The 121,896-nt window shown below is 55.5% G+C and overlaps 12 protein-coding genes across 17 annotated transcripts; 7 read left to right on the forward strand and 5 right to left on the reverse strand.

The window, feature by feature from the left end:
- Nucleotides 1-36,247: 36,247 nt before the first annotated feature.
- Nucleotides 36,248-42,781, forward strand: TGFA (transforming growth factor alpha; the record flags this gene model as incomplete). Its single annotated transcript, XM_080360105.1, has 5 exons — nt 36,248-36,281; nt 38,845-38,898; nt 40,474-40,591; nt 41,560-41,709; nt 41,798-42,781. The coding sequence occupies 5 exons, from the start codon at nt 36,248-36,250 to the stop codon at nt 41,970-41,972; spliced, it is 531 nt and encodes a 176-aa protein (XP_080216231.1). The 3' UTR covers nt 41,973-42,781.
- Nucleotides 42,782-43,680: 899 nt separating this feature from the next.
- FAM136A (family with sequence similarity 136 member A) lies at nt 43,681-45,613 on the forward strand (the record flags this gene model as incomplete). Its single annotated transcript, XM_080360139.1, is given in 4 exon segments — nt 43,681-43,746; nt 43,748-43,768; nt 45,203-45,343; nt 45,425-45,613. Coding segments are annotated over 4 exon segments (417 nt in total).
- Nucleotides 45,614-46,795: 1,182 nt separating this feature from the next.
- SNRPG (small nuclear ribonucleoprotein polypeptide G) lies at nt 46,796-48,394 on the forward strand. Its single transcript, XM_080360171.1, has 4 exons — nt 46,796-46,875; nt 47,083-47,105; nt 47,800-47,924; nt 48,190-48,394. Exons 1-4 carry the CDS (start codon nt 46,844-46,846, stop codon nt 48,238-48,240), a joined length of 231 nt encoding a protein of 76 aa, XP_080216297.1. The 5' UTR covers nt 46,796-46,843; the 3' UTR covers nt 48,241-48,394.
- Nucleotides 48,395-49,324: 930 nt separating this feature from the next.
- On the reverse strand, nt 49,325-53,605 carry LOC308050197 (prenylcysteine oxidase 1-like). Its single transcript, XM_080360205.1, has 6 exons — nt 53,490-53,605; nt 53,209-53,415; nt 51,687-51,861; nt 50,993-51,204; nt 50,631-50,783; nt 49,325-50,325 (listed from the first exon to the last, which is right to left on the reverse strand). Exons 1-6 carry the CDS (start codon nt 53,581-53,583, stop codon nt 49,667-49,669), a joined length of 1,500 nt encoding a protein of 499 aa, XP_080216331.1. The 5' UTR covers nt 53,584-53,605; the 3' UTR covers nt 49,325-49,666.
- An 838-nt stretch (nt 53,606-54,443) lies between these two features.
- PCYOX1 (prenylcysteine oxidase 1) lies at nt 54,444-58,914 on the reverse strand. Its single transcript, XM_080360224.1, has 6 exons — nt 58,799-58,914; nt 58,518-58,724; nt 56,806-56,980; nt 56,112-56,323; nt 55,750-55,902; nt 54,444-55,444 (listed from the first exon to the last, which is right to left on the reverse strand). The coding sequence occupies exons 1-6, from the start codon at nt 58,890-58,892 to the stop codon at nt 54,786-54,788; spliced, it is 1,500 nt and encodes a 499-aa protein (XP_080216350.1). The 5' UTR covers nt 58,893-58,914; the 3' UTR covers nt 54,444-54,785.
- A 443-nt stretch (nt 58,915-59,357) lies between these two features.
- On the forward strand, nt 59,358-69,934 carry TIA1 (TIA1 cytotoxic granule associated RNA binding protein). Of its 2 annotated transcripts, XM_080360226.1 has the most exons (12): nt 59,358-59,492; nt 62,982-63,078; nt 63,552-63,650; nt 64,198-64,252; nt 65,176-65,263; nt 65,776-65,851; nt 66,114-66,222; nt 66,608-66,703; nt 66,796-66,880; nt 67,215-67,338; nt 68,067-68,206; nt 68,432-69,934. In XM_080360226.1, exons 1-12 carry the CDS (start codon nt 59,467-59,469, stop codon nt 68,553-68,555), a joined length of 1,119 nt encoding a protein of 372 aa, XP_080216352.1. In that variant the 5' UTR covers nt 59,358-59,466; the 3' UTR covers nt 68,556-69,934. The 2 variants fall into 2 exon arrangements, with proteins under 2 accessions (XP_080216352.1, XP_080216353.1); XM_080360227.1 differs by lacking the exons at nt 68,067-68,206; nt 68,432-69,934 and having other exon boundaries at nt 66,801-66,880; nt 67,215-67,333.
- Nucleotides 69,935-70,142: 208 nt separating this feature from the next.
- On the forward strand, nt 70,143-80,191 carry LOC308050271 (uncharacterized protein C2orf42). Of its 3 annotated transcripts, XM_080360291.1 has the most exons (9): nt 70,143-70,197; nt 71,786-72,626; nt 73,372-73,482; nt 73,801-73,905; nt 75,601-75,705; nt 76,920-77,027; nt 77,519-77,619; nt 77,691-77,847; nt 79,612-80,191. In XM_080360291.1, exons 2-9 carry the CDS (start codon nt 71,798-71,800, stop codon nt 79,821-79,823), a joined length of 1,728 nt encoding a protein of 575 aa, XP_080216417.1. In that variant the 5' UTR covers nt 70,143-70,197; nt 71,786-71,797; the 3' UTR covers nt 79,824-80,191. The 3 variants fall into 3 exon arrangements, with proteins under 3 accessions (XP_080216417.1, XP_080216418.1, XP_080216419.1); XM_080360292.1 differs by lacking the exon at nt 75,601-75,705 and having other exon boundaries at nt 71,786-72,630; XM_080360293.1 differs by lacking the exon at nt 75,601-75,705.
- Nucleotides 80,192-82,191: 2,000 nt separating this feature from the next.
- Nucleotides 82,192-97,038, reverse strand: NPC1L1 (NPC1 like intracellular cholesterol transporter 1; the record flags this gene model as incomplete). The annotated part of the gene is given in 19 exon segments (XM_080360266.1): nt 82,192-82,422; nt 82,425-82,595; nt 82,696-82,809; nt 83,602-83,833; nt 84,924-85,074; nt 85,164-85,219; nt 85,959-86,079; nt 86,899-87,026; nt 87,105-87,295; nt 87,823-87,912; nt 88,275-88,412; nt 89,035-89,162; nt 89,964-90,078; nt 90,917-91,099; nt 91,180-91,308; nt 91,383-91,555; nt 91,637-91,737; nt 92,867-94,389; nt 96,985-97,038. Coding segments are annotated over 19 exon segments (4,029 nt in total).
- Nucleotides 97,039-97,819: 781 nt separating this feature from the next.
- DDX56 (DEAD-box helicase 56) lies at nt 97,820-104,962 on the reverse strand. Of its 2 annotated transcripts, none has more exons than XM_080360323.1 (14): nt 104,886-104,962; nt 104,214-104,375; nt 103,141-103,280; nt 102,891-103,061; nt 102,140-102,230; nt 101,109-101,353; nt 100,425-100,550; nt 99,719-99,877; nt 99,535-99,629; nt 99,374-99,447; nt 99,194-99,283; nt 99,000-99,105; nt 98,792-98,883; nt 97,820-98,688 (listed from the first exon to the last, which is right to left on the reverse strand). In XM_080360323.1, the coding sequence occupies exons 1-14, from the start codon at nt 104,943-104,945 to the stop codon at nt 98,608-98,610; spliced, it is 1,692 nt and encodes a 563-aa protein (XP_080216449.1). In that variant the 5' UTR covers nt 104,946-104,962; the 3' UTR covers nt 97,820-98,607. The 2 variants fall into 2 exon arrangements, with proteins under 2 accessions (XP_080216449.1, XP_080216448.1); XM_080360322.1 differs by having other exon boundaries at nt 103,141-103,301.
- A 235-nt stretch (nt 104,963-105,197) lies between these two features.
- TMED4 (transmembrane p24 trafficking protein 4) lies at nt 105,198-107,420 on the reverse strand. Its single transcript, XM_080360332.1, has 5 exons — nt 107,270-107,420; nt 106,571-106,671; nt 105,853-105,978; nt 105,616-105,762; nt 105,198-105,472 (listed from the first exon to the last, which is right to left on the reverse strand). Exons 1-5 carry the CDS (start codon nt 107,409-107,411, stop codon nt 105,323-105,325), a joined length of 666 nt encoding a protein of 221 aa, XP_080216458.1. The 5' UTR covers nt 107,412-107,420; the 3' UTR covers nt 105,198-105,322.
- Nucleotides 107,421-107,877: 457 nt separating this feature from the next.
- LOC308050303 (interleukin-1 receptor antagonist protein-like) lies at nt 107,878-109,810 on the forward strand. 2 transcript variants are annotated; one of them, XM_080360348.1, is made up of 5 exons: nt 107,878-107,906; nt 108,115-108,157; nt 108,232-108,320; nt 108,417-108,541; nt 109,267-109,810. In XM_080360348.1, exons 1-5 carry the CDS (start codon nt 107,903-107,905, stop codon nt 109,474-109,476), a joined length of 471 nt encoding a protein of 156 aa, XP_080216474.1. In that variant the 5' UTR covers nt 107,878-107,902; the 3' UTR covers nt 109,477-109,810. The 2 variants fall into 2 exon arrangements, with proteins under 2 accessions (XP_080216474.1, XP_080216473.1); XM_080360347.1 differs by lacking the exon at nt 107,878-107,906 and having other exon boundaries at nt 108,023-108,157.
- A 1,269-nt stretch (nt 109,811-111,079) lies between these two features.
- On the forward strand, nt 111,080-113,285 carry LOC308050249 (interleukin-36 receptor antagonist protein-like; the record flags this gene model as incomplete). Its single annotated transcript, XM_080360267.1, has 5 exons — nt 111,080-111,108; nt 111,194-111,345; nt 111,890-112,045; nt 112,127-112,251; nt 113,091-113,285. 5 exons carry the CDS (start codon nt 111,080-111,082, stop codon nt 113,283-113,285), a joined length of 657 nt encoding a protein of 218 aa, XP_080216393.1.
- Between the last annotated feature and the right edge of the window lie 8,611 nt (nt 113,286-121,896).

Consider the following 121,896-nt stretch of genomic DNA (forward strand, 5'->3'; position numbering starts at 1 on the left):
AGTGCTTAAAGCATCTCACTGATTCATCTCTCCAAATCTGGACCTCAGCATTCTCTTTGAGTCATCCTGCTTATATTTAGCGACAAGCAAATGCCTTGTGATTCTCTTAAAAAATAAATATGAAGAGGCTTTAATCAAAGCTGAGCAGAAGGAACTCGAACTGTCCCACAGTTGTTCTCTTTGAAAACACTCTTAACGTTAATTTTCAAGCAAAAGGGATCCCAAAATCAACTCTATTGGAGATTTCTAGCATCAAAATGCTGAAAAAAAGCTGCACTGCCATTATGGGTGGTTCACTGGGGCCTGAGCAAACAGCATTAGGCTCTACTGACAGACTAACAAGTCCAGCTCTGTTAAGCCCAAGCATCCAAGCCTCCAGGCACCAAGAGCAGTAGACGTGATAACTGAGACATCACCTGCATGAATTTCAGCCTCACGGGCCGTCCCTGTTCCTCTCCCATCTTGTTTTCCCCATTAACATCACTAGAATCTCATCAAAACACACAGAAGTTTTCCAGGAAACTCCCTATCAAAAAATTAAGCCAGAAACTGAACTACAGGCTTCGATCTTGCGACATCTCCATCAGTGCCACAGAAGAACACTTGTGAGCAGTCCTAGTCAAAGCCTGCGGATTATTCCTTTTAAAGCAGTCATTGCAAATTTCACTAAGGTTCAAAATGCCAACAGGGCCATTATATTCATTGAAATACATTAGAGGAGCTGAATTTTTACTCAAGGCGATTCAAACTCTGCTTCCATCAGCAGCCTGGGCTCTTTGTATGTAAAGGACAAACAGAGCCGTGTGTCCCATTGGAGCAGACACAGCAATGCCCACCTTCCCTTCTCATTGATCTCTGCTGGAGAGCTGCTTGGGCAGTTTTAACTCTCAAAGAATCAGCTCCCTTGGCTGCTATCAGCAAATATTGGGATGCCTATAGCAGAGAAGCATTTGCGCTGCCCGCTTGACTCATTAGTGTCTATTCTCATCGCCCCAGCACGCAGCCGCTCTGACACCAGGTACCAAGAACACAGGAATCCATTCAAAGAAATAATCTGCGGGCAGCTCGTGCCAGCATAAGGAACCAAACATATATTTTCTCAGCCCTGGACAGGTCTTCAGTCTCAGAAATACCTTTGTAATGTGTGCCCTTCCCATATATATACCAGCTTCTCTTGGAACCGTGCTGCAAATTGACTTCTCTGTCCGTCCTACCGCTGCGTCTTGGCTCCACCACCCAAATCCTGGCACCGGCGACATTGCGCTACACATGAGCCCTTTGGCAATACGTTGTGTTGACTTCCAGTGTGTTACAAAATAAGGATCCTCCATAAAATGATGGAGAGTGAAGGATTTATTATCTTATTTTTAAAAACAGTGTAAATCTGGTGCTAACTACATAACAATTGATCACATCCATTTATCCGCAGATAAAAGTAAGGCTGACAGGACATTGTGTTTCCCCCCTCATCAGCCTGTCGTTACCACTCATTATCCAAAGTGTGCAGCTACTCTTCAGCACTCCTGCATATTCCATTTTTTCCAGGGGAGCCTGATCTGGTGAAAACACACAGCAGTACAATGGCACTGTCAATATTTGCATTGACAGCTTGCCATTCTGGAGCAAACCTGCCAGATGTGTTCACAGCTGCAGCCACCGCTGGAACAGCCACTGAAGTGGCTTTTTGGCAAACTGGAAGCAACATTGGCTGTTTCTCCTGTTTCTATTCACCCCCTCATCTAATAACTCATGGAGACAGATGCCCTCTCCTAACAAACAAGCTAAGCTGTTCATACCATCCAAGTAGTGAGGAATTCACTTTCAGTCACCACATTCTCTCCTTGAACTTCATGCACTGCCTATAGATTGGACAGAACTGCTCAAAAGTTACGTTACAAAGCAGTGAAGTTTTTGCTAGCTAATTATTTCTTATATTGAAACCAAAACAGAAACACCCTCTTGCAAATCTCATGTATTCAAATCAGTAAGATTTACAGTCCTGAATGGATGTCCACCCAGCAGTAAGAAAAGATTCCTATACAAATAATTAACTCAGTCATCCAATAAACTAAAGCAGAAAACAGTCTCTTAAGGGGAAAGGAGGAGTGTTTGTGTCTGCCCATTATTGTTAACACTGAAGGAAGTTTGTGAAATACTCCAAAATCTGGTCCAAACCTTCCTACCACAAGAGTTCCAACACACCCAGCGTCACCGCAATGAGATCCAATGCAGAACACTGACTCCACGTGTATGGTTCTTCTAGAAAGATCGATCCTGTGTGCTGACATTTTCACAATTACCATCATATAAACTGGCTAAGGAACCATTTTATTATTTTTTAATTCATCCTGTACTGTATGTATTCAAGAGGGCCCCAGGCTATACAGCTTGGTTCCCTGCATTCCCAGGATGCAAATAAAGTGTCACCGTGATTTCTAATGCAAGCACTTGGCATCAATACTGCCGCTGAATTTGGTCCTGTGTGTTCATTAAAAAGAAAAACGGCAACTGGCTATTTTCCAGTTATTCACCTACCCAGCTCTTAACCTTCATCACTTCGCAGGTCCCTTTTCCCTTTGGCAAACGCGGCCACTTGGCACGGATGGAGCAGCTATTGATCTGGAACTGGTGCGAATGTCTCTTTCCATCACCGGGGAAGGCCACGGGAAGGCTCCGCTCACAATCCCCGTGCATCTCAAGACTAAATATCACCAGCCACAAAAGCTACTTTTACACAGGAAAAGAAAAAAGAGAACACTACATATCATTGTGGGCAATAAAACCAGCAATGTTTGGTCAATCATGGGATGTAAACGCATCTCGGGGCTACATATCAGCGTTGCATTACATAAATGATTCCTTATAGTATCATTTAAAGATGTGCTTTAATCCCAAAGCACTACTCAGGCTATTACTTTCTTATGAGTGACTTCGTAAATGGTGATTACCACTAACCCACTACAGTAAATAGGGAGAAACAGACAGTTTTTATTTTCCCATAGCAGAACTGTGGGGAAATCCATGGCTGCTTTATGCTTATTTAAGCAGCGATGATCCATACTGAGATCTCACTGCCCCTCCGGCACATTTCGGTCATTGCTGGTGCAAGATCCCTCCAAAGGCAGATCTGGAGTTGAAGGGCAGGTATTTTACAGCAGTAAGTGACTTTAATTGGATGCAAACTATGTCTTCCACACCACACACCCCATTTACCTTTCTGGACCTGACTTCAAGTATCTATTTTTCATTGTGACACATCCATTCTCATTTTGTTCATCACAGAAGCTAAGGTGCAAGAAAGGCGAAAAAACCCTCAATAAAGGCAGCCTGGCGATACAGATACATGGAGGGATATAGGGTTTTAGCAAATAATGGAAGTTTTTCTTTAACAGAGGCACTGCTGTCATGAAAGGATATTTTTAATATTGATAACTTCATGCTCAAACTCCTCCATCAGCTGTGCTGTTACAAAGGATTCAACCTGGAACAAGCGCTGTGATAAAGGGCAAGTCATCATAAATCATAATAAGAGAAAACCTCCTCCTTAGTAAAGCCTTATTTGAAAAGGAAAAAACCCAAAGCATCAGCAGGGCCAAAATCTTCCTGTTCCAGAAATATATTTAACTGGTGCAGATGCAGCCAAGAGACATAGTCATAAAACTACCAGCTGGGCGCAAGCAACCCTTAATACCTTAATTTTCTGTAAAGCTGCTGGGCTCACTTTACACTGAGGTTCAAGGAAGATTGTGTTTTGTTTTAAAAGCGCTCGTGCAGAATTATCTTCTGTTGATATGGAGGTCACAGTTCTTTGTGTCCACTGTCAAAGGAGCCCGATGTGGGGGGTGGTCAGAGAGGTTCTCCTGCCCCTCTGCTCTGCCCTGGGGAGACCACACCTGGAATCTTGTGTCCAGCTGTGGCCCCTCAGTTCCAGCAGGACAGGGAACTGCTGCAGAGAGTCCAGCGCAGGGCAACAAAGATGCTGAAGGGAGTGGAGCATCTCCCGGGTGAGGAAAGGCTGAGGGAGCTGGGGCTCTGGAGCTGGACAAGAGGACACTGAGGGGGGACTCATTCATGTTTCCAGATATCTAAAGTGGGAGTGTCAGGAGGATGGAGTCAGGCTCTGCTGGTGACAACCAGTGACAGGACAAGGGGCAATGGATTCAAACTGGAACACAAGAGGTTCCACTTAAATTGGAGAAGAAACTTGTTCCTGGTGAGGGTGGCAGAGCCTGGCCCAGGCTGCCCGGGGAGGTTGTGGAGTCTCCTTCTGTGCAGACATTCCAACCCGCCTGGACACCTTCCTGTGTAACCTCATCTGGGTGTTCCTGCTCCATGGGGGGATTGCACTGGATGAGCTTTCCAGGTCCCTTCCAACCCCTGACACTCTGGGATTCTGTGATGTTTAATGCACGTTCTCCACAGGGCCTGGCACATTGTGGTCAGGTGTTTGGATATTTAACTTGGCCTCAAGTCACTCTGTGCATACGCTTCCTAAATAAGCCTGGCTGTGTTCAACCTGTTCCTAAAGGAAAAAATCCTGCAAAACTCTGAGTAACAGTTGTTGGAGTGCGAGAGCTGCAGACTGTATCAGAAAACATCACCTTTCATGGGAAAATGAAATGATCATCAATATTATGATCTCGGCATACCGGCAAATGCAAGCAAATACTGAGCTACAGCTATTGTAAGACAGGTTTTTTTTCATACCCAAAATAAATCACTTGGACTCAGTTCTCTCAGAAACCGCTGTGAATGCATAACACAACCAGAGGAAGCCGAGCAGGGTCATTTTCCTCCGTAATCTGCACCACAAGAGAAATTAATGTCACATTTGTGGTTTAGAAAGTCTGTGTTTTAGCAGCTTAAGATAATTTGGAACTTCTTTGCCAGACTGTGGAGCCACAGACACATTCCAGCACCTTCAAAATGCCAGCTTTCCCTAATCACTTTGACATTTCCAATCACTGAAATGCATTGTAATAAGTACTATGCAATCCATTTATATAGGAACCAGAAGGAAGAGGCACTTCTGCATCCTACTGATGGGTAAAAATACTAGCGCAGTCTTTCTGATATAAAGGCAATGATAAAAAAGCATCTCTCATGATTTGGCTTCCCCAGCTAAACAGAAGCACTTACCCACGGTGCTAAATGGATGGCAAAGGGTTCTGAAGCAAATCCCCTACAGACCTGTTAGCAGGGACTGGCTCAAGCTTTATTTCTTATCAGCACCTTGTGCCCAGGAATGCATTAAACCTGGTACCGATACAATAGAAGCTGAAGAATAACAATGCTGATCACGTAAAAGTGTCCCAGACACAATGGACCCCAACCCATTGTCTCCTGTATCACGCAGACTTAGTCTGAAAGGAGCTTAGATACCTTATTCCTTTTTGAAAGCAATCTGACCCTTACCCATAAACGTGATCTCAAAGCGCTTTAAATACATCAGCAGGACGCTGCAGAACCCGGGTGCTAAACGTGCCAGACAATAAGACACAAAGATCAAAAACACAGTGGAAAAGTACATATTAACACTATTTTAGATCTGCAGCATTGACTTTCTGAAGAATATTAACAGCAGAAACAGCAGACGCGCCTCTAAACCCTTTGGAGTTGCAGGTAAACAACTCGGCAGAAAATTTTGGAGGGTTTTGAGATCTTCAAATGAAAAATGAATCAAAGGAGAAAAACCCAAACCAATCAGCGTGTGCACACATGAAAGACTCCGTGGGTGCAATCCTCCTAGGTCAGGCCCTCTCAGACTCTCTAAGGGCACACAAAATAGATTCAGTTTTTATGGTATTGTAACTGCAGTGAAGGGAAAGTGTAGAGTCTTGTATCTGGGCAGGAACAACCCCAGGGTCCAGTATAAGCTGGGGAATGACCTGTTAGAGAGCAGCGTAGGGGAAAGGGACCTGGGGGTCCTGGGGACAGCAGGGTGACCATGAGCCAGCACTGGGCCCTTGTGGCCAGGAAGCCAATGGGACCTGGGGTGTATTAGAAGGGGGTGGTCAGTAGGTCAGAGAGGTTCTCCTGCCCCTCTGCTCTGCCCTGGGGAGACCACACCTGGAATCTTGTGTCCAGTTGTGGCCCCTCAGTTCCAGCAGGACAGGGAACTGCTGCAGAGAGTCCAGCGCAGGGCAACAAAGATGCTGAAGGGAGTGGAGCATCTCCCGGGTGAGGAAAGGCTGAGGGAGCTGGGGCTCTGGAGCTGGACAAGAGGACACTGAGGGGGGACTCATTCATGGTTACAGATATCTAAAGGGGGAGTGTCAGGAGGATGGAGCCAGGCTCTTCTCGGTGACAACCAGTGACAGGACAAGGGGTAATGGGTTCAAACTGGAACACAAGAGGTTCCACTTAAATTGGAGAAGAAACTTGTTCCCGGTGAGGGTGGCAGAGCCTGGCCCAGGCTGCCCAGGGGGTTGTGGAGTCTCCTTCTGTGCAGACATTCCAACCCGCCTGGACACCTTCCTGTGTAACCTCATCTGGGTGTTCCTGCTCCGTGGGGGGATTGCACTGGATGAGCTTTCCAGGTCCTTTCCACCCCTGACATTCTGGGATTCTGTGGCACATAATTGGTATTTTTTAAATATTTTTGAAGAGGTTGCTGATCTAAAAGAGCAGCTTTTCCCCAGCCGTACAGCTATTGTGCCACAGCGATGGGACCCATCCAGTGCTTTCCTTCCCAGCCATTACACACAGCAAAACACGCAACGAGGCAGTGCAATGTAAATGACTTTTCAGCTAATTACGAGGCTACGAGCAACTAATCACCCAACACGTCAGTCACTTGGAAAAAAAGTCACCCTGAACGCCAAGGGTATAAATTAGCAATCGAAATATTTACATTTTTTGCAGATGCACTTTGCCCCAAAGGGTAAACAGAGAGAACTGCTGGTGGTTTCTCCCGATACCTCATCCCTGGAAGGGAACAAACCAGCAGAAGCTGAGGAGCTCGGGACCCCAGCAAGAGCTGTTTATTCAGTGCATCGCAGCCATGGGCACACGGCAAATCCTGTTCCAAGTGCGAGTGTAGAGACCTCATGCCAGCAAAAGAGCCCCAATTAACATTATCAGCATCCCGATGGGCAGCCTGCAAAAGCGCTCAGCAACTCAGCATTTAAGGCATGTCCTTTTAATACCGAGACACGATCCTCTGCTGTCTAACCCTGGAAAGCTCCTTTGTCCCGCATGAAACCACATCACCTCCCAGCAGCTGCAAACTGATGCTTAAACATTAGTTTTCCTTTGAAAACCTTCCATTTTTCTAATAAAAAAAAAGATTTTTCCACTAATTCTCTTATCTCTCTGTATATTTAAAAGGAACATTAATTATACTTTAAATAGTTCCCAACAAATCCTCCACATCCTCCCAGATTCCAGCATTATCTAGTAAATTAATCCTCAGCTACTTATCTGGCTTAAGGTTAATTGATATATGACTCAATCTCATTTCTTCTCAAGAAAGCAAGCAAGACACAGACTGTATTATAGGTAGCAAGCCCCTATTCATGGATTTCTATAGACAATTACCTGTCCTCATTCACAACTCCTCCTCCCTCAAATCTTCCATTATCAGTCTTTGTGTATTCACAAATCACTTTATTTCACCTACGCCTTCACGCTTCATCTTGCAAATAATTGTTGGAGAATATTTGGGGAGAGGGGAAAGACTGGGCAGAAACGCGCACGCATAAGGAAATGGCCATACATATGTATTTAATGCAAAGTTCAGCATCGCACGCACGCGTCAAGACCTTCCTATCACATTGGATGCCCAAGAGAGTGTTGACAGGTCTGTAAACACAAATGTAGAGTATGGGAGGTTCTTAACATGATAAACCATCGGGAAGGAAGGAACTGTGGGCTAAGGAGCGCAAGGTGATGATGAACGGCTGCAAGACCAGAGATAGTGGCCGAGCCCGATGTGCCAGAAGCTCTTTAGCCTGGTGTCACGGTCCGTTCGGCGATGGACTCATGATGGCTCTTTTCCCTTGATCTCAGAGCGCAAAATTAAGGCGACCAAAATGCCAAGGGGTTATGATTCAATCAAGCAGTGTTACTTTATTAATTCGCCTATAAAGCGGCACGCAATAGAGAGAGAGAGTAAGAAAAACGGGAAAGAAATGGGGAAAAGTAAGAGTAAAGATGAGAAATGAAGTTGCGTTTATCACCAGTTGAGTTCCAAAGGTGTCCCTCTCCTCTCCGGTCCTCTGTCCTGGTTCGGGATCCTCTGGCAGGAAGATCTTCAATGGTGTCCATTCTGGAGTCACCTTTTATGCTTCTTCACCCCCCCTTGCTCCCATTGTTTTAGGCCAGTCTTCCGCAACCCAGGCTCGTACTGTGCAGTCTCGAAAGATTCACACTTTCTTTTGCCAACGCTTACATGTCCAGCGTTCGGGGTCTTTCTCTGGTCCATTGGGTGACCTCAAGACCCTTGGGGAGCTTCTGGACGTGCTCCTTTTCATTGGCCATTGTTTGGGGGAGCAGGTGAGGAACATGTGTAATTGAGGCCACAGGTGAGAACACATCTTCTGGACAGCAGTGATTGTCCCTAGGTCGAAGAGACCCTCATAACAACAGCTTTCAGGAGGCTGGGGCTGGTTTGGCTGAAGCAGCAGGCAAAGTCCACACAGCAGCCGTTCTTAGTAGCAGAGAAACAGTGCAACACAATGCTTCTCCTCGGGCCCCTCTCCAATTCATTGTCCATGCATCCTTTTGGTCTCAGCTTCAGTTCTCAAAGTTCTTGATGGCCATGTTCAGGCAAATACTGCTCCATCCTCGGACCAACTCTCACACCTGGTGAGGTGAGAAATCTTCTGTCTATAAGGAAAGTCAAGCTCTTTGTAGGATAAACTACCTATAGAAAGCCTGGCACCTGGCTGCCTTTACAGAAGAGAAGAGACTCTTCCCTGCTACCTTTTGCCCATCACCTTGATATGCGAGTTCTCCATCAGCACGTGAGGCCACATCTCCTATTGGCCATAAATACACGGAGAATTTAATACCTACAAGAGACTCAAGCAATTTTCTGGCCCTGCATATGCATCTCACTTGTGTGTGCATGTGTATAAACACAACCTATAGCTTTTCTGAGTTATTTATAGACAAACAAGTAATTAAAATTTTTATTCTGCCCATTTCAAAGGGCGGAGGGAAAAAAAAAAAGTCTACTTTATTCTTTCATCAACAAAGCTGCTGCTCAGCCTCATAACTCTGTCTACATGTTGTAAAGAACTGTAAGTGGCTCCTCATCAAATTCACTTTGCATTTTATGCGATGTACTGAAAAGCGGCTTAGTGTCGTCTTCAATGTCAGAAGAGGAGAGAGCTCGGAACACCGAGCCTTCCACGTGGAAGGATCTCACACAGGGATCGGGGATGCCTGCCCAGTACTGGGGAAAAGCGACCAGCTCGACACCAAGAAACCTGTGTTTTGTTCTTGGCTTTCCAAAGCTGCGAGTCCCGCTTAACCTTCCCCCGCAGCCGCGCTCTGTTGGACCGAACCCATCTGCAGGGAAGGTGATGGGGAAGGTGGGGCTTTATGAGCACGAGATGGGGAACCGGGCCTCTCGGCTCCATTTCCAGCTCATTCATTTTCTCACTTTATGACCCTAAAAAGAACAACTCAGCCTTTCAATACCAAACTGGGCATGACCGATCCTATCTCTTACAAGCATTGGAGAGGTGGATGGATACCGACTGCTTCAGACAGAAGAGCTCTGGGTTTCTTCAAGGAGAAGCTGCCAAATTAACGTATACCGTGATTAAATTACAGAAGACATACCCATCAACCGATTGACAAGAGATAAATGTTTTCTGACCACCTGCAAGACAAGAGGATATTTTTCAAGTCTTAGATCCCTCTGCATGACAAGAGGGAGACAGCAGAGTGCTTAGTTTATATTTAACTAATAATTAATAAGTGTATTGTAAGAAGCTAAATAATTCTAACCAGCAATTATTCCTTAGTATAGATGTATGTCAGTTTTCAAACTTGTAATGCATATGTATTAATTATGTGTATATAAGCAATGCAAGAGCATCCAGTCATTGGGGCACTTATAGAGGATGATCCCACTGTTCCCCAGCACTAATAAAGAATGCCACTCAACAGTATAATTAACTCTGCCATTGAGTTTATTTCTTCGTTTCAGAAGAAACCAAAACCTGCCATAGTAGAATAGCTGCCTTGCTTTATGGAAGAAGAGGCTGTGATTACATACGCAATCAATAACCTGGGTATTTTTAATGTATATAGAAAAGCCAATGAATGCTTAGAAGATAAAATCTTGCAGCTAGGGTGAGGAAAATAACAGCAGGGCCAGAGCATCAGGCACTCAAAGACAAATTGGCAAGGCTGGGTGGAAGGTGGTTTTCTTCTCGAAATTGGGTCAAGTACAATATCAGTGTGAGCTGGTTATTCTCCCTTCAGATCAAAAATTCTCTCTGGTGATTCTCAGTGTCAGAAAAATGTATAAGGATTGAAAAAATAGAGCCAGAGGCTCAGATAGTGCTTTGGCCATAAGGCTGCTGGTCTTCGAGCCAGCAGGACTGGTCTTTCCACTGCAAAAGCATTGGGAAGAATGTATTGCAGTGCCTAGTCAAATGCCAGAAGCAACACTTCCTCAGGGAACTGAGACATGCAAAGAAATCTAGAGCCACAACACTTTATCTTTAAAACCAGAAAAATCACTATGAATATCACATCAGCCTCCTGAAATCTGACTTCGTCAGTAACCCAGAAATGAACGGCTAGAGAAATGAAATTATTCAATATAAGCAGGAGTTTCTCTGATTACACATCTGCATCGGACTCCCTGAATGTCTTGCCGAGTGTTACGCTGTTAATATTTTTGCCCGTTTACAGAAAGAAGATAGTCGGTGTTTAACAGAACTGCTCCAGGCGGAGAAAAAGGGATTCACAGGTTAGAGCGTGACTCTGCTTTTACTAATTACGCTAAAGAGCAAGCCGCTGTGTGTTTGGCTTTGGATGGACACCGCACTGTTGCTCGGGCTGCGAGGTTCGCTTGGCAATATTTCTTTGCAGCACCACGGATTTAATCACATCAAAACGTCAGCAAAGAAAAATGAAACACACACAGGCCTTTTTCCCCTGGATTGATATTTAAGAAAACATCTATTTCTTTTGCTAAAGAAGCAGTGGGCTACATAAGGTTTTACACCTCTGTTTCCACCTTTGGCACCAATTTGATTCCACTCCCCATGAATATAAATCAGAAGCAGTTTTATCACGTTCAGTACGTCTCTGCTGTAGTTGATTTTCTCCCCGGTGTTTGCTGTAGTGCAGCACAGGTATGAAATGAGAGCGTTTCTACTCCAGTGGATATCCCAGGTGGGGAAGAAGCTCCCTCCGTGCACTTCTATACATCAAGGTATGGATTCTGTAACACCAAACCCTGCTGACTCAGCCCGACACCTGCAAACCTCATGAATCTTGGTTCTTTCCCCCCCAACTCCTGACCTCCAAATGAGAACAACTTATTTAAAATAGAATGCATTGGTTGTTGCATCACTGCCTATGGACACCCTGAGAGAAGCGGTGCCTATGGTCGTGATTATCATTAATGCATATCATGCAGTTAGTTCAAAGATATATAAGAATTGCATACAAAGCCAACGCACACAGATACAGAAAATATCAAACAAAACACACAGCATAATTGTGCTTAACTAAAGAATTAATGCTTCTCAAGGCAAGCTGCAATCTCTCCAGCATCACCTTCCCCAGCATCCCATTCTGCGCCTACTCATGACATTAACCTATATCACCGCTATTTAATGAGCTGCACCAAACCAAATACCTGCCTCGAAAACCAGGTAGGATTAAATGCAGTTGCTCCAACTAGAATTGTAATTAAAGTGAATTTAAATTAATCCAGGAGAGCTAAAGGAAAGGACAATGATTTATGAGCAATATTGCTGGCATTTTCAAGAGGCATAAAAATCATTAAACATGAATATCTAAAAACTATTAGTTAGGAAAGCAGCTATAATTGGATATGCAATGCAGTGTGTCTTTAGGGCATTTGGTTCCTATAGGGGAGAAAACCCAGATAACCTTTGAGGGAAATAAAACACACATTGGCAACCTTCAACTTTTAAAATGAAAACTCTTAATGACTTCTGCTAAAACATACGTACTTATTGCCCTCCTCAAAGTGATTATAACAAACATCAAAAGCTCTAATAATTAGTCTCATTGGGGAAATTTGTGGGGTTTTTTATAAATTTGCTCTTTATAACAAAGATAGGTTGAGAATTCATTGCAAGTTTGGCAGAAATTCTGAAAGTTCCTTAGTGACTAAAGACAGTTTTGTTCAGAAATTTACTTACTATTTTTAATCAATGTGTCATTGCACTCGATATTAATTTATAGTATCCTCAAAGGCAGAACTTCTTGGGAATACGGGTTAACAGTAGTTTAACAGACATATTTGAAGGTAATTTCTGATTTCTATCTTTCTATCACAATTGGACTAGATGATCTTTCGAGGTCCCTTCCAATCCCCAATTCTGTGATTGTTTTTAGCCAAAGCATTTTTTTAAGCCTGAATGCAACATAAAATATTCCAAAGCCCAACTTTCCGTGTATTAGACACTGAAACAAGTGCAAAGGAACACCACAAAGATGATGATGATGGGATATGGGACTGGAGCATCTGTCAGATAAGGAGAGCGTGAGAGTGCCAGGACTGTCTGGCCTGAACAGGGGGCTTGGGGGATCTCAATTTGTCTACATATCTGGTGGGGAATAAAGAAGACAGAGCAAGATTCTTATCTGCTGCCCAGAGATGCAACAAGGAACATTGGGCACAAGCTGAAATACAGGACATACATGCATTTAAAGCTTCCTTACAGCGAGGGTATTCAAACACGGGAACATGCTGCCCTCAGAGGCTGCAGAGTCTCAATCATTGGAGATATTCAAAACCCAAAGGACGTGGTCTTGAGCAACCTGTCCTACTTGACCTTGCTTTGAGCAGCAGGTTGGACTAGACTATCTCCACAGTTACTGACCTTCTAAAGCACTGTAGAGCAGCACACAACACAAAGATAACCCTCCACTTCGCCAAATACGCACCTTTCAGCTTTATGCTTGTCTTGGTAGGTCATATCCAGCTGAAACATCTTTGACTTTGCCTTTAAATGGATGTGTACATTCACAGAGCAATCAATATGTCCTGCCGACATATTTATCGGTCCCTATTCTCCATAATTAAACTCAGCAAGAGCAATAACAATACCGTTAGTATTCATCCTTTAAAAGTTGTCCTCTGGTTCCTTTAATCTGTCTGAACAGATGGAGTCTTGCACTATCACCTTGCAAACTTTTTCCTTAACTATTAAGCCACAAAAGAATTTGAGGAATAAATTAAACACGGCAAATATTTCGTAATTGCTGACACTTATTTCTTCACAAGAGCTTTAGGCTGATGAATAAAACATGTTCATAGGAGGCTGAGCTCTAAGAAGTTCACATAAAATGCTCCACTGTGTTCAACACCCTGTGCTAGAGGTGTACGAGCAATATTTTGTTCCTACCTGTATCTCAATAATCCTACTTTAAAGATGCAAATAAAAACTTTACCACAGCCCCTTTGTTGTGAGGTGGACTTAAGTTTACTGAAGTTAATGGAAATACAATGGAAAATAACTTGCTTAACCTTATGGTGCTGAATGATAGAAGATTTCTCCCCTATGAATGAGGTTAACACTGTGCTGTCTGTACTCAGTATTTCAGCTTTACTTTTGACAAATGGCTGTAGTGCGAAGTCTAAGGCAGCTCATATAACAAATAGAAAGAAATGCATTGATTTTCAGCAGTTAAGCCTTTCATACACATTAAATTCCAAAAAATCAGTAAATAGGAGCAGGAATGAACCCTACCCCAAGTAGTCAACATAAACCACTACTACCAGGTTACTAAACTAGGCTGAGATTGTTTTAATGGCAAAAAGGTTCAGGCTCACTTCTTGTGGATAGTTTTTCTTGACTATCAACACCTTTTGTTGTCCTTCCAGATTATGCATCACATATAACACCATAATTTAAAAGAATAAAGGTAAGAATACATGGTGCTGTCCCAGAGAAGTTTAATGACAGCTTATCAGAAGGTACCGACCGATCAAAAAATACAAACGTGCTAAGGTACAAAAAGAAATCCGTAAAGTAGATCTACGCTAAACCCAATTAAGTTTATGGGGTCTTAGCACTGGCTTTAACAGGATTTAGATAAGGCTTTAACCTCAGCGTGACTTAGATCACATACTTGAGCAGACGGCTAAATTGCCTCGCTGTGTATTGGCAGCCGGAATCCAGTCCTGATGGATAACGGGAAAAGCTCTTTCTGCCACGGTCATCTCGGTGCATTTTGGTTTAGAGCAATAGAAGAGGGAAAGGCTGGAGCGCAGCCTGGGGGAGCTTTCAGCAATTCCCTGGCTCTACCTGCGCTTTTTCAGACAAATAAATGGTTACTTGTAAAACACGCATTAGCACAACCTGCTGGTTTTAAATTGAAACAGAACTCTTGCTTTTGCATTTAACAAATCCATTACTATTCCATTTAATATACAGAGTATTGCTAATAATTAATGCTTTTGAATGAGGAAGGGAACAAACCTATCAACTACCTTACTATGATTTATTTCATGCAGAGATGCACCACAATGTTAACTCTCCACATACACAGGGCAAATGCATTCCCTCCCATCATAATATGAATCTCACTGCCCTGCCTACATTTACTCACAGCCAAACAGAAAGATGCCTTCTGCTTCAAGCCTCCAACTGTAAAAAGCAATTGCAGTACAGAATAACTTAATGAGCACACATGACCCGAGACTTACAGAATCCCAGAATGTCAGGGGTTGAAGGGACCTGGAAAGCTCATCCAGTGCAATCCCCCCATGGAGCAGGAACACCCAGATGAGGTTACACAGGAAGGTGTCCAGGTGGGTTGGAATGTCTGCACAGAAGGAGACTCCATAACCCCCCTGGGCAGCCTGGGCCAGGCTCTGACACCCTCACCACGAACAAGTTTCTTCTCCAATTTAAGTGGAACCTCTTGAGTTCCAGTTTGAACCCATTACCCCTTGTCCTATCACTGGTTGTCACCAGAAGAGCCTGGCTCCATCCTCCTGACACTGCCCCTTTAGATATCTGTAACCATGAATGAGTCCCCCCTCAGTGTCCTCTTGTCCAGCTCCAGAGCCCCAGCTCCCTCAGCCTTTCCTCACCCGGGAGATGCTCCACTCCCTTCAGCATCTTTGTTGCCCTGCGCTGGACTCTCTGCAGCAGTTCCCTGTCCTGCTGGAACTGAGGGGCCACAGCTGGACACAAGATTCCAGGTGTGGTCTCCCCAGGGCAGAGCAGAGGGGCAGGAGAACCTCTCTGACCTACTGACCACCCCCTTCTAACCCACCCCAGGTCCCATTGGCTTCCTGGCCACAAGGGCCCAGTGCTGGCTCATGGTCACCCTGCTGTCCCCAGGACCCCCAGGTCCCTTTCCCCTGCGCTGCTCTCTAACAGGTCATTCCCCAGCTTATACTGGAACCTGGAAATTCATGGTACATAGAGTTGATTACTAGCTGTTAGCTTCCCCCCTGTTCATTAATGACATATTTGTAGACACCTTGTTCCTACAGAACAATTTTGAGATGGTTCACCCAATTTAAGATGCAGACCCATTATCATCATCCATACATTCAATGCAGCTAATGTTAGTGAAACCTGAAGGAAGGATAAAGCATAACACCCCTGGATTTTTATTTAGGTCACATATAACGTACCGGAGGGTCGTACAGATTTTACAGACTTCGTGCCGGGTTGCAAAACACTGATCTGAGCAAACAACCTCCTGACGGTGCAATGGCTGCGCAGCCATGAGGAACCAAGCTCTTCCTCCACCATTCAGCTCATGCAATTCTGACCGTGAGCCATAGCTGAGCTCTCCCACCTGGGGTAAAACTCACTATCTGCTTCCATTTGCAACACTTTCCGGTACCTCTGTACTACCAAAAATGCTCCTTCACTTATCCCCCGTACTTTAAAAGTTACCTTTTGAATTTGCAGCTGTTTACAAATACTGGCGAGTCCCTTGCTAAACGTTCTCCTTGAGTTTCACGTGCAGCATCTCCCCGCCTGTACTAACTACCACAGGCTCACCTAATTCTTTCTGTTATTCCTCATTGAGGTAAAATTTGCTGAAAAAAACATCCAGCCAAGACACTTAAAAATAGTGCATAAAGGGTACCGTTGGCACTCAGGAATGCTGTTGACAAAATTAAGACATTGCTTACAATTACACTCCTAGTAATTTATGCGGCCAGTAGATTATGCCAGCACAGGCGATGCCAGCTCTGCTAATGAAACCAAAAATCAATTTGACAGCAGAATGATGGTGGATTTTGAAAACAAGTACCAACAGTTTGCAGGTGGTTGAGGCAGCTATAAAAATCTGATTTATAGGGGCTTTTTAGTCCTTATTTTAATTCACCTTGTGGGAATGCACCACAATAAAGCATCCTGCCATGTTGCAAACACCCAGCTGTTTGAGATCCGGTGTGGTTCAAATACGGTAAATTCTAGAGGTTTGATTGCAATTTTCATTTGTTTATACCGCAGCTACACTCACCCCCAGTCTCAGACACAGTTTCATCTCCTGGCATACATATTTACATACTCATGCATTAGAGCAAACTGAAATAAAGGCAGAACTACGCTTCAGTTGAGATTTAGCTGTGCCTTATCGTTAAGAGCTGTAATTTATGCAGCTCGCACTGTATATGGAGGCACGTGGCTGCTATCAATCTCACTGCAGCACCATTCCTGCTCCAAAGTAATGGGCAGTTCAGGGCTCCTTAGTGTCCTGTCTCCATAAAACCCAATAGCCCAAGGGGGACCACTCAAACACTCTTTCCAGCTTGGCTCTGCAATGTTACCGTAGTGCATAGGAAAGGTTCATAACACCAAAAAAATGGAGTACTGGGGAAAAAAAGGGATGAATTTCAAAGAGACAACTATTTCCCCATGATTACACAAAACATCCTATTGCCCAAATAGAAATCCAGTAGCTCGTATTCCCCCCTATATCAAGCTGCCAGTACGCTCAACATTTGTATTCCTGTCCTCTGCTGCCATCCATTCCCATGAGATACTATTGCTGCTGTTTTCTGCAAGCGCCTCCACAATGGAGGGGGAGTTCAGAATTAATTAGATTTTAGACTATTCTGTAACTACTGACATCTACAGAAATTAAGGCATTTGAAAAAGGAACAAATACTCCACAAGATGATGTTTACTTAAATCACGCGAGATGGAACAAGTTGCATAGTCATATACATTTGAGAGTGCTAGCGTTCTCTTTTTTTAAAGAATAAAATGCTGAGAAAAGACAACACACACAGGGAATTAAGTTTGCCTGGGACTGTTAGAACTGCTGGTTGAAAACCATATTGCCCCTCTCACGGAATAAAAGAATCAAAGTGCTTTGACTTGACCTCAGCATCTCACAGGTTCTTGAAATAGAGGTGTTGACCCAGCCTGATCTCCTAGACCAGCACCACCACAAATCAACCTGGGTGGCAAACAAATGGCTGTTATCATTTGTCATAAACAGGTTTTCCAAAGCGACAGGGGTTTGCTGTTGAAGAAGCTGAGAACAGATGAGTTACACTCAGAACTAGAAAAACAGCAGCACTTCTGCATGGCTAAATATTACAAAACATATCCAGAGAAGCTCCCGAATGCTACCAAAGGGGTGGGGGGAAGGATTATTTTCCTCACCCTGATTGACAAAAACACACTGTGGGGCTCCATATTTCCCAGAAGTTTAAATGGAGATATGAACAGGATGGCAGATGTCGCAGAGACCTGAGCTCCTGGCCAGCAGGACATTATCTGTGGTCCTCAAATGCACCCACGAGCATAGGGGGCAATCCCAGCAGGACGTTACCTGTGGTCCTCAAATGCACATACAAACATAGGGAGCAACCCCAGCAGGACATTACCTGTGGTCCTCAAATGCACATACAAACGTAGGGAGCAACCCCAGCAGGACATTATCTGTGGTCCTCAAATGCACATACAAACATAGGGAGCAACCCCAGCAGGACATTACCTGTGGTCCTCAAATGCACATACAAACATAGGGAGCAACCCCAGCAGGACATTATCTGTGGTCCTCAAATGCACATACAAACGTAGGGAGCAACCCCAGCAGGACATTACCTGTGGTCCTCAAATGCACATACAAACGTAGGGAAGCAAACCCAGCAGCTGGAGCATCAGCAGGTTTGGATTACATCAAGATATGAACCTTCTAACTGGACAAACTTGATTTTTTTCTCATGGATTCTAATACTATTAGAGACATGTAAAAAGTCCTCTGGTCTTTTTAGTACTGTAAAAAGTGGTGTGAAGCAGACCTGAGGTAAATTAGGAACAGTACCACAATACTCCTACTATTTTAATAGACACAGCAAAGGAGCAAAAAAGATCTTAGAATGGTAAGCAACACCAAAATCAAAGGGAAAGACGCGCATTGTGTATCACCACTGCCAGTCACCTTTATTTTAGTAGCTCCTAAATACAAACCAAGGACCCACCACGTACCCATTTGACAAAACCATCAACATGCTCATTTTGTGACACAGCACAAGCTTTTCTAGCAATAATATCAAGGATCTCCTTTCATCCCAAACACACTTTTTGAAACACAGACAGACCTTGGCAGGCTGCTCCCCAGCAAAAGGCTCAGCTTGGTTCACCAAAGACCTTCAGACACCAACATCTCCAAAGGCACCGCAGAAAATACTTGTTATTAGTAATATTAGTATGTTTAGCATTAGCATGTTGTAAGAAACATGAATATATGTTACCTTCAAACTACTGGGTGACAGAAACGCTGCGGCTCCTCTCACAGAATCACAGGGCACAAACAACTCTCAGCTTCACTCATTTCCCAGCTCCCCCCGGGGCACTAATTAAATACCTAATTAGAGAATAAGCAGCACCTGGGGTTTCCCGAGAGGTCTCCTACCTCACTGCTAATTCAGCCAAATCCTGTTTAGTTTCTGTAATTTGGTAAGTGCCTTTGAATGGCTACAGCTGCATAAGCCCTTGGGTTTTAGCGCTTTGTACATCACCTTAGTTTATTATCCTTTGGACAACTATTTCCCCCACTTTATTTTTTAATTTATTGCATGTTTACCTGCTAGGCCACACTGGGAACATTGCTACTTTACCAATCAATTATATCATAGGAGATATTGTCAGCGTGGCTCTATTAGCAAATACATCAAGAGGCTCTTGGTGTGACTGCCCTGACAATATCCTCCCAGCAAATTAAATACAAGAGACTCTCGGACGCTGCGAGTGGTGAGTGAATAATTTACCACCAGAAGGCAGCAAGAATGATGGGACAAAGCGATGAAGGAAATCAATTCCTTAACTGTGTTTGAACGCTTCCCAAATCTGGATAGCGAAAAGTTATTTTCCTTTGGTCAGGTGGACTATTTAAAAGAATAGTTCGTGCACACGCTGTGTATTTAAAGCAGCCCTATGAAGACTGTACAATTAAGAATAAGGAAATAATATTCCTACTAGGGAGTGTTGTTATTCTGTATAGAGAACAAATGAACAATTTTGTCATGAGTTTTAGTGCCACATTTATATCGGAAATCCAAACTCCGTTCAACAACCTTTAGCGCGTGTACGTGATCTCTAAACAGCAACGCGTTTAGCCGACGAAATTGTTTCTTAAAACTTAACGTGAACAAACTAGGTCAACAGTTGATTATATTTTTAAATTAAATGTGCTTAGAAAGGGCTGGATCCTATACTGCGTAACTCTGGGTTTAGCGGCACTTTGTGAGGAAGAAAGCAATTTCTGTTTTACAAAGCCAAATAATAATATCCCTGTGTTGATGCAAGAAAACCAGAATGAATAATGGAATATGGAGAAAAAGTGGAATTGATCCCCGTGTTTCACTGAGCAAAGCTGGATCATAAACACATTACAGAGACGAGATGGGATTGAGACGCTGCCATCATCCCAACGGTGACGGTGGGTTTTGTTTGTTCATTTACATTTGTGGTGTTGTGTAGTTCTCCCTGGGCCCTTTCACTGGCACAAAAAACTTGTGGCGGCCTCCAGCAAAACGAAAAACACGCAGATCACCTCTATTTTATTCAAGCATTAAGTGGCTTCTCCAGCTTCCTGAATTTTCCCTAAAACAAATTGCAATAAAAGTAACTGGTTGGCTGATAAAACTCCACCAAAGCTTCCAAAACAAGGGGTTCAGCCCGAGATCTCCATTTCCAGCCGCCTCGAGACTCTCTTCTAAAACAAAACACCCAGTTGACATGGCCAGGAATATTTTCATTGCTTCTTTTTACGCCGAGACCATCTGGACCGCTATGCCACCTCGGTGGCCTCGTCACCCCGGTCCAATTGTCCTGAATCTACCCGACTCGTCCCTCTGCTCTTCACCCGGTCGCCCCGGCTTGGCTCATATTCTTTAATCCCTGGCACGAAGGGGAAGAACCGTGTCCAATTCTGACCCGCTGAGATTCACAATATGTCCCTGGGCCCAAGCGCAGAGCATAAAGCTTTCATCCACACATATGGTTTTTAATAGGATTTGTACAAATATTGACCCTTCTCGGCGTTTCAGCCACACGAACGGGCTCAAGGCAGCTGGTGGCAAGAAGGCTCCATCCCATCGCATCCCAGTTACATCAGGGAGATGTTTAACCTCTCACAAGTTGGCAGACGAAGAGAACAGACAAGGCTTTGCTGTCCTCTGCTGTTAGTTGAGAGAAAGGCGATTTAACGAAAAGATTCGGTTTATTTGGGGGGGGGATGGCTGGGGACAGGAGTGGTCTTTAAAAACTGAACCCTTCCTACCCTTCGGAACAACCGCAATAAAGTGAATAAATAAAGTCTCCCGTAGCTCACAGCAGATGGACAACTCAATAGAAGCTGTGATTTTTCGCATGGGCTGGAGTAACCTATAGGTCTGTTATTTTGAGAAGGAACATCTTCTACTGTCGTCTCTCAAGCACAATGAATCTGGATGCTCACGCTCATTTTTCTTCTATTTTTTGACAACCTCTGAAATTTCAAGAGCTGCACCGCCCTTGTTAGATTTGAACAGACAGTTCTAGTCCTGCGCTTGAACTAATATGGGAAGATGGTATTAAAATGCAAATTTGTTTTAATACCATAAAGTTGCTTGATAATAAAGCCGAGGAATTTTCCTGCTTTATGAATGCGAGTGATGCTACAGCCCATTCTTCGGTTCAAAAAACATTCCCTGCGCGTTCCCAAATGGTTCATGCCAGGCCGCCTGCTTTGTCTGAAGACTCAGATTTAGCCGAATCTGTCTCGATAGTGCTTAATTTTAATAGTAATAAAATGCAGTCCTTCACATCTTCGATTAGTTCATTAGACTCCTTAAAGAAGATAAATGGTGTCTGTATGTGCGTGCCAAAGAGGTGCGTGTTTCAACAGTTGCCTTAGCGCAGAGCGTCACATCGGCTGGATCTGAGCTAATAAGACGTTCCTCATATCACAGCGTGTGTTGCCACGACACGTTAATTGCCAAGAGAAATTTAACTGCACCGCAGCCTCTTGTTCTGGGACAAGACTCTAATGTGGAACAAACCGCTGTAACTGGAAGTGCGATCGATATGGAAATGGAAAGATAATCTCAGGTTTTCGGACAATTCTGACATAGGCCAGGAGAACCTTCCCAACGACGTCCTAAATGCTGGAATGAGTGTTGGACCATTGCAGCTCGGCAACGTTCGTCTGTTCCTGCGAGCTGCAGCCATCTCCTTCCTGGGACTGTCCAGGGTTTAGATTGCGGGGTGACAATAGAACCCTGGCAGATGTATTGTTAACCTCCTCTCCCCCTTTTACCCCTCCCTCTCCCCCCTTCCCACTAAGAAGAGGCGATTGGGAGGGAAAGAAGGACAGAGAGAAGCTGTTTTACTAATGCTACTAATAAGAATAGAGAAAATAATACAAAATACACAAAACCAATCTTGAAAGTCTCAGCAAGTGCAGAGCCGGCACCCAAAGTCCTGGACTGGACTCTGCAGCCAACCGGAGCTGGATTCAGTCACTCTCTAGGCCTCAGTTCACAGGGACGACTCGCAAGGTCCTCTCCTAATGTCGCCATAAGGAAAAGGGAAAAAGGGACAAGATCCTTGTAATCTCCCACTTTTATATGAAGTATCACATGAATGGGATGTTATACACAGTTGGTCGGTTTCTTGGTCCCCTGTTTCTCGTTGCCCCTCTCGCCAGATGTCCATCCATGCTTATCAATAACTTCTCATTCCATTGCTATGTTACCAAAACATGTATCTGGTTCTGCAGGAAAACGCAGCTGATATGAAGCTTTAGCTGACAGGCAAATTCACTACAAGAGAAACTTGTTTTATAGCAAAACCAGGACAGGGACAAAACTCATGTTTTAGCCCACCCCATGGCATGGTAATTTTAGTCCCCAAACCTAAACCTCACATGGAAATGAGCTGGGATTGAAAATGGCATCTTGTAGAGGAGTAGCAGCGCACGTTCACCCACTGACACAGCTGCGGGTTTCAGGAACCGAAACACAACCACAGCCTTCTTGGATAATTTAACTTTTCTTTTGTGCCTCCAAAGCAGTGACATGGGCAGAAAACTATCTCAGATCTATACCCTTCAAATTCATAATTCATAACCTATTCCTCTGAAGGAGTAATCAATCATGCCTGGCTACTTGGCTGTAGTAGGTATTTCACTGCAGGAAACAACAAATGAAAGAGGAGTCCTCAAAGTCTATGGGACTTGATTCATTTCGAGCCATTCCCGAAACCAGCAAAAAGATAAAAGCGTAAAAACCAGGGAGTATTCTCACACACTAATGTCTGCTGATAACGCTTCTGAAACAAAACAATCTGAATTGTCTGCTGAGATAAAGGAAACTGGCTACAGGTAATCATTAACTTAGCGCTGATAAAAGCAACCTACGTAAAATGTACAATAATAATAATAATAATAATAATAATGCCTTTACTTATATCAGCACGAAGCTTTATCGATTTTTCTCGTTCAGCAGAGACGCAATTCACCGACTGTAAACAAATAAAAAGTATTCCTTCCACTTCAAGCAATTTTGTGGCCATCCAACATCATGTCCTTTTCCACTGAATATCGAAGAATATCTAAGGCTGGAAGGGGTGTCTGATCCAACCCCCTGTTCAAAGCAAGGATCACCAGTCATCTCCAGTTCTTTGCTTTGCGAACAGTAATAAATGTCTTTTCTGGCCCCTTTTCCCATATTGAGCTGCGGTATCAGTCTGAAGACTCGTGCACAGAGAGCACATAAATTGGGGGGGGGGGGATAGTCTTCTGTAGCTGGTAATGCAAGTGTATTGAGATAATTTAACAGGGAACACCCATTATATTCTGCCATTTGTGCACTGGTAGAGCTCTTCAGCAATCAGCAGTCAATTCTACACCGCTTTTTTAATGTCAGAGTGACTTTGAGTTAACAGCACTAATGATTCCTATGGAGAAAGTCAGCGTTCAGCTATTCAGGGAAACACTGAAAGGAGAAAAATCTTTCTGAAATCTGAAATTCATTCTTGATCCCCCAATAACAATCATTCCAAAAGAAATTCTTGGGGCCCACAAGGCACACTTTGAGACACACTATGGAAAAGATCTATATTTCTACTCCAGGCTAATGACAGAGCAGTGCTGACACTTTAGAAGGACTTTTGCAGTAACTACAGAAGCCTTATTATAGGAATTTACTGTCTGTGAAGTGACATCTTCTTATGGAAAGAAAAGAAATGAAATAAGCGTTTTCTACATAGGGGCAGTAGGCGTCATAAAGTGCTAGTTTAGGGTAACCTTTCCAGAAGTGCTTAAATGATCCCCAAGTCTGAACACCACTGTCTTTTCAGTAGCTTAAATTCTCATTTCTTTGACCCATACGAAGCTGAACTAAGTTGAACTTCAACCAATAGTTCGTTAACAACGCAGGAACAAGCAAACCTGCTTGATTTTAATTAAAATATTATTTAATAGCTGATTTAATTGCTAAAGTGTGAGTCCCTGCCTGCCTCAGTTCTGCACCTGTGAGCAAGCAGGAATAATATATACAACACAAAGGAGTGTGCATATATATATTTTTGACATATATTTGTATATCATCTTAGCAAAACAAAATAAATGCATTAAACATAGGCCATGAAATGCAGGAAAAAATGCTGAGCAAGGCATTTTCTTTCTGCTTCTAGGTAGAAACAGTGAAGATATTTTTGGTTCAAACCCATCATTCCGTTCCAACACATTCCTTTATTCAATTTGATGAAAATTGAATGGCCAGAACATAAATAATGATTTAAACTCTTTCTGTTTAACAGATTGAAATACTTTAAATACTAACTAGCCATATGTAACGCTCATCAATATTAATGAAACTCTCTGAGATGTACCATTTATTCTTCACGGACAGAACAGATATTAATTGGAAATAAGTCCTGTAAGTCAGGCTTTTCAGAGGCGCAGAAGCCATTAGGGAAGAATTCACAGTTGTGTGCAAAACTAGGAGCCTAAACTCCATCTTAAAGTTATGAGCTTTTCTAGGACATCCCAGTCACCTGTTCACACTGTAAGGTCATTTGGGCATTTAGAGCCCCAAAAGGGCCTAACAAGGCCCAGCTCAGCCTGATAGAGCCCAACAGAGCCTGACAGAGGGCGACAGAGACCAACAAAGCACAACAAGGCTCAAAAGAGGCTAAAAGAGTCCAACAGAGCCCGATAAAGCCCAGAAGAGCCCGACAGAGCCTGATAAAGCCCAACAAGGCTCAACAGAGCCTGACAAAGCCCTGCAGGGCTCAACAAAGCCCGAATATATCGGAAGATCGGTTAAATGTAAATACGCTCAAGTGACTTGCAGCTGTCTGTAGAAAAAGCACATATGTCACACTAATTATTTTACTGACTTTGTGTGCTTGAGTAGAACCTCTGTGAGAAACTCTAGACAACTTATCACTGTGTCTGAGGTTCCTGCTTTGTTGTGAGAAAGAGCGGGAGGCTGCACCTGCTTGAAGATTGGAAATACAGGCGAACTCAGTGATTTTAACAGGGCTGGACTTACCAGAGCCTGCGTCCCCGCTTGTGTCACCTCTGCATGGGAGCTTAGATGCAACTTTGGAGATCCCCCAATAGAGAGAGGACTAAAATAGAACTTGCTCTTTACAAATGCATTAGTGGTCTCAGGCTTTTCTTGTGACGTGCCTGTGTTTGTGCACACACCAACAGAGCCCAACAGGGCTCAACGAAGTCCAACAGAGCCCAACAATGCTCACCAGAGCCTGACATAGCCCAACAAGGCTCAACAAAGCCCCACAGAGCCCGACATAGCACAACAGAGCCTGACAGTGCCCTACAAAGCCTGACAGTGCCTTACAAAGCCTGACAGAGCTCAGCAGAGCCCTACAAACCCTGACAAAGCTGGAGAGAGCTGGACAGAACCTGACTGTGCCTGAAAGAGCCAGACAGAGCATGATAGAGCCTGACAGAGCTCAACAAAGCCCAACAAAGCTTGGCAGAGCCCAACAGAGCTCATCAGGGCCCTACAAGGCCTAACAAAGCCCAGAGGACATGGACAGGACCTGACAGGGCCCGGGAAAGCCTGGCAGGGCCTGACAGAGCCTGGCAAAGCCTGACAGGGAGCATCATGGTGCGACAGAGCCTGATAGGGCCCAACAGAGCCTAACATAGCCCAACAGAGCTTGACAAAGGCAGACAGAGTGTGACAGAGTTTGACAAAGCCCAACAGGGCTCAGCAAACCCAACAGAGCTCGAAAGAGCCCAACAGAACCCATCAAAGCCTGTCAGGGCTCAACTAAGCTACACAGACTCAACAAAGCCCGAAAGAGTCTGACAAAGCTGGACAGAGCCCAACAGAACCCAAAAGGGCCACACAGAGCTCAACAGAGCACGACAGGACCCACCAAAGCCTGACAGAGCCTGACAAAGTCCGACAGGGCTCAACAGAGCCCTACAGAGCCTGACAAAGCCCAACAGAGCCTAACAGAGCCCAGCAAAGCCCAACAGGTCCCAACAAACCCAACAGAGTCCTATAGAGCCTGACAGAGCTCAACAAAGCCCGACAGAGCCCAACAAAACCTGACAGGGCTCAACAGAGCCCAACAAAGCCCTACAGAGCCTGACAGAGCCCAACAGCATCCGATAAAGCCCAACAAGGCTCCACAGAGCCCAACCAAACCCGACAGATCAATACGGCTCAATTCTCACAGCTGGGGCTGTTTCATACACCCCGTAAAACCTTTTATACCCCATAAATCACAAAATCATAGAATAGTTTGGGTTGAAGGGACCTTCAAAGCTCATCCAGTGCCACCCCTGCCATGAGCAGGGACATCTTCACCAGCTCAGGTTGCTCAGAGCCCCGTCCAGCCTGGCCTGGGGTGTCTCCAGGGATGGTTCATCCACCACATCTCTGGGAAACCTGGGCCAGGCTCTCACCACCCTTAGTGCCAATAATTTATTGTATCTAACCTAGATCTCCCCTCTTTTAATTTAAAACCATCACCCCTTGTCCTGTCGCATCAGGCCCTGCCAAGAAGTCTCTCCCCATCTTTCTTATCGGCCCCTTTTAAGTATGGAAAGGCCACGTAAAACCTCATATACCCCATAAAAACCTCATAAACCCCATAAAACCTCCTCCTCGCCAATAAATCACTCCCCTCACTGCCCCAGGGACCCTTCCAGGCATTTTGGGGTGAGGCCCAGAGAGTTCAGCACCAAAGCCGCGTTTTGGTTCCCTTTTCACTAAAAACAGGAATTACGAAGCCCTGGGAAGCGGCGCTTTGCCTTCTGCCACCCGCCGCAGCCGAGGAAAAGGGGTTTATTTCTGCTTTCTGGTGAGCAGCCCTGACCGGAGGCAGCCGGGCAGCCTGCCAGCTCCTTTTATCTTTTAATTTCTGGCTTTTTGTTATTTTAACAGTGTTTTGGGGAGCAAATGTGCAAGAGAAAAAGGGAGAGCTGTGACAAGCTGGGTTTGATGGGAGGGCGATCTTTACGCGACTCAGCCCGGCAAAGGAAAGCACTGGATGCAATTTGTTATTCACCATCCCAGCATTGTGCAATAAAACCCCCAGAAACTTGGGGTAGAAGCCCCTTTTTAAGAGTTTTGGGGCTTTACTGAGGTGGGGCGTGTTGTGCATCAGCTAAAAAGCACATTTTTGATGTCTTGCTCAGAAATAATTACATTTTGAAGAAGGAATGTGTTGCTGGGTGCATTAGTGGTGCAACAGGTGCCTGTTGCATGTAGGGCAAATCCTCAAAAACAGCCCAAAGGAGCCGCCTTGACTTTGGGACTGTACCGTAATGACATTAAATTAGGTACATTTCTCACAGGCAGACAGATTATGTTTGAGGTCTTGTGCAGATGCTTCGATACTGTTCATATTGTTTCAAAAATAAACAATCCAATGGATAAGAATTACCATATTTGATCAGACTAGTGATGCGTCTCACTCAGTACTGAGTCTCTAATGGAGGATGTATATGGAGGATGGCCAGGGAGAAGTATGGCTACATAAAGTAATACCTCTCCAGAATACAGCATACATGTCAAAGTATGTAGGTCAAGTAGGGGGTTTTCCCACCTTTTAAAAATGCTTATTTATTTTTCTAGTTTATTTTCTCTTTGCCTCCCATCGGTGCCCTGGGTTGGTTTTATCACCTTGACCTTGACCCCGTCCCCAGCACCTGCGCTCAGGACCGGACTCCAGACACTCCGCAGCATTTCCCCGGGACATGGAGGAAGGATTTAGCCCCCCCGTGCCGGGATGTCTCCCCACTCCCGAGCCAGCTCGCACAGCGATATTTTCCGCTGGCAGCCGGCCGAGGAGCTCGCCCGCCCGTTCAAAGGCTTTTCTTGTTCCGCACAGAGCCCCGAAGAACGGTGCCTTTCAGAGCCCGGCCGTTCCTAGACAGAAATTGTCATTTTTTTAAATGTTTTTTATCATTTTTTTTAATTTTTGCGAACGCAGCTTCCCTCCGCTTGGCCCGCAGCCTTTGGCCTCCCCGCGCCCTGACGTCAGGCTGCTTTTGTGATGCTCGGGGTGGAATTTTGGGCTCTTGTTGTATATTTTGTGATGGTTTTCAATGACAGCCAAGCCAGGCAGGCAGTGAGGGGCAACTGTGTGAGTCCAAAGAGCCCCTTGGGTTTGCACCTTCATCCCAGCAGGGCTGTCAGCCCCGAGTGGCCATCGCAGGGCTCTGATGCATTTGGGACTGAATCTCATGATATGATGGGAGAAGAAAAGGATTTTTATTTTATTTTTTAATTATTTTATTTATTTATTTCATTTTATTGTTTGTCATACAGCCCGGGATTCTGAGTCCGTGCACTAAGGGACTTTTGCAGCGCGGTCACGCCAACCATGGTGCACAGCTGGTACAACCAAGGCTTTGCATCCCAGGAGAGCTCCGGTGCATCCCCAAAGGGTTATAAGGGCTCCCGGAGCATTTTCTACAGTAGAAAAACTGCAATAAGGAGCCATCGCAACCCTCACGGAGCTGCTTGAAGCAGCAGACGTCGCAAAGAGCGTTTTTCCGGGGCAGCTCTTGTGCAACACGGCGCGGATGCCGTCACCCGACCCAGCCGCGACGTCACGGCCCAGGAAACAATTGCGACACAACCCCAAAAATAGAAGCCGCCCCCAGAAAACTTAATTCCCCTCTCCCCGCCCCAATTCCCCTTCTCGCGTCCATGGCGGCGCCGCATCCTCATGCATCGTTCCCGGTGTCATGGCGGTTCCGTGCGGCCCCGTGCACACTCATTCACCCCATCTCGGTGACTCTCAACTTTGCCCGCACTGCTCCTTGCACCAAACAAAAAACTTTCCAGGCTTGGCGCGATCCCAGCGCTGAAGTTTGTTTTGCAACCGAGCAAAAACAAATGAGCTCAGTGTCATCCAGCTCAGTGGCTGCGTGAGCAAAGTACGGGGCTCCCCGGCTCGTCTGGCTGTGACACTTGTGATTTATCCGGCTTCTTGCTGCCGCTTTGCCATGGTCTGTGTCCCCTGGCAATGTCCCCTTGGCCATAAGGCTCCTGTCCCTAGTGGGGTTACGTTGCTCCTTAAAATGTGTCCCCTGGCAAGGTCCTCAGGGCTGCTTAAAATGGGTCTGTGGGGGTCTCTCTGTAAGGGCACAGCAGCTCCTCGCCTGTCCCCACCCTGCCCATAGAGGTGCTGTCACCAACCCCACATCACGGTGTCACCTCCTGCTCGAGTGTCCCCTGGCAGGTGGCGTGTCCCCACCACTGTCCAAGGGCAGGCGACAGCAAACCAGATGGGGAAAGCGAAGGCAAGGACGGCTGCTGTCACCTCCTGTCCCCCACTATTCAGTCTCTTCCCCACTTGGTTATGAGCCAAATTTAGGTGTTTTGAGCCAAATTTAAGTGTTTTGAGCCAAATTTAAGTGTTTTACGGTCAAACACGAAGCCCCAGGGTGTCGAGGCAGCGCGGCAGGGGCTGCGTGGTGACTATTTCTTGGGCTCAGGTGCAAATCTAAACCTCGCCTTGCTTGGGAAAGGCCGGCGTGCGATGCCGCAAGATCCCGGTAGATCTCCCAGCGCTTGGGAGCGCCCGGATCCCTCCAGGGTCCCTCTCCCCTTCCCGGGGAGCGCCTGGACCTGTTCGACCTGTGTGTCCCTGGGCAGGGACAAATTCCTGCCGTTCCTGCGGGGCTGAGTCACGCGCGGCTCCATCCCCGGAGCTCCCACAACCTCCGTCTCCGCTTCCGAAGGTGCCGAGTGAGTCATTCCCGTGGGTCGCCCATCGCGATGGGGAGTCTCATCTTTTCAGGGTGGGGGGGGGGGAGATTTATTTGCTTTCCCACGTTTCTGAGGAAAAACGTGTATTTTTTTCGCACGCTCCCATCGCACCGATGCGACCCCCACCCCCCCCAAAAAAAAAACTGCTGGTGGATGTGACAGTGTGGGGACACCGGGGGCTGCGGATGCTGAGTCAGCGCTCCCCGGCAGCGTCGGACGGGGCGAGCCTGCCAGGCAGGCACAATGCAAATGATAGATAAACAGGCAGAACAAGGACAAAATACATCATGCTCGGGCATGTGCCACGCACTGTGACCTGCTGCTGCGCCTTTTGTGATGGCCGGATTAATGGCCTGGAGACTGAGCGGCCTCTGTTCGCCGCTGGCTGCTTTTTGTCTGGATTTCGGTGATTCTTTTGTATATTTCCAGCCGGACACCAAGGTCCCTTCGCCCCGCTTTGGTGGCTCGGGAAGAAAGAATGGGAATGGGGGGCTTCCCAAGCCTGGATCCCTTGGCTGGAGGGCTTGGAAATCCTGCCTGGGGGGTCCCACCTGCATCCCGAGCATCCCAGCCCCTTCTTGCTGTGTCCTGTGGTTATTGGGGGGGTTGCTCCCCCAAATACCCTCCTGCCTTGTGAGGGTATCCTGACCATCCCTGCTGTAATTTGGAGGGGCTGCTCCCCCAATAACCACCCCAAAATCCACCTGCCTTGTGAGGGTGGCATTCTGGTCCCTTCTCACTATGTCCTGAAGTTATTTGGGGGGCTGCTCCCCTAAAAAACACCCCAAAACCCTCCTGCATTGCAAGGATATCCTGAGCACCCCAGCCCCTTCCTGATGTCATGTAGGGGGGCTGCTCCCCCAGAAAAAGCACCCCAAAACCCTTCTGTCTTGCGACGGCATCCTGAGCATCCAGGTCCCCTTCCAGTGTGTCCCGCAGTCATTTGAGGGGGAGCTGCTCCCCAAAAAAACACCCCAAAACCCTTCTGTCTTGGGAGGGTATCCCTAACATCCCTGTCCCTTCCCAGTGCGCCCCATAGTTATTTGGGGGGCTGCTCCCCCAAAACCCACCCCAACACCCTCCTGCCTTGTGAGGGTACCCCAAGCACCCCAATCCCTTCCTGATGTCATGTAGGGGGGCTGCTCCCCCAAAACCCACCCCAAAACCCTTCTGCCTTGCGAGGGTATCCCAAGCACCCCAACCCCTTCCTGATGTCATGTAGGGGGTCTGCTCCCCCAAAACCCATCCCAACACACCCCTGCCTTGTGAGGGTACCCCGAGCATCCCAGCCCCTTCCTGATGTCATGTAGGGGGGCTGCTCCCCCAAAACCCACCCCAAAACCTTCCTGCCCTTCCCAGCTCCCAGTATCCCCCCCCGCCCCACTTCTTCCAGTCCTGGGGTCCCACCATAAAACCCTTGGTGGATGGTGACGACCCCGAGGACGTAAATCGGAGCCAGGATTCGGGATTTTTAAGGGCACAGCCCGACGTGCAGCCGGGCAAGTGCTCCCTGAATGCTCCTTGTGTCCCGCGGCGGCAAAAACCAACGCGGCTCCTGGTGACCGCGGCGGCGAAGCCGGTGCAAACACCAAGAAAAACCCACCAAAACACCTGGCAGAGCCACCACCACCAGCCCCTCGGCCTCCGAGGAGAATCCCATCCGCGCTTATCCCCCCTGCGTAAAGATAAATATATATATTTAATATAATCTCGCGCTAACCGGCCCATTATTGACATTAGGCAGAGAGGTGCCAGCCTGGAACAGGCTGCGTTGCTGCAGCCAACAAAGCCCTTTTTAGTGGCCGGGCTTGAAGTGGGGAGCCCGTAGGTTTAAAACTCCTTTATTTATAGAGGTTTTATTTCAGCGAGGGCTGTAAACACAAATGGGGGGGCTAAAGAAAATGTCTGGGAAGGGACAAAACCCCAAGAAGTTATTTAGGAGGGGAAAAATAAAAAAAGGACGACGAAAACAAGCAACAAAAAAAAACCCCTTTTGAATAAAATGTACATTCACAGGGGAAAATCCCGGCTATGAAAGAGCCTTTTAAGCCGGCAGAAAAACAGAACCGGTGGCTGCAAGATAAAGCCAGGAAAATAAAATCCAATAAGGCCCTGTTTTTAGTGGATTTGGGGGTGGAGGAGGCATCGGAGGCGCTTACACCCCAACCCCATGTCCGAATTGGGGATGGGGGACCCCGCAATGGGACACATGAAGCGCAGCCAGTGCGGATGCTGGGTGTAATATTTAATTTATCCTGAGCTTATATATTAAATAAATACACGGCGGTGAGGGACCGAACCCCCCCCGTAGCCTGATTGATTTCTGCGCTCGCCGGCGACGCCAAAAACATCGCGGCAGCTACAATTTGGGCTTGTTCGAGCCATCGGGGAAGGGGCGGGGAGGGCGAAAGGCGATGTTATTTTTCCCCTTCTTTTGCCGAATTTGCACCCTCCACAATCCAAAATAAACAGGCGGCCGGAGGCTTTTATGCCGGACACCAGCACACAGCCCCCTTGTTACCGGCTGCTTCGGGGGGTTTTATCTTGGGGGGGGTTGCCCTTTTTTCAGAATATTTTAAATAAAAATATGAATTTTAATATATATATATATATATATACACACCAAAAGCGTCCTCCCCGCTTTGTGGAAGATGAGGGGAGTTATATGCCTTTTTTTCAGGGTTTTGCCCTAAATTGGTTGATTTGGCAGAGCAGGACTCTGTGAGGTTGCGATTGGGGATCTGCCCCTGGTTTGGCTTAATTTAGAGAGGGGGAAATAACCCCTTTAATCGCCAAGCCCGGAATAAACCAGTGACAAAGAGCAATTCGAAAAGGGAAAAAAGAATGAAATAAAAATAAAATAAAATAAAATAAAATAAAATAAAATAAAATAAAATAAAATAAAATAAAATAAAATAAAATAAAAATAAACCCGCAGAGGCTGCCGGCGTCGCGCACCTTGCCAGAAACGGGGCGAAACAATTAAATAATTGTTCTTGTGGTTTTATAACAGCAGGGAAAATAAGCATGAAACCCTCGAGCCAGTGCTGCCAAATTAGTGCCCGGCCTGTGAGCAGCTGGGGGTACTGGGGATACTGGGGGGGTACTGGAGCTGCTGGAGGGTTCTGGGGGTACTGGGGGGTTCTGGGGGTACGGGTGGGTATTGCAGTCACTGGTGGGTACTGGGTATACTGGTGGGTACTGGAGCTGCTGGTGCGTTCTGGGGGTACTAGGGGGTTCTGGGGGTAATGGGGGGTACTGGGGATACTGGGGGGTACTGGGGATACTGGTGGGTACTGAAGCTGCTGGTGGGTTCTGGGGGTACTGAGAGATTCTGGGGGTACTGGTGGGTATTGCAGTCACTGGTGGGTACTGGGAATACTGGTGGGTACTGGAGCTGCTGGTGGGTTCTGGGGGTACCGAGAGATTCTGGGGGTACTGGTGGGTATTGCAGTCACTGGTGGGTACTGGGAATACTGGTGGGTACTGGAGCTGCTCATGGGTACTGGGGTCACTGGTGGTTCTGAGGAAACTAGTGAGTACTGGGGTTACTGGTGGTTACTGGGATCACTGGTGCGTACTGGGGTTAGTGGTGCGTACTGGGGCTGCCTGCACGCAGCAACCTTGGCCAACTATCTGCATGCTTCTTATTGGGTTTTCTTCACTCAAACACAGTATATTCCCTTGTGGGATTGTTCTTGTTCTTCCAAGGTCAGTGGTTATAAATAAAAAATTTCAAAACCATTTTTTAAAGCTGATTTTTTTTCACTCTCCATCCCTTGCGTCTCAGGGCCCCAAAGCCGGGGTTTTTTGCCCCGTTTTAGCACCGCTCTTTCTTAGCACATCCTCGCGCCGGGAGGAAAGAGACGCCTGTTCGTCCGACTCGCCCGTGACTTCCCGACCGGCTTTCTAGGTACTGTTGAGCATCATCTCCAAATTCCTTTGGGCTTACGGCTCCCGCCCGCGGCGCCTCCTCCCTGCCACCCTTCCAGTTCTTGCAGCTCCTTCCCCCGAGTGATTCACACCAGGAGTGGGAGGATTATTGCAAAGGAGGAAACCTCTATTTACAAATAAATATCCCGATTATCAGCCCTGGGGAGTGATGGGGGGGGGGGGGCAAAACAAGAATGGAGGGAACCGCACGACCTCGCCGGGGTCGTCTCGCAGGTTGTTTTTCCTTTGGGTGGCTGGAAAATGAATCACTGGCCACCGGCGGAGGGTTTGGTGGCCCTTTGCGGTGACAATAGGGAAGCCACCCCAGGACTCGGTGGCCGGCGGGGTTTGTTCTTTGCTGCCTCGCAGGTTGCAAGGGTTGAGGTGTTGGGGGTGAACCCCAAAACTGGGAGCGCTGTGAGGTGCCCAAAGGTTGCGCAGCCCCCAGAGCCACATTTGGTGGGATATTTGCACATGGCCGAGGCTCCGGTAGGAGTTTTGGAGGTGGGCGATGGGTGTTGTGCTGAAACACTTGGGGTTTTTGGGGGGGTAAAAGCGGGTGCTGGGGATTTCGGGGCTCGGCAGCGTTGGAAACAAGCGGCTCCTTCAAAGAGCTGCTTTCAAGCGCGGAGGTGAGATGGTATCAGCTGGGAACGCGGGGAAGGCTCCGGCTCCGCGCACACCACAGGGCTGGGAGCAGCTCCCACGGGGACGCCGGCTGAGCACCCACATGGGGGGGTCCAATGGGGTCCTCTCGCTGTCGTAGTTCCGCCCCCAAAACACATGGACACGGCTGCAAGGCTGAGCTGCATCTCAGGAGGCTTCCAAGGATGGGACAAGTGTCCCGGGGGGAGATGCGCTTGCCACCAGTGACTTTGTGTCCGTGACCACCCTTGTGGTCCCCATCAGGACATGTTGTCCCCCCATCCCCATGCAACGTCCCAACCGCCCCGTGAAGGGAACTTGGGCTCGGCCCTCCAGATTCAGGGTGACAAAGGCTGGGCTCAGCAAGGCTGGGCTCAGCAAGGCGAGGAAGGGGCGTAGGCGCTGGGCCAGCAGCAGCCCAAGGAACGCGCTTGCGGTCAGTGAAGCAACCGGGGAGCCCGAGCCCAGTGATGCAAAGGGGGGAGAAACTGGGGGACTGCTCCTCCCAGCCCCCTAACCCCACAAACAGGGTGCAGGGTGATGGTTGAGTGGGTGCCATGGGTGTCACCCCCGCCAGTAGCAAATACTGATGACACAGGGTGACCCAGAGCCCTAATTTCAGCCTCCTCAGAGGAGGATGGGCTGGGAGGGGGGGCAAGACCTGGGTGGGTGACGTGGCCTGGGACACACTGGGCTGTTTCCCCCTCCGGGGGCGGGAGTGGGGACAAGGGGACAATCTGGGTGGGGAGCACATCAGTGGGGAGGATCATGAAGGGGGCAAGATCCTGTGACACGTGGGGCTGTTTCCCACCGTGGGGCAGCAGCAGGGTGGGGGGACACGGGGGCAATCCGGGGTGGGGATCGCAAGACCCGGGTGGGTCCCGTTCCCTGTAACACGCAGGGTTGTTTCCCACTTTGGGGCAGGAGGGGAACAATCCGGGGGAGTTGCGCCCATCAACAGGGGGGTCGCAAGACCCGGGTGGGTCCCGTTCCCTGTAACACGCGGGGCTGTTTGCCACCGTGGGGCAGGAGAGGGACGCGGGGACAATCCGGGAGAGGGGGTCGCAAGACGCGGGTGGGTCCCGTTCCGTGTGACACATGGGGTTATTTCCCACCGTGGGGCAGCAGCGGGGCGGTGAGGGGCGGGACAGGGGGACAATTCGGGGAGGGGGGTCGCAAGACCCGGGTGGGTCCCGTTCCATGTGACACATGGGGTTATTTCCCACCGCGGGGCAGCAGCGGAGCAGTTTGGGGGGGGGGGACAGGGGGATAACTCGGGGAGGGGGGGTCGCAAGACGCGGGTGGGTCCCGTTCCGTGGGACACATGGGGTTATTTCCCACTGTGGGGCATCAGCGGGGCGGGGGGGGGCGACAATTCGGGGAGGGGGGTCGCAAGACCCGGGTGGGTCCCGTTCCATGGGACACATGGGGTTATTTCCCACCGCGGGGCAGCAGCGGAGCAGTGGGGGGGGGGGGACAGGGGGACAATTCGGGGAGGGGGGTCGCAAGACCCGGGTGGGTCCCGTCCCGTGTGACACGCGGGGCGGGTGGGTGACACACGGGGGTGGGGGGGGCCCGGCCGCGGGGGGGGGCCCGGGGGTGGCTCCGCCCCGGGGCCGCAGTGGCTGGCGGCGAGTCCGCGCCCATTTCCGCCGGCGCGGAGCCCGGCCCCTCGCCCGCCGCGCTGCCGGGGACCCGGGACCCGCCACCGCCACCGCCACCTCCGCCGCCCCCCCGCCGCCCCCAGCGCCACCGACAGCGATGCCGGGAGAGGCGGCGGCCGCGCTGGCCATGGGTAGGTGCGGGGGGCACGCACATATACACCCCGGGACCCCCAGCCCTTAGTCCCGGGGGTGGTGGGGTGGGTGTGGGGCTCCGCGCCCCCGAAACTTTCCCAGCAGCTCCGCACCGATCATCCATTTATTTATTCTATAACGCTGGGGGTGTTTGCGTCTTGGGGTGTGAATCGGTGTTTTCTTGCTGTTTAAATCCTCCCCCCCCGCAAAAATGAAAAGAAAATTGGCTTCGGTCCCTCCCGAAGTTATTTGCTCGATCGCTCCTGGGAACGCGCGGCCTCGGCGGGAGAACCGGCCCTCCAGTCTCGCTCATTGACTTTAGGGTAGAGTTAATTAGCGTTGGCATATTGCTGGGTTTGCAATTAAAAGGAGGGGATGTTGATGGTGTGTTGCTTTTGGGGTTGTTGAGCTGGGGGTGCGGGGGGATGTGGGCTGGACATGGGTGATGCTGCACGGGACGGGACGGACCCGGACACCGCGACACGCACCCCAAATCCCGGAGATTTGGTGATTTTTAGAGGTTTGGGGGAGCGCAGACCTGGGACGTGGGTGATGTTTTGGTACCGAGGAAGGTGACCCCGGGGTGGGGGCTGATGGGGGGCAGCACTTGCTGCACCTTGTTTGGCTTCTTTCTGCTGTCCCAAAGGATTGTGTCACCTGCAGCACCGGGGCTCTGCTGAGCTGGAGACAGGGGGGACAAGGCAGTGACAGAGAGAGGCTCTTTGCAGCACTTATGTTTGGGAAAGTCGCCCGTTTTGGCCCCCCCCTCGCTCCACTCCTCCGACACTTCGTCTCCTTTGAGCATCCCTTGGGTGGGCACTCGGTTGCTCCAGACTCAGCTTGTCCAGAGGCTCCCAGCGACCTATTTTGGGGACACCCATGTCCCCTCTGCACCCGCTTTGTCACTCGTGTGGCTTTGGACCCCATTGTCCCCGCTGGTTGCCCATCCCGGGGGGCTGAGCTCTCCCCACTCTCCCCAGTGCCCCATCCAGGGGTGGCGGCTGGTCCCAGGTTGGGGACAAACCCCCGCGCTGTCCCAGCCGCTGCGTGGGGAGAGGAGCCCTCGCTAAACCACATCAAACGGGCAGATCGGAGCATCCGCTGGAAATACCGAGGGAACGCGGAGCCTCCTCCAGCCCCATGTGTGTGCAAAACCGAGGGGAAAATCTGGGATAAGCGGATTAAGGGGGAAAAACTCAGGGCAGGGAACAAACCCCGGGGAAAACTGGGAGCTCCTCATGGGGAACATTATGAGTCGCTGGAGGCGAGAGGGGCTGAGCGCTTGGCTGGTGGTGCAGGAGAAGCGGAGGCTGGTAATTAATGTTGCATTGGGGATGGAGTCGTTAAGTGCGAGGCCTGGGGATCATTGGCAAGTGGGGTGTCGCCTGCTGGGAGGGTGAAATTAGGGGGGGGCTTTGCTGACAAAGAGACCTTCCCAAAGCCAGGGGGGGCCTGGGGATGGGTGGGATGGGGGGCAGCAGCCTGGCCAAGCGCCCACTTTGAAATAAAACCGGAGACATTGGCACAGGATTTGATTTTTTGAGGTTTGGAGAGAGGAAAAAGCTGCCAACAGTGCCGGGGGGGTGCCAAAAAACAAGGGAGGGCAGATACTTGAGGCAGGTGATGGATGCAGCTCGTGGGGGTCCCAGTTTGAGTAGTTAAACCAAGGGTGCAGATGTGTCCCTGTAAGGTGCCCAGTGTCCCCGTAAGGTGCCCGGTGTCCCCACTCCGGCTCTCGGGTCTCACCAGAGCCCTTGGCCGGGCTCCTCCGGCCCAAGTGCCTTTAGCACGGGTGTGGTTTAATACGGTGTAGAAGAGGCAAACAGGGTCCCAGCAGGAGGATGGACAGACTGGGGTGCCGGGGGGATGATAGAGCCGCCCCGTGACACGCGGATGAGTTGTTTCCCAAATAACACGTTGTTTCCTCGGTGTGCGGAGGTGCGGGGTATCGGCTGGGGCAGGAGGGTGAAGCATCTTCCAGCAACAAGCGGCGGGACAGCAGCGAACAACCAAAGCTGGGAGGAGACGAGAGGCTTAAAATTACATTTCCACGGGAGGAAAATCCCCGGGGGGTTTGGCTGGGAAAGGTGTGATGGGGAGATGCCGAAATGAGGGGAGCTGCTGCCATAACCAAACCCGCGGGTCACTGCTGGGTTTGCTGGATGCGTGGTTTGGTCCCCCGCCCGCCGCCTTTCTGCATGATTTGATTAAACCCGCGGAAGAAATTGGGTCAAACCCAGCGATGGGGCTGCTCGGCCTCATCTGCCTTCACACCCCGGGGTCGAGCCGCCACGGAAAAGCCTTTTAGCTGGGGAGGGGGGGTTCCCCAGCCCAATGCAACACAGAATATTTTTGCTTGCATGGGACCCGCTGTCCCTGGGCATTTTGCACCAGGGAGCCCCGCTCGCACCCTGTGGGTTTTGCATTCTGGTTTTACCCCACCCCGGCAAACCCCATCACATTTTTCCTTTAAAAAAAGATATAAATGTGTAATTTTTTGAGTGATTTGGGGTCGGGGAGTGATGCGGTGGGGCTGACCGCCCTCTCTCTGCTCTCTGGCAGGTGTGCTGCTCGCCGTGTGCCACGCGCTGGAGAACACCACGGCGGCCCGGAGCGGTGAGTTTGGTGATGGGGCAGAGCCAGGGGGGTGGTTTTTGGGGTGGTCGCATTGTCATCCTGCCCAGGAACAGGCAGCAAAGTGGGGTTGTGGGTGAGCAATCCCCTGAGCGGGTGCTGGACCAGCAGGGATGCTCCTGCATCCCGTCCTGCATCCCGTCCTGCATCCCGTCCTGCATCCCGTCCTGCATCCTGTGTGGCCCCCAGCATCGAGTGCTTTATCCCCAAAGGGGTATTTCCCATTTTGGGGGGGTCAAACCCTGGCGTGTGGGGGAGTTTGGTCTCATTAACCACGCGGGGAAGCTGAGGGTGCCTGATGCCGGCACCGAGCTGGTTGCACCCGATAAATCGCCTCATTCATAAACGCAGCACAATGGGCCGCAATAGCCCAGAGCCCTTCACGTGCCGGCAGTTTGCAGGCACGGATGGGAAAAACATTAAATAAATAAAGAGCAAAACACAAAACCACCCATTTTGGGGCCAGAAAGCCTCCTTTTGGGGCTGGAAAATAGGTTTGAGGGCAGCGGTTGGGAAGAGTTAAAGGGAACGGTGCTACCGCGGAGGATGCTCGCAGCTCTTTTTGTGATGGATTCGTCCCCCGTTTGGGGGACTGGAGGAGCGGGGCTGCTGCGAGGGGTGCAGCGGCAGTTGGGGACACGTTGGGGACACACTGGGGACACACTGGGGACAGGGATGGGGTGGGCACGGGCGGCGGCGGCAGCGCAGGGCTGCGGGAGGATGAGGTGGCTGCAATGTGGCCGGCAGCTGCGGGGTTTAACACAACACCCCAGGAACCAGCTTGGGGACACGCTGGGGACAAAGGGACAGTGCAAAGCTGCGCTCGGCGCTCAGCTTTCTGGGTTAAAACCCCAAAAAAAGGGTTATTTGGGGGGGTTATTTAGGCAGAACCAGGAGGCAGTGATTGTACCTCCAGCCTCAGCAGCGATGGGGACAGTGGTGACATCTCCCACCCCGAGGACCAAACCCAAGCTCCAGCATCTCCGATGATGCTGCCACCACCTCCGACACCCCAAACCTCCCACCGGTGCTTCTGTGACGGGGACACGGAGCCGCCGCGCCGGTCTTCACCTCCCCGAAGACCCGGAAGCATTCGTTAAGGCGTGGGTTTAATTAACCCCCGGGCCTGCCATAAATTCCCAGCAACAGGAACTTGAGGTGGCTTTGAAACGACAGCGATCGGATGTGATTTAGACCCCGGGCGAAGCTCAAAGCAGGATATTTGTTTCCCGTCTCTGCTGCGGAGGATAATTTAAACCAGCACGGGGTGTAATGGAAAACAGCATCGCGGCAAAGCCACCGGGCCGGGGCCGCGGCGGCCCCGCCGTTATTTAACTCTCTCCTCCTCCGTTTTGAAGCTTTAAGCTCTTTAGGAAATTCCTCCAGGCTTAAGTTCAGCTCTGGTTTAAGTAGGACCCGTCTGGGCTCCGTCGCTCAGTCCTGGCCCGGGATGCAGCCGCTGCACCAGCAACCCCAAAATAAATATATCCAGCCTAAAAATAGAGATACTAACACTAAAAAATGCCGTTTTCTTCATGTTTTTGCCCCCAGCTCCAGGCCCGCCGGTGGCGGCGGCGGTCAGGTCCCACTTCAACGATTGTCCCGACTCCCACAGCCAGTTCTGCTTCCACGGCACCTGCCGGTTCCTGGTCCAGGAGGAGAAGCCGGCGTGTGTGTAAGTGTCGGGGAAAAGGGAAAAAAATGCTTAAATCTCCCCAAAAAGTGGGGGTGAAGCTGGTTTTGCTGGGCTCCACGTGGATGCGCTGGTCCTGGGGCTGATGCTCTCACCAATCCCTGGTCCTCTGGTTGATGTTTTCGTCCGTCTCTGGGCGATGTTCTCGTCCATTCCTGGTCCTTTTTTTGATGTTCTTGTCCTTCCCTGGTCCTTGGGTTGGTGTTCTCATTCATGTCTGGTCCTTGGGTTGATGTTCTCGTCCATACCTGGTCCTTGGGTTGCTGTTCTCATCCAAACCTGGTCCTTGGGTTGGTGTTCTCATCCATACCTGGTCCCTGGGTTGATGTTCTCATCCATACCTGATCTTTGCGTTGGTGTTCTCATCCATACCTGGTCCTTATTTTGATGTTCTCTTCCTTCCCTCATCCTTTTTTTGATGTTCTCTCCCATCCCTGATCCTTTTATTGATGTTCTCGTCCTTCCCTGGACCTTGTTTTGATGTTCTCGTCCTTCCCTGGACCTTCGGTTGACGTTCTTGTCCATCTCTGGTCCTTTTTCACATATTCTCATCCATCCCCGGTCCTTTTTTTGATGTTCTCGTCCTTCTCTGGTCCTCGGTTTGGTGCCCTTGCCCACCCCTTGGTCCTCAGGTTGATGTTCTTGTCCATCCCTGGTCCTTTTTTGATGTTCTCATCCACCCCTGGTCCTCAAGTTGATGTTCTTGTCCATCCCTGGTCCCTTTTTTTGATGTTCTCATCCACCCCTGCTCCTTGGATTGATGTTCTTGTCCACCCCTCATCCTCAAGTTATGTTCTCGTCCATCCCTGGTCCTTTTTTGATGTTCTCATCCACCCCTGGTCCTCGGCTTGATGCTCTTGTCCATCTCACGGTCCTTGGGTTGACCTCGGGTCGATGCTCTCACCCACCCCTGCTTGGGGGCAATACTGACGTCCCCCCCACCTCCGCAGGTGCCACTCGGGGTACGTGGGGACGCGGTGCGAGCACGCCGACCTCCTGGCCGTGGTGGCCGCCAACCAGAAGAAGCAGACGATCACCGCCTTGGTGGTGGTGTCCGTGGTGGCCTCGGCGCTGCTCGTCGGCATCTGCCTCCTCATACAGTAAGTCCTGAGGGGGGGTTCCGGGGGTGGATTTTGGGGTTGGATGGCGATGAGCCCCCCATGACCATCCCCTCCCGCTCCGTTGCAGCTGCTGCCGGCGGTGGAAACGTTGCCCGTGGTGCCGGGCGCCTGGCGGGGGGGACCAGGAGAAACCGGGGGGGCTCCTGAAAAGCGGCGCCTCCTGTTGTCACAGCGAGACGGGTAAGGGGGGACCCTGGGGACAGCGCGGGGGGACCCCGGCCCCCGCCAGCCCCCCGGTCTGATTGTGCTCCCCGCAGGGGTCTGACGGAACAGGGGGGTCCCGCCGCCGCCCCCCGCCCAGGACGCCCAGGACCAGCGCAGCATCTCTTCTGGTTTTTGTCTATTTTTTGTTATTTTCTTACGTTTTTTCTTTATCCCCCCCCCACCACAGACCCCCAGCAAATGGTGGGGGGGGCGGGTTCTTTGGTTTTGGGTTTGTTTTCCTTCGTTTCTCCTTTTTTTGGGTGTTTTTTACAACCAGAACCGCTCCCGCGGGATGGGGCTTTATTTTCCTATAGAGCCAGAAGCGCCGGCGGAGCCCCCGCCCCGATTTTTGGGGACAGAAACCAGCTTTTTATTAATAACAAAATGAACCTTAATCCTAGGAAACCTCCTCAAACCGCTGCTCTAACCTCCCGGCGCAGCGTTAATCTTTTCCGTAGCCTTTATCATAACCAACCCAAAGCTTTATTTTGGTTTGTTTCTTTGGGGTTTTTATTGGGTTTTGGTTTTATTTGTTGGTTTTATTTTTTTTGTTTCTTTTTGTTATTTTTTTTGTTTGTTTTTAAAGTCGCAGTTACTTTCATGTCTTCTGTATATGTTGCACTGAAAGTTAATATTTAATGTTTTAATTTATTTTGTGTGGTTAAATTAATTTTGATTTCTATAATATGTTATTATGATCATCTCTTCCCCCCCTTCCCCACCCAACACCTGGATTATAGTTATTTAAGTGATATAAAGGACACTTTTTTCAGAAAACCCGTGTTTTGGGGCCTTTTTTTGGGGGGGATATTTGCAAATGTGGTGAACGCTGTTTCCAGGTGCTGCTGCAGATACAGTTTGGGGGGGACAGGCCTTGTGACCCCCACAATTGGGTCAAGACCCCCCCAAGCCTTGTGTGTGGGGCTGTGAATTGGGTTGAAGTGGGTGCTGGGGTGGGGGGGGGGGGGGGGGGGGGGGTGTCTAGATTTGGTGCTGCTGCAAAGAAGAGGGGGGATTGAGCCCCCCCAATGGGGATCAGGTCTCCCCCAAGCTGACCTCAGTGTGTGGGGCTGTAAAATGGGTTAAAGTGGGTGCTTGGGGGTGTCCAGATTTGGTGCTGCTGCAAAAAGGGGCTGCATTGAGTCTCCCCAAAATGTGTTTGAGGGGCTGTGAAATGGGTTAAAGTGGGTGTCCAGATTTGGTGCTGCTGCAAAGAGGGGCTGGATTGAGCCCCCCCCACCTTAATGGGGTGAGCCCTCCCTCACCCTCAGCGTTCCTGGCTGTGAAATGGGTTAAAATGGGTGCGGGAAAGGGGGGAATGTCCAGATTTGGTGCTGCTGCAACGAGCGGCCGGATTGAGCCCCCCAATGGGGTGAGCCCCCCACAACCTGACCTCAGTGTGCAGGGCTGTGAAATGGTTTAAAGTGGGTGGTGGGCGGGGGGGGGTCTAGATTTAGTGCTGCTGCAGAGAGCGGCCGGATCGCCACACCCCCCCCCCCCCTTCCCCCCCGTGGGGACCCACGCGTGTTCCGGGCACGAGGCTATTTTGGGAGCAGCGCTGCCCCCCCCCCCCCCCCCCCGGTTAATTATAAGATTATTGAAGCTTTGCTGCGCGTACAAACCCATCAGGATTTTGTAAGGGGGTCAATCCCACCCCGCCCCGTGCGGAGCGTTCACCCGCGGTCCCCCCGCCCCGGGGCGGTGCCGCAGCCCCGGACCCGCCCCCGGTTCCCCCCCCGGGCCGGGATGGCGGAGGCGGCGCAGGGCCGGGTGCAGGCGGCGGTGGAGAGCGCGGTGCAGGGGCTGGAGCGGGGAGCGCATCCGCGCCATGCAGGTACCGGCGGGGGGGGGCACCCCGGGGGGGCCGGACCCGCGGGGGATCCGCTGCCTCCCCCCCCCCCCCCCCGGCCATGTGAGCGGCGGGACGCGGGGGGTGTGCGGGCTGTGCCCCACCCGGCGTGTTCTGGACCCCCCCGGTGTGTTCTGTGCCCCCCCCGGGTGTGATCTGTGACCCCCCAGCTCCCTGTGCCCCCCCCACAATGCCCTGAGCGAGCCCTGTGCCCCCCTGCACCCCTTGTCCCTGCCCTTTGCCCCCCAGCCCCGTACACTCTGCACCGCCCTTGCCCCCCCTCAATTCCATTGCATGCCCTGTGCAAGCTCAGTGCTCCCCCATATCCTGTGCCCCCCCATATCCTGTGCCCCCCCAGCTCCCTCCACTCTGCACAGCCCTTGCCCCCCCCCCGCGCCATTCCATTGGTGCCCTGTGCAAGCTCAGTGCTCCCCCCGCATGTCCTGTGCCCCCCCTGACACATCCTGTGCCCCTACACGTCCTGTGGTCGCTACACATCCCTGTCCCCCCCCAGTTCATGCCCTGTCCTCCCAATGCCCTGTGTCCCCCAGTACTCCTATACATTCCATGTTCCCCTAGTTCGTACCCTGTGGCCCTCTGCCCAGTGCCCCTATACATTCCCTGTCCCCCAAGTTCATACCCTGTGCCCCCCCCCCCATTTCATGCCCTGAGCCCCCCATGCCCTGTGCCCCCCCCCATTTCATGCCCTGAGCCCCCCATGCCCTGTGCCCCCGCCAATTCATACCCTGTGCCCCCCATTTCATGCCCTGTGCCCCCCATGCCCAGTGCTCCTATACATTCCCTGTCCCCCAAGTTCATACCCTGTGCCCCCCCATGCCCTGTGCCCCCCCCCATTTCATGCCCTGAGCCCCCTATGCCCTGTGCCCCCGCCAATTCATACCCTGTGCCCCCCATTTCATGCCCTGTGCCCCCCATGCCCAGTGCCCCTATACATTCCCTGTCCCCCAAGTTCATACCCTGTGCCCCCCCATGCCATGTGCCCCCCATGCCCTGTGTCCCCCCCATTTCATACCCTGTGCCCCTCCATGCCCTGTGCCGCCCCCCATTTCATGCCCTGTGCCCCCCATGCCCTGTGCCTCCCATGCTTTGTGCCCCCCATGCTCTGTGCCCCCCCATGCCCTGTGGCCCCTCCAGTTCATCTCCTGTACCCCTATTCCCTGTCCCCCCTCCCCAATTCATGCCCTGTACCCCCAATGCCCTGTGTCCCCCGATGCCCCTATACATTCCCTGTCCCCCAAGTTCATACCCTCTGCCCCTGTGCCCTGTACCCCCATTCCCTGTGCCCATGGTGCCCTCACACCTGCTTGTGGCTCCTCACACGCTGCTCCCACAAAGCCCTGGGGGGGGATCCCCGCAGTCTGCACCCCTCTGACCCCCCCCCCCATTTTGTCCCCCCAGGGCGCCATGTTCCGCTGCAGCGCGCGGTGCTGCGAAGACGACGCGGCCACCATGCAGCAGGTGCAGCGCTGCATCGAGCGCTGCCACGCGCCCCTGGCGCAAGCACAGGCCATCGTCACCGCCGAGCTGGAGCACTTCCAGGTGACACGGCGGGGACACGCACACGGGGGGACGGGGGGGTGTCACACGGGGATGTGCTGACCCCCCTCCATGCGTCCCCAGGACCGGCTGAGCCGCTGCACGCTGCACTGCAATGACAAGGCGCGGGACGCGCTGGAGGCCGGGGGCAGCGAAACGCGGGTGCGGGGGCAGCTGGACGCCTGCCTGGCCGCCTGCGGGGACGATCACCTGCGCCTGGTCCCCGCCATGGCCAAGAAGATGAAGGACAGCCTGGCCGCCATCCCGCAGTAGCCCCCGCGCGCTCATTAAAGGCGAGGTGCCACGGCTGTCGGGGTGCTGCGGGGTTGGGGGTGCGGGGTGCGGTGTATTGGGTGATGCTTTTGGGGGCGGGTGATCCCTGTGTGGGTGCAGGGTGATGCACATGTGTGCGCAAGGTGGGGGGATCCCCTGCACGAGTGCAATATATCGCAGGGGGGTGCTTGTGCTTATGCAGGGAAGGGGTGAGACATGCTGTGCATTTTGGGGTGCCTGTGTGTGCGTGCACAACGTGGGGTGACCCCTATGTGCATGTATGGCGTGGGGGTGACCCGTGCATGTGTGCAATGCACAGGGTGACCCCCACGTGTACACAGAGCACGCAGGGACCCTGCACGTGTGCAATGCACAGGGTGACCCCCACGTGTACACAGAGCACACAGGGACCCCTGCACGTGTGCAAAGCACAGGGTGACCCCCATGTGCAATGCACAGGGTGACCCCCATGTGCACACATTGCACGCAGTGACCCCTGCATGTGTGCAAAGCACAGGGTGACCCCCGTGTGCAATGCACAGGGTGACCCCCATGTGCACACATTGCGCAGGGACCCTGCACGTGTGCAATGCACAGGGTGACCCCCGTGTGCAATGCACAGGGTGACCCCCATGTGCACACATTGCACGCAGGGACCCCTGCACGTGTGCAAAGCACAGGGTGACCTCGTGTGCAATGCACAGGGTGACCCCCACGTGTACACAGAGCACGCAGGGACCCTGCACGTGTGCAATGCACAGGGTGACCCCCATGTGCACACATTGCACGCAGGGACCCCTGCACATGCGCACTGCACAGGGTGACCCCTGCATGTGCAGGGAATGGGGGTGACCTCTGCAAGCGTGCAATGGAGAGGGTGATCCCTACGTGCGTGCAGCAGCATCGGGGTGTCCCCGCCCGTGTGCGAGGTGCGGGTGACCCCAGTGCATGTGCAGGGAGTGCGGCCCCTGCACGGCCCGGGAGAAGCGTGGCGGCCATGGCGCCGTATCACCTCGTGTAGCCGCGCAAAGCGGCGCTGCGCAGCGCTTCGCGCTTCCCGCCAACGCGCCGCTGCTCGGGGGAGTGCGGTAGCGAGCGGTGATTGGTGGGCGCGAAGCGCGTCGGGAAGGAGGGCGGGAGCGAGGCGCGATCGCTATTGGCTAGCGGGGGCGGCGTGGTGACGTCAGAGCGCGACGCGAGTGGTGGAGGGAGAGGGATCGTGGAGCCGCCATGAGCAAAGCGCACCCGCCCGAGCTGAAGAAGTGCGAACGGGGCTGGGAGCGGGGCCGGGGCGGTGGGGGGGTGCGGGGGGAGCGCACCGGCGGGGCCCGCCGCGATCCGCTGTCCCGGCGCGATCCGGCGTCCCGGCGTGCAGCGCGCTTCATGGCGGCGCTGAGGGAAGGGAAGGGGCGGGGGGTCTCTGTTTCCCGCCCGCGGTGCTGAGCGGCCGCCGCCGCCTCTCGTTGCAGGTTCATGGACAAGAAGCTGTCATGTGAGTCCCGGAGCCGCTCCCGGCCACCGGTTGTGTGTCTGCGCCGGGTAAAAGGGCTGCGAGGCCGCGGGGGAGCGCCGACCCCCGTCCCGCTCAGCCCAGCCAGACCCGCGGGGTGGGCGCTGATGAGTTTCAGGCTTCATAATCTATTAATTGGATCAATATTAATTTAAAATGTGCACGGCAAAAGTAAGAACAGTCGTTTCTTAGCGCTTCTCACTCTCTGAACTGCCTGAAAGGAGCTTGGAGCCAGGGGGGTCGGGCTCTGCTCCCCAGGAACAAGCGCCAGGAGCAGAGGAAACGGCCTCAAGTTGCGCCAGGGGAGGTTGAGGTTGGATTTAGGAACAATTTCTTCCCCAAAGGGCTGTGGGGCATTGGAACAGGCTGCCCAGGGCAGTGCTGGAGTCACCAGCCCTGGAGGGCTGGACAGACGGACATGAGGTTCTCAGGACATGGGGTAGTGGTTGGGTTGATGGTTGGACTCCATGAGCTTGATGGGCTTTTTCAACCAAAATTATTATTACAACATCATATGTGATGTGCAAAATGCTTCTAAAGAACAAAAGAATCACAGAATATTAGGGATTGGAAGGGACCTTGAAAGATAATCTAGTCCAGTCCCCCTGCCAAAAGAACCTCAAGTTCAGCTATTTTTATGTTTTTTTCAATTTTAAACACACTTAATTTCTGGTAGTGAAACTAAATGGCGGCCGACACGTCCAGGGGATCTTGCGGGGCTTCGATCCCTTCATGAACCTCGTCATTGATGAGTGCGTGGAGATGGCACCGGGGGGACAGCAGAACAACATCGGCATGGTGGTGAGTGCCGCTGCCAAAACGGGGGGACCAGACACACACCAGCCTCAGTGTGTGTAAAATTGGATGAGTTTTAATAAGTGGTTATATGTGGTATGATAGAGAACGATGGGTGGGGGTTTAGAGCTAAAATCAGTCTGTGCTGATCTTTGGGAGAGAATTCTGGTGATTTTTAGGCACAACATCAGCCTTTTAGGAAAATAAATTAGAGGAAGGGGGGACGTTCAGCGCCACATCTCACCGACTACTCTCAATTTTTCCCTTTTAGGTAATACGGGGAAACAGCATCATTATGTTGGAAGCTTTGGAACGAGTATAATGCCAGAGGAACCTACGTCGTTACCAGCTGTGACGAGACCCAACCTGCCCTTTTTCTTTACTTATTGAATCTGCCCAAAGCATCCCTGAGTGTAAACCCTTTTTTTGTTTGGTTGTGTTTTTTTGTTAAATAAATTTTGTAATGATTGGCATAACTTCTGTCAGTTCCTCTTGTGTTTTAGGGTAACAGGGTGGCTGAAACGTGCTGGTCGGGGCAGTTTTTCTGCTTTAAAACTCTTGTGAGGCTGAATCTGTTGGATTTGATGTCAAATTGGCGCTTCTTTGTGTGTCCTCCCCCTTAATATCTCATCAAAAAACAAGCTATGAAGCCGCAGCATTTGCTGAGTGCATTGTCGGTTCTTAATTGGGAGGAAAATGGGAAAATTCCCCTCTAAGAGTGATGCGGAGTGTTGGCGCCAAGCTGGGCTTTCTGAAAGTAGGACTTTTTCTTTTAAATAATGATTTTTATTCTTATTTCTGCATCACAGAGTTGCGATGCACTAATTAAAGCCTGTGGGGGCTGAACTGGACCAAAGAAACTTTTGGGGCTTTCTCCTAAATGGTGGAAATTGGCCTTTTTGGTTTGTTTTTGTGAGTCGTTTCTGATGGTCTTTGTCATTGCGTTATTGATACAAATCGGTGCAAAGTGCATTAAAAGTGCTTTTCTTGCAGCTGCGTGCCCTGTGGCACAGCGAGGAGGCAGCTGGACCACGAGATCAGTGCATTAATTTTATTAATTAACTCTAAACTTTATATTCCCACACAGTTTGAGGTATTGTAGTGATGCGAGATGCAGCCAAGGGACACAGTATTTTCAGTAGAAGTTTCTTTAACCACTCGTGCCCTGTTATCTAAATTATTAATACCTTAAAACCTCGACAAAGCAAAGGATAATCCCTGGTTTTCCTTAATAACCCCCCCATTTCAGTAATTTCTGCACCCTCAGCAGCTCAGTCCCCCCACCCATAAGCTCCAGTTCTTGTTCTGGAAGCAAATTTAGGAATCTAGCCCCAATTTCCACCACACTAATCCCAGCCCAAGCAAGAAATATTCGATACGTGATTCCAAAATAGTCGAGGCAGAGATTTACAGTCGAGAATTTGTTTGGTTTGGGGTTTTTTTCCCCCATCTGAAACGGTCAGAGGGGAAAAACCACACGCAGGGTTAATCACAGTGACGCGGATCCTGAGCTTGGCAGCCCCGTGAAGGGCGCTTTTGGGGTCAAAATGGTGTTTTAAACAACTTCTTTAGGCTTTTGTAGACGACTTCAGCCTTGCGTAGGGATGTACCAAGGAGCTTTTTCACCGCTGTCCGCGTGTCTCCTCTGAGGGGCTAATCACGGTGTTCCTTGCTCATTAGTGTTAATTATGGCTAAAAGTCTTCGGGATGCCATCCGCAGGTCGTAGCGCGGACGTCCCTTTTGAGGCTCAAAGCTCCGTTTTCAGCTTTTCGTGCAGATCCTCCTGGTCGACGTGGTCGGCGTTGCCGTACCAGCGGTGGAAGGCGAGCAGGGCAGCGTTTTTGGCGGCGATGGCGCTCATCTCCATGGCGCTGGCCGCCCGCTCGATGCCGTTCAAATAGTAGACGGCATCGTGAAGAATAATGGGGGGACACTTTTCCGGGGGGCCGTACTCGGGGTACGCCAACCATTTCTTGACTTTGACGGAGTCGTAGGAGGAGAAAAGCAAGTTGAGCTGCTCTTTGGTGAGCTCCTCTTTGGAAAACACCTTCCAAATGGCCGATTCCAAGGGCGCTTTTCCTTCGCCGCTTACGTCTCCCACCGGCGACACCACCTCGACGCTGTTAAAGAACAATTCGGGGTTTTCCGTGGTGAAAATGGCACCAAAATTGAAGGCGGATGAGTCGCGGTAACCGAAGAAAGAGGCGTTTAAGCGTCCGTGCACTAAGGTGGCGACGGTCTGGTGGTAAGGATTCAGGAAGTCGGGGACTGGAGGGTCGAAGTTTTTGAAGGTGATGTTGGCCGATTTGCGGCCCAGCGGAGCCGCGATGACGACGATGTCGTACGTGTCCCCCGTCAGCCCCGACGTGGTGTTGTACATCACGTAGTAGAGCTTCACCGGGTCCCCTGGGGGGAAAAAATGGGAGAAAAAGCTCATTTTTCCCCATGGAGAGAATCCCATTTGTCCCTCCGGCTTTACGAGTGCCATCCCATTTAGGTTAATAAAGACTTGGTGTGAGGTGAAGTCATTTTAAGCTGGGAGCAGCTTAGCTGAGCTGAGCTTAGCTGCAAGCTGGGGCTTTGAGCAGAACCCGATTTTAATATTAAAACACCAAAAAAGACACAATTTCGTTGTTTCCAGCCTGCCCAGAGTGGTGACAGAGGCCAGCGCCGTTCCCCTCCCCACCAACAGCAAAGCAAACCCAACTCACCGCTGCGACTGGGTCTGACTTTGGGCTCTATGGACAAAACCGTGCCAGGGATAACTTCGGCTTTGGACGTGTAGATAAGGCCGCTGCAGACGAGTTTGTTCCCCCCTTTGACCGACCAAAGGCCCGATTCGACGCTGGCCAGAGAAACAGCACCTGCAAGGAAACCAAAAGCATTAGAGCGGCTTGTTGGGCATCGTTCTGCGAGTATTTGAAACACAAAGTGGAAAATTAGGTGAAAATTAGGCTTTTGTAACCCACTGACTGCTGCACGGCACCAGCCCCGGGAGCAGGAATCCCACCCCCATGACGAGCACGAGGTCCCCAGGACATCTCCCGGAGAGATAAACCTACAAAACACACACCTACGAAAGCGTTGACGGTGACGCCTTGCCCGTAATTGACTCTCATGGCCGGACAAACCACCTCGTTGATGAATTTGTGGGAGAAGCCGGCTTTCTGCAAGGCCTCATCGATGGTTTGGTTCAGCAGGCGGGTGAAATCGTTCCCTCCAAGGGCGTGGAGCAGGCGCTCGTTGCTGCTGAAGGCGTAGTCGTGCGTCTGGTAGCGATAGATCCTGTAACCGGAGACAAAAAATAGGCGTTCAGTCACTGTTAATGTTTTATTTTACCCTTGGAAGCGGTGGAGGATCTCAAAGCCCATCCTGAGAGCAGGAGGGCTGGTCCTGCCAGCCAAGCTTTAGCCTAAGTGGGACATGCCAAAGTAGACCTGGACCTTCATTTATTTATATACTGATCTTTGCTAATGAAAGCGTTTTTCACGCAGTTATGAATTTAATTCTCTGTAGCACACGGGTGCCAGAACAACGGGCCATCCCGCACCTAACACGCATTTCCACCGCAGCCTTTTTGAAGACGGCAGCGCTCATCTTGACCGTTTCCCTTAGAAAAATGACCAGAAATTGAGAAAGAGCAACCAGCGACTCCTTTCTCAGCAGCGACAGGATGATTTCGTGGACTTTTACAACCCATCGGCAGGTTTTGCAGCTTTCCCCACAGCCACTTTCCCACTTTTTGTCTTCTTTTTGACCCAGCGCACCTCATGAACTTGTCCAGGATGTCCTCCACCCACATGGACAAGCGCAGGGGGTTGAGCCCGTAGTGCCAGAGGAGCTTCAGAAGGTTGATGATGTACCAGCTGCTCTCCTCGAACACAAACTCTTCCCCGTTATAAATACCCGCCAGGCTGTCGTGCAGCGTGGCGGTCGAGAGGCCTCGAGGAAAAGGGCGAAAAAAGAGGTAATTTAATGAAAAGTCGACCTTGTGTCGAGCTAAACTGTATTACGCTTTGATTTTAACTTCACAAGACAACGCGGCTTCGCATTGATAAGGGTGAGCAATTAAATATTGGAACCCTAAGACATGAGAAGGGGAATTAGCTCTTGACCAGGAGCCAGGTAGTTATTTGCGGTGACTTTTGGACCTTTATGATGGGATTAATGCATCACCCATGGCAAGGGGAGGCGGGGGTCCCTTTTCCCAGGGGGCTGGGGAATTGAGGGGGAAATTAAGGAAGGATTGGGGGGGATATTGGGAAGAAGGGGGTCACCCAAGGCTTATTCTTTGTGGGGATGTCCCCGCAGCACAGAGAGAGACCTGGACCCAAAGGATCTCTTGGCAGGGGGTTGATTTGGGGGTTGGGGATGCTGGGTGGGGGGAGATATTAGGGAATGATATGGGGGGGAGGTATGGGGGAATGATTTGGGGGGGCTGGAAATAATGGGGAATGATATCTGGGGTATATTGGGTATGGATATGGGGGGTTGACATATTGGGGAGGAATATAGGGGGAGATACTGGGGGAGAAGGGAGCTTGTTTATGGGGGTGTCCCTGCAGCAGAGGGAGAGATGGACTCAGAGCACCCCTGGGAGGGGTGGAGGATGATTTTGGGGTGAGGAGATGCTGATTTTGGGGTGAGAAGGTGGGGATTTTGCGGTGGGGGAATGGTGATTTTGGGGTGAAGAGACAGTGATTTGGGGGGGGGGTGGTGATTCTGGAGTGAGGAGGTGGTGATTTTGGTGTGGGGGGATGCAGATTTTGGGGTGGGGGGGCGGTGATTTGGGGGGGATGGTGATTTTGGGGTGGGGGGATGCAGATTTTAGGGTGGGGGGACGGTGATTTGGGGGGGGAATGGTGATTTTGGGGTGGGGGGATGCAGATTTTGGGGTGGGGGGACGGTGATTTGGGGGGGGGGATGGTGATTTTGGGGTGGGGGGATGCAGATTTTGGGGTGAGGGGACGGTGATTTGGGGGGGATGGTGATTTTGGGGTGGGGGGATGCAGATTTTGGGGTGGGGGGACGGTGATTTGGGGGGGGAATGGTGATTTTGGGGTGGGGGGATGCAGATTTTGGGGGGGGAATGGTGATTTCAGGGTGGGGGATGCAGATTTTAGGGTGGGGGGACAGTGATTTGGGGGGGGAATGGTGATTTTGGGGTGGGGGGACGGTGATTTGGGGGGGGATGGTGATTTTGGGGTGGGGGGACGGTGATTTGGATGGGGAATGGTGATTTTGGGGCGGGGGGATGCAGATTTTGGGGTGAGGGGTATCCGCACTCACCCAGGTCCTTGACGAAGTGTTTCATGTGCAGGTTGAGGGGGTGGATGACGGACCCCCCCGCCTCGTACGCCGCCCCCTCCAGCTGCAGCGTCGCCAGCCGCCCCCCCAGCGCCGCCTTCTCCAGCACCTCCAGCCGGACGCTCCTCCCGAATTTCTGCCGCAAGAAATAAGCGGCGGCCGCTCCGCCGATGCCGCCGCCGATCACGGCTGGGAGAGCGGTCAGTCAGTCAGGACCGGCGCCTCACGCACCCACCCCCCGTACACACACCCCCACGCCGTACCGATCTTGCCGGGGGCATCGCGCCGCGCTCCGCGGGCCGGGCCGGGCGGGCAGAGCGCCGCGAGGAGCAGCAGGAGGCGGCGGAAGGCCGGCATGGCGCTGGCTGGGGGGACGGGCCCGGCCCGTCAGCTGGTTCCGCCGCGGCGGGGCCGGGCCCGCTGTCACCGCCATAGCGGCGGTGCATTTGCGGTGCATAGCGGCTCAGCATTTGCTGAGTGCATTGTCGGTTCTTAATTGGGAGGAAAATGGGAAAATTCCCCTCTAAGAGTGATGCGGAGTGTTGGCGCCAAGCTGGGCTTTCTGAAAGTAGGACTTTTTCTTTTAAATAATGATTTTTATTCTTATTTCTGCATCACAGAGTTGCGATGCACTAATTAAAGCCTGTGGGGGCTGAACTGGACCAAAGAAACTTTTGGGGCTTTCTCCTAAATGGTGGAAATTGGCCTTTTTGGTTTGTTTTTGTGAGTCGTTTCTGATGGTCTTTGTCATTGCGTTATTGATACAAATCTGTGCAAAGTGCATTAAAAGTGCTTTTCTTGCAGCTGCGTGCCCTGTGGCACAGCGAGGAGGCAGCTGGACCACGAGATCAGTGCATTAATTTTATTAATTAACTCTAAACTTTATATTCCCACACAGTTTGAGGTATTGTAGTGATGCGAGATGCAGCCAAGGGACACAGTATTTTCAGTAGAAGTTTCTTTAACCACTCGTGCCCTGTTATCTAAATTATTAATACCTTAAAACCTCGACAAAGCAAAGGATAATCCCTGGTTTTCCTTAATAACCCCCCCATTTCAGTAATTTCTGCACCCTCAGCAGCTCAGTCCCCCCACCCATAAGCTCCAGTTCTTGTTCTGGAAGCAAATTTAGGAATCTAGCCCCAATTTCCACCACACTAATCCCAGCCCAAGCAAGAAATATTCGATACGTGATTCCAAAATAGTCGAGGCAGAGATTTACAGTCGAGAATTTGTTTGGTTTGGGGTTTTTTTCCCCCATCTGAAACGGTCAGAGGGGAAAAACCACACGCAGGGTTAATCACAGTGACGCGGATCCTGAGCTTGGCAGCCCCGTGAAGGGCGCTTTTGGGGTCAAAATGGTGTTTTAAACAACTTCTTTAGGCTTTTGTAGACGACTTCAGCCTTGCGTAGGGATGTACCAAGGAGCTTTTTCACCGCTGTCCGCGTGTCTCCTCTGAGGGGCTAATCACGGTGTTCCTTGCTCATTAGTGTTAATTATGGCTAAAAGTCTCCGGGATGCCATCCGCAGGTCGTAGCGTGGACGTCCCTTTTGAGGCTCAAAGCTCCGTTTTCAGCTTTTCGTGCAGATCCTCCTGGTCGACGTGGTCGGCGTTGCCGTACCAGCGGTGGAAGGCGAGCAGGGCAGCGTTTTTGGCGGCGATGGCGCTCATCTCCATGGCGCTGGCCGCCCGCTCGATGCCGTTCAAATAGTAGACGGCATCGTGAAGAATAATGGGGGGACACTTTTCCGGGGGGCCGTACTCGGGGTACGCCAACCATTTCTTGACTTTGACGGAGTCGTAGGAGGAGAAAAGCAAGTTGAGCTGCTCTTTGGTGAGCTCCTCTTTGGAAAACACCTTCCAAATGGCCGATTCCAAGGGCGCTTTTCCTTCGCCGCTTACGTCTCCCACCGGCGACACCACCTCGACGCTGTTAAAGAACAATTCGGGGTTTTCCGTGGTGAAAATGGCACCAAAATTGAAGGCGGATGAGTCGCGGTAACCGAAGAAAGAGGCGTTTAAGCGTCCGTGCACTAAGGTGGCGACGGTCTGGTGGTAAGGATTCAGGAAGTCGGGGACTGGAGGGTCGAAGTTTTTGAAGGTGATGTTGGCCGATTTGCGGCCCAGCGGAGCCGCGATGACGACGATGTCGTACGTGTCCCCCGTCAGCCCCGACGTGGTGTTGTACATCACGTAGTAGAGCTTCACCGGGTCCCCTGGGGGGAAAAAATGGGAGAAAAAGCTCATTTTTCCCCATGGAGAGAATCCCATTTGTCCCTCCGGCTTTACGAGTGCCATCCCATTTAGGTTAATAAAGACTTGGTGTGAGGTGAAGTCATTTTAAGCTGGGAGCAGCTTAGCTGAGCTGAGCTTAGCTGCAAGCTGGGGCTTTGAGCAGAACCCGATTTTAATATTAAAACACCAAAAAAGACACAATTTCGTTGTTTCCAGCCTGCCCAGAGTGGTGACAGAGGCCAGCGCCGTTCCCCTCCCCACCAACAGCAAAGCAAACCCAACTCACCGCTGCGACTGGGTCTGACTTTGGGCTCTATGGACAAAACCGTGCCAGGGATAACTTCGGCTTTGGACGTGTAGATAAGGCCGCTGCAGACGAGTTTGTTCCCCCCTTTGACCGACCAAAGGCCCGATTCGACGCTGGCCAGAGAAACAGCACCTGCAAGGAAACCAAAAGCATTAGAGCGGCTTGTTGGGCATCGTTCTGCGAGTATTTGAAACACAAAGTGGAAAATTAGGTGAAAATTAGGCTTTTGTAACCCACTGACTGCTGCACGGCACCAGCCCCGGGAGCAGGAATCCCACCCCCATGACGAGCACGAGGTCCCCAGGACATCTCCCGGAGAGATAAACCTACAAAACACACACCTACGAAAGCGTTGACGGTGACGCCTTGCCCGTAATTGACTCTCATGGCCGGACAAACCACCTCGTTGATGAATTTGTGGGAGAAGCCGGCTTTCTGCAAGGCCTCATCGATGGTTTGGTTCAGCAGGCGGGTGAAATCGTTCCCTCCAAGGGCGTGGAGCAGGCGCTCGTTGCTGCTGAAGGCGTAGTCGTGCGTCTGGTAGCGATAGATCCTGTAACCGGAGACAAAAAATAGGCGTTCAGTCACTGTTAATGTTTTATTTTACCCTTGGAAGCGGTGGAGGATCTCAAAGCCCATCCTGAGAGCAGGAGGGCTGGTCCTGCCAGCCAAGCTTTAGCCTAAGTGGGACATGCCAAAGTAGACCTGGACCTTCATTTATTTATATACTGATCTTTGCTAATGAAAGCGTTTTTCACGCAGTTATGAATTTAATTCTCTGTAGCACACGGGTGCCAGAACAACGGGCCATCCCGCACCTAACACGCATTTCCACCGCAGCCTTTTTGAAGACGGCAGCGCTCATCTTGACCGTTTCCCTTAGAAAAATGACCAGAAATTGAGAAAGAGCAACCAGCGACTCCTTTCTCAGCAGCGACAGGATGATTTCGTGGACTTTTACAACCCATCGGCAGGTTTTGCAGCTTTTCCCGCAGCCGCTCTCCCACTTTTTGTCTTCTTTTTGACCCAGCGCACCTCATGAACTTGTCCAGGATGTCCTCCACCCACATGGACAAGCGCAGGGGGTTGAGCCCGTAGTGCCAGAGGAGCTTCAGAAGGTTGATGATGTACCAGCTGCTCTCCTCGAACACAAACTCTTCCCCGTTATAAATACCCGCCAGGCTGTCGTGCAGCGTGGCGGTCGAGAGGCCTCGAGGAAAAGGGCGAAAAAAGAGGTAATTTAATGAAAAGTCGACCTTGTGTCGAGCTAAACTGTATTACGCTTTGATTTTAACTTCACAAGACAAAGCGGCTTCGCATTGATAAGGGTGAGCAATTAAATATTGGAACCCTAAGACATGAGAAGGGGAATTAGCTCTTGACCAGGAGCCAGGTAGTTATTTGCGGTGACTTTTGGACCTTTATGATGGGATTAATGCATCACCCATGGCAAGGGGAGGCGGGGGTCCCTTTTCCCAGGGGGCTGGGGAATTGAGGGGGAAATTAAGGAAGGATTGGGGGGGATATTGGGAAGAAGGGGGTCACCCAAGGCTTATTCTTTGTGGGGATGTCCCCGCAGCACAGAGAGAGACCTGGACCCAAAGGATCTCTTGGCAGGGGGTTGATTTGGGGGTTGGGGATGCTGGGTGGGGGGAGATATTAGGGAATGATATGGGGGGGAGGTATGGGGGAATGATTTGGGGGGGCTGGAAATAATGGGGAATGATATCTGGGGTATATTGGGTATGGATATGGGGGGTTGACATATTGGGGAGGAATATAGGGGGAGATACTGGGGGAGAAGGGAGCTTGTTTATGGGGGTGTCCCTGCAGCAGAGGGAGAGATGGACTCAGAGCACCCCTGGGAGGGGTGGAGGATGATTTTGGGGTGAGGAGATGCTGATTTTGGGGTGAGAAGGTGGGGATTTTGCGGTGGGGGAATGGTGATTTTGGGGTGAAGAGACAGTGATTTGGGGGGGGGGTGGTGATTCTGGAGTGAGGAGGTGGTGATTTTGGTGTGGGGGGATGCAGATTTTGGGGTGGGGGGGCGGTGATTTGGGGGGGATGGTGATTTTGGGGTGGGGGGATGCAGATTTTAGGGTGGGGGGACGGTGATTTGGGGGGGATGGTGATTTTGGGGTGGGGGGATGCAGATTTTGGGGTGGGGGGACGGTGATTTGGGGGGGGAATGGTGATTTTGGGGTGTGGGGATGCAGATTTTGGGGGGGGAATGGTGATTTCGGGGTGTGGGATGCAGATTTTAGGGTGAGGGGACAGTGATTTGGGTGGGGAATGGTGATTTTGGGGTGGGGAGATGCAGATTTTGGGGTGGGGGGACGGTGATTTGGGGGGGAATGGTGATTTTGGGGTGAGGGGATGCAGATTTTGGGGTGAGGAGCCGGTGATTTGGGGGGGGGATGGTGATTTTGGGGTGTGGGGATGCAGATTTTGGGGTGGGGGGATGCACATTTTGGAGCGGGGGGACAGTGATTTGGGGGGGGGAATGGTGATTTTGGGGTGGGGGGATGCAGATTTTAGGGTGGGGGGATGCAGATTTTGGGGTGGGGGGATGCAGATTTGGGGGGAGATGGTGATTTTGGGGTGGGGGGATGCAGATTTTGGGGTGGGGGGATGCAGATTTGGGGGGGGATGGTGATTTTGGGGTGGGCGGACGGTGATTTGGATGGGGAATGGTGATTTTGGGGCGAGGGGATGCAGATTTTGGGGTGAGGGGTATCCGCACTCACCCAGGTCCTTGACGAAGTGTTTCATGTGCAGGTTGAGGGGGTGGATGACGGACCCCCCCGCCTCGTACGCCGCCCCCTCCAGCTGCAGCGTCGCCAGCCGCCCCCCCAGCGCCGCCTTCTCCAGCACCTCCAGCCGGACGCTCCTCCCGAATTTCTGCCGCAAGAAATAAGCGGCGGCCGCTCCGCCGATGCCGCCGCCGATCACGGCTGGGAGAGCGGTCAGTCAGTCAGGACCGGCGCCTCACGCACCCACCCCCCGTACACACACCCCCACGCCGTACCGATCTTGCCGGGGGCATCGCGCCGCGCTCCGCGGGCCGGGCCGGGCGGGCAGAGCGCGGCGAGGAGCAGCAGGAGGCGGCGGAAGGCCGGCATGGCGCTGGCTGGGGGGACGGGCCTGGCCCGTCAGGTGGTTCCGCCGCGGCGGGGCCGGGCCCGCTGTCACCGCCATAGCGGCGGTCGGGGGGCCGGTGACCAACAGCGCCGCTGGTGTAGTGGTATCATGCAAGATTCCCATTCTTGCGACCCGGGTTCGATTCCCGGGCGGCGCAGAACTTTTTCTCCCACCTAATTTTTTTTTTTCTTTTTCCTATTTGCTCGCTCCTTTATATCTTTATTAATTAATTATTAATTTTCCCCGCCAGGCCCGCCCGTCGGTGCCACCGCGGGGAAGCGTCACTCCGTTAACCGGTTTTCAGTGGCGCGGCGCATGCGCGGGAACGGCGGCGGGAGGCCGGCCGGGCGCCTCTTCGGGGCGCGCATGCGCATTACCGCCCCCTCCCGGCCGGCCGGGCCCTTTCGCCCGCCGCCCGCCATCTTGCGAGGAACCATTGGGGTTATTGTCCGCCGCTCGGGCTCGGCGGGGCCGGCGCCGCTCGGGCTGCCCGGGCGCTGACGGGGCGGCGGGGGCCGGCTCGGCGTGAAGAGCCCGGGGCGGGGCGGTGGCGCCATGGAGGATGAAATGCCCAAGACCCTGTGAGTGGGGAGGGGGCGACAACCCGCCTATTGTTCCCGGCTCGGCGGGGAGGGGCGGCCCGGGCTCCCCTCAGACCCCGGGCGGCGCGATCGGGCCTCGGCGACGGGGCAAGCGGGGACTCGGCCCCTTCAAGCCGCTTTCAGGACCACGGAGGGCGGCCCTGAGCCGGCCCCGGGTCCCCTCACGGCGGGATCCCGCCCGTGTCCCGCCATTCCGCCCTCTGCCCCCCCAGTGATGTTCACCCCCTTTCCCCCCTCGGCCCCTCAGCTCACACCACGAGGGACGGGCCCTGGGGAGCTGCGCTGCCCCCCAGACTCGCACCATGTCGGTTTTGGCGAACATCTGACTGAATTTTGCCGTCTCTGGGTGATTTTAGCACCCGGGTGGGTGTGGGGGGGGCTGCCCCCATTGACACACTGAAGAGCTGGATGGAAAGAAGCGGGGAGTGCCCGTGAAATTGGCGCTTGTCCAAGTGTTCCAAGCACGGTGTGTCCCCAAGAACTAGCAGTAGCCCCTCGCCTTGCTAAATCATAAATGGGGTTTCCTTAATTAACTTTTCCGGGGGTGTTTGGCAGCCGACACCCGCCGCTGTCAAAGAGGGATTCGGACTTTGCGTTTCAAAGGCACAGGGGAGGTCCCGCTCACGTCTTTCTCTCATTTTCTCTGCCAGGCGTTATCTGGAGTGGTTTCCACGTTTAGATCAGGGGAATCCCAGACTCCGATGTTTCTGATCCACCTCTGTGTAAACTTTAATCTCTGTTTCAGTATCGAGGCGAGGAGAGACATGAGGGAGACGGGATCCCTCTGAGGCGAGGGGAACATTTTGCCCTCGGTCAATGGCCACACGCGCCCCAAGGGTAGATAAAAAATGTCTTGGCCAAGTGCAGCAAAACAAGAATCTTACGTGACTGACACCAGCTCCTCCAGTCTGGGCTTTCCGGAGCGGTAAACACTCTGTCTGCGTCTCTGGGTATAGGATCCCATTGTCTCGCTAATTTGTGCATTTTTGGAGCTATTCTCGGCCACCGCAAACGTGGCTCAGACCTGCTGGCCTGTTTGTGTGTTTATATAGAGAAGTGTTTTTCCCTCCCCATCGCAATGAAGTGGTTGTGTGGCGTTTAGCGGTCTGGGCCGTACACGGCTCGAGGGAACGGATTATCTGTCCTCGAGCACGTGCGGGTTGTTGCACAAACACGGACGGGCTTCGGAGCTGCAGAACTGAATTTTGAGCAATGTACCCAGAACGGGATTTCTCTGAATGGCTCCGAGCGACTTTGTCAAGTCGTACGGAGGATTAACACGAGCCGAATTTCACAGATTGGGTTTAGAACGAGCAGCTTGAAGGAAGCAAAAAGCGGCTAGAAGCGATTTGTTTCCAGCTGGGGTCTGAAGCGCGAGTTAAATATTGTGTTGCAGGTGGATTTCTGTAGGTTGTGCTGCAGAAACCCCATCTGGACGTGGCTTTCGGGGCTTCCTCTTCACTTTCCTCATCTTGCAGCGTTGCGAGGGGCCACCAAAGCGGTCTGCAACCCGTCTGTCTTCTTTATTTCCCTTAGCCTGTTGAAGTAGTTTTTCTGGAACAGATTCCCAACATTTTTGGAAGTAACTTGTTGGTTTTGCCATTTCCACGTAAGCCGTTTCTTTGAAGGGGGGTGTCAGAGCCTCGGCATTTCGTTAGGAGCCACGTTACTTATGTAAATGATTTCCTGCATAGGCAGCTCGTTTTCACGTGGCCAGTGTCCTCCCTTGAAAGCCACTCTTCAGCAGCAGGGCTTATAAATCTGAAGAGCAGTTACAAGGCAGACGGTGTTTTTGAATGTACAAAGGCCTCTTGTTTGTATTTTCCATCCAAGTACAGAGATGCTTGTGGAATATATGTACTTTTAATGTACTTTATATATCTGAGAAGTGCTAACACTCACTAGTTTGGTATTACTTTTCAAGCAACACCGAGCAATGTGCGGTGGATAAATGGAATTGTTGGCATAGTTTGCCCAGCGTAATATCTGCAAAGAGACATTGACCGGCTCATTAAAGAGAATCCATCTCTGTCAGAGAAAATAAAGTGGGGCTGGTTGCTCGGAGTTTACAGCTCTGTGCTTTGCCCATTTTTCTTGATAGTATTGCAGGACTCTCGTAGTTTGGGGGTTGGAAAAGCCTCCCAGACTCGCTGTTTTCTGCAGACAAATGAGGTTATGCCGACATAAACCGTCAGAAAAACACAGAATTTCTGTGACGTTAAGCTGTTTTTCTGAGTGACCGATGTCCTTTACAATTCCCCCTCCTTTTTTTAGTGTTTTGCAGAATGTTCTCGTTCTGTGTGTGCCCATGAAGGGCCACTTCTCTCTACGTCTATGTACACGTATATCCTTCTGCATTCGATCCTTTGAGGATGCATTTTGAAAGCTCTGACCGTGCAGAGATTCACGGGGCTGTCGGAGATCGTTTACCTGAATCCTGTTTTTTTTCCAGTAAAATTCAGTCTGAAGGTAGGGAATGCTGCCCGCCTGATTATCGGGTGAAAATTCAGCAGGAGTGCAAAGGTTGGGCTGTAGATACCGTGTCAGTCACAAATAAACTGTTAATAAACTTAGACCTAGAAGGGAACATGAGAGTCTAATCGCTTTAGTGCCCTGGCTTATTCATTATCCAAAGGGCGATAATATTTTAAAAACAGAGGGAAAAATAGAAGTCTCACTACTTAGGACTTTCGCTTGAACTCAGTGCAGAATAGATTGGCCTGGTGTTATCAAGCAGAAAGTTGATTGCCCTAATGAAGTGCTCTGAACTCTCTCCTGTTGAAGGAAACCTCATCTGAAGTGCAGGAATTATTGGCTGCGTTGAGCAAGAAGATGCCCGTGACGATCAGATTTTGGTGAAGCATGTGTAGATTTTGAAAAGGAAAACGGTTCAGAGCCCTACCTAAAATAGTCGCTCATACTATTAATAATAATGCAGAGCTTGCCAGGTCATTTTTGACAGGAAAACAGAGACTCTGTGTGTCTTGTCCCATTCTCTCCTGTGTTCAACCCAATGTTGGCGTGTATCCATCTCCTCAGGAAGGCCGTTCGCAGCCTTGTGTCAACAGGAGGAGCGCGACAAGTCCCAGGTTTTGCAGCCTTGTTGTTTTCTTACAACATCTTCACACCTCTGGCACCGAGACGGGGAGGATCGCTGGTTTATTGACATGGTTTCAGCGGCGCGATTTGGCCGGGGCTCTCATCGTGGAGCCTGCGGTTCGCCACGTAACGTTCCTTTGTGGGAAGGTGCAGCCGCACCTTCGGAGCTGAGGTTTCTCAATGTGCTTTTTTTAAAAATCCCGTGACTTGAACTCAACAACAAAACAACCACCTGTGGATCAAGGGCGATTTTCATCCCCGAGAATGGTGAAGGGTGTTGGGGGAGCAACGTTGCGCCGTGTTTTCTCAGTTATAGACAATCAGTCTGAAGCCTCAGTATGGTTTCTAATGTTTTATTCGATCCTATAGATACGTGGGGAACCTGTCAAGAGATGTGACCGAAGCACTAATCCTCCAGCTGTTCAGCCAGATCGGACCCTGCAAAAACTGCAAAATGATCATGGATGTAAGAGCCTTCCCTTAATGATTTCTGTGTTTCTCATAGCTAAAGGCTTTGAGATGTACTTGCATGTTGTAGAAGTGCAAATTTCCACTGGAAATTCAGCATCAGCATGTTAAAGGGATGTAGTAAGGCCAGAGATCACAGTCGTGTACTTTGGGCATCATTTCCACTTCGTATCTGATGTTAAATTTAAGGATGGCTGGAGATAGTGAAAGGGAGGGAAGAGGCGGATTTATATGGGTATCGTAGATGAGATTTGAAAAGTTCTCCTTTGCCGTAATTTTTCCTTTTTAAAACGGAGCCGCAACCTCCTGGAGCGTTATCGGTGCATTGACTGTGATCTTAGCATAGAGTTTAAAAGCTTGCTTATTTTGAGACATTTAGATGTAATAAAGAAAGAGCTGAGCGTAATAGTGAGGGTACAGTTTGAAGAGGTTCGTATCAGTAATCTTTGTCGTTCCCCATGTTTTTTTCAGACAGCTGGAAATGATCCGTACTGCTTTGTGGAGTTCTACGAGCACCGGCACGCGGCTGCAGCCCTGGCTGCCATGAACGGCCGGAAGATAATGGGTAAGGTAAGCTGTCGTGTCTACAGGGTGAGTTGGAGTCGGAAATCAGGCTATGTCAGATGGCGCAGGTCAAATATCCGGGGGCGAAATGCCACCCAAGACGAAACGGATGTGCCACAAGTGTTAGACGCTTCGTTTGGTCGGAGGTCATAGCGGGACGTGACTAACGAGAAGCACTGTTGATGCTTTTTTAGGAAGAACGCAGAGGGCGGTGGGGATGTAGAAGCGGGGAGGGCTCCGAGACAGCGGGCGTAAGAAATATTTTAACTCCTCCAACCTTATCAGGACAAGGTCCCTTTATTTCCCCAGCCCTGCAAATAAAAACCCACCCAACCAAACCAAACTCTCAGACTGGGTGTGTTTAACGTCTTTGCTCTCAACCAGTGCAGCAGTTTGGAAAAATGAACCCTCTCCCGAGAAACATGCCTTAAACTTGAGCTTTCACCCCAAACTTCCACGTCCGGTTCCCCTGTAGTGTCAGAATTAAGTGCTGGAGGTATGTGGGCTTAATCGGGATTTGCCTGATCTAACGTGAGCGACTAAATGTTTGCAGGAGGTCAAAGTGAACTGGGCAACGACTCCCAGCAGCCAGAAGAAAGACACCAGCAGTAAGTGTTGCTTGCATGTCGAGCGGGTCTTTGATTTGTACAAGTAGTTTTGAAACAGAAACAAGAAGCGTCGTATATGCCGTCATGTTTTGCTCATAATCCTAAGATATTATTTAATGTGTTTGCTTTAATAATCTTAAGAACAGATGTCATCTTTGTCATCAGGTGGTATTAGTGTTAACACAAGATGCTCACAAGGTCCTCGTGTCTTTTTAAACATCCAATGAAATCTCTCGAGGGTATTCACAAACCCCCCGAAGCCATGTGTGGGGTTTTCGTTACCAATTCATTTTGTGTTGGAAAGACTTCCCTTTGATTTCTCCATAGCATCAGAAAGTGCTCTAGTGTCCACCAGTCTATTCCGGTGCCGATTTCTGGCCGGGCAACCAAAACTGTTGGCTTTTGAGAACTCAAATGCAAACTCTAGCAATGCAAGGGGTTTTTCTTAATCTGTTCTTCCCGCCCTACAGTGTTAAACCAACCATTGTGACTAGGTTCAAAATAGGCTCTGCGCTAGAACAAGTGTTTTCCTGACACTTCCCTGATGTTTCAGTCAATCAGATGTGTAATAGCTCTGGATCTCCTGCCGTGTTGGAGCTTAACATGGAGAGAAGGGTTTTTGTGTAGTCCTGACACATTAAATAAATAGTTTAAGACTTTGTAAGGTCAGTGCTGACCAGTCTTGAAAGCAGTTTCTAAAATACGAAGCGTAAATGCCATATTAGTATCCTTTAAATCACTGACCTTGTAGTGCTGTCAAGCACAGGATCTGTTACAAGCAGCAGTAAATTCTCTTTCTAGTGAACTCTTGTCTTCATGTAGTTTCTAATAAGAGCTGAAAATCCGTGCTGAACGAGATTGCTCGGTGTGTTCAGGGCTCGTCTTCGAACATTAATATCCTTTTCTCTCCTTTTCCCAACAAGACCATTTCCACGTCTTTGTCGGAGACCTCAGTCCAGAAATTACAACTGAAGATATCAAAGCAGCTTTTGCACCGTTCGGAAGAATATCGTAAGTCATTTCCTAGGACAAAGAAACGAACTCATCTCTCCTAAATGGAAACAGCCTGATGTTTCAGTTAAATTCCCTTTTCCCACAAAAACGAACCTTTTTTAGTATAAGACTCATTGCGGCAGCCTGAGCGGCCTCAAATCTGTTGGCGCCGGGTCAGCATAAGCCCTTGACCTTGAAACCTTGAGGCCGAGGAGTCACACCAGTGCCAGCGGTCCAGAGCGATGGTGCAACAAGAGAACCTGCGACAAACGGAGAACGGTGCCCGCAGGTGCCGGTTTGGCGTATTCCGGCTGTAGCAGAGTCAGGAGTGGTTCATTCAGCTATGTGATACATCATATTAAGACGTGAATGGTTCGGTGTTTTCCTCGATAATTTCAGAACACGTCAATCTCTCCAAATTTGCAGCTGCTCACAGTCCTGAAAGGGGGTAGCGAAGTGACCCAAGAAAATGAAAGAATTTGGTTAACAGGCGATGTTTTCCTGAGCTGTCTCATGTTTCTTCTTTGTAGAGACGCGCGTGTGGTGAAGGACATGGCGACGGGGAAATCCAAAGGCTACGGCTTCGTCTCCTTCTTCAACAAATGGGTAAGCGCCGGCTCGGTCTCAATCAGCCCTGAAAAGCCTACAGTGATTTTCAGTGGCTGCCGCGTTGTCACTCCCCATCTTTATCCAGCTTTGGTTTCCCCACATGCCGAGGGAGAAGGTTCTCTGGTCTTTGAGATGCTTTACTGTCGCTTTAGCGTCTCTAGAGCAGTGGCAAGTGACATTCAGAGAAGCGGTGTACAGGCCCAAGAGGGTTCTAGATGGCAAAACTGGGGTTTTTCTTCCCTCCATCTCTCGCGGACAGGACGCGGAGAACGCGATCCAGCAGATGGGCGGCCAGTGGCTCGGGGGAAGGCAAATCCGAACAAACTGGGCGACGAGAAAACCTCCAGCTCCAAAGAGCACATATGAAGGTTGGTCCTGAATTTCTGGTGTATTTTTTGGGGGCCAGGGGACGTTGAGGTTGGAAATTTGGGATAATTTCTTCCCCAAAGGGCTGTGGGGCATTGGAACAGGCTGCCCAGGGCAGTGCTGGAGTCACCATCCCTGGAGGGTTGGACAGAGATGAGGTTCTCAGGACATGGGGTACTGCCAGGGCTGGGTTATGGTTGGATTCAATGATCTCAAGGGGCTTTTCCAACCAAAATGATTCTACAATTCCATGACTGTGTTACAGAAAGTGTCTCCATAGAAAAGACTTTGATTTGAGTAGATCAGACCTACCAATAGGTCAAGTGTCTTGCGGCGATCAGGATTAGAATTTCTCTGTAACAAAATCTTGGTACAAATCCCTTCCAGCAAACACCAAACAGCTGTCATACGACGAGGTGGTCAATCAGTCCAGCCCCAGCAACTGCACCGTGTACTGCGGAGGCGTCACCTCGGGCCTGACAGGTAGCGTCACCTCCAGCTCCCGGCGCCTGGAATATCCCGGAATTAAATGGCAATCGCCTCATTTTCCTGGTTTTCTTCTCATTTTGCTGCAGAGCAGCTCATGCGCCAGACCTTTTCTCCCTTCGGGCAGATCATGGAAATCCGAGTGTTCCCCGACAAAGGCTACTCCTTTGTACGGTAAGCTGGCTTGCGGGTCGCACAGTGAATAATTTAGTCGTAATTAACTGTTTTTCACTATATTGCTGTGAGCAGAATGTGGCTGGAACTGGAGAGTAAGAAGAATTAATTGAAACTTGACTTGTGCTCTCCTCGCCACTCAATTTTCCTGTTCTTTTAATGAGAGTTATAACACTGAGACAGGAAAATCATCCATCGCCCACCATGGGGGTGACAGGAGGAAGTTTCAGTGGTGGAATTGGGGTTTTAACCAGTGAAGACTCTATTTTGGGGGGACTCCTGTCAGTTTCGCACCGCATGAGTTATTTATAAGTTCACGATTGTCTCTCATCAGGTTTAATTCTCACGAGAGCGCGGCACACGCCATCGTGTCTGTCAACGGGACGACGATCGAAGGACACGTCGTCAAGTGCTACTGGGGCAAGGAGACGCCGGACATGGTCAGTCCGGTGCAGCAGGTCAGGACTTCTCTTTTTTGGTCATTAGTCTGTGCTAAAAACCCATTAAATATCTGTAAAATCAGTGTGTGAGAGACTTGGCGTCACACGTGTGACTTACATTAGGGCTTATTTATAGGAGGGTTTTTCTCTAGAGTACAGAGGTAGTAGATATCTTGGAATGAAAAAAGGTGTGTGTACGTAATAAAGTGATGGTAAAGACCTGTTGTTTCTTAAAAATGAGATGTTAACAATCTCTAGTTACGTAGCAACATGACATAAAAAATCTCTTGTTAAGTAAAAATGTGACATTAAAAAAACGTGATGTAACAAAATCTCCCGTTACACGAAAACATGACGTAATAATCTTTTTAGACGTAAAAATGTCATGTAAGAAATTTGCTGTTACATGAAAACGTGACATAAATGCGATGTAAAATGGTTTTGTTGCGTGAAAACATGATGTAGAAATTCTTGTGTTACATAAAAATGCGATGGTAAAAAATCTCGACGTTAAAAAATATCGCATGACGTGGAAACGTGACGTAAATAATTTCTCCATACGTAGAAACGTGATGTTAAAAATAATCCCTTATGTGGAAACGTGACATAAAGAAATCACGGGGTGTAAAAAGTCTCGTGTTAAGTATACGAATGACCTAAAAAATCTCTTGTTAAGTGAAAAGGTGATGTAAAAAATGGCAACCGTGGAGGTGCCGTTAATTAACCGCTCGCTAATCGCCCCGCAGAACCAGCTGGGCTACCCGCCGGCGTACGGGCAGTGGGGCCAGTGGTACGGTAGCGCCCAGCTGGGCCAGTTCGTCCCCAATGGCTGGCAGGTCCCCGCCTACGGGCTGTACGGCCAGCCCTGGAACCAGCAGGGCTTCAGGTGAGTTTGGGGACAATTTGGGGCGTTTTGGGGACGTCATATTTCGAGTCCGTAACGCTAACGGCACAAAATCCCCCGCGACGTCTCGCCGCGTCGCCACGCGGAGATTTGCGGCGAGGAAGCCACGATGGCCCCGTCTGATCAGCCCCTCTCCTCACCCACCCTTAAAGCCCCCCCCATGAACAAATTAGCCTAACGAGCTTTTAATTTTTAATTAATCCGCAGTCAGACGCAGTCTTCAGCGGCGTGGATGGGCCCCAACTATGGGGTGCAGCCACCGCAGGGGCAGAACGGGAGCGTCGTCCCCAACCAAAGCGGGTATCGCGTGGCCGGATTCGAGACGCCCTGAGGAGGAGGAGGAGGAGGAGGAAGAGGAGGAAAAGACTCTGAAAGCGGCCGGAGCGTCGTCCGCCGCGGAGATCGATCTGCTTGAGCGTCAGCCACGACGTATTTATTTAAAAGAAAGGATGAAAACACAACAAAAGCGCATTTTTAATCATGAAAGTCGTCATCGGCATTGTTAAAAAAAAAAAAAACAACAAAAAAAAAACCACAACAACACGCGAAACGAAACGAAAAAACAAATCACACTAAACGAGATGCTGGATGTTCTGCCAACTTTTGCCTTCTTTTTCCTCTGTTTTTTTTTTTGACGTGTTTCTGAAGATCCGCGTTTCTCGAAACGCAGCAAATGCAGGGAGTGCTGCCGCTGGCAAAGAAACGTACCACGGGGGCAGCGAATTGCACAAGCGTCAACCTCGCCGGGTTTAATTGTGTTCTTTGTTTTCTTTCCTCGGAAGTAGCGCATCGTTCTCGTTTGCATTCCGAACGATTTTAAATGTATTATAAAGCGTTGTACAAAAAAAACAAACAAACAAAAAGAAAAATAAGAAGCCAAAAGCGTGCGAATCCCGAAGCCGCCGCCTCTTCGGCCTTCGCACCGTCCGTTAAACGAGCCTCTTGTACAAAACCTCCGTCTGCGCGCCGGGTTTTTGTGCGTTACCGCCGGGTTTTCGCGACGATAAATTATGAGTTTACATCTTTTTTTTATATCTCAGCGTGTTTTTCAGCCTTCGCTTTAGGACGGGGGAGGGGATGGCGGCCGGGTCCCCTCGCAAGGGAGGATTTTTACCCCATAAGGGTGAAAAATCCTCTTTCAACTAAAATGTGAGATTTTCCTACACGCCGGCCGCGTTATTTTGCTTTTTTTGTTCTTTTTTTTTTTACCGATTTCTACATTTACGTGTACTGATGATGTAACATACCTTAGCAAATTAATATTTTGCACAACCGTGAGCCACCTTTGTACGTTTCCTTATTTAAAGGAGTCCTTTGACACGACTTAATGCCTCAAATCCTCGTTTTTTTAATCTTAGTTTGTTTTTTTGCATGTGTTGACCAAATATACCCTCATAGTGTTGGATTACAAAGTCCATTTTCTCATGTTTTTAAGGAATCGTATAGAATTTCCCGTGATGCCCTTGGAAGCGTGAGCCACCAGACCTCCACAAATACGGTCATGGGTGTTTCACACCGTTCAGAAGCCAAAACCGACCTTATCTGTCCTACCTCTTGGTTACGAAAAGAATGCGCAATAAGACAAAAAAACACAGGAAAAAAAAGGAAAAATATGAAAAGCAAAGGTTGTTGTGCGCTCTCTTTTCTATGCTGTGTCCATGTGGCCTCCCCGGGCGAGGCGGGCGGGAGGAGAGCGGGTTTTAGCGGGATATTTGGGGTAAAAAAGGCGGAGATTGATGAATTATTACAGCAGTCGCGCCGCGGGGGCTGCTGGGAGATGTAGTCCTCGGTTCTGCGCGGGCGCATGCGCCCTGAGCCGTCCCCGCGGACTACAACTCCCAGCGCTCCTCGCGGCAACACACGTGTCTCCCAACGGACCAATGGGAGCGGAGGGGGGGGCGCCGCGCCGGAAGCGGGGAGCCGAGCGACGTCGCGGCGGTTCGGGTGGGGACGGTGGGCGCGCTGCCGCGCAGGTAACGCGGGATTGGGGGGGAGACGCGGCGGCGGCGGGAGACGTCGCGGTGACGTCACGGCGGTGACGTGAGGCGGCGCGGGGTCGGAGGAGGCGCCGGTGACCGGGGTGGGTGACCCGGGCCCGGTCCTGTGGAGAACCGGGGCCTGAGGGGAGCGGGGCCCGGGGGAGGCCTCGGGCCGGGGGCCACAGTCCCGACCCCGCCGGTCCCGGGGGGGTCCGGTAGGGCGTGCAGGGTCAGTGCCGGTCCCGCTGCTGTTCGCGGTGTCACCTGCTCTCCGTTACCGGCCGTTTGTAACAACCGCTGACTGGCTTAAGCGGTGCTGTTAGCGCGCAGTCCCCGTCAGTCTCCTTTCTGTTAATTACTCTTTAATTGCAGCCTGGGTGTGGCTCAGTGAAGCAGTTTCACCTGCGCTGAAGTTCATATTCATGGGCTGAGCCCCTTCTGAACGTTCTGCGTGTCCCGAAGCTGCACGCGATTTAAATACTGTGTAATACGGGCTGGAAATTGCATAGGAGCTGGTGTTCAACCTAAATGTGTGGAAAGGCTGTAAAGCGTTCCAGACTAAAGCTGCAATTTTTAGTCGAGATCGGGTGTCATCCTGATCTCGAGATGTATATAAAGCTTGTTAACAGTTGGGCTTGAAAATCCTAAAGGTCTTTTCTAACTAAAATGAATCTGTGATTCTCAATCAGCACCGGGAGCAGCTTGTTGGCATCTTGTCGCATTCACTCTAATGTGCCCGGTGCCGATGGTTCCATGAGATGTGACATTACGACAGTGACCATCCCTTTCCCTCTGCGCGGTGTCCCCTCCCGACACCCTCATTGTCACAAAACGCAGCTTGAAGTCTGGGCTGCGTGTGTAGTGCCTGGTTTTACCTCCAAAAAGAGAGATTTGGTGGTGATGGGGAGAGCTGGGTGAGCAGCGGGCTGTCCCCACAGCCCCCTCATGTCCCCTGGGCAGAGGAGGAGAAAATGCGGTTGGCAGCAGAGAAATAACAAAGATCTGGAGCCAGCAGCTCCTTCAAGCACCAGGGGTTGTCACCAGAGTCGTGCTTGGGATGCTCGGCCACTGACCTGGGGATAAAACTCCCCTGGGAGGAACAGGGGAATCGCCCCGTTTGTGTCCCATCTGCGTGGGGTTTGTCATTTTGTGATGTGGTTTGGATTGCGGTGTTGGGACAGGGCAAGAGGAAACACCCTGCACTTGTGTCAGCAGAGGTTGAGGTTGGAAATTTGGGATAATTTCTTCCCCAAAGGGCTGTGGGGCATTGAACAGGCTGCCCAGGGCAGTGCTGGAGTCACCATCCCTGGAGGGTTGGACAGACGGACATGAGTTTCTCAGGGACATGGGGCAGTGCCGGGGGTGGGGGAACACTTGGACTCAATTAGCTGAAGGTGCTTTTCCAAACCAAACGAATCCCTGATTCTCTCGGTGTCCCGTTCCCCGTGTGCCCCCCACAAAGGTAGGGCTGTCATTTTTTGTCTCATTGGCAGGGAAGGAGCTGAAGCAGCCAGAGCGGCGTGGCATCTGTCCCCCCTGTCCCATCGTTCACTGCCCCCCACCCCGATTTCTGCCCCTCCAGGTCTTCCAGAGGATGGAGCCGGCACCGTCGAGGACCAAAGTCCCCTCGTTCCTGTCCGACCTGGGCAAAGCCACCCTCCGTGGCATCCGCAAGTGCCCCCGCTGTGGCACGTACAACGGCACCCGTGGCCTGAGCTGCAAGAACAAGACATGCGGGACCGTGTTCCGCTGCGGCGCCCGCAAGCCACCCAGCGCCGACGCCGTCAGGATCGTCACCGGCTCGGCGGCGCAGGTGTACTCGGTGCGGCAGAGGGAGCGGGGAGCGGAGCAGCGGTGCTTCGTGGAGCTGGGGGTGTCGGAGGCGGCCGTCCAGACGGCGGATGGGACCGTGGTGACGCAGCTGAGCTCCGGGCGCTGCTCGGCGCCGGCGTGCCTGAAAGCGGCGGCACGCGGGGCGGCAGAGAACCAGTGCCAGCACGTCAAGCTGGCGCTGAACTGCCAGAGCGAGGCCACGCCGCTCGCCCTCAAAAGCTCCGTCCTCAACTCCCTGCAAGCCCCCCCTGAAACCAAGCAGAGCATCTGGCAGCTGGCGACGGAGCCCACGGGGCCGCTGGTGCAGCGGGTCACCAAGAGCGTCCTGGTGGTCAAGCGCAAGGGAGGGCAGAAGCCCGGGCCGGGCTACCTGCACGTGTCTGTGGGCCCAAGGACGAGCACCAAGGCGCCAGGGGAGCCGCGGTTCCGCTGCTCGTGCCGGTTGCCGCGACACGGCAAGGGTGGCGAGGAGGAGGAGGAGGAAGGGACGGCGCCACGCTGCGTTCACTTCTTCGCCTGTGTCTGCGCCTTCGCCAGCGATGAGAGCCTGGCGCGGGAGTTCGCCGACCTCCTCGCCTATGATGCAGGCGGTAGGTGAGGGGAAAACGTGTGGAGGGGTTTGGGGGGTGTCTGGCTGATTGCAGCCCACCCTCCCTCGTGCTTGTTCCCTGGCTGTGGCCGAGCTGCCCCCACACCAATCGGTGCTTCATTAGCCCGGGCTTAATTTCCTGTCCCTCCTTCTGCTGGCTCAGAGCAGTGTGAGGAGTGATCCTTCCTGGGTGCGGGTCATTCTAGGGGTGTGGGGAGGAGAGTGGGGGGCTCTGGGGGTGCAAATCCTCCCCAGCTTTGCAGTGATGGGCGCTTGGGGTGACTCAGGTGCTGCTTTTGTCCCAGGAGATGAGTGTTCCCCTCCTTTTGGCCCCCTGCCTGTTTTAACCCCCTGTCAAGGGAGCCCGGTTTGTTGTGACTCCCTCCACAAGCAGCAGCCTCTGAGGTTCAGTCCCTCGTGGGGTTACACACCCCAAGAGTTGTCCCTGGTTAATCCTCTCCTCTCAGTAGCCCTCCAAAGGTGAAAATCTGTCCCCAGGAGAGTGACCTGGGTGCTGAGTGAATTGAAATCACCACTCTCCTCACAGTTTTCCCCCTCAGAAGTGTGTCTGAAGGGCTGGGAGGACTTAAGGATTTGGTGAGGCTGTCTGGGCGGTGCCTGGGGGTTTGGGGACAAGGGAGAAGCACCAGAGTGGGGAGGGCGATACGAGAACCCCCCCTCATGTTCCTACAGCCCTACCACGTGTGACAGAGGAGATTTTAGGGCCAGAATCTGTTTGTTCCCAGGTCTGAGGGGGATCGCGGTGCCACCGTCACTTGGGAGCCCCGAATCGGTGGTGCAGGCTGGGGAGGCCGCTCCCGCCAGGGCCAAGAAGCGGAAAAAGGACTTGACGCCCGGTGAGTGTCTGCTGGGTGGTTTGAGGGGTGGGTGGCCGTGGGGTGTCGCTGAGAGAGCAGATACAAATGCAGGTTCGGAATTGTTGGTGTATTTGTTGTGCCAGGGGAGGTTGAGGTTGGATGTGGGGAACAATTTCTTCCCCAAAGGGCTGTGGGGCATTGGAACAGGCTGCCCAGGGCAGTGCTGGAGTCACCATCCCTGGAGGGCTGGACAGACGGACATGAGGTTCATAGGGATGAGGGTGGTGCCAGGGGTGGGTTAATGGTTGGACTTGATGGTTGTGAGGGCGATGTTCACCTTAAATGAGTCTCTCTCAGGGGTGCAGCCGACTGGCCCCCTCCTGGCTCACGCCCCAGCTCACAGCCACCCCCGCAGAGCCGGCCCGAGGAAACCGCCCGTGGCCTCCGCCCCGAAGAGACAAGGTGAGCGCTCAGCGTTTGGTTCGTGTTGCTGGAATCCTTGCGGAGCTTTGTGGGGCTGTTTTGTGCCCTGGGAGCTGAAATTGGGCTCGACCACCTCGGGGTTGTCAGTACCTGCGTGTGGCTCACGGAGCTCTGGTTATCTGTAGTTGTGGTTATTAGGGATGGATGATGCTGAGCTCTTCCCAGGGTGGCTCTTAGGTGAGTTTTTTGGTGTGGGAAGCTTAAAGAACTTGGTTTGTGGTGGTGCCAGCGCTGCTATGGGCGGGCAGGCATTGTTATTTAATCCCTCCAGTGCCATTAAGTGAACTTCTGGATGAGATAGATCAGTGCATCTGGTTGTCAAGCAAAGCTGTGAGCTGGTTTCTGTCACTTGTGTTCCCTCTGTTGGTGTTTGCAGGAACTCTTAATGCCCTGAGCTGCTGGGAAGAGACCTTGTTGTGGTGTCTCTTAGCTCAGAAGTACCGTGTCGAGAGGGCAGTGGCACAGGAGAGGGGAATTCTGGCTGCCTTGGGAAGATGGTTGTTGGCACCAGTGTAATCATGTGTCTCTGAGCAGCTGGCTGCACGTTTGGCTGTGTTTATGGGCTGTTTGGAGATGGAAAGCTCAGTCCAAGCAGTGGAAACCTGGTTGTGTCCCCAGCGACTTGGTCGAAGCCTTTGTGCATGCTGGGTGAGCCCAGGGTCTGGGAAGGTGACTTGATTTGGTGCTGTTGTTGCTCTTAGCTGTAGTTTTGGTCTTGAAAGTGGGATAATTATGTGTTATTTCCCTTTTCCAATGAGCATAGAAAACGTGTCTCGCAAGCTGTGATGGCTCATTTTGGTCCCTCAGATGCCTCCAAGCACTCTAGGGGTGCAAGTGTTTTGGGAAGAGGGTGAGGACGTGTCAGGTCCCGCTCCTAGGGGGGAGAGTTGGTGTCATTGTACTGTGGTAGCAGCTCTTGTGGAGGTGCAAATTGGGTTTTTAACAGTAGAATGTTGGTTTTTTAAGAGCAAATTTTGTTTCTGCAACAGCAGATGGGGTTTGTAAGGAGCAGAGAGGAGTTTCTAGGAGCCTCTTGCCCCCGCTAAAGCACTTGAGTAATTCCAGTCCCTGTGATGCGCTGAGGCAGTGGCAATGGAGCCATCAGAGCCATTGGCTGATGAACAGACAGTTTGGTTTGTGGTTGTATTGTGTTTCTGAGATGTGTTTAACAGCAGAAAGGAGGTTGAAGTGAAGGGGATGTTGATCTCCCAAGGAACAAATGCCAGGATGAGAGGAAACGGCCTGAAGTTGCGCCAGGGGAGGTTGAGGGTGGAAATTTGGGATAATTTCTTCCCCTAAGGGCTGTGGGGCATTGGAACAGGCTGCCCAGGGCAGTGATGGAGTCACCATCCCTGGAGGGTCGGACAGACGGAGATGAGGTTCTCAGGACATGGAGTAGTAGTAGATTTACGTAATGATGGTTGGACTTTGAATTATAGCATCAAAGAATCATGGAATTGTACAACAGTGGAATGAACGACGTGACCTGAAGATTTGAAGGTTGTCTTTTGACTGAATTCAACTGACGATTTCACAGGTATTAGTGTATGTACTGCCGGGCAAACTCTTACAGGTGAAACAGGGAGTAGAAGGTCAGAGCTGCGCCAGTGGGACTCGGTCTCGGTCATTTTCTGTGCCCGGTGGAGTGTGACATCCCTTCCCTGTCCCTCACAGGCTGCCAGCAGCCGCAGGACGAGTCGCAGGTGTCCCTGTCCTTCCAGGCCTGGCTGGCCAGCGTCACCGAGCGCATCCACCAGACCATGCATTACCAGTTTGAAGGTAAAGTCCCTCTTCGGACACCCCCTCCTCTATTCCACTTTGTTATTTTAAGCTTTTGGCAGCATTAATAACTCCAGTAGCCCCAAGGGAGGCGAGTGCTTTGTCCAACTTTGTGCAATTGTTTGTTTCACCCTGGGAGGCTTCTTAGGGTTTTGATTAGTTTTCTGCACATGGACTGAGTGTTGATGAATTGCAACCTGGTGCTCTGTTAGGACAGGAGAATGGAGAAAAGAAATGATAAATAGTGATAATTGCCCTAGTGATTATGGCTGCAGCTCAGGGGAGCACAGGGGAATTGAGATGAATTAAATGGTAATAATGGGAGACATCTCATGTTATGTTTAGTTTCAGAAATGCTGTTAAGTTACTGAATAGCTTGGCATGCAGTAGACCACTGCAGTATTCTTCTCATCTTCCCCACATTCTCCAAAGTCTGGGCTGTGCTCAGCAGGAGCTGCTCTGCACACCCAAAGAGCCACAGGTGATGGTTCAGAGCAGTAATAATATCTTGGGGGGGGGGGGTTACTGCACCACACACCCCAGCAGCACAACTTGCACTGGCAGCACAGCCTCAGTTTTGTGTAACCATGTACAATTAGCTAATTGGAGCTAAACTTGTGTCTCGGTTGCCAGAGGAGCAACCACCATTAAGTGTTAACAGCCCACTCTACTTCTAATGTTTCTAAGGGTCTCTTCTACCATAAACCTGTCTCTTTTAGCATTATTATTAATGCTTAGAGACAGCCCGTGAGATTAATCAGCATCACCGCACTCTAGTGTACAGCTGGACCTCCAGCCTTTGGGGGTTTGGCCATGTCAGAGAGAGCCAGGGCCCCCAACTGGAGCACAGAGCAGGCAAAGGGAAAAAGTTTAAGCATGGCCATCAGAGAATGTCTCAACTTTAATAGGAGACAATAAGGGTCATCCATTCCCACTCATGGCTCCTTCTAGGACTTAACACAGCAGTTCAGCCTAAGCGAGGGGGAGAAAGGAGAGGCAAGGGTGCGCTCAGGGACATAAGCAGCAGGCTCTGACTGGTGTTAGATATTTTATTGTGCAGTGCAGACACAGGCAGCACTCTTTGCGCCAGTGCTTGGAGTCTCCACCTGCAAAGATAACCCCAGCAGGAACACCTGCAATCAGCACACGCCCCCTCTTTCCCCCCACACCGTGTCTCTCTTTTCCTCATCATGTCTCTTACTTTCACCCCCCAGGGCAGCCGGAGCCGCTGGTGTTCCACATCCCCCAGGCGTTCTTCGACGCGCTGCAGCAGCGGATCTCCAGCGGGAGCGCCAAGAAGAGGCTGCCCAACTCCACCACGGGTAGGAACCAAACACACCTGCCTGGTTCTGGGCAGATAGAAGTAGGAGAGATCAGCCAGGGTGACCCTGCAGCCCCAGCAGGTTGTTCTTGAAGAGATCCCTCCTCCGTTTAGAGCGGCAGCTTCCAGGGAACAAGCTATCAGCTCAAAGAGATTGTCAAGTCTCTCTCTGTGCTGTTGGTAGCAGGTTTTCTCCTTGTTGCAGCTAAGAAAGAAACTCTGCAGCTAAGTGCCAGGGCAGAGAAGAGCAGCTACTTAAGTCTTAATCCCAGCAGCCCAGCTCTTTTTTCATTTTTCACATCTAAAGTGATTTGGTGATTCTGAGTTTAGAGGAACCAGTGCAGCCTCCTGGACTGTGGCAAGTCCTGAGCCGAAGAGCAGAAGCTAAAGACTAAAAAGGGGAAAGAGAAACACAAGTTACTTCACTAAGCATTTAGCATTTTAGGAAATGTTCTGTTAACTCCCCCTCCTCGTGTGTGTTCCTCCCCGCAGCTTTTGTCCGCAGGGACGCGCTTCCCCTGGGCACCTTCTCCAAGTACACGTGGCACATCACCAATGTCCTGCAGGTCAAGCAGATCTTCGACACGCCAGAGGTGAGGGCAGGGGCTGCCCCCCAGATCCCATGCAGCCCCCCCAGCCCCTCACTGTCCCTTTTCCCCCACAGCTGCCCCTGGAGCTCACGCGCAGCTTCACCCAGAGCCGGGACGGCACCTACGAGCCCTGGGGGAGCCCCAGGGCAGAGGAGGAAAGTGCTTCCCCCTTGCCCCCCGAGAAGCAGCCACCCTTGCGGCCCCAGGAGCTGCAGACCTTCCTCAAAGTGGGTGAGTGGGGGGGACCAGGGCTCCCTGTCCCCCTCCTCAGCTTGGCAGCCTCAGCCTCTCTCACCCAGAAGCTCCAGAGGGGACAGGGCCACGCCCCCCCAGCACTGGCAGCCTGGACAGCAGCTGGAGCAGAGTGGAGGGGTACAGGCCCCCCCTCATCTGCCAGCAGCTCTTTGCAGTGCAGCCTTATTGCTCCCTCAGTGCAAGTGGGGCTTTCTGCAGCCCAACAAACTCCCCAGGACCCTAATGGGGCCAATGGAAGAGCCCCCCCTCTTGGGAAGTAGGGGGGGGTCTCATCCAAAAGAGACCTTCTTAGCAGGTGCTAAGGGGGAGTCTCAGCAATTAGAGATCCCCCTTAGACAGATGGGGGGGGCTTCAGACACCGCCCCCTTGTTCCCCCCACAACAGGGGGCCCTGCGCTCCCCAGGGCTCCCCCCAGCTGCCCCCTCAGAGGGGGCTCAGCCCCAGGGTTGAGGCCACCCCCAGAGGAGGCTGCGAGGGGTCAGTTCCACGGGGGGTCCAACCCCCTCCCCAGGTAGGGGGTCAACCCCCTCAGCCACTGCTCAATAATGTCAAACCCACCCTCCCACCCAAAAAAATCACCTCTCTGACGTACACGCACCAGCCACAATCCCTACCCTAACAATGAGGTTTTTTTTCCTTCTCCAAATAGTTATTGTATCTAAAGTCCAAACACCAAAAAAAGTGAAAACAGAACATGAAAAGGGAAAAAAAACAACCAACCACACCAAAACCACTTAAAAATGACACCAAAAAAACCCCACAAAAACTCCAGAACAAACCATTCCAAACCTAGCCGTCAAAACATCTACCAACATTAATACAAACCAAAACAGTTACACCTAATAACAGACACACAGGACAAGTTAAAACCTTCAGCTAAACTCATAACACGACCAACCCATCCAACTTAGACGATAAACCACTTCTACAGCTAACAACTGTCACCATCACCACTCAGCCCCAGAAAACAAACACCCTCACTGCAGATCCTACCACCACCTGCCACCTCCTCAGCTCCACCAACACCACAACCTACCCCCAGGAAAACAAGCGCAGTCTCACACACACAGCCCGAAACCCCCCTGGAACAAACCCTACCCTGACCTCAGGGGCTCCATCCCCTCAGTACAACCACCTCCACAACACCAGACAGCTACACACAACCACCAGCAAACACTGAGCAGAACAACTATGGGGACCCCAAGCTGCCACCCCCCCATCTGAAAACAAGCAGAGAGTCCCACACTGGGGACTTATGTTCCCCAAGGGTTCCGTCTTCTGCTTCTTCTGCCTCCAAAAACCTGAAAATTAAACACTTTAACACCAAATACTCCACACAACCTCCCGGCCATCACAGGGGGAGGCTTCTACTGTGCGCATCACCCCAAAACGGGGACCCGCTCACCATATAAACCTCACCCTTACAAACCGCACCTGGGACAGCAGATACTTGAATCCCTTCCTCTGGGCACCTGAAACAGACAAACACACACTGAGACCAAAAAACCTGTTACCTACACACTCCCATCTTGGCCAGGGGGCCCTGAAGTGCCACCCACACGACTTGGGGACCCCCAACCCACCTAATCCAACAAAATATCTCGGATACTCACCCTACGGCTCCTTCTGCATCCGCTGATTCCCCAGCCACCTAAAACTTAAACCTGAAAAAAACACAATAAAAATACAACACCCCCCCAGCCCTCGCTGGGGGCTCTAACGCCACTTTATCCCCCCCAGGCACCACGTCACCGGCCCAGAAGGAGCCGACCCCCTTTGTCATCGAGTGGATCCCCGACATCCTGCCCCGGGCCCGGGTCGGGGAGCTGCGGCTGCGCTTCCAGTACGGGCGGCGGGGAGCGCGCCGGGCGCCCCCGGACCGGCACCGGACCCCCCCGGGGCTCGATGCACCGCTCGACCTGCCCGCCCTGGCCGCTGTCCCCTTCCCCTGAGCCGCCGCCGGCAGCTCTGCCGCTCCGGAGCCTGAAACGAGCAGAAAATAAAACTATCGTGACAAACCGCATGGGTCTTGACTCCCCTGCGCGCCCTGGAACCCCCCCCGGGAAGGGAAAGATGAGGCACCCGACCTGGGTGGGGGGCACCCGCATGAGCGGGGAGAAAAACCCTATTGCCCCCAGGGGGAGAAAACTCCTCCGACTCCCCCAAACGGGACGCTGAGGATCCCCATGTAAGCGCTAGACAAAGATTTTAAACAAAAGAGACTAAAGTTGCCCCAGGCTGGGGGGGGGGCGATCCGGGACCCCGCGACTGAACCGGCCCCATCCCCGGGTCGTCACCGGTAGAGCGATAGAAGTTTCCCCCAGCCGCGGCAACCGCTCCAGGAACCTCATCCTAACTTCGGCTCTACCTGAAATTAGAGATAAAGACACAAAGGTTAAATCATGCTGCCGCTCTGACCTCGGCTCCCCACCGCCCCCTTTCCCGGAGCTCCATCGCCCCTTTTCCCGGAGCTCCATCGCCCCCCTTCCCGGAGCTCCATCGCCCCCCTTCCCGGAGCTCCATCGCCCCCGTTTCCCGGAGCTCCATCGCCCCCGTTTCCCGGAGCTCCATCGCCCCCCTTTCCCGGAGCTCCATCGCCCCCCTTTCCCGGAGCTCCATCGCCCGGCCGGGGAAGGGGCGACTGAGCCCCGGCACCCACCTGCAGCCGCGCCCACCGCTCGTTCGGCCGCTCCGGAACGTAAAACGCCTTCAATTACCTGCAAAAAAAGGCAAATCACAGATTAATATGAAGTTCCGGGGTGCCCGGAGCCTCCTGCACCCGGCCCCTGCGTTAAAAGGGGGGATGCGGGCGGCACCGAGCACCCGGGAAGGAACCGGGAGCTCCCGGTCGACGGCCCCGGCTGCCCGCACCTGCCCGGGAGCTCCGGGGGGCTCCGAAAACGCACCGGCGAGGCCCTGGGGACCTGCACCGGGCTCCGGTCACCGGGAGGGAGCTCCGACCCAGCAGCCCGTTTCATCCCGTAGGGCAGCAGTGAACTCCCAAACGCTCCAACCGAGCCCCGGGAAGCGGCGGCGAGCTCCGAGCGGCTCCGCGTCGGAACCCCGGGAAGCGGCGGCGAGCTCCGAGCGGCTCCGCATCGGAACCCCGGGAAGGGGCGGCGAGCTCCGAGCGGCTCCGCATCGGAACCCCGAGCCCCGGGAAGCGGCGGCGAGCTCCGAGCGGCTCCGCATCGGAACCCCGAGCCCCGGGAAGCGGCGGCGAGCTCCCAACGGCTCCGCTTTGGAACCCTGAGCTCCCGGCAACCCCCGATGGCTCCCAGGCGTCCCCGGAGCGGTTTAAGAACCGCCCCCCACCCAGGTGTGGATCGTTTCTCCGTCGACGCGATCGCTACCGGGATCGCCGGTCCCGCCCCCGGCCCCGCCCCGGGGGGTGGGAGATCGGTCACCCCCCTGTCCTCGGCTCGGCGCAGTCCCGCCGCGTCCCCCACCCTTGGTCTGGGGGTGGATCGCGATGTCGCCCCCCCCTGCTGCCCCTGGGAGGGGACGAGGACGGTGGGAGCAGTGTCACCATCAGAGATGGGGGATGCGAGCGAGACGAGGTACTGAGGTAATGGGGGACGCTGATATAGGGGATGTCACTGACAGAGGAGACCAAGTATGGGCAGCACTGAGGGCACCAATTGTAGGGGACACCTCGTATGGGGGGTACTGGGAACCCCAGTTACAGTAGATGTCTGCAATGAGGGACCCCAGATATAAGGGGCTGCTGCTAGTAGGGTGTACTGGAGACACTACATCAAGGGGACACCTGCTATGGGGGGTGTTGAGACACAGAATAAGGGTGACATATGGAACAGGGGCTTCTGGCAACACTGCATTTAGGAAACTGCTCATAGAGGGGACACCGAGTACACATTACAGCTCATATAAGGGTTACAGGGAGCACAGGGTAGAGAGCGCAGCTGGTAGGGGGTACTGCCTACACTGGACAAGGGACATAGTGGGTACAGGGGATGCTGGGGACACTGGGCTTAGACCACTCCGAGTGTGGGGTCCCTGGCTATGGGGACGCCCGGGTCGGGGCTCTGCAGATGGCAGCATTGCTCTGACCGCCACAGGCTGGGGGCATCAAGACTGTCCTTTAATATGCAGCCTGACACTACCGTGATTCGGTGGGTTGGGGGTCCCGTGTGGACCCCGTGATGCTCCAGAGCGCAGATGCAGCTTCTCTATAAGGTGCTGCTCCCCCCCCAGAGCTCGTCCCAATCAAAACCAGTCCTGACTCTTCAGAAAACCAGTTTAAATACAACAGCGGTAGAAAAATCAGCAGCAGAACGGGATAGTGAGGGGTGGCAGGGCTCAGCTCTTCTGAGGGATCGTGGCTTTGCCCTTGTCCCTGCCATGGTCCTTGTCCTCGAAGTAGGGGTTGCCAAGGGCCAGCCCCATGTCCTGCCCCGCCGGCTCCCGTCCCTTTTCCCGCGACGTGTCCCCCGATGGCGCCCGCGGTCCAGGTCCTGTGGGTACAAGAGAGGACGGTTCCAGGCTGCTGTCATCCTGCCAGGGAACGCGGGGGGCGTTGGGGACAGAGAGGGGGCCGTACCGATGTAGCTGAGGAGGACGGGGAGGAAGATGAGCCCATGGGCCAGGCCCACCAGGGTGATGATGAGGTTGAGGCGGAAGAAGAAGATCTGGATGAGCTGCGCCTTGGCGAAGGCCAACACGGCCACGCCGGGGAGGTTGGTCATGGCCACCCCGGACACCACCTGCGCGGGGACGCGGGGACGCGGGGTCAGGGGCGGCGGGGTCGCCCAGACCCTCTTGTGTCACCCTGATCCCCGGTGTCCCCCCGTGTCCCCAGCCCACCTTGCTGCCCATGTTGACGGTGGCCTCGGCGGCTCGCGCCACCCGCCCGGGCTGGGTGCTGTGGGCGAAGGCGCAGGTGATGTGGGACACGAACTCCACCGAGATGCCCACGGCCTGGAGGATGAGACGTTACCTGGGGTGTCCCTGGGTGGCCACGGGGCTGGCACGGCCGGGTCACTGCCCATGCTCCTGCGCCCGGCCGCCCCGTGTCCCTGTGCCACCCCAATGTCCTTCTGACACCTCCTGGAATGCCAAAGCTGCTCCATGTGCCACCCCGTGTGTCCCGAGTCCCTGTGCCTCCTCCACTATCCCCAAAGCTGCCCCACATGCCACCGTGTGTGTCCCATATCCCTGTGTCACCGCCAGTATCCCCAAAGCCACCCCACATGCCACACCATGTGTCCCAGGTCCCTATGTCACCTCCTGTACACCCAAAGCCACCCCATGTACCAACATACGTGCCCCAGGACCCTGTGTCACCTCCTGTATCCCCAAAGTCGCCCCGAGTGCCACCGTGTGTGTCCCCAGTCCTTGTGCCACCTCCTGTACCCCCAAAGCCACCCTGTGTGGCACCCTATGTATCCCAGGTCCCTGCTTCACCTTGCAAGACCCTGTGACAACCTGCTTGTCCCCGTGCACACACCACCTTACCGTCCTACGTGTCCCAGTCCCCTGTGCCACCCTGTGCTCTACCAGCTGATCTGTCCCCATGTCACCCTGCATGTCCCAAGTCAATTGGCCACCTCCTGTACCCCCAAAACCACCCCACGTTCCCATGGTCCCAATGCCACCCTATGTGCCCCTGGTACCCGTGTCAGCCCATGTACCTGAGGTCCCTGTGCCACCCCGTGTGTCCCAGGTCCCTGTGTCACCCCAAATGCCCCGTGTCCCCCCTGTGCCCCTCACCGCCACCAGGTTGATGAGGGACACGGCGTTGTAGGGGATGTCCCAGAGGTTCATGGCGCCCACGGTGTCCAGCAGGATCATCATGATGGTGATGATGGTGGTGGCGCTGGAGCGCAGGTCCATGCCCAGCAGCAGGAAGGACACAGCGAAGGTGGGGATCAGGCACAGCGCCAGCGTCGACGCCCCCTCGGCCGCCACCGTCAGGTACTGCTCGTAGTACACGTAGGTCACCCTGCCGGGAGTGTCACCAACACGTGGCACCGACGTCCAAACTGTGACCGGGCGCCTGAGCTCCCGTAGCGCCCCAGGGTGGGCACCCTGACCTGACGTCTGCACTGACCCCAAAACGGGGATGCACTTCTGACCTGGGACACCCCCAGCACCCCAGTGTGAGGATCTCTTAACCGGGACACGCGCTTCAGACCCTTAACTGGGCACCAGAGCACCCGCGGCACCACAGGATGGGCGCCCTGACCTGGTACCTGTGCCGACCCCTAACTGGGGCATCTAATTGTGACCCAAAACTGGGCACCCACACCGACTCCAGCCCTGAACTGGGTGCCCTTGTGAACCCCCAACAATGTGCTGGAGTGCCCAGATTGACCCCAAACTGGGACAGCCACTTCTGACCCCAAACTGGGACACCTACAGCACCCCAGGATTGGTACTTGGTGACTGAGACACCCACTTCTGACCCTTAACTGGGGCACCCACACTGACCCCAGCCCTGAGTTAACTCGTGTTAACCCCCTGCAATGCACTGGGGTTTCATGCTGACCCTAGGATGGCACCCCTAACTGGGACACCCACTTCTGACCCCAAACTGGGACACCAGAGCACCCACAGCACTCCAGAATGGGCACCCTGACCTCGACACCCAATTCTGACCCCTAACCAGGCACTGGGGTGCTCACAGCACCCCAGAAGGGGCTCCTGTTAACTGGGCACCCAGTTCTGACCCTTAACTGGGGCACTGGGGCACCCACAGCACCCTGGGCTGGGCACCCCCCAACTGGGAGAACCACTTCTAACTGCAAACAGGGACACCAGAGCACCCTCAGCACCCCAGGATGGGCAGTTCTTACCCGGGGCACCTCTTTCTGACCCATAACAGAGGGACCAGAGCACCCACAGCACCCCAGGATGGGCATCTCTTAACTGGGGCACCCCCTTCTGACCCCGAACTGGAGCACCCACTCCGATCCAGGATGGGCACCCTGACCAGGCACCCACTTCTGACCCCTAACCAGGCACAGGGCCACACCCAGCACCCCATGCTGTGCCCCACTCCTCCCCATTCCCCCCCCCAAAGCCTCACTCACGTGTAGGGGAACACGGTGAATTCTGGGGGGGTGCCGGGCACCCTGCGCAGGGTCTGGGTGATCTCCTCGGCCAGGGCGCGGGCGGCGCGCAGGGCCCCCGTGTACTCCTGCGAGGTGTGCAGCGGGCGCTGGTACGCCATGAACCGGCTGGCTGCGGGATGGGGGGGTAAAACAGGGAGTGGGGGGGTCAGCAGAGCACCCTTGGGTGCCCCCCGCCCCACGCCACCCCGCCACACTCACCCAGGATGGTGCCGTTGGCGTCCATGCTGACCGCGGTGTCGTAGGCGCCCAGACCCCTGTGAGGGGAACAGGGGTGAGGGGGCACGGGGGCTGTTGGGGGGAGCACAGAGGGTCTGGGTGCTGGGGGAGCACCCAGGGATATGGGGAGGGGGCACAGGAGGTTGTGGGTGCTGGGGAGGCCATGGGGAGAGGGGACAGGAGGTGTGGGTGCTAGGTGGCCACGGGGAGGTGACACATGGGATGTAGGTGCTGGGGGTGGAACTGGGGATGTGGGGAGAGGGTAAGGGGTGAGGAGGACACCCAGAGCATGGAGAGGGGGGCACAGGGAGTGTGGGTGCTGGGGGGGCACTGGGGACATGGGGAGAAGGTGAGGGTGACACCCAGAGCATGGAGAGGGGGGCACAGGGGGTGTGGGTGCTGGGGGGGCACTGGGGACATGGGGAGAAGGTGAGGGTGACACCCAGAGCATGGAGAGGGGGCACAGGGGGTGTGGGTGCTGGGGGGGCACTGGGGCCAAGTTGGGGAGACATAGGGGGTGTGGATGCTGGGGCACCCATGGGGAGGGGGCACAGGGGACCAAGTTGGGGAGACATAGGGGGCGTGGGTGCTGGGGGGGCACTGGGGACATGGGGAGAAGGTGAGGGTGACACCCAGGTCATGGGGAGGGGTCACAGGAGGTGTGGGTGCTGGGGGGGGCACCCGGTGGGTTCCTACACCAATGTCCATGTGTGTGTCCCCATGCACGTGTCCCCCCATTGGCGGTGTCCCCCGTGGTGTCCCCCCCGTATCACGCACCCCTTGGCGCACTGCAGGGTGGGCCGATCGTACAGGAACCAGGGCAGGAACTGGTCGAACTCCTCGGGCGTCGGGCGCCGCTGGCCGTCCAGGCACTGTCCCCCCGTGCAGCTGATGTCATCTGGGGACACGGGCACGGTCAGCACTTGGGGACACCGATAGGGACTGGGAGGCACCCAGTGGGGGACACCACAATGGGCACCCAATGGACAATGAAGGGGATCCCAGTGGGTGCCCAACGTACACCCAGGGGCCACCACAATGTGGACCTAACTCGCACCCAATGGGCACCGTGGTGGGCACCCAAGATGGACCAAATGGGCACCAATGTACACCAAATGGCCACCATGGCATGGACCTTATATACACATAAAGGCCACCATGGAGACCTGGGTGGGGATCCAATATACACCACAGAGTGGACCTTATGTGCACCCAACAGCCACCATGGTGGGCAGCCGACGTTCACCCAAAGACCATCGCTGTGAGCATTCTATGTATACCAAACGGTGACCATAGTGGCCATCCAACATGCATCCGGTACCCACCACAGTGTAGACCTTCCATGCACCCAATGGGCATCATGATGAGCACCCAATGTAGACCAAATGGCCACCACGGTGTTGCTCTTATGTGCACCCAACTGTCACCATGGTGGGCACCTAGTGCACACCCAATGAGCAACACGGTGATCACCCAGCAAACAATCAATGGCAACCATGGTGTTACTATTATGTGCATGCAACAGCCACCATGGTCAACACCCAGTGGTGACCCCCCCAACATACACCCAAGAGCCACTATGGTTTTGACCTTATGAGCACCCAATGGTGACCACAGTTTGCCCATCACAGGACCACCATGGTGAACACCCAACGTAGACCCAAAGGCCACAATGCTGCCCCCACTGTCCCCCTGGTGTCCCCTGGTGCCCGCTCACCGCTGGTGGAAGGACAGAACTCCCCAGCGAGTTCACCAAACCGGTGGATGCGGCAGCAGCGCCCGGTGGGGTTGAGCCAGTCCAGGAAATCGTCCACCCAGGAGGTGGCCGGGATGGCCAGGTAGGACCTGCGCAGGGACAAGGCTGGCAGGAGGGTGACCCCACCTTGTCCCCCACCCTCCCCGTGTCCCCGACACCCCACTCACACGTTGGGGAAGCGCGTGGCATACTGGATGGTCTGGGTGAGCGAGTCGGGATCGCAGCCGGCGCTGGAGCAGATGGCGTTGGTGCCGTTGGTGGAGGAGAAGTTGTACCCACTGGTGGTGACGAAGTAGGTGGGGACGCCCACCTCCAGGTACTGGTTCATGGCTGCGAAGTACTCGAGCAGGTAGGAGTCCTGGGGGGCACCCACTCCCCGTCAGCACCGGGTGGCGGCTGGAGGGGTCTGGGGGTCCCCGGGGGTCGCACCGGGTCCCTGTGTCCCTCTATAGGGACATGCAGCCCCATGTGCGGCCGTGCCAGCTCCATGGGGGATGGGTTGTACCCATATGGGGCCACTTGTTCCCATAGGGGCCATATCATCTCCCTATGGGACCATGCAACCCTTGTATGTCCCTAAAGGGGCCACACCACCCTGTGCACCCCCATATGGGGACATGCCATCCTCTAAGGGGCCACGGTGTCCCTGTGCAGGGCCATACGGTCCCAATGCATCCCTGTATGGGGCCATATGACCCCTGTACATCGCCATATAGGGCCATGCCACAGCGTCCCTATAGGGGCCAGACCACCCCTATACATCTCCATATAAGGACGTGCCATCCTCTAAGGTGCCGCAGTGTCCCTATAAGACCATACTGTCCCTGTGCATCCCCATGCTGTGCTGTGCCCTGGTGTCCCCTGCTGTCCCCCGGCCGTCCCCACCTTGGGCATGGAGAGCTCCTGGTCCAGACCCACGGACACGTGCAGCGTGAGGTAGATTCCGCCGCACGCCAGGAAGAGGAAGAGCAGCACCTGTTGGGGACACCCCATGAGGGACCCCCCTGAGCTCCCCCAACATCTCCATGTCCCCCCAAACCTCCCGCATCCCTCCAGAGACCCCCAGCACCCCATCATCTCCCCCCAACCCCAGGTCCTGTCCCCTGAGTCCCTCCATGACCCCCCCCCGCCCAGGACCCCCCAGACACCCCCCCCTACACCCCACAATCCCCCTGACCCCCAGGAACCTCCAAAACCCCCTTTACTCTGCCCAGCCCCCAAGGATGCTCCCACACCCTCCTGGGCCCCCCAGACCCCTCTGACTCCCATGGCCACCCCAGGACCCCCGTAGACCCCTCACCCCACCCACCCCCACGACCCCCGGGACCCCCTCTCACCACGACGGGCCGTGCCAGGGGGTGCAGCAGCACGGGGGTGTAGTAGCGGTGCAGCAGCCGGTCCAGCAACCGAGCCGCTTTCCCCCTGGGACCCTGCTTCTCCAGCGACCAGCAGCAGCACAGGTCAAAGCGGGCAGCCTGCGTGTACCATGGGGTCCTGCCATGGGTGGGGGGCCCCCTGCCTGCCCCAGGCACCCCCATGCCCACCACAAACACCCTCAGGCACCCCATGGCCACCCTGGGCATCCTTGCACCCATGGGCACCCCAGATACACCCTGAGTACCCTATGGCCACCTCAGGGACCTCAGGAACAGGGGCACCCCATGGGCACCCCACACCCACCCACGGCACTCTGATGTCCCCAGGGCCACCCTGTGCCAACCCTCACACCAATGGGCCCCCACACCCACCCTGTGCCCACACTGGGGACCCTGATGTCCTCGAGCACCCCACACCCACCTACAGGCACCTATGGCCACAAACAGCTTCATGACCACCCCATGCCCACCCTGAGCAGCCCATGACCACCCTACACCCACCCTGGGCACCCTCACACCCAAGGACACCCCATGTCCACTTCAGACACCCCATGACCACCCGATGCCCACCTTGGGGACCCCCACACCCACCCACACTCCCATGACCACGCTGAGCACCACTTTGGGGATCTTCATACCCACAAGCACCCCATCCCCATCCTGTCCACCACAGGACCACCCCCGGCCCCCCAGCATCCCCCCGCTGTTCCCCGCTCGGTACCTCCTGCCGCCGGGCATCGAGGGCCAGGAGGGCGACGAACCCCGACATCTGGAGCAGGAAGTCGAAGGCGATGGCCAGGGCGGCCGTGAGGGCGAAGGTGCGCACGGCGGGCATGGAGGAGAGCGCGCCTGCGGGGACCCGCGTCAGCGGCACCGCCGCCACGTCCCCAAAGCGGCACCGACCCCGCAGCGGCACCCCCAGCGCCCACAGCCCCTGCGACCACTGGGGCATGATGCCCTTGTCTGCTGCTGTGTCCCTATGCGCCCATGTCCTGTGCCACCCTGTCCCTGTGCCCCTATCCCTGTATCCCTGTGCCTCCTAAGTCCCCTGTGTCCCCCCCATCCCTGTGCCCCCTATCCCCTTGCCCATCCTGTGCCTCCCATGTCCCCTGTGTCCCCGCTGTGTCTCCCATGTCCTTACGTCCTCTGTGCCCCTCGTGTGCTCCTGTGTCCCCGTGCCTCCCATGTCTCCTGTGTCCCCCCATCTCTGTGTCCCTGTGCCCACCATGTGTCCCATGTCCCTGTGCCCCCTGTGTCCAGCCTGTGCCCTCCGTGTCCTCCAGATCCCTGTGTCCCCCATATCCCTGTGCCCCTGCCATGTCCCCTGTGTCTCCATGTCCTTTATACCCAACCTGCGCCCCCTGTACCTGCCATGTGTCCCATGTCCCTGTGCCCCCTGTGTCCAGCCTGTGCCCTCCGTGTCCTCCAGATCCCTGTGTCCCCCATATCCCTGTGCCCCTGCCATGTTCCCTGTGTCCCCATGTCCTTTATACCCAACCTGCACCCCCTGTACCTGCCATGTGCTCCATGTCCCTGTGCCCCTCATGCCCACCTGCTCCCTGCGCCCATCCTGCGCCCTTCCTGGTCCATGTGTCCACCCTATGCCCCCATGTCCCTCTGCCCCGCAGTGTCCCCATGTCCCCCGCTCACCCAGGAGGAAGCAGATGACCTCGGAGAGGCTGCAAAGCGACATGCTGGGGGCCACCTGCGCCAGCACCCGCCCGATGTGCTGCTCCCGCGTCTCTCCCGGCTCCCGCTGCGACTGCTGCTGGCGGGGGTGAGCAGGGGCACCCATGGGTGTACCCCCCCGGGGACCCCGCGCAGGCACCCCCCCCCCCGCCTGGGGACACCCCCACCCCAGGGTGCCCACCTGCCCCATGGGGACCTCCACGCTCACAGGTGTCCCTGTGCCACACTGGGGGCCCTGTCCCCAAAGTGTCCCTGTGCCCCATGGGGATCTCCATAGACACGGGTGCCCCCGTGTCCCCAAGGGGTTCCAGTGCTCCTGTGCCCCACGGGGACCCAAAACTCACAAGTGCCTCTGTGACCCACTGGGGACCCTGTCCCCAAAGATGTCCCGGTGCCCACCAACCACACAGGGACCTCCACACCTGCAGGTATCCCCGTGTCCCCAAAGGGTCCCAGTATCCCATGGGGACTCCTGTCCCCAAAAGTGTCCCTGTGTTCACCTATCCCATGGGGACATCCATACCTGCAGGTGTCCCTGCACCCACAGGTGCCCCCATGTCCCCAGGGTGTCCCTGTGTCCCATGGGGACTCCTGTCCCCAAAAATGTCCCTGTGCCCACCGACCTCATGGGGACCTTCATATCCCCAGGTACCTTTGTACTTACAGGTACCCCCATGTCCTCAAGGTGTCCCTGTGTCCCGTGGGGACTCCTGTCCCCAAAAATGTCCCTGTGCCCACCTGCCCCACAGGAACCCCCATACTCACAAGTGCCTCCATGCCCCGCAGGGACCCCGTCCCCAGAAGTGTCCCTTTGCCCACCTACCCCACAAGGACCTCCATCCCCACAGGTGTCCCCTTGTCCCCAAGGCGTCCCTGTGCCCACCTGCCCCATGGGGACCCCCGTGCCCACCGACCTGGTACTCCTGCACGAAGATGAAGATGTTGTCGGCACCTACGGCCAGGACGAGGAAGGGCACGACCTCGAGGATGATGAGGGACGACGGCAGCCCCAGCAGCGCCAGAAACCCCATGGAGGCGAAAACCGCCCCCAGCACCACGGCGATGCCCCCCAGCGCCAGCGTCACCTTCGAATCCACCTGCAACGGAGAAGACCACCCGCTTGGCACCCGGGGGAGCACCCAAGGGCGCTGCACCCCCCGAGGCCCCCGGCGCTCACCAGGACGCGGCGCCAGGTCGTGTACTCGCCCAGCGCCAGCGCGATGTAGGCAAAGACCACGAGGTAGCTGATGGTGAAGATGGGGATATCCTCGCCCGTGGTGCGGTTGATCTCGTCCTCTAGCGACCGCTGCAAAAATAAGATGGGTGAGGGGGTGCTGGGCACCCAAGGGCACCCGCCCAGCCACCCAGAGGGGGTTTTACCTCGGCCATGAAGGCGACGGAGAGGTTGGGGCTGTGGGCGCGCTGGAATTCGCCCACCACCTTGAGGAAGCGGCTCTCCCAGCCCAGCACCCACTGGTACCGCGGGTCGTCGCGGGGGAAGTTGTTGAGGGAGTAGGTGATGATCAGCGCCTGCGCCTCCGTGTACTCCGAGTCTGCGGGACAGCGGGTGACACCCCCTGGGTGACATCCCCCGGTGACACCCCCAGCCCGTCACGGTGACGGACAGCACGTACCAGAGTAGCCGCCGACGGCGATGTAGGGGAAGACGGGGCCACCGTACTCCGCCATGCAGCTCATCTCCAGCGCCGTGATGTCCTTGAAGGAGAGCGGGGAGCTGGCGGGGACACGGCGCCAGGCAGTGTCACACGCTGAGCACCCCACGGATGGCACCCCAGACCCATCACAGGTATCACCCCGACCCCACATGCCATCACCCCATGGGCACTGTGCTGTTCTGGGTGCCCAAGAGATACCACCCCAGCCACATAACCTGGTACCCCAAAGACACCATGCCACACCCAGCACCCCGTAACTAGCACCCTAACCCCACAACGCAGCACCCCATGGGCACCAGTCCATGTGGGGTGCCCCACAGATGTCACCCTGACCCCACAAACTATCACCCATGGGCACCATACCAGGCCGGGTGCCACACAGATGTCACCCTGACCCCACATGCCAGCACCCCATGGGCATCACCCCAGCCCCACAAACCACATAGCACCCTCAGCACCCTCCATGGGGCACCATGACATGCCCAGCACCCCATAACCAGCTCCCTGATCCTACATGGGCATTGTGCCATGCTGGGTGTCCCATAGATGTCACCACAACCCAGCACCCCAGGGGCACTGTGACATGCCCAGGACCCCATAACCAGCACCTTAACCCCACATCCCAGCACCCCATGGACACTGTGACATGCTGAGCACCCCATAACCAGCACCCTGACCCCGCAGCCCAACACCCCATGGGCATCATACCATGCTGAGTGTCCCATAGATGTCACCTGAGCCCCACAGCCTGGCACTCCATGGCCACCATCCCATGCCCAGCACCCCACAGGCACCACCCTGACCCCACAACCCAGAACCCCATGGGCATGTGCCATGCTGGGTGACCCATAGATATCACCCTGACCCCACATCCCAGCACCCCATGGGCACCCTGCTATGCTGGATGTCCCTTAGATGTCACCCTGACCCCACATCCCAGCACCCCAAGGGCACCCTGCCATGCTGGGTGTCCCATAGATGTCACCACAGCCCCACATCCCAGCACCCCATGGGCATCGTGCCATGCTGGGTGACCCATAGATGTCACCACAGCCCCATATCCCAGCATCCCACGGACACCACCACACACCCACCACCCCACGGGCATCACTCCAACCCCACCACCCACCACCCCACCCTCCATCCCTCCCCAAGCCCCCCAAAACCCCCCAATCCCCCGGCACCCACTTGGAGCAGTAGATGAAGTGGTCGTGCCAATCCACAGTCCCCACGGTGCCCCCGTCATTCTGGGTGGCCGTGGCGCTCAGGTGGGTGCTGTTGTTCTGGAAATACTGGGTGACGCTGTTGACGCAGCAGTCGCCCAGCGTTGGCGCCGCGGGGTTCAGGGGCGCGTAGCAAACGTCGCTCAGCGTCACCTCCCGGTCCCCAACCTGCACCGTGGTGGCCGCCAGCTGCTCCTGCAGCTCCAGCAGCGCCTGCAGCACCGGCTCCGACAGCACTCCGCTGAAATTCTTGGCGCCGAACAACACCGAGTTGTAGCCACTGCTGGGCGCCCCCGGCGCCGTCACGATCACCTGGTTGGTGCGGAGGAACGGCCCGAAATGCTGGTCGTAGAACGCCTTTTCCTGCCGGGTGCGGCTGTTGGGTGACGACCAGAGCTCCACGGGGTCGGTGGTGAGGCGCAGGGTCACCAAACCGGCCGACAGACCCGTCGCCACCACCGCCGCCACCGCCAGCACCGGCCACGGGTACGTGGCCACCAGCGTGCCCCAGTGGCGGAACGCCGTGGCCAGGATGCGGTGGCTGGCGTTGCCGAGCCGCGCTGAGCACCCCTTGGCCGGTGCCGGAGCCGTTTGCTGCACAGAATCCTTCTTGGATCTCCGGCACCGGCACAGCAGAGCCACGATGAAGATGAAGGCAAAGATGCCAAAGAGGACCGCACCCAGCACCAAAGCGCCGTCGGCTCTGCCGAGTTGTAAAGGGGGTGGCGGGGCGGTCGGGGCGGTGACCAGCGGGCAGGATTCGGCGCAGTCCTGGCAGGAACACGGCTCCTCGCTGGCGCTGGGCGCCTGGTCGCAGCTCCAGGCCCGGCCGGCCAGCGGCACGATGCCGTCACCGGGGTCGGTGCCATTGGGGATGAGCTGGAAGTCGATCTGCAGCGGCGCCAGCCCGTTGTTCTTGTCCCCTTGGAAGTCCAGCCAGTGCTGCGTGGTGCAGAGCCGGGCGCCGTAGCGCCCGCACATGGTGTCGATGGCGTAGCCGCCCGTCGCCGGCAGCCGCACGCCCTGGCACGAGGAGAACGAGGCGTCGGCGTAATCCTGCCCGTAAAAACACTGGTACTCCACCACGGCCAGCTGACCGGTCTGCGTGTGGTTGACGACGCGGGTGACGTTGGTGAACAGGCTCTGGTTGGGGCTGCAGATGTTGTGGCAGTACAGGTTGGCGAAGTTCCTGGCGCAGGACGGGCAGCGCGCCAGGACGGTGCCGGATAGGGCCACGCTGAGCCGCAGCGAGCTCAGCTGCGCCAAATTGCAGCAGACCAGTGCCTTCTCGGTGCCGTTCTGCACCAGGTCGGGGCAGACGGCTTGCAGCAGGGACAGGAAGGCGCCGGTGGCCTCGCGCGCCGGCGTGTTGGACAGGCACGGCACGTTGGACGGCACCAGGGACATGTTCACCTCCGGGTTGCGGCCGCACTCGCCGTAGAACGCGCAGTAACCGGCGCGGTGCACGGGGGTCAGCGATGGCGCAGCCTGCGGGACAGGGGGACACAGTGGGAACAAGACCCCGGGTGCCGCGGGGACACCAATGGGACCCCCAGACCCACCCAGTGTCCCCAGTGTGGCTTTGTCACCAGCGTCAATGCATCCCGGTCACTTTGAGCCCCCACCATGGTCACCACGTCCCAGCCGCTCCAAACCCTTTGCCACGGCCACCACTGTGGCTTTGTCACCGGCATTCACCGTGTCCCAGTCCCTACAAACCCCCCTCATTGCTTTGTCACCAGCGGTCACTGTGTCTTGGTCCCCAGCACCTCAAAGTCCACCCTCATAGACCCCTCTGTGGCTTTGTCACCATCAGTCATCACGTCCCAAACCCTCCAAACCCCCCTTATTGCTTTGTCACCAGCGGTCACTGTGTCCTGGTCCCCAGCACCTCAAAGTCCCCCCTCATAGATCCTTCTGTGGCTTTGTCACCATCAGTCATCACGTCCCAAATCCTCCAAACCCCCCGTGACCCCATGGTCCCCACCGTGGCTTTGTCACCTGCGGTCACCATGTCCTGACCCCTCCAAACCCACCCAATGACCCCCACTGTGGCTTTGTCACCAGTGGTCACCGTGTCCTGGTCCCTAGCACCTCAAAACCTCCCCCACCATGGTTGTCACTGTGGCTTTGTCACCTGCGGTCACCTTGCCCCGGCCCCTCCAAACCCACCCTGTGTGTCCCACTCTGGCTTTGTCACCAGCATCACTGCATCCTATGTCACTTTAAGCCCTCCAATGCCCCCGCCGTGGCTTTGTCACCTGCGGTCACCGCATCCTGGTCCTCAGCACCTTAAAACCTCCCCGCCATGGCACTTACTGTGGCTTTGTCACAGTATCACAGTATGTTTGGGATTGGAAGGGACCTCAAAAGCTCATCCAGTGCAATCCCCCCATGGAGCAGGAACTACCTTCTTATCCCTGATATGCCTTGAGATGGCACCCAGGATAAGTCGTTCCATCAGTTTCCCAGGGATGGAGGTGCGGTTGACCAGTCTATAGTTCCCCAGGTCCCCCTTCTTGCCCTTTTTGAAGACTGCAGTGACATTTGTTTTCCTCCAGTCCTCAGGCACCTCTCCCGTTTCCCAAGACTTGGCAAAGATGACGGAGAGCAGTCCAGCAATGACCTCAGCCAGCTCCCTCAGCACCCGCGGGTGCATCCCATCCGGACCCATGGATTTATGGATGTCCAGACTATTTAATTGCTCCCTAACCCAGTCCTCATGGACTAAAGCAAACTCCTCCATTGACCTGGCTTCATCCGGGGTCTCAGGGATACGGGGCTCCTCAGGACAGCCTCCAGCAGAGTAGACAGAGTCAAAGAAGCATTCAGTAACTCTGCCTTCTCTGTATCTTCTGCCACCAGGGCACCCACCTCGTTCATCAGTGGGCCAACATTGCCTCTGGTATTAGTTTTATCCGCTATGTATTTGAAAAAGTTCTTTTTGCTGTCCTTGACCCCTCTCGCCAGCTGTAATTCTAATGACCCCTTGGCTATCCTAGCTGCCTTCCTACATCCTCTAACAGCAGCCTTATATTCCTCCCAAGTGGCCAGCCCCTGCTTCCATGACCTGGAAACTCACCTCTTCTGCTTGAGCATACCCAACAGATCCCTGTTTAACCACGCAGACCTCCTGGCTCCCTTCCTTGCCTTCCTACGTGTGGGGATGCTCTGATCCTGAGCGTGGAAGAAGCAATCTCTGAATGCAATCCAGCTCTCTTGGGCCCCTTTTCCTTCAAGCAGCCTTGCCCATGGCATTTCCCCCAGCAATTGCTTGAAAAGGTCAACGTTGTGAAGTCAACCGTCTCTTCCTACGTGATCTTGTAGGCACGCTTGGCACCATCTCCTCCCCTACCTCTTCTTCAAGATCCAGGGCCTCAAACCTATTACGGAGGGGCACCTGGGGAGGCAAAGCAGGCGGGGAGGGGGGCTGAACCAGAATATGCTTCCAACCCTTGTTGTCTTTTCGGTCCCCTACCTCTGCCCAAGGGTGACAAGGGTGGGGCGGTCTCAGGACTTCCACCTCTGTCCAAGAGGGCAGGAGGTCCATCTCCTTTTGGGGGGCACCTCCCTGGGACCTTTCCGACGGGCACGTCAGGGTGTTACTCCACCAGTCGATCTCCCGTTCACACTCCCTGATGGTCCTCAGCGTCCCAACCTCCTCCTTAAGTTTCACAACCATGTGGAGCAGACCTTGCAGCTGCTCACACCTCCCTGCAGGTGGAGTGCTGGCCGCCCTCCCGAACAGCCACCATTCGGGACAGAACCTCACTCTGCATTGCCACAGTCATTTTGAGACAAGCAAACCCCCTCCACATGTCCCACTGTCACCAACCGTCACATCCCAGCCCCTCCAAGTGTCCCCCACGTGTCTCACCGCGGCTTTGTCACCAGCTGTCACATCCCAACCCGAGAGCTCCCCACGCTTCTCACCGTGGCTTTGTCACCAGCGCTCGCCGCGCCCCAACCCCTCCAAACCCCCCCATGTGTCCCACTGTGGCTTTGCCACCACTTGTCACCCCCCCATCACCCAGCCCCCCCAAAAGTGCCACCGTGCCTTTGTCCCCACATCCCAACACCTACCAGCGCCAGGAGGGCGCCCAGCACCGCGCCGGCCAGCGCGGCGCAGCCCGGCATCCTCGGCACAGCGGGGGGCTGCCACCTGCTCCCCCGCCACCTATAAAACCCCTGTCCCCCACCCCGGGGCGGTTACAACGGTGACGTCTGGGGTGACAACGCTGAAGCCAATCAGTCCCCGACGGGGCCGTAAACTCCTTGTGATCATTAACAGCCTGTGATCATTAACAGCCGGTGACGGGCACCGCCGGGGAGGGGGAAACACCCCGCTGACCCCACTGTCGCGCCGCTTTGGCTAAAACCCAATTAATTCCATCCACACCATTAAAAATCTTCATTTTTGCAGTCATTTGGATTATTTAACAATAATTAACACCCCGTGGATATAATTAACATTTCCCTTCCCATCTCTTCGGGTCAGAAAAAGGAGGATTTGCGGATGATTTTTGGGTCTCTGTGGGATGGGGGGACAGACAGATAGACCCCAACATCACAATGAGACCCCAGGCCATCAGCATCACATGGCGGGTTTCACCAAAACGGGGTTTTCCGGCCCTAATTCTGCTCCGTTCCCTTTGAGTTCGTCCATTTAGTTCCTTCACTTCAGTCTTTTGCCATTTTCCACTTTTCTTGGGGCATTTTTGCCTTTTTTCACCATTTTTTCCCTTCCTGGGACCGGCTGCTCAGCACAGAGTTTGTGAAGAATCACATTGCGCATCACCCATTTTATACCTAATTTATTATTACTATATCATAACTTTAATATCCTTATTTTTAATATCATTTCAGCACTGCAATTATTTTAATCTTAATTATTTTATCATTGAAACTATTTCGGCATCATAAATATTTTAGATATAGAATAATTGCACTATTCTAATTATTTCAGTATTACTATTTTGGCATTATGTTGTAATCTAATAAACCCTTTTTCTCTCAATTCACACCTTTCCTCCGTCCCCTTTCACTGTTGTCCCTATTTGCGGCTGGGGGGGGGGCACAATTTTAATTAAACTGTGACGGAGCTGAATTTTGGGGGGGTTTTTGGGTGGAAAAGCAGCGAAATGTGGCCCCATGTTGGAATGTCCCCCCTGTCAAGGTGGCACTGGGGACATGGGTGTCTCCACGTGCCGGTGATGGTTCAGGGACAAGGGAAAGGTTCAGGGCCCCCCCGATAAGATGCCATAACCGTGATAAGAGGATGTTACCCCGATAAAAGAACTTGACAGGGACACCCCAGGGGGGCACCCCCATCCCCAGGGCGCACACCCGTCCCCGGGGGGCACCCCCACCTTGCTGCCACCCCCGGGGCTCAGGGTGACACCGGTGACAGCGGCACGGGGGTGACAGGATGCCTGAGTCCCCCCATCTGGCAGTGTCACCCCCCGCTGTGACTTTGTCCCCATTTATGGCCCCGGCACAACCTTGGGGGGGTGATAACGCCCCGATAAGGGGAGAGGACGACGCCCCGGCACCTTTGCCCGGCGTGTCGTATCACGTAGCCCGCAACAGCACCATACGCTACAGCCCGGTGACACCTTTATTGGGGACAGCGGTGGCGCAGAGACACCCCCTGTGACTTGGGGGGGCTGCGAGGCAGCACCGGTGCCCCCCGGGCGGTTTGGGGGGTCAGGAGGGTGGCACAGCAGGACGCTTGGCACGGTGACGGGCGTACTTGAAGCTCTGCAGCGGGTTTCCGGAGCCGCGGGACTGGCGAGGAGGAAGAAACAATCAGGGTTGGAGCCCCCCAGTGGCAAAGGGGACACAGAGGGGACACAGGGGGGGACACAGGGGGGGTCCACGCCACACTCACTGTCACGCCGCGGCGGCGCTTGGCGCTGGCGTTCAGCACTCGCCTGCGCTTCTTGAGGTCGGGTTTGGCGACGCCGCGGAGACTCGGCGGCACTGCGAGCACATAGCGGAGAGTAAGACGACGGCGGTGATACCCTGTCCCCCGCCCAGTGACACCCCCAGGCACCGTTTTGCTCCTTTTCCCCCCCAAATTGGGGCGTGGGACGTACCCAGGTAGTCGGGGACGTTGCGGAGGTGCGGCTTGACAATGGCGGGGTGCAAGGGCTTGTCGTGGCGCAGGACGTGCAGGTCGCGGGGGTTGTCCTCAAAATACGCCTTGGGGACAAAGAATCGGGGGGGTGGCAGCGCCCTGGACAACCCCACACTGCCCAGTGTCCCCCCCTGGGAACTGTGGGGACATTACCTTGAGCTTCTCTGAGTTGAGCAGCTCGTCCTTGATCTCCCGCAAACGCGCTTCCTTCACCGCCTGCTTGGTGACGGAGCGCATGGCGTCCTGGGGGGGGATACGGGGGTGTCAGAGGTTGTCACCACCCCCAGATGGTGCCACCAGTATCCCCCTGGTGTCACCTGCCTGCCCACCTACCCGGCAGCGGTACCGCAGCCCCTCGATCTCCTCCATGCGGAACTTGTAGGGCTGCAGCATGGACTCGCCGTTCTCTGGGGACACATGGGGACACCTGGGTCACCCCTGTGCCCCTCCCATGTCACCGCCACCCCCATGCGGTGACACAGGGTCCCCCTGACCTCCAGCGAGTGCGTCCTCGATGCGGGCCATCCCCTCCTCCTCCTCGGGCAGCGCGAAGGTCAGCGCGGTGCCGGGGTTGTCGGCGCGGGCCGTTCTGCGGGCATGGCGGGGACACAGCAGTGACACAGCCGCCCCAAGGGGACACCGGCCACCCCCGTGTCCCCTGCGTGTGTCCCCAGGTACCTGCCCACGTGGTGTATGTAGGACTCGACGGTCGGCGGCACGTCGAAGTTGATGACGACAGCAACGTTCTGGAAGTCGATGCCGCGTGCGACACCGTATTCAGAGTCCTTGTCCTTGCCCTTGACCTTGTCCTTGTCCTTGCCCTTGCCCTTGTCTTTGCTAGGGGGGACAAGAGGTGTCAGGGTGGCCCTCGGACCCCCAAGGACATGGGGACACCCTGGATAAGGCGACATCTGGGACAGAGATACTCGGATCCCTGTGGGTATGAGGACACTGGGCATGGGGACATGCTGGGTGGTGACACCCGCAGGGACACGCTGGGCACGATGTCCCCAGAGCCACGGGGACAGGGCAAGGACACCCCATGGCGAAGGCGACATGCTGGGCACAGGGACCTCCCTGGGCACCCACGCCCATGGGGACACGAGGGACAAACCCCCTCAGGGAAAAGAAATCCCCCAGCCTTGGGGACAGGGACATTCCTGTAGGGACAGGGACATCCCCACGGGCACAAGGACCCTGTTGAGGACAAGGACACTGGTGAGAACAGGGACATCCTGGCCAGAAGTGCCCCCCATGGCTCTGAGCCACCTGCCCTAGTCTGAGCCGAACGTGGCCCAGGGGACACAGTGGCCCTGAGGACACCTTGGGGACACCCTGGGGACACTAGTGACACCCCAGGGACACTGATGCACCCCTGGCTCACCTGGGGGCTGTCCCCTTGCGTTGTTTCTTGCGTGGGGGGCACTCTGGGGGGGCCGCGGGCGCCTCCTCGTCGGTGGCCACGATGTAGTCGTAGACGCCGCGGTTGAACTGGGTGATGATGTGACACCTGGGGACAAAGTGGGTGTCACTGTCCCCACCGCGGGCACCCCGCTTTGCTGTGCCCCCCCCAAACCCTCAGGTACCCCCTCAGATCCCTCACACCCCCCGGGAGCCCCCCAGGGTGTCCCCTGGCATCCCCAGAGCATCCAATGTCCCTGGGGACCCCTCAGCTTGCTGGGGACATCCTAGGGTCACCCTTGCCCCCAAGCAGCACCCCAATATCCCCCCAGAGATACCCTCCTGTCCAGGGCAACCCAAACCCCTCCAGCACCCCATTTCCCACCCCCCTCCCCAGGGCACCCCAAATCTCCCCAGCACCCCATTTCCACCCACCCATGGGTGCCCCCCACCCAAAGGGAAATGGCAAAACCACCCTGTACCTAATTTCCCAATCGCTACAGTACCCAGAGCACCCCATGTCAGCCCCTGCATCCCATTTGCCACCCCCAGCGGTACCCAGGACACCCTGACCCCCACCATACACCCCATTTCCCACCCTCCAGGGGTACCCCCACCCAAGGGGACACCCCAAATCTCCCCCCAAATGTGGGGGGGATGGATTTACCGGGATCGGGCGGGCAGTTCGGAATTGAGGGCGCAGGCGGGGACCCCGAATTGCTCAAGGAAGAGCTTGAGGCGGTAGCAGCGGGGTGTGGTCCCCACGAAGAGCAGGGCACGTCCCCGCAGCACCCCCAGTTTGAGGAGGGCGCAGAGCAGCAGGAACTTCTCCTCCTCCGTCCCGCAGCGCACCCCGAACTGCCGCAGCTGGGTGGGCCCCGGTAACCGCGGCTCCGGCGGGCACAGCGTCACCTGAGTGGGGGGGACACACACAGGGATGGGGGGACGTGGGTGTGCGCCCTCCCTCTGGGGTCACCAGACCCTGTGTGAACCCCAAAATGTGAGCTGTTGGGGGCTGCGGTTATGTGGCCCTGTGTCCCCCCAGCTCTGTGCTTGCTGCATCCCTTCCTAGATGCCCCAATTCGACTCTCAAGACAACCCAACCTCTCCCTGTGCCCGCCCCATACCCCCAAACTTCTCCTCATCCCCCCCCACCTTGTCCAGAATACCTCATATGTCCCCCAAAATGTGCCCCTGTGGGTGCTGCGTTCCCATGTCCCAGGGTCCCCCCATCTCTGTGCCTACCCTGGACCCCAAAATCCACTCCCAGACCCCCTAAATCCTCCCCCCAGATGCCTCAAATTTTCCCGACATCCCAAACTTTTCCCAGTGCCCCCTCCGTGTCCACCAGAACCCCAACTGTCCTCCACAATGTGTCCCTGTGGTGCCACAGCTGTCCCAGCATCCCCCCACCTCTGTGTGCACCCTGGACCCCTCAAATCCCACCCTGGGCCCCCCAACATTCCCCCAGACCCCCCAAATCCCCTCCAGCTCTCCAAACCTCTCCACGTGTGTCTCCCCCCCACCAGTCAAGAACAACCCATATATCCCCCACATGCCCCGGTGGGTACTACATTCCCATGGCCCAGCACCCCCAAATCTCTGTGTCCACCCTGGACCCCCAATTCCCCCCCAGACCTCCCAATTCCCCCACCTGGACCCCCCAGACCTCTCCCCATGCCCCCAAACCCTACTCACCGGGTTGTGCAGCACCAGCTCCTTCAGGGCCTCCACGTCGGGGCTGAAAGTGGCTGAGAGCAGCAGCGCCTGGTAGATCTTGGGGAGGTGGCTGGAGGGATTTGGGGGGTCAGTGCCAGCCCCATCATGTTTGGGGGTGACAGGGACCCCCCAAGGACTTGGCACCAGAGCTGACGATGCCCAAGTGCCCCCTCTTCAGCCCCACTGTGCCCCCCAGCACTGGCATGACCCTCCAGAACTTTGGCTGTGCCCCCTGCATCCCCCAGCCATTAGCACTGTCCCCCAAAACCTCAGTGTCCCCAAAATCTTAATGTCCCCCAAACCCCTGACTGTACCTCCCACATTCTCTAGCCCCAGCAGTAACCCCCAAACCCCATCAGTGTCCCCTAAATCCTGGCATTGTCCCCAGCCCCCTGACTGCGCCCCCCACTTCCTGCAGTCCCAGCAGTGCCCCCCAAACCCTGTCAGTGTCCCCTAAACCCCTGGCTGTGCTCCCCATGTCCTCCAGACCCAGAAATGTCCCCCCAGGCCTGACACTGTCCCACAAAATCCCATGTCCCCCCAGCCCCAGCAGTGCCCCCCAACTCTGACACTGTCACCCAAAATCCCCAGTGTGCCCCCAAACCCTTTTCTGTGCCCTCCAATTTCTCCATCCCCATCAGTTTCCCCCCAAACCCACCGTGTCCCCAACCCCCTAGCTGTGCCCTCCACATTCCCCAGCCCCCCGCTGTGCCCCCCAGCTCCTCCTCACCACAGCAGGGCCCTGATGTCCTGCCCACAGCCGAAGTTGAGCAGCAGATCAGCCTCGTCCAGCACCAGCAGCTCCAGCGAGTGCCGCAGACTCAGGCTGCGGGCGCCCACATGCGCCAGCACCCGTCCCGGTGTCCCCACCACCACGTCCGGCTTCTCCATCAGCACCGGCCTGGGGACACGCGCCCTGTCACGCCCCGAGTGCTTGGGGGGACCCAGGCATCTGGGAAAGGGGAAGGGGGGGTTCTTACCGCTGCGCGGCGAGGTCGGCGTGGGCACAGAGGTCGGCGACACGCACATCGCGGGCGCAGAACGTCGCCAGCTGCCGCAGGCTGCGCACAACCTGCTGGCCCAGCTCCTTGGAGGGCACCAGCACCAGCGCCCGCACCGCCTGCGGCACCGCCGAGGGGGCCTGCGTCACCCACAGTCACACGGGGCCGGGAGAGGGACCCCCTGCACCCCACAGAGTTGTCCCCTACCCCACAGAGTCACCTCCTGCCCCACAGAGTCCCTCCCTACTCAAGAGCACCCTGCACATCCCCCTGCCCCACAGTGCCCAATTCTCTCCAGACACCCCGTGGTGCACCCGTACCCCTTGTCTGGATGCCACCCCTGTGCTCAATACCCCACACACCCCCTGCCCCATGGTGCCCCCCTGCCCCACAATGCCCTCGACCCCACCTGATCCCTCCCAGTGCCCCCCATCCCCAAAACCCCCCATCCCTGCCCACATACCCCACGTACCCCCATATCTGGATGCCCCCTGTGCCCCACACACACTCAACACCCCATGCACCCCACAGGGCACCCCCTGCCCCATGGTACCCACTCCAACTAATCCCCCCCAGTGCCGCCATAACCCCCTGGTGCCCCACACACACCCAACACCCCCCGGCACCCACCCTGCCCACACAACGCCCCAGTGCCCAGCCCTGTGTGGATGTCACATGGAGCCTCCCCCACCCCACAGCACCCACCCCACCTGACACCCCAGTGCCACCTGCACACCCAAAACCCGCAGCACCCATCCCACCTGATCCCCCCAGTGCCACCTGCACACTCAAAACGCACAGCACCCATCCCTACCCACATAGCCCCCCATCTGGATGCCCCCTTGCCCCCCACATGCTCAGGACCTCATGTACCCCACAGGACACCCCCTGCCCCATGGTACTCACCCCAACTGATCCCCCCCAGTGCCCCTATAACCCCCTAGTGCCCCCTCCACAGCCAATACCCCCCAGCACCCACCCCTGCCCGCACACCCCTGTACCCCCAGTGCCCAGTCCTGTGTGGATGCCCCACAGACCCCCGCCCCGCTCACCGCCTTGACGCGCAGCAGGTGCTGCAGCAGGGGCAGCCCGTACGCCCCCGTTTTCCCGGAGCCCGTCCTGGCCCGGGCCAGGATGTCACGTCCTTCCAGCGCCAGGGGAATGGCCTCGGCCTGGATGGCCGTGGGGGCGGCCCAGCCCAGGTCTGCCACCGCCTGTGGGGGTTGGTGTCACCTTGAGGGTCCCCTGTGCCCCCTGAGTCACTGTAGGGGAGGGGAACCCCGAATAAACCCCCCCCACCCCGAGGGACCCCGGGGTCTGGGCGCCTCAGGGTCACCCTGCAAAGCGATCCTGGTGTCCCCGTCCTCAATGAGGGACTCCAGGATCCCGGCCCCTCGTCCTCCGCCCTCTCTAAAGCGACTCCGGTGCTTGGGCCCCTCATGTACCCCACAGGGACCCCAGTGCCTCGGTCCCCCCCAAACCGAATGACCCCAGAACCCCGGCCCTTCATCACCTGCCCCCTCAGAGGTGTCCCGGCCCCGTCCCCACCGAAGGTCCCCCAGTCCCGGCCCCCCATGGGGACACCGGCGCGCCCCGCTCAAGGCCAGACCCTTTCCCTCAGGGCTTCCCCCCGCCAGCCCGCAGCCCCGGATCCCGCTCCCGGCCCCTCAGACCCGCAGCCCCGGGTGCCCGCAGCCCCGAATCCCGCTCCCGGCCCCTCGGACCCGCAGCAGCCGCCCGTCCAGCCCCATGTGCTCGAAACCCGGTGTCGCCGCCGCCGCCATGTTCGCCGCCCCCTCACACCACGGCCACCGACACTTCCGCCGCGCGCCCAGAGCGTCCGCTAGGACCGCGACATGCGCCGCGCCGCCCTCTGGCGGTGGAGGACTGAGCAGCACCTTCGCTACACGCCTGCGTCCCGCTGTTGTTTTGGTGGGGGTTTGTACATCCCAAACACGCCTGAGCCACCCCCACCCCCCCAAAAAAACCCACCAACAAACCCCGTCCGACCCCAAAAATCCTTTATTTTCCCACAAAACGCCACCACCGCAGGGGCCGGCCCCGACCCTCCCCGCTGGCACGCAGGGCTCCCCCAAACCTCCCCACTCCCCGTCTGGGTCCCAGTAGTTCCCCCAAGGGCTGTGGGGTGACACGGGAGGGGCTACACCAGCTTCTTGGCCTCGAAGAAGCTCTTGAGGTGCCGCATCTGCCAGACGCCGGTGAGGATGAGGATGATGGTTTGGGCGATGGACCACCAGAGCACGCGCTGGTTGGTGCTCTCGCTCGTCATGCGGAAACGTTCCTCTCGGTACTGCCAGCAAATATAAAATAAAGCGAGGAAACAAACAAGCAAATAAAATAATTGGTTTATCGTTGTGATAACGTCAGGCAAAGAAATCAAAAAAATAAAGCGGGAGGGGAAAAAAAAAGGGGGTTTGGATCCCCCCTCCTCACCCGCTGGTAGTTCTGCTCCTTCTGGATCTGCTCGACCTGGTCGAGGAGCTGCCGGGCGCGGAGCTGCAGCTCCGTCAGCTTGTCCTTGGCAGCGATTTCGGGGTAGTTGTTGGTGTGTTCGCCCACTTGGATGTCCAAGTGCACCCGCTGCGGAGCCGAAATAAGCAGGAGGGATGTCAGCAGAGCCCCGTTGGTGCTGACACCCCCGCCCCGGGTTCGGGGAACCCCCCCCGTTACCAGTTTGCCGCCGGCAAAGAGTGCCATGCGGGTGGAGTTGGAGTGGAGGCAGATCTGGTGCTCGCCCGGTGTGTGGGAGGTGAAGGTGAAACGTCCCTCGGAGCCGTACTGGCGCGACAGGACCACCTGCGACAGCACCGGGACACCGTCACACAGCGCCCACCCCGGGGGGACACCGGGACAGCCCCCCCATGTCACACAGACCCCCCTGTCCTGGGTAAAGGGGCACCCTGTGCGCCCAATGGACCCCACACCTAGGCTGGGGGAGACCCCGTGCAACCCAAGGACCCTCTGCCCCAGCTGGGAGACACCCCAAGATCCCCCCACCCCAATAGCCGGCACCCCAGGCACCCCACACCCAGGCTGGTGGGTACCCCATGCACCCTAGGGAACCCCTGACCCAACTGGTTGACACACCATGTACCTCAGGGACCCCACACCCAAAACAATGGGCACCAGAAGGACCCCAAATCCCAGGCTGGTGGGTGCCCCATGCACTCCAGGAACCCCCTCCCCTTGTTGGAGAACACCCCAGGACATCCCCCCACCCCAATAGCAGATAATAGGCACGCTAGAGACCCCCTGCCTTCTTTTGCAAGCACCTCTGGGACCCCCTGCACCCCAACAGCAGGCACCCCAAGGACCCACCCCAGCTGGGGGACACCCCACGTGCCCCCATTACTGGACCAGGGGGTGTCTAGGCCCCCCAGACACCCACCTTTCCGTCAGGGTCCTTCACCTCCACGTGCATGCCCAGCCCGGGGGTGGACGGCAGGAATGACTCCGACTGTTTGTCCCACAGCTGTGTCCGGTAGTTCCCTGGTTGGGGGGACGGTGGGAGGCGGTGGGTCGAACAGGGCCCGCCCAGGGCCACCCCAGCCCGTTATGCCCTGGTTCCTGGTGGCCTCTCCTCCCCACTGTGGCTGTGGGGGCCTCCTCATTGTCCCCCATCCTTCCTCATTGCTGCCCAGCCCTCCCTATCCCCCCCCTCATCATCTCCCAGCCCTCCCCATTGCCCCACATCCCTCTTCATCACCCCCTAGCCCTCCTCGTCATCTCCCAGCCCTCCCCATTGCCCCCCATCACTCCCCAGCCCCCCTCATTGCCACCCAACCCTTTCTATCCCTCCCCATTGCCCCCCATCCCTCCCCATCACCCCCCAGCCCCCCTCATTGCCACTCAACCCTTTCTATCCCTCCCCATTGCCCCCCATGCCTCCCCATGGCCCCCCATCCCTCCCCATGGCCCCCCATCCCTCTTCGTCGCCCCCAAGCCCTCCTCGTTGCCCCCCCAGCCCTCCTCGTTGCCCCCCCAGCCCTCCTCATTGTCCCACATCCCTCCCCACTGTCCCCCATCCCTCCCCGTCGCCCCCCGCTCCCTCCTGGTGTCCCCCTGCGCCGCCCCGCAGGCCCCTCACCGATGACCATGGTCTCGTCCGGGATCTCCTCGATGAAGCAGCGCTTCTCGGTCTCGCCGATGTGGAAATAGAGCCCGTGTGCGCTCCAGGCCGCCAGCAGCACCGCGAGCACCGCGGCCCGCACGGCCCCGCCGCCCGCCATGGCCCGCGGGGAGCGACACTGCGCATGCGCCCCGCCCCGCCCGCGCACACCGCGCACGCGCCCCGCCCCGCCCGCGCACACCGCGCATGCGCCGCACACCGGCGGCCACTCACTGGTTCCCACGCCGCGCGTTGGGTTCCCGGTTGGGAGGCGGCTCCACTGCGCATGCCCCGAGCCGCCGCGGTGACGGCTGCATGCGCGGCGCGCCCCGCTCGGTGGCGCCACGGGGAGAGCGCCGCGCCCCCAGCGCTGAGGTTGGCGGTTCGAGCCCCGCGTTGCGCAGTTTGAAGGGGTGCGGTGACCCCTGGCTGTGTCTTCATGTCCCCACCCCGGTGCGATCGTCCCCAAGTGCCACCCCCAGCCGTGCCAAGCCCTTTGGCGGGGCGGAGCCAACCCTGCCAGCTGTGTGTGGCAACACCACCACCAACCTCCTTCCTTCCTTCCTTCCTTCCTCCCAGCCGCTGCCCCGGGTTTTGGGGTGGGGGGTCCCAATGGGTGAGTGGGTGACCGGGGACCCCCCGGGGGGGTGGGGAGGCCAGAAGCGGAACCTTAGGGACCAGTTGCGCCACTGGCAGCCCCCCGCCTCCGCAAGCTGGGAAATTCAGGAGGGGTTATAAGGGCGGGGGGGGCACGGATGACAGGACTCGGGGCGCCATGGCGTGCTGGCCCGCGCTCACCCTCGCCCTCCTCTTCCTCTGTGCAGAGGCCGAAGGCTTCGCCCCGCAGACCAAAGTCTTCCAGTATCGGTGAGTGGGGCAGGGGGAGCACCCCAGGGTGGCACCCGGGGGGGACATTGGTGTCACCGCTGTCCCCCCGGCAGGATTTGGGACGTCAACCAGAAGTCCCTTTACCTGCGCAATGACCAGCTGGTGGCCGGGCACCTGCAGGGGGCAAATGCGGCGCTTGAAGGTGAGATGGGGACGTGGGGACACGGCGGGGGACACAGGGACATGTTGGGCATGTCGGGCATGTTCTGATGTCCCCATGTGTGTCCTCTCCCCTCAGAGAAGGTGTTTTGGGTGCCCAACCGCGCCTTCGAGCCCGCCCGGCTCCCCATCATCCTGGGCATCCAGAACGGGACGCGCTGCCTGGCCAGTCCCCCCGCCAGCCAGCCCACCCTGCAGCTGCAGGTCGGGGACAGCATGGGGACACTGTGGGGACACCACTGGGGTGGGGATGCTGTGGGGATGGGGATGCTGTGGGGATGGGGATGCTGTGGGGATGGGGACACTGTGGGGACACCACTGGGGTGGGGATGCTAAAGGGATGGGGATGCTGTGGGGATGGGGATGCTGCGGGGATGGGGACACTGTGGGGACACCAGAGGGATGGGGATGCCACGGAGATGGGGATTCTGAGGGGACAGGGCTACAGTGGGGATGGAGATGCCACAGGGATGGGGACATCAATGGGATGGGGACACCAAAGGGATGGGGATGCCATGGGAATGGGGACACCATGGGGACAGGGACACTAAAGGGATGGGGACACCCAAGGGATGGGGATGCCATGGGATGATGACACAGTGGGGACAAGGATGCCACAGGGATATCAAGGGGATGGGGATACCATGGGGAGGGGACACCTGGGTATGGGGACACCGTGGGGACAGGTCCCATGCGATCACAGGGGCTGGGGCATCACAGGGATGGGGACACCGTGGCGAGGGGACACTGTGGGGACAAGGATGCTGCAGAGGTCACCGGGATCACAGGGACGGAGCTCTGCAGGGATGGGGACACCACAGGGACCAGGGACACCACAGAAACGGGGCCACCGCAGGGCTGGGGACCATTGCAGGCCCATCCGGCGCTGTCACCCCATCAGTGACACAGTGTCCCCATGTCCCCCCCAGGCCGTGGACATCCGGGCGCTGCCCCGCGACAGTGCCACCTCGGCCGCCTTCACCTTCTTCCGCTCCTACAAGGACGGGCTGTGGCGCTTCGAGTCGGCCGCCAACCCCGGCTGGTTCCTCTGCACCGCGGCCCGTGGCCACCAGCCCCTGGGGCTGTCCCAGGTCCCCGACGCCACCCACCTGCTCGACTTCTACTTCCAGCTCTGCTGAGTCCCCCTGCGCCTGGGGACGGGGACATCACCAGCCCAGGATGGTGGCAGCTACACCAGGAGGGTGATATCCTCACTCCAGGGGTGGTGACATCGCACTGGGGATGATGATATCCCTCCCAGGATGGTGACATACCCCCTGGGATGGTGATATCCTCACCCCAGGGATGGTGGCATCCCCCTCCAGACGGCGACATTCCCCTTGGGACAGTGACAACCGCTCCAGGATGGTGACATCTCCCTGCGGATGGCGATGTCCCTCCGGGGACAGTGATATCCCCTCTGGGACAGCGACACCCCCCCCCGGGATGGTGACATCCCCTGTGATGGTGACATCTCGCCCAGGATGATGACATCCCCCCTGGGGTGGTGACATCCTCACCCCAAAGACAGTGACATCCCCCCGGGATGGTGCTATCCTGCTGCGGATGGTGACATCCCCCTGGGGACAGTGACATCCCGTGGGAATAAAGATGCTCAGGACACTTTGGTCCCCGTGACGTGCAGGGGGGGACAGGGTGAGCGGTGGCCCCGCCGCCTGCATCACTGTGGCGGGAAGGCCAGTGTTGCGCCACCGGCTCGTTGGGGACAATGACGGGATGTCCCTGGCGGGGGGTGACACATCAGCGGGGCTGCCCCATGGCCAGGCCCCTTCCTGCATTTGGTGGCAGCGGGGACGCCTCCCGCCCGGCACACCCAGCTGTCACCGGCACCGCGCGGCGTTTCGCAGCGGGGATGGCGCGCATGGCACCGTGGGGACGGGGGACATGGGACGTTGGGGACAAGGCACACAGGCACAGCAGGGACAGGCACATGGGACCCTGGGGACACAGCACGTGGGACCTTGGGGACAAGGTGCATGGGACCTTGGGGACAAGGCATACCGGCACGTGGGACCATGGGACAGGGCACATGGGACCTTGAGGACAAGGCGCATGGGACCTTGGGGACACAGCACACAGGCACAGCAGGGATAGGGGACATGGGACCATGGGGATGGGGGACATGGGGACACGGGCATGGTGGAGACAGGACACATGGGCATCATGAGGACAACATACATGGGACTTTGGGGACAGGAAACATGGGACCTCAGTGACAAGACACGTGGGGCCATGGGGTCAGGACAGGTGGGAGCCTGGGGACAGGGCTGACAGGATCCCAGGGACACATGGGACCCTGGGGACACAGCTCAGGGGACACCACAGCCACAGTGATCATGAGCATCACAGGGTGGGGACGCAGGGGACAGAGGACCAGGTGGCATTTCGCCATCGCCCCGTCACCCCGCCCAGCTCCTCCCGCACAATTACCGGGGCGGGTCTGTCCCCCTGCACCGCCCCGCTCTATAAGTGCCACTGTCACCTGGTGCGGGGGACACAACCCAGAGCACACAGGACAGGATCTCAGACGCTGACGGACTTGCAGGTATCACTGGGGACAGGGATGGGGAGAAACCCGTTTGGGCCACGTTCTGTGGGTGTTCACTCTGGAACCTACTGATAACCAGGAGCCTGTTGGCAAACTGGGTGCATCGGGGCGGGGGGATCCCGCCACCCGTGTCACCTGTGTCACACACGTGGTTCCTTTGTGCAGGCTCAGCCATGTCCCGCGTGCCCAGAGCTGCCACCAGGTGAGTGGTGACAGGGTGGGGACAGCGAGGGCCTGAGTCACCCCATGTGGCACCTGCCCTCACGCCCCCCTCCTGTGCCCCCCAGGGGCTGCAGCAGGGACAAAGGTCCCCAGGGACATCTGGGGCAGTCACAGCTTCTTAGGCACCCTCCTGGCATCATGGTGGGGACAGGGGATGCAGCAGAGTCTGTCATCGACCCCGACATGGTGGCCTTGTTCAATGACTTCCTGGGGGAAGGTAGCGTTTGTCTCCACATGTTCCCTCTGTCCCCATCCCCATGTCCTGGTGTCCCTGCGTCCATCCCTGTCCCCATGTGCCCGTGTCCCCCATCTCCACACCCCTGTGATGCCCATATGTCCCTATGTCCCCATGTCCCTGGGTGCCCATCACACCCGTGTGCCCCATCCCCATGTCCCCATGTCCCCACATGTCCATCACAGCCATGTCCCTGTGATGCCCACATGTCCCCATGCATCTCTGACACCCCCTGTGCCCCCGCCCTGTGTCCTCTGTCCCTGTGTCCCCACGTCCCCCAACCCCACGTGCCCATCACTCTTGTGTCCTCATGTCCCTGTGTCCCCATTTGCCCACATTCCTGTGATGCCCCATGTCCCCAAATCCCACATCCTTGTGATGCCTCATGTCCCCCAATCCCACATCCCCATGTCCCCCTATTCCACATCCCTGTGATGTCCCATGTCCCCACGATGCCCCATGTCCCCACACACCCATGATGTCCCCATGCCCCTTCCCCGTGTCCCCACATCTCCGTGTCCACCAGCAGTGCTTACAGGACCCACCATCGCCTCGACCGAGTCCCACGTGGTGGCCCAGCCCTACCACTATGTGGTGAGGGACACGGAGCAGAAGGGACTTTGCCTCCATGATGGTCACCTGGTGGCCACCAGCTTCCAGGGTACCAACGCTGCCCAGGAAGGTGGGTGCCACCCCACCCATGGTGGGTAGGGGGGACATGGGGCACCCATGGGTGCTCCCACTCACCCCTTTCCCCTTGTAGAACCCATCAGCGTGGTGCCCAACCCCAGCCTGGAGCGTCGGCGTTGTCCCCTCATCGTGGGCATCCGTGGTGGCAGCCAGGCCCTGTCATGTGGCACTGGCCCCGAGCCCCAGCTCAAGCTGGAGGTGACACTGCGGGGGGTCGTGGTGGGGGTGGCCCAGGGTGGGGGGCACCCAGAGGTGGGGGAACCCCGAGGGGGTCAGCACAAGGTGGGGAACCCAAGGTGGGTGGACCCAAGGTGGACAACCCAAGGTGAGGGCACCCTGGGGTGGTGGGACACCTAGAGATGGGTCAACACAAGGTGGGGACACCCTGAAGTCATGGGGACCCAGAGATGGGTCAACACAAGGTGGGGACACCCTGAAGTCATGGGGACCCAGAGATGGGTCAACACAAGGTGGGGACACCTTGAAGTCATGGGGACCCAGAGATGGGTCATCCAGAAGTGGGTCAACCCAACATGGGTCAACTCAAGGTGGGTCAACCCAAGGTGGGGACACCTTGAGATGGTGTCATTCCCAAATGGTATCACCCTGAGGTGGTGTCACCTGGAGGTGGGGGTTCTCCAGGGTGGTATCACCTTGAGATGGTGTCACCAAGAGGTGGAAGGTTCCCTGGGATGGTGTCAACCCATGATGGCATCACCTGAAGGTGGGGGGTTTCCAAGGGTGGTGTCACCCCATGATGGCATCACCTGGAGCTTGAGCTTCCTTGAGAAGGTGCCACCTCCTTGAGGTGGCATCACCTGGAGGTGCAGGGTTCCCCAGGGTGGTGTCACCCCATGATGACATCACCTAGTGTTTGAAGCTCTTTGAGAAGGTGCCACCTTGACTCGGTATCACCTTGACATGGTGTCACCTGAAGATGGTGTCACCTGGAGATAGTGGCACCTGGACAAGGGGGTTCCGTGGGACGGTGGCACTGGGGGTGCTGTCCCAGCGGTGACCCCCGTGCCCCATGGCAGGAGGTGGGGCTGCTGGACCTGTTCTCACGGCCGGCTGACGCCACCCCCTACACCTTCTACAAGACCTTTGGTGGCACCACACACACCTTCGAGTCGGCCGCCTTCCCCGGGCTATTCCTCAGCACGTCCCCCGGCCCCGCGCTGGGCCTGGCCGCCCCCCCAGACGTCACCGCCTTCTACCTGCTCCGCAAGTGACGGTGGCGGGGGGCACCCATGGGTGTGGGGGTCCTCCCCCCATCAGCCCCCCTGGGTGGGGGAATAAAGAGTTGGTGTCAGTTTGGGGTGTGTGGTTTGCGGTGGGAGGGGCAGGATCGGGCCATGGGGCACAGGATCGGGCCCTGTGTGGCCAGTTCAGCCAATGGCAGGAGAGGTTTGGGCCCATGGCGGGGGAGGATCGGGCCCATGGGGGGAGTATCAGCCCATGGTGGGAAAAGATCAGGCCCAAGGAGGGACAGGATCAGGCCCCATTTGGCATGATCAGCCTATGTGGGACAGGATCGGGCCCTGCTGTGCAGGAGTGGGCCCATTTGGAGGACAGGATCGGGCCCTGTTGGGCAGGATAGTACATGGTGGGGCAGGATCGGACCCATGGAAACAGGATCGGGCCCATTGGGGGCAGGATCGGGCTCTGTAGGGCAGGATCGGGCCCATACGGGGGAAATTCAGCCCGTGGTGGGGCAGAATGGAGCCCCTTTGGAGACAGGATCAGGCTCATTTGGGGCAGGATCGGGCCCGGCGGCCCCGAGGGGGAGTGGTTTCCATACGGGGGCGTATCCGTGGGCGTGGCTGACCCCTCCCGGCCCCGCCCCCGGCGGTGGGGCGGGAGGAAGGGGGCGGGGCCGGCGCTGGCCACGCCCCTCGCTGCGCTCTCGCTGCCGGTAAGGGGAGGGGAGGGGAGCGGGGGGGGACACAGCGGGACCCCGGGGGGATCCCCACGGCCCGGGGGGGGGTTGGAGGTTCCCTTGGGGCCCCCCCAGAGCCCTCAGCCCCGCTCAGCCCCCCCCACCCCGCCCGGGAGGGTCCCCCAAACCTTGAGCTTCCCCCCAAAAACCCTCGGGGCGCCCCCACTCCTGGGTGCCCCCCCTAACTCTTGGGGTCCCCCATGACTCCCGGGGGGTCCTCACGGCTCCTCCGGAGTCCCCACAGATTTCTGCCCCCTCCCACCCCGCCCCGCCTTGGGGTCCCCCCGCCTCTTTAGGGTCCCCCACACACCCTTCGGGGTGCCCCCCAACCCTTGGGGACCTCTAAAAGCCTCCGTGCAAACTTTTGGGGTGCGTCTCCATCCCCCGAGTCCCCCCCAAACTTCTATGTTCCCCCCCACCCTTTGGGGTCCCCCCAGAGCCCTCCCTCAGCCTTTGGGTGCCCCCTCACCCCTCGAGGGACACTTTGCGAGGGGCACAGCATTTTGAGGGGGGGGCACCCCACAGTGCGCAGCAGCACCCACTTTGGGGTCCACTCCCCCCCCAGCAGTAACCCACCCCCCCCCCCAATGCAATGGGGTGCCAGCATCCCCCCTCTTGATTTGGGGACCCCCGCCCCGTGCTGCAGGAAGCGGCACATTTAGGTGCCCCCCCACGTGGCACAGGGGTGCTGGGGGGGGGACACACACGAGTGGGTGACCCATGACCCCCCCATGGTGGCAGTGGGTGCTGCGGGGTTTTGGGGTGCAGGGGGGCCGTTGGGTGCCCCCTCCCCTCCCCGTTTCCTGCCCCGGCGGGGCCGGAAGCTGTGGGTGACGCAGGTGACGCGGGGCCGTGACACGGGTGACACGGGTGACACGGGGCGCGGGTGCTGGGCCCCCACCCTGCGGAGGGGCCCACCCTGACCCCCCTCCCCACAGCCTCTTCTTCCTCCTCCTCCTCTTTCTCCTTCCATCCCTCCTTCCTTCTCTGGCCCCTCCCTCCAGCTCTTCCTCCTTCCTCCTTCCCTCTCTCCGTCCTTTCCTCTTTCCTCCCTCCCTTCTTCCTCCATCTCTCCTTCCTCTCCTCCTCCTTTCCTCCCTCCTTTCTTCCTCCATCCTTCCCTCCCTCTGTTCCTTCCTTCTTCCTCCCTCTTTTCCTCCCTCCCTCCCTTCTTGTTCCCTCTCTTCCTCTTCCCCTCTCTCCCTCCCTTCTTTCCTTCCTCCTCCCTCCTTCATTCCCTTTCTCTTCCTTCTCCCTTCATCCCTTCCTCCATCCTCCCCTCCATATTCCTTCTTCCTCCTCCTTCCTTCTCCCTTCATCCCTTCCTCCATCCTTCCTTCCATATTCCTTCTCCCTCCTCCTTTCCTCCCTTCTCCTTCCTTCCTTCCCTCCTTCTCTTCTCCCTTCATCCCTTCCTCCATCCTTCCCTCCATATTCCTTCTCCCTCCTCCTTCCTTCTCCCTTCATCCCTTCTTCCATCCTTCCCTCCATATTCCTTCTTCCTCCTCCTTTCCTCCCTTCTCCTTCCTTCCCTCCTTCTCTTCTTCCTTCATCCCCTCCTCCCTCTCTTCTTCCATCCCTCCCTCCTCCATCCTTCCCTTTTCCTTCTCCCTTCTCCATCCCTCTCTGTGTCCTCCTTCCTCCCTCCTTCCCTCTCTCCACTTCCTCTCCCCCACCTACGGGGACCCCCTACCCACCTCCATCTCCCCCTTCTCCCCCAGGTCTGACCCCCGGCCATGGGGCTGGGCAGGACGGGCGGGACGGGCGGCTGCCCGCGTGCGCCGGGGGGGCAGCCGTAGGGGGGACACCACGCCATGGAGCCACCGAAGACCCCCCCCGCCACCACCCCCGGGGTCCTGGCGGCGCAGGATGCCATCGTCTTCTCGGGGGCGGGGGCCGAAGGGGTGACCCCCCCCGCCGCGGTGACACCCGCCGCGGTAACACCCGCTGCGGTGACAGCCGGTGGCACCGACGTGTTCTGGGCCAGCCTGCTGCAGGCCCAGCTGTGCGTCCAGGAGCTGCAGGGAGCGCTGGACGGACAGTGGGACGGGGGGGACAACAACTGGCCCCCCCAGCAGGGCTGGGACAGCGCTGGGAGCAGCCGGCACCGGTGTGGGGCTGCGGCGACGGGGGACAATGTCTTACACCAGCACGTGGCCAGCGGTGGGGGCATCTCGCCCAGATTGATGCCCACGGATGGGACCATCTCACCCAAGACCATGACCACGGATGGGACCATCTCGCCCAGACTGATGCCCACGGATGGGACCATCTCACCCAAGACCACGACCACGGATGGGACCATCTCACCCAGACTGATGCCCACGGATGGGACCATCTCACCCAGATTGATGCCCATGGATGGGACCATCTCACCCAAGACCACGACCACAGATGGGACCATCTCACCCAGACTGATGCCCACGGATGGGACCATCTCACCCAGACTGATGCCCATGGATGGGACCATCTCACCCAGATTGATGCCCACAGATGGGACCATCTCACCCAAGACCATGACCACAGATGGGACCATCTCACCCAGACTGATGCCCACGGATGGGACCATCTCGCCCAAGACCATGACCATGGATGGCACCATCTCACCCAAGCTGATGCCTATGGGTGGGACCATCTCACCCAAGTTGATGCCCACAGATGGGACCATCTCACCCAAGTTCACGCCCATGGGTGGGACCATCTCACCCAAGACCACGACCACAGAGGGCACCATCTCCCCCAAGCTGATGCCTATGGGTGGGACCATCTCACCCAAGTTGATGCCCACAGATGGGACCATCTCACCCAAGTTCACGCCCATGGGTGGGACCATCTCACCCAAGACCACGACCACAGATGGCACCATCTCCCCCAAGCTGATGCCCACAGATGGGACCATCTCACCCAAGCTGATGCCCATGGGTGAGACCATCTCGCCCAAGACCATGACCATGGATGGCACCATCTCCCCCAAGCTGATGCCCACAGGTGGGACCATCTCACCCAATTTGATGCCCACACATGAGACCATCTTCCCCACGGATGAGAACATCTCACACAAGAACCAAGGCCATGGATCCACATACAAGAGCATCTTCCAGGTGTCCACAGGCGGGAACATCTCAAACGAGCACTATGGCCACGCATCTACAGATGGGAGCATCTCCCCCAAGTTCATGCCCATGGACGAGAACATCTTCCATGAGCACCACGGCCATGGATCCGCATACGACAGCATCTTCCACAAGTCCACAGGTGGGAACATCTCACCCAAGTCCATTTCCATGGATGAGACCATCTTCCATGAGCACCAAGGCCATGGATCCATATCCATCTTCCACGTCTCTGCAGATGGGACCATCTCACATGAGCAGATACCCACAGGTGGGACCATCTCGCCCAAGTCCACACCCGTGGACTTGGGTCCCTACCAAAGCTGGGGATTCGCGTACGAGAGCATCTCGCATGTGTCCATGGGTGGGGGCAGCTCCAACAAGCACCGTGGCCACGTGTCTACAGAAGGGAGCATCTCGCCCAGGTCCGTGTCCATGGATGGGAGCATCTCCCCCATGGATGAGACCATCTTGCAGGAACACCTGCTGATAGATGGGACCATCTCACCCAAGTCCACGCTCATGGATGGGACCATCTTGTACAAGTCCATGACCACAGACAGGAGCATCTCGCCCATGACCATGACCATGGATGGGACCATCTCGCAGGAGAACATTCCCACAGATGGGACCATCTCACCCAAGTCTGTGTCCATGGACAGGAACATCTCACAGGAGCATGTGCCCATGGACAGGAGCATCTCACCCATGATCATGACCATGGATGGGACCATCTCACAGGAGGACAAGACCACAAATGGGACCATCTTGCCCAAATCTATGCCCAGGGCCATGACCATGGATGAGACCATCTCACAGGAGAGCGTGACCATGGATGGGACCATCTTACACAAGTGCATGACCATGGATTTGACCATCTCACAAGAAAACATGACCATGGATGAGACCATCCTGCAGGAGAACAAGCCCAAGGATGGAACAATCTCACCCATGACCATGACCACAGATGGGACCATCTGGCCCAAGTTTGCGCCCCAGGACAGGACCATCTTGCAGGAGAACAAGCCGATGGATGGGACCATCTCATCCAACTCCATGACTATGGATATCTCGCAGGAGATCAAGCCCATGGATGGGACCATCATGACCATGACCACAGATGGGACCATCTGGCCCAAGTTTGTGCCCCAGGACGGGACCATCTTGCAGGAGAACAAGCCCATGGATGGGACCATCTCATCCAAGTCCATGACTATGGATGGGACCATCTCAGAGGAGATCAAGCCCACGGATGGGACCATCTCGCCCATGACCATGACCACAGATGGGACCATCTGGCCCAAGTTTGTGCCCCAGGATGGGACCATCTTGCAGGAGAAAAAGCCCATGGATGGGACCATCTCACCCAAGTTCATGACAATGGATGGGACCATCTTGCAGGAGAAAAAGCCCATGGATGGGACCATCTCACCCAAGTTCATGACCATGGATGGGACCATCTCACAGGAGAATATGCCCATGGATGGGACCATCTCACCCAAGTTCATGACCATGGATGGGACCATCTCACAGGAGAATATGCCCATGGATGGGACCATCTCACCCAAGTTCATGACCATGGATGGGACCATCTCACAGGAGAACAAGCCCATGGATGGGACCATCTCACCCAAGTTCATGCCCATGGATGAGACCATCTCACAGGAGAATGTCCCCAAGGATGGGACCATCCCGTCCATGACCACGGATGGGACCATCTCACCCAAGCAGCGCGACCCCCAAAGCAGCGAGGATGAGGATGAGGATGATGATGATGATGACGACGATGGCAGCTCCTCGCGGGATGAAGACCCCGGTGACGGTGACGATGCCGATGACGAGGAGCCCCACTTCCACACCAACCCCCTGTTCCAGAGCCGGCTGCCCCCACCCATGGGTGCCCCCCAGGGGGTTCCCCTGTACCGCCCCCACCGAGCTGCCCTGCTTGTCACTGTGGGGGGGGACAACACCCCAGGGGACACCAGGGGGTGTCCCCCCCCGGCCGGTACCCCAGGAGGGGATGTCCCCAGTGCCGCGGAGCGGGGTGAGTGCGGGACCCCCAGCCTGGGGTTATTTGGGGGGGTTGGAGGGGCACTGGTACTGATGGGGACCCCTCCCCGCGTTGTGTCTTCTCCCTCCCCAGGACCCCCCCGACCCCCAGGCCTGGCACTCGCCGACCCCCCGGATCAACCCCTGGGTTTTGGGGACCCCCCTGGACCCTCCACCCCCCCCCGGTGGGGGTGACCGGGACCCCCCCAGCCCCGGTTGCCCCCCAGGAGAGGGACACCAGGATCTGCCCCTCCCCAGGCCTGTGACCCCCCCAAAACCCCCGCTGGGAGGGGGGTACCAGCCTCCCTCACCCCCCCTAGATTTCACCCAGGGAGGGGGGGACCAGACCCCTCCACTCCCCCCAGATTTACCCCCAAAAGTTGGGGACCGGCCCCCCCCCTAAACCATTGCCCCCCCCATATTTGCCTGAGGGAAGGGGGGACCAGAAACCCCCAACCTCCCCATATCAGCCCATGAGGGGGGGGTTCCGGCCCCTCCCCAGCCCCTTGACCCCTTCAAGTCACCCTCAGTGCCCCCCCAGCCCGTTGACCCCCCCAAAGCCTCCCCCCAGCCCCCCATATCAGCCCATGAGCCGGGGGTACCAGCCCCCCCGCGCTGTCCCCCAGCGCCCCCCCAGCCCCTCATATCAGCTGATGGCAGGGGGGGTCCATCCCCCCCCGAGCCCCCCGACCCCCCCCCCATCTCCCCAAGTGCACTCTCTGCCCCGTGACCCCCCCAAATCTGCCCCCCAGCCCCACATATCAGCCCATGGCGAGCCCCCCCCCGGATCCCACCCCCTCATTTCACCCCCTGGGAGGGGGTCACCACCCCCCTGCCCCCCTCTCCTCCCTTCCCCCACGGGGTCCCTCAGCCCCGGGGGGGGCTCCAGGGGGTCACCCCCCCGCATTGGGACCCCGCTGTTCCCGGGTGTCCCCGGGTGTTTCCTGCGCGGGGGGGGGAAGCGGCGCAGGGTCCCCCCCCCGTCACCCCATCGTCACCGCACCCCAACGTGGAGGAGCTGTCCCCCCCCGCGACGGCCCAGGAGCCCCCCCCGGACCCCCCCCGCCGGCACCCAGGGGTGAGGGACATCGGCGCCGGCCACATGCGCCCCCCCTTCCCTCTGACCCCCAAAACCCCCCAATCCATCTGTGTCCCCCCCCAAGACACCCCTGTGCCCCCCCTGACCCCATCTGTCTGTCTGTCCCCCCCTAGACACCCACTGGCCCCCCAGACCCCTGTCTGCCCCCCCATTCCCCATCAACTCCCCCCAATCTGCCCTCCCATTCCCCATCCGCCCCCCAACCCGTCTGCTCCCCAGAATCCCCCCCCAGCCCCCAAATCCTGTGTGTCCATCTCCCCCCCAAATCCATCTGTCCCTTCCCCCCGCCCAGACCACCCCCCAACTTCCTGCCCCCCCCCCTCCAAAACCACCTAATTCCCCCCCCCCACCTCCCCCAATTCACCCCTTCCCCCCCCCCCCACATCCACACCACCCAATGGCCCAGAATTAAGCGACCCTCCCCAGCTCTTTCTGACACCCCTAAACCCCCATCTGCTCTTTTTGTCCCTCAACCAACCCCCACTCCCCCCAACCCTCTGACCCCCCCCAAATCCCCTGACTCCCCAATCCCCCCCAAACCCCCCAATTCCCCCCAATTCCCTCCCACATCTGCTCTGTCCATCTGTCCCCCAACCAACCCCCAGCCCCCCCCATCCCTCTGACCCCCCCAAATCCCCTGACCCCCCCAAACCCCCTAATTCTCCCCCATTTCCCCCCCATTCTCTCCCCCATCCACACCACCCAATGGCCCAGAATTAAGGGACCCCCCCAGCTCTTTCTGACACCCCCAAACCCCCATCTGCTCTTTTTGTCCCCCAACCAACCCCCAGGCCTCCCCCAACCCTCTGACCCCCCCAAATCCCCTGACCCCCCAATCCCCCTATCCTCTCCCACATCCACACCGCCCAATGGGCCAGAAGGACCCCCACATACTCTTTCTGCCCCCCCCCCCAAACCCCCATTTGCTTTGTCCGTCTGTCCCCCCCACCCTCTGACCCCCCCCAAATCCCCTGACCTCCCCAAACCCCCTAATTCTCCCCTATTCTCTCCCACATCCACACCCCCCAATGGGCCAGAATTAAGGGGAACCCCCCCACACCTCACACCGCCTGACCCCCCCTTGTGCCCCCCCAGGTGCCCTCCGGGGGGGTCCCCAGTGTCCCCGGGCCAGCGAGGGGACGCGCAGCGCTTGGCCGCCCGCCTCTTCCACCTCGATGGCTTCAAGAAATCCCAAGTGGCCTCGTTCCTCCGCAAAAAGTAACAATATGGGGGGGGGGGAACCCCTTTTTTGGGGGGTCACACACCCCTGGGGTTGGGGACCCCCCCTTCAAGCTCCTGTCCCCCCCCAGCAATGATTTCAGCGCGATGGTGGCCCAGGAGTACCTGGAGTTGTTCCAGTTCGGGGGGCAGACGCTGGACCAGGCGCTCAGGTAGGGATGGGGGGGCTTTATTTTTAAAGGGGGGACAAGTGTGTCCCCCACAATCATTAGCATGGCTGAGATTTGGGGGGGGGGGGGGGGGGGAGATGGGGGTGTTGGAGCTGGGGGGAGGAGAGATTTGAGGTGTTTTGGGGGGCAGATTTGGGGTGATGGAGGGTCCAGGAGGGAGGATTTGGGGTTGGGGGGGGGCAGGTTTGGGGTGGTTTAAGGTCCAGGGAGGTAGATTTGGGCTGTTTTGGGATC

Source organism: Nesoenas mayeri (assembly GCF_963082525.1).
Source record: "Nesoenas mayeri genome assembly, chromosome: 27".
NCBI lineage: Eukaryota > Metazoa > Chordata > Aves > Columbiformes > Columbidae > Nesoenas > Nesoenas mayeri.

Excerpts from the sequence above, each read along its gene's own strand:
- SNRPG (XM_080360171.1), top strand. The coding sequence starts at position 46,844 with ATGAGCAAAGCGCACCCGCCCGAGCTGAAGAA. Across the intron at positions 47,106-47,799 it reads CATGGACAAGAAGCTGTCAT|TGAAACTAAATGGCGGCCGA; the intron begins GTGAGTCCCGGA and ends AATTTCTGGTAG. Across the intron at positions 47,925-48,189 it reads AGAACAACATCGGCATGGTG|GTAATACGGGGAAACAGCAT; the intron begins GTGAGTGCCGCT and ends TTTCCCTTTTAG.
- LOC308050197 (XM_080360205.1), bottom strand. The coding sequence starts at position 53,583 with ATGCCGGCCTTCCGCCGCCTCCTGCTGCTCCTCGCGGCGCTCTGCCCG. Across the intron at positions 53,416-53,489 it reads CGATGCCCCCGGCAAGATCG|CCGTGATCGGCGGCGGCATC; the intron begins GTACGGCGTGGG and ends CCGCTCTCCCAG. Across the intron at positions 51,862-53,208 it reads ACACTTCGTCAAGGACCTGG|GCCTCTCGACCGCCACGCTG; the intron begins GTGAGTGCGGAT and ends CTTTTCCTCGAG.
- PCYOX1 (XM_080360224.1), bottom strand. The coding sequence starts at position 58,892 with ATGCCGGCCTTCCGCCGCCTCCTGCTGCTCCTCGCCGCGCTCTGCCCG. Across the intron at positions 58,725-58,798 it reads CGATGCCCCCGGCAAGATCG|CCGTGATCGGCGGCGGCATC; the intron begins GTACGGCGTGGG and ends CCGCTCTCCCAG. Across the intron at positions 56,324-56,805 it reads ATCCTGGACAAGTTCATGAG|GATCTATCGCTACCAGACGC; the intron begins GTGCGCTGGGTC and ends CTCCGGTTACAG.
- TIA1 (XM_080360226.1), top strand. The coding sequence starts at position 59,467 with ATGGAGGATGAAATGCCCAAGACCCT. Across the intron at positions 64,253-65,175 it reads CCAGAAGAAAGACACCAGCA|ACCATTTCCACGTCTTTGTC; the intron begins GTAAGTGTTGCT and ends TTTCCCAACAAG. Across the intron at positions 66,704-66,795 it reads CGTCACCTCGGGCCTGACAG|AGCAGCTCATGCGCCAGACC; the intron begins GTAGCGTCACCT and ends ATTTTGCTGCAG.
- LOC308050271 (XM_080360291.1), top strand. The coding sequence starts at position 71,798 with ATGGAGCCGGCACCGTCGAGGACCAAAGTCCCCTCGTTCCTGTCCGAC. Across the intron at positions 73,483-73,800 it reads GAAAAAGGACTTGACGCCCG|GGGTGCAGCCGACTGGCCCC; the intron begins GTGAGTGTCTGC and ends AGTCTCTCTCAG. Across the intron at positions 77,848-79,611 it reads GCAGACCTTCCTCAAAGTGG|GCACCACGTCACCGGCCCAG; the intron begins GTGAGTGGGGGG and ends TATCCCCCCCAG.
- DDX56 (XM_080360322.1), bottom strand. The coding sequence starts at position 104,945 with ATGGCGGCGGCGGCGACACCGGGTTTCGAGCACATGGGGCTGGACGGG. Across the intron at positions 103,302-104,213 it reads ACCTGCTGCGCGTCAAGGCG|GCCCCCTCGGCGGTGCCGCA; the intron begins GTGAGCGGGGCG and ends TGGGTGACGCAG. Across the intron at positions 99,106-99,193 it reads TCAACTCAGAGAAGCTCAAG|GCGTATTTTGAGGACAACCC; the intron begins GTAATGTCCCCA and ends TTTGTCCCCAAG.
- TMED4 (XM_080360332.1), bottom strand. The coding sequence starts at position 107,411 with ATGGCGGGCGGCGGGGCCGTGCGGGCCGCGGTGCTCGCGGTGCTGCTG. Across the intron at positions 105,979-106,570 it reads TGAAGGACCCTGACGGAAAG|GTGGTCCTGTCGCGCCAGTA; the intron begins GTGGGTGTCTGG and ends GTGCTGTCGCAG. Across the intron at positions 105,473-105,615 it reads AGGAGCAGAACTACCAGCGG|TACCGAGAGGAACGTTTCCG; the intron begins GTGAGGAGGGGG and ends ATTTGCTGGCAG.
- LOC308050303 (XM_080360347.1), top strand. The coding sequence starts at position 108,066 with ATGGCGTGCTGGCCCGCGCTCACCCTCGCCCTCCTCTTCCTCTGTGCA. Across the intron at positions 108,158-108,231 it reads ACCAAAGTCTTCCAGTATCG|GATTTGGGACGTCAACCAGA; the intron begins GTGAGTGGGGCA and ends TCCCCCCGGCAG. Across the intron at positions 108,321-108,416 it reads GGCAAATGCGGCGCTTGAAG|AGAAGGTGTTTTGGGTGCCC; the intron begins GTGAGATGGGGA and ends CTCTCCCCTCAG.